The sequence below is a fragment of the Balearica regulorum genome, chromosome 17 (assembly GCF_011004875.1).
Source record: "Balearica regulorum gibbericeps isolate bBalReg1 chromosome 17, bBalReg1.pri, whole genome shotgun sequence".
NCBI lineage: Eukaryota > Metazoa > Chordata > Aves > Gruiformes > Gruidae > Balearica > Balearica regulorum.
Genome location: NC_046200.1, coordinates 11,076,800 through 11,216,804, shown reverse-complemented (window position 1 = coordinate 11,216,804; position 140,005 = coordinate 11,076,800). Strand labels below are relative to the sequence as shown.

The 140,005-nt window shown below is 41.9% G+C and overlaps 5 protein-coding genes and 1 long non-coding RNA gene across 8 annotated transcripts in view; 3 read left to right on the top strand and 3 right to left on the bottom strand.

Annotated features, from left to right (window-relative positions):
- SMPD4 (sphingomyelin phosphodiesterase 4) overlaps window positions 1-14,748 on the top strand; it is a 17,581-nt gene extending 2,833 nt beyond the window's left edge. Inside the window, exons 6-19 of one of the 2 annotated variants that reach the window (XM_075770047.1) lie at window positions 156-208; window positions 788-939; window positions 1,718-1,850; window positions 2,514-2,585; window positions 5,975-6,064; window positions 8,599-8,744; window positions 9,217-9,307; window positions 10,330-10,430; window positions 10,728-10,891; window positions 11,602-11,807; window positions 12,398-12,631; window positions 13,345-13,476; window positions 13,638-13,766; window positions 14,218-14,748. In XM_075770047.1, the coding sequence (XP_075626162.1) occupies window positions 156-208; window positions 788-939; window positions 1,718-1,850; window positions 2,514-2,585; window positions 5,975-6,064; window positions 8,599-8,744; window positions 9,217-9,307; window positions 10,330-10,430; window positions 10,728-10,891; window positions 11,602-11,807; window positions 12,398-12,631; window positions 13,345-13,476; window positions 13,638-13,766; window positions 14,218-14,544 (2,030 nt within the window). In that variant the 3' untranslated portion in view covers window positions 14,545-14,748. The remainder of the gene's footprint in view (window positions 1-155; window positions 209-787; window positions 940-1,717; window positions 1,851-2,513; window positions 2,586-5,974; window positions 6,065-8,598; window positions 8,745-9,216; window positions 9,308-10,329; window positions 10,431-10,727; window positions 10,892-11,601; window positions 11,808-12,397; window positions 12,632-13,344; window positions 13,477-13,637; window positions 13,767-14,217) is intronic. The other variant, XM_075770048.1, reaches the window with a different exon arrangement.
- A 5,217-nt stretch (window positions 14,749-19,965) lies between these two features.
- Window positions 19,966-53,004, bottom strand: MED15 (mediator complex subunit 15). Its single transcript, XM_075769450.1, is given in 21 exon segments — window positions 19,966-21,522; window positions 21,671-21,734; window positions 21,736-21,785; window positions 22,665-22,831; window positions 23,037-23,197; window positions 23,656-23,694; window positions 23,696-23,723; window positions 23,893-23,956; window positions 24,357-24,432; window positions 24,434-24,492; window positions 25,384-25,426; window positions 25,429-25,513; window positions 25,835-25,977; window positions 36,955-37,044; window positions 38,239-38,607; window positions 42,202-42,464; window positions 43,034-43,249; window positions 44,507-44,536; window positions 45,007-45,058; window positions 46,242-46,329; window positions 52,817-53,004. Coding segments are annotated over 21 exon segments (2,289 nt in total). The 5' UTR covers window positions 52,885-53,004; the 3' UTR covers window positions 19,966-21,388.
- A 117-nt stretch (window positions 53,005-53,121) lies between these two features.
- On the top strand, window positions 53,122-71,703 carry KLHL22 (kelch like family member 22). Of its 2 annotated transcripts, none has more exons than XM_075769447.1 (7): window positions 53,122-53,360; window positions 63,323-63,592; window positions 64,496-64,661; window positions 65,852-66,570; window positions 67,689-67,881; window positions 69,302-69,535; window positions 70,553-71,703. In XM_075769447.1, the coding sequence occupies exons 2-7, from the start codon at window positions 63,366-63,368 to the stop codon at window positions 70,928-70,930; spliced, it is 1,917 nt and encodes a 638-aa protein (XP_075625562.1). In that variant the 5' UTR covers window positions 53,122-53,360; window positions 63,323-63,365; the 3' UTR covers window positions 70,931-71,703. The 2 variants fall into 2 exon arrangements, with proteins under 2 accessions (XP_075625562.1, XP_075625563.1); XM_075769448.1 differs by having other exon boundaries at window positions 53,226-53,360; window positions 63,340-63,592.
- LOC142604226 (uncharacterized) lies at window positions 64,868-77,417 on the bottom strand. The gene is made up of 3 exons (XR_012838116.1): window positions 76,788-77,417; window positions 69,968-70,027; window positions 64,868-66,662 (listed from the first exon to the last, which is right to left on the bottom strand). It is a non-coding gene; the product is annotated as an uncharacterized LOC142604226 (long non-coding RNA).
- An 81-nt stretch (window positions 77,418-77,498) lies between these two features.
- CRKL (CRK like proto-oncogene, adaptor protein) lies at window positions 77,499-94,950 on the top strand. Its single transcript, XM_010307567.2, has 3 exons — window positions 77,499-78,377; window positions 81,911-82,370; window positions 90,962-94,950. The coding sequence occupies exons 1-3, from the start codon at window positions 78,064-78,066 to the stop codon at window positions 91,094-91,096; spliced, it is 909 nt and encodes a 302-aa protein (XP_010305869.1). The 5' UTR covers window positions 77,499-78,063; the 3' UTR covers window positions 91,097-94,950.
- Window positions 94,951-109,360: 14,410 nt separating this feature from the next.
- LOC104639475 (T-box-containing protein TBX6L) lies at window positions 109,361-117,677 on the bottom strand. Its single transcript, XM_075769928.1, has 9 exons — window positions 117,529-117,677; window positions 116,241-116,411; window positions 115,161-115,263; window positions 114,546-114,710; window positions 114,058-114,204; window positions 113,488-113,558; window positions 112,278-112,369; window positions 111,361-111,553; window positions 109,361-110,719 (listed from the first exon to the last, which is right to left on the bottom strand). Exons 1-9 carry the CDS (start codon window positions 117,675-117,677, stop codon window positions 110,293-110,295), a joined length of 1,518 nt encoding a protein of 505 aa, XP_075626043.1. The 3' UTR covers window positions 109,361-110,292.
- Between the last annotated feature and the right edge of the window lie 22,328 nt (window positions 117,678-140,005).

Here is a 140,005-nt window from a genome sequence, read left to right as displayed (position 1 = left end):
TGGGAAGCAAGAAAGCAAAGCTGAATTTGCTGCTAACCTCTAGCAAGTTAATTTAGCACTGACAGAATAAAAATGTCATGTCTAGTCAGCGTAACGTCCAGATATTCAACAGATCTACCTGGTTTTTATTATCTGATCCTTGACTCTTCTTCCAGATCCATTTGAATATTACATGTTTTACTTTGCAATTAGTTTGATTACACAGAAGGTAAGTACCTTTTGCAATTTTCCCCTTAAAAAAGTATTAGCCTTTCTTCACAATGCTTTAAGAGCCTCCTGAGATGCTGTCCAGCTAAATTAACAGCAGTGTTATCTGTACTTTTACAATTTCTTAATGCTTTGGTTCAGTTGACGATGTAAGAGTGGATAATAAACAAAATACTCTCCTTAGCTATATCAGTAATCACTCTGTCCAACAAGATGCCACCATGGAGCAGGCAGTGGATTCCAAATGGGTTTCCTACCCCTCTCTCCAATACCACCGCTTATACAGTCATAACCATGCCTTTGTACTAGGGTTATTTGGCTCCTTTTCCTGTTGTTACCTGCACTGTATAACACTGCATTATTCTCCTACTTGGTTACATTCAGTACTACAGCAACAGTCCTCTTACTAGTAGTTACTTTACCTTTGCTCCAAAGCATCTTTGTTGTCAATTCACCCTTTGTAACCACTGGGCTTCTCCTTATTTATTCTAAATGGGTCTGGCTGTGTAGCAGACACTCCCTAGCAGTGGCTTAAAGTAACAGTCTGTAACTCCAGGTATATCCTGTGTGTCTGTTTCAGAACTCGCCTGCCACCCATCATGTCAGCCCTTCCAACAGTGCTTATTTCATCTTGGTGGACACGTACCTGAAATGTTTCCTACCTACAGAAGGAAGTGTCCTTCCTCCACCTTCTTCAAACCCTGGGGGAGCCATCCCTTCCCCAACTCCCAGGTAATGACCACAGTGCCGGAGGCACGTTGTTACTGTTACTAGAGCAGAAAAGGCATGTACAAGCAACAAAAATGCATCAGTTCAGTGACTCCAGTTGTGTTTTGTGCCCTGCAGCTGGAGTAGGCCAGATCTGACTGTACTTGACAGTCGCTTTTACTATCTTCAGATACATATGGTATGTGGTAAAGCTGGCACTGGTGATAACTGCCGTTACAAGTAAACTTGCGTCTTTCATTAATGTTGCTATAAAACCAGACAACCTGGCAGTTGTAGGTGTGTGAAAGTCCATATTTTCAAAATTGGTTTGGCTACTCAAATTTATAAAATGCTATCAATATTAGCAATTTTGTACAAATATAAAAATAAATAGCCATTATATTTTATATAACTGCATTTTAAATACATTTCAAATATCAATTTCCATGGTCTGTTGAGCCTTAGCATATACCTAGGAAAATACTGATCAGGTGAATTATGAATACAGGAGGCAGTGTGAAAGAAAGCAAACTGAATAGGAGAAAGTAAAAAACGCGGATGTTGTTGAACATAACATCAGGTCCATGTAAAGCTGGTTCAGTGCAATGTGAATAGTGATGTCGTGTTTGTTTATAATTAAGTGACTAGTAAGTATAACACATAGCAGGGGATTGAAATGTGTAATCAACTATGCAGTTTTACTTCTGTTTTCCAGTTTATAAACAGGTGATTAAAAGCAATGATACATTTCCCTGTACTGAGGCTTACTGACTTCAGTATTTTCTTCCATTCGTCTTTAAAGGTCTCCAGCGGTGCCTTTCACTTCCTATGGCATGCATCACACCAGCCTGCTGAAACGGCACATTGCCCATCAGCCTTCTGTGAATGCCGACCCAGCTTCCCAGGAGATCTGGAGATCAGAAACACTGCTTCAGGTAACTTGGATTTCAGGAAGGGAAAAAACCCTACAAACCTACAACATTTCTTGCTGCTAACTGAGGAATCTCTCCTTTTTAAACCAAAGGCAGTTGTGCCATTTTGCTTTAGTTTGGTTTTGGAGTTGAGCAGGGCAGCTGTTGTTTTCTGTTAGTGAAACAAAGCAGCACTGTGAAACAACTCAGTTGTAATTTAGAAAGGCACTTAGTATCTTTTTTTTTTTTGACTGAATATCTAGAACTGATCTCAAGTGTTTGAGTATTTTTTCCAGAAAACTTTCTAAACCCGATTTTCCTTTTTAATTTTTTATAATCTTACATCAGTTCTATGCCCTAAGCAAAGGTTGAGCATAGAGAAGTTGCTTCTGTTCACCATCAAGGGAAGGAAAAGGATAATCTGGACTTAACAGTTGTTCTGAAACAAGTTCCTACTGTGTTGCTGAACTGAATTATTGATGCTTAGCAGGTGCTAACAGTATGGCAACTCAGTCATTTGTATTGACACAACAAAAACCTGAATCATCGCTGAATAGGTGCCTGTCTATTTAAAAGTACAACTTAGCTTTTAAATTGTATACTGTGGCCTTCCCTTATATCTAACTTGTGACTGACAAGTCCTGGATTATTTCTTTTTCCCTAGCTGAGAAAATATTTGTTTTGCAGATCTTTGTTGAAATGTGGCTTCATCATTATTCACTGGAAATGTATCAGAAAATGCAATCCCCTCATGTCAAGGTAATAGTTTGTACTTCATTCATAAGCATCATCTGATGGTTGACCTCTTGTCTTGGGGTAAATCTCCTATTCTGTGGAGAATTTTTTTGGTATATTGGTGCAAAGGAAAGAAATAACACATCAGAGTATCTACGTAAGTGTGTCAAAATTGCTAATCCAGTTATGAAGAATGTTGTGGATAAGTGTGTCATCCAGATTTGCCTTCATTGCACAAGTTGTGTTGTTCTTGTTTTGGTCTTTTTGTAAAAGATGAGTTTGTGGGATGGTCACAACAATCTGAACACCAGTAATCAAAGTACTAATGATGGGGAAGATGCCATTGTAAAACCATAGTGTTAAATCCCACTGGGGCAATATGGCTGCTAAAAATTATCTGAATTGATTTCCAGCAGTGATAGCAACTGTTACTGAAATACCAATTAATAATTTCTAAGATTGGTAACCATTTTTTAGCATAAATCCAAATTTAAAAAGGAAATCTTACTAAACTATCCTTCAGTTTTAAGTGAATAAACCATTTTTGTTGTTTCACATTCCAAAATACGCTTTTCACCATAATGGTGTCAGAAGCAGTTCTGTAGCAACAGAGCTCAGAATATCTTACAAGATAATACACTGTTTTAAGCAGCTTGTGGTGGCCTGTTAAGTAACAAACTACTGCATGTAAAAACTAAGTAAGTGTTGGGGAAGCTAAGATCAAAGGCACTATGAATGTAAAGGGAATTTGAAGGAGAAAAATGTTGAGCCTCTGAATTCCCTCTGGGTCACAGTGGGACTTTCATAGGAGGGGAGAGCAATACAAAAGCTACTCAGGATTTATTCCTGTGTGAAAGAGCAGTATGAGAGTTGATTGAGAAATTCTGATCCTTCACAGGCTATACAATGACATATTTATATTTTGTTAGGGAAGAACATTGGAGGGCTGAAGTGCGATGGGTTTTGTCTTTTATTCTGAAAGTCAAAATGCAAACTCACTAATGTTGCAAAGTCTCCACTTGGGACTCCCAGCAGCATGGCTGTGCACCTGTGATGGAAAGGCTTTGCTTGAAGTACCTTTGGTCTGTCTGTCTGTCCAGTCTCTGTGCATCAAGCGCTGTGCTTAGGCCAGAAATAATGAGTGCTTTAAACTTCTCTCCTCTGTTCACCCTCTGTATTTCAGATGCTCTCTTCTAACACTAGGGAGCAGCAGTTATAGACAGTGACTATCAATGTTATAGTGGAATAGAACCTAGGTAGAGCTTAAAGTTCTCTGAAATAATCACTTCACGATCTGCCACAAGCTGTGTTGAGCCACAACTTGAGGCCATAACTCCCTGATGGTATTTTAGTTTCATCTTTGATGGGAAGTAATCGTGGGCGTGTAAAAAAAGGAAGTCTTCAGTTGGGGGTTAGAACACCTGAATAGGGGACTGGAAATACCCGTGACATCCTTAAACGGACAAAGGCTCCTTCCTGCAGGACTGAGGAAAGGTGCCAGATTAGACAGGACTTTTCATAAGCCTGTGATGCTTAAACCCAGCTTTGTAGACTGGTCTCAGGGTGGACTGAAGGAGAATAGTCTGCTTCATAGTTCCTCAAATGAGGAAGTAGAATAGCAGAAATACAAGTTTTGTTTTAACATAAAGGTTAAAGGGCTTGACTGGAAACCCAAGATCACCCTAAACCTTATTCTTAAAATTATTAATAATTATGCAGGTTCACTTGATTCCTTTTAGCTTTCTGTGTGTTTGGAAGGAAGGATAATTAGCGACCATTCATCCCTGGATTTAGCTCTGTTAGACCATTAGTGACTTGAAATGGTTACATACCTGTAGAGGAGGTTCCACAGTGCTCTTTCTTTGTCCAGCAGCCAGACTTGTTTGCTTTAATGGGCAATATGTAACTTTCCTGTGAAGTCCCTCAAGGAACGACAGATTTTCCCCTTTAATCTTGCTAATGTCACCACAGACTTTTCTTTACAAGTAGAAGGCAGTGCGATGGGAATGAATAGTAAATAATTTCTTTTGAGAAGATGTACTACTTTTCTACTTTACTGCTTTAAGTTCTTTCTGGGTCTGGTATGAGCCTGAGGTTGACACTATTTGCTATGCTGAGTTTCACTGTTCTCCCCATCAATTCAACTATTTTCCCATTCTTTTACGTTGTCTATTCGCTTTTTCTTTCTCAGATGATCCAGAGCCCAAGTGTGCAACATCGCTTTTACTATTCCCTTCTGCTGTAATCACAATGAACCCTTAAAAAGAAGTTGTTTGATAAAGCTTTATGTAATGCTTCCTGACCTTCCCCTGCCAGGTGCCACAGACCCCAGCACTGCATGCGGAACACGCATTAGACTACAGGTTCTTATGATTCCTGTGGCAGGGGAGTTGATTGTGAAGCAGATGATATGTTTGAGCTTCTGGGAAGCTTGCAGTAACAATCCTACCCCTCTAAGAGTGTAAAACCAAACGATACCAAAATGGCACTAGAGGAGATGGGGTAGGGGCTGTTCAAAGACAGCAGAGGTGTGATCTGGAGAGTTAGTTTAGATGCCTGACAGTAGTCATTGGGATCTGTGTGGTGTACATTTTTTGGTTTATGTTTTTTCATTAATTTCATACATGTGTGTCACTGTCACTACAGTATCCTCTTCACCATCACGTTGTCAAAAAATACTCTCCCTTACTCATCCAAGAAGGGAGCTGGCTGAGGCTTGCAGAGATTTCAGTGTTAAGACAAGATGCCTTTTGCATCAGCATATAACACTGTATGTTAAGTATGTCTTTTGCTTTTTTATACACATGATGTTTCCCTAAAAGTAATTTCCTTTTTGAGGAAATTCACAAGACCCGCAGCCTTCCCAAATGGGCTTTAAGTAGAAAGAGAAGACAAGATTTCTCTGAACTGGAAACTTACTGGACAGATTCATGGTGATGGTAAAAAGCCAAATGTTTTTTTTCTTCCTGTTCCTTGGGAAGAAGAAAGCTTTTACTCCATTATTTAATCAAACACCATAACAGGGTGTAAATCCTTGCCGCTGCAGTTCAGTTAACTTCTGAAATGGGGAGTTTACCTGGCAAAAGCTCCATATCCCCTATCAGTACTTGCTGTGAGGGTAGCAAAGAGAACAGCCACAGCCACTTACGGCTATACTTTTTTGACACCTGCTCCCAGGTGTATTTCGAAGTTGATAAAGGGTATGAAATACTGTGGAATCAATCTACTGAACATCAGAAAGAAGAGGATACTGTGGCTGCAGTTGTTATTGTGATATGTTGTCCCTGACTGTATTTGTGATGTTCATTTTTCCCCCCACCCTTCTTCCTTAGGCTCATTCTCACTTTTTTTTTCTCTTGCTCTCTTCTCTCCTTTTTTCCCTTCCCCCTTCCTTTTTGTTTCTGTTGTCTCAGCTGGAGGTTCTCCACTACCGACTCAGTATCTCCAGTAAACACCACGGTAGTCCTGCCCAATCCAGCTACCAGGCCCTCCACGCATACCAAGTATTATCATCTTTTCATTTTGTTTCCTTTTTAAAAATCTTGTTCCATCATATAATCTGCAAAGTGTATCGATGCTAGCTGTACAGCAACTTTTTCTGCTAAGGTCTGGTTTTACAACTTGATTGAGATTTCCTAAATTTTCAGTGAAAACAGATACTGAGGACTATTAGCAAAAGTCATGGAAAAAATAGTTTAAAAACTAGCATATTATGAGGACTAATTGGGAACTCCAGTTTTAGAGATGCGTTCGTGTAATGCATTGTAGAAAGAGGCTTATCAGCTATGCTGACGTGTTTGACACCAAAACTGGCCTCACTGATGGCAGGATTCTGCCCCTCACACACTAGTCATTTAAGCAAACCTTGCATGGCAGAGAAGATCAGAATTTGCATGACTGTCACCTAAAATTAAGGTAGGTAACATCTAGGAGGTTTTAGCCAGTGAAATGTCGTTGGATAGTACTAAATTTGTAGTGGCAATGTGAACTTGACTGTCCAGTTTTATAAAAGCACATGAGCAGTACATTTGCAGATTGTTCAGGAAAGGTGCATGCAAAACCATTCCTGTTGGAACAGATTGCTGATTCCTCTTTTCCTACTTCAGCCCTTTATTCATTGGGTCTTCATTTTGGGAAAGGGGAGGGCTGAGCATATGTACTATAAAGCTCTTAGTATCCTATAAAGCTCTTTAGCACTACGTGGAATTGTCCTGCTGTTTAATACTTTATTAAAAAATAAAGTGCTATGATATCTTAAGGTACCGCTTAGAAGGGAAAACAGGAACTACTACTTGTCTTTAAATCTTTACTATTATGTTTATCTCATTACTGTGTTAAGAAAAGAATGGCATATATCCATCCTGTAGCTGAGCTTTGACAACAAAAACACTTGTGAGGAAAAGTACTTTTTAAACCAGTAATGTTCGTAATGGTGCTGATCCAGGCTAAGAGGAAATTATAAGACCTGTTAAGTGGAAAAACTGCTAGCATCACCTGAAATGATGTATTGAAATAGTGGTACTGGTGGGTTTCTAAGTTCAAAAGGTACCTTCAAGGGAAGCCTTGTATTTTTTTTAAAATTACACCCTTTCAAGGCCTTTAGCAGAGTACTCAACCTCTCTAATTGTTTTTGGAGATCCTGATCTAAACTCCTGGGACCAAGTAACCTCTCAGAGTTCTATTCTCTTAAAACTTTAAACTCTCCTCAGGACTGTAGAAAACATGCTGACTTACTAGGAGCTGTCAAGAACACAAGACCAACCTTCATTAGAACTGGTAACAGGTTATCCTCTCTCTTCTAAGAGTCTCAGATCTATCTGTACTACTTGACTATATCTATCATCAAGCCTTGAATCTTTTCCTGGAGGCAACTTTACAGTGTATTAAAAATCTTAAGAGACTGTAAAAACACATCTGCTTTGGCTCAGGCATTGCAGAGACAGGACACGCAAAGTCACACACAGACCACCCCCCTTCCCACCCCCAGCACTGGACATACTGTTGAATGGATTTAAGAAGTGGAAATTTTGGAATAAAAATGCCTGCCCGTCCCTTAGAGTCATATTCAGCATCTTACCTCCGCATGGCTGCATTTGGCATCCTGGAAACATCTTGCAGCTATAATCTAATACATTCTTCCAGTGTCTTCGATCATACTTGCAACTGTAACTTTTGTTTCATGTACATTCTTAACTTTTGAGGAACATAAGAGCTGTGAAATTTAGAGTACAAATGATATCTTAAAATCTGCTTTCAGTAGTGGCTTGAGATTAGTTTACTACTCTTAAAGTAGATTACAGTAGCAAAGGAGTTATTATGTTGTCCCCAGATTCTGCAGCAGACCTGCTCTGGTGCTGGGTGCCCAGGAGAACAACCTCTTTTTTACCTCATTCATCTCCCTGCTATATCTTTCACTCACTTGTTTGTTAGTAACATCACTGTGGCTCACCATTGGTTGTTGTGCTACACCCACCCAGGCTACTTCTACCCATAATGATGTGAGAAGCAACAGGATCACGCAGGACTTGAAGCGGTTCTTATTCTTACCATAACTCTTTCTAGAATTATTCTTTCTTATAAGGCAGATGAGTACCAGCATAGGAAGGAGAACTCAGTAAAGCCAGCCAAGAGCATAAATAAAGGATTTGTTATGCTGTCTACAGCAGTGAACTTACTTATAACCATAATGAAAGGCTGAATATTCTTTTTTCAGAAAGGAGTAAGCTGAAATCTGCAAGTTATTCTGTTCTTTAATGCTAGCCTGAAATTCAGTGCATTAAAGTACTGTAGATACTTTCTTACAATCACATTATCAAAAATATGCTACTGCTTCTTAATGAACTGGTAACAGAAGATTGATGCGGCTTGTCCTGGGGAGCAAGTCTGTGTAAAATCAGGTGGCAGTAAACTAGAGTGAAGAACCTAAAAGGAAGAGAGTATTTCAATTTCTGATCTGAGAATATAGTTTTCCTGAATTACCTCCTGGACATTTAGCATATGATACTCATTATCTGTCTGTCTTTTGCTTTGAATCTAGGAGTCATTTAAGCCCACTGAAGAGCATGTGCTAGTGGTCAGACTGCTTGTGAAACATCTGCATGCTTTCAGCAACAGCCTGAAACCAGAGCCTCTCTCCCCTTCAGCCCACTCCCACACAGCCAGCCCACTAGAGGAGTTTAAAAGGTAGGTAGGTAGGTACCTGAGCAGCCTGTCTCTGAAACACACAGAGCTTCTCCCTGAAAAGTTCTGCTTTCACTGAGAGGTTGAATTAGGTTGTTTTGATGGCTAAATACAGAAGTATGTTATTAAAAATGTGTGAGAGCTAATGGATTATGTTTCTCACATCCACTGGGGGGGGGCAGCTTCAGGAGAGGGGATGCCTGGCTATTACACTGGTCTATAGCTTGGCACAAGTCAGGAAAAAGAAAATGCTACCAGAGAAGTCTGGCTAAAGTTAGTGAAAGAAATTATATTTATGCATTTGAGTTGAAGTTCAATAGCCAGAAGTAGATTCAGTTAAGAAGGAACAAGTTTGGGTCAGTCCTTCCTGTATTTGCATTTGTGGAAGTATGTTGGGTGCTTGGTTGGTTGGGTGTTTTGGTTTTAAAATTTGCTGCTGGTTTATACACGTGACTGTCTTTGAATCTGTTCGCAGGGTTGTAATTCCTCGGTTTGTCCAGGAGAAACTTTATATCTTTCTGCAACACTGTTTTGGCCACTGGCCTCTGGATGCCTCTTTCAGAGCAGTACGTAACTGCTTTTTTTTTCTATGTTCTACTCAACACAACTAGTAATTAGTTATTGCTGTTTAGCAGCTATTTCCTGGTCTTTCAAATTTTTTTTCCTAGAGCAATGAAAGGTCTTTAAATCTTCTTTTTTTCTAGAGCAGTGAAATTCTTTATATAACATGTACATTTAATGTTAGAGAAATAATGCCAATTAGACATAAGAAAGAAGTTGAATAGATCTTGATGAGAATTACTACAGGTTGTTGGCTGATTCTCTTGATGGTGAAAATGGCTGTTGATTGAAACAAAGTAGGTGTTACTCTTAAAGCAGATACATTCTTATAGGTCTTAATTTCTTAATATCTAATGCAGTAGGTCATAAAAGTAATACAATAATAATTTGCAATAGATACTGCAAATATTACTTCCTGCAAGCAGGGAAAGAAGTATATCAGACCACGACTCAGGGTAATTAATGTTGGAGTTTAAAAGTGCAGAATGTAACAGGGCTAGGTCTTGCTCACTAGACCTATAGTTAGCTATATTGCAGTAGTTGAGGTACACATGTAAGGCAAGATGTCAGAAGAAGTGTTTACAGAGGCCATGGGAAACCTATTCTTGGCTTCAGTGCAATCAGGACTCCACTGGGTTTCTTCAGGGTGATGGGTACGTCTATGCAGAAGACAAGAGCTGAAACTATATTAATGTAGCATCTTGTTTACTTCAATAGAGATTCAGTGAACACTATCAGAGCTGTTAAATGCACCTTAAATGTAGCCACCAATTAAGTTTTCTTTTTTTGCAGTAGCTCTTTGAGTGCCATCTCATTTGGGTATTAGAGAAAATCCAGATTGGTTTTAATGAACATGCACTTAGTTTTTTCAGTTCTTTTTCAAAGATACTCAGATTAATAGAGCTGTATTCCTAAAAAACTTCTAGGTGTCATTAAGATAATATTAACTATGCTTAAAAGAAAACCAAAAAACTTCCTTTCCAAAAAGTATTGATACTCACGTGGTTTTATGTGTGATTTTGCTTAGGTTCTTGAGATGTGGTTAAGTTACTTGCAGCCTTGGAGGTACGCTCCAGAAAAGCCACCACAAAGTGCAGAGCCCTTGCCTCGAAGCGTGTCGGAGAAATGGTAAGGAGGAAAGCAGCTGTGAGTAATCTGAACCAAACCCCAAGTGTATGCACATCCCAAGTAAAGCAGTAGGATTTCAAGAACCATCCACTAACCTGAATTAGCTTCGTGTACAATATTAGAGATGATTTCTTAGAACACAAGCTTTTGTTTTGAGAGGAATATTCTTTTGTCTCAGCACAAACAGACCATCTTTCCAGAGACAGTATAAAACTCCCTTAATGACTCATTTGGCAGATGACAAAATAACAATTCTTTAAATAGCTGTACTCATATATCCTGCACTCACTTTGACAGGGCTGCCTTCATTCAAGAAAACCTACTCATGTATACTAAGCTGTTTGTAGGATTTCTGAACAGAGCTCTTCGAACAGACTTGGTCAGTCCAAAAAATGCTCTCATGGTGTTCCGAGTAGCCAAGGTATTTGCTCAGCCCAATCTAGCTGAAATGATCCTGAAAGGTAAATGGATATTTTGTTATCTTATGCTGTCCTGTCTCAATCTTTCTTCACAATGGCTTCATCTTACCTCAGAAGCACTGAGGTGAATAGACTTACTCTCCCATTTTGCATGCTGTTTTGCCATTTGAAAGTCTGTGTGTCTTCTCTAATGTTTGTCATATTGGTTTAATATGTCTATAATTCTTTTCTAACCACCATTATTTAGATTTCATTCCACAATTTTTCTTTAAAGAACACAGTATTAAGCATTTACAATAAAGTCACTTTTTCTTATACTTGTCTTACTTGATTATTTACCTCAGGATTAAAACTTCTTATATCTCTAAATGTATCTCTACTTAGCAAAATAGCTATTCAGCTAGTCATCTAAGCACTTCAGGATAATTAGGATACAGTAAATTTGAGAGAGGCAGGATGTGACAAGTATCAGTGTCTGAAGTGTCATGATCCTCCACTGCCTTTGTTCAAAAAAAGTTACAGGCTTAAAATGCTGTCTGTATGGTCTGCATTTAAATGCACTCTGACATTTTCTGTTGTGGGCGGAGAGAATTAAGTGAAAAAGGTAATTAAGGCCTCTCTCCCCCTAGAGAACTACCTGTGTATCTAAAAGCAAGTTACCCAGCAGCCTTAAGATGCTTTATAACTAGACCTTCCCCAGGTACAACCAGGAGTGTTATGCACCCATCTTCTCTACTTTTCTCAAATTCTAGGAGAACAGTTATTCCTGGAGCCAGAACTTGTTATTCCCCATCGTCAACACCGACTTTTTATGACCCCCACACTTGGTGGAAGCTTCTTCTCATCGTGGCCTTCAGCTATGACAGATGCCTCATTTAAGGTGAAGAGTCATGTTTACAGCCTGGAAGGACAGGACTTCCAGTATAAACAGATGTTTGGCACCGAAGTCAGGAATTTGGTAAGCAACAACTTTCTTCTCACCTGTCTTTCTACTTTGACAGGTGTTTTCTCAGTGCTGAACATCGATATTATGAGAGTGGAAAACTTCACACCCTGCAATACTGTATAATTGAGTTTGCTGATGGTGACTTTTGGAACCTGAGGGGTCTCAGTCCAACACAGTTGTAAAAATATGCTGGCTTTTTGATAAATAAGAAGTTAATGTAACGGCTTGCTGCCTTAGAGTAGTATATACTGTAATACAGAGTGGCATATATTGCGAGTATTTCCTCTTAAACATGGTTACTGTGAACTTCTGATTCACTGTATTGATTAGTACCTATCAGCAAGTCAGACAAAAATAGCAGGAGAGGAAAACCAGCTGAAAAACCTAAGCAGCACTCCAGTTTCTTAAATGCTTCAACAGCAAAGAACTACCTTTGCCCTATTGGAAATGCAATTAACAGCCTTAGCACGAGTCCGTATGAGCCGAGTGTGAGTTTGCTGGGTTTATTCTCACTGCCAGTTATCAAGACAGTTTTATCCATGTATTGATGTTTAGTGGTCCTTTATGTTTGTCCCACACAATGTCTTTTTTTTTTGTTTTAGGTGTTAAAACTGGCTCAGTTAATTTGTCAGGCCCAGCAGACAGCAAAATCCATATCAGACCATTCTGTAGAGACACTGGCTAGCCAGTCCTTCTTTTCATGGTTTAGATTTACACCATCTGAGATGAATGGTTCCTACACAGGCAATGACCTTGATGAAATTGGGCAAGACAGCATCAAAAAAACAGATGAATATTTAGAGAAGGCACTGGAATACTTGTGCCAAATCTTTAAGGTACGTAACATCTTTCTAAGAACTTTCCCTGTGTGGCAGTGTGAAGAAGAGTCAGGATTCCTCAAATGTACTTCTGTCACTCTTGTACTTTGTGGGGTCACAAAGCCATCCAGAGACCCTGCTAGCAAATTTTGTTGTAAACGTCTTTTAGGCTTGACTTCACCTGACCACTTCAAAACCACTTTCAATATAGATAGAACTAGATGCTTTTAATTTCTAAATATTACGCTGACTTTGTTTCAAGTGACCACTCTTTTGGACTGCAATTTATACCAAACCTCTCTCTTGTGCCTGTTCTCATGTTTACAACCAGGCAAGACATGGCTTAAAATTTTAAAATAGCCCAGTATCTTCTAAATGTAAAGAACTATAAGAATACAAGATATAACTGCAGCTATAGATGAATGGATGAACTAGAATTAGAATTTTCTGTCAGCCACCCTCTCTTATACAGAATTGAGCTAGGAGAAGACAGCTCTTTGACAGCTCTCAAGGAGTAAGGGACATAGAAAACAGAACACCTCTCTCAGATTTGAAGAGCGCAGTCAAGAAATCTGGAGACTTTTATCTCCTTTTAATGTCTAACCAAGTTCTTGGTATCTGTGCTGGCTGGTAAAGGCTTCCACTACTAAGGAATTTGTGAAGGGAGAAAGAAATGAAATAGAAGGGGGTAGATCAAACACATGCCTCAGAACTCTGTTATTCCTGAATAGCTGAATGAAGCCCAGCTGACCCAGGTGATGATGAAGTGTGGGACAGCTCCAGATGAGAATGGAAAAAAACAGCTTCCAGACTGCATTGAAAGTGAGGATGGCCTCATTCTTACACCCCTTGGCCGGTACCAGGTGAGACACAAAAGATTCCATGTAGCTACCCTAGATTGTTCTTGGAAAAACAGGTTGTTCTAGATCCATAGAAATGCAATTTATCTGGGGCTAAGAGGTGCCTGTGTAAAGGCATTTCAGATGGGAGCTACAACATAAGGGGTTTATTTTCCTGTTCCTAGATCATAAATGGCTTACGTAGATTTGAGGTGCAGTATCAAGGAGATACTGAGCTGCAGCCCATCCGAAGCTATGAAAACGCCACGCTTGTCCGCCTTCTATTTCGTTTATCCTCAGCACTTAACGAAAGGGTAAGCACAGCATTGCCTCCTTCTGTATTTTCCATTGCAAATTCCTGTTTTTCACTGCACCTGCACATATGACACTTGCTTTGTTCTTGCTCTGTCTCCTTTAGTATTTCCTAATAGTTATCAGGCCTGCTTCTCTACCTGTAGTTGTGCTTTTCCTACACAAACCATTAATAAATAGTATTTTAAATGTATTCTTTGTTCATCAAGTATAAAGGGAATATCATTCAGAATGAATGTTTCTAAAACATGGAAATCAAATCCTTTTCTTCCTTATAGGTGTGACAGATAGAAGGCAAGCCTGCACTAAAGCAATTATAGTATTTAAAGTGCTTTTTTTTTTTCCTCCGTTTCCTATAATCCTCATCCTGTAAGTGAAGAAAATTGTAAAATAAGTTAACTTTATGACAGAGGTTGCAGTAGAATACTAATGTTTACATTTTTCTTACCTCAGTTTGCTGATCAGATGGATGTGCTTTGCTCCAGGGAAGATTTTGTTGGCAGACTTTGTCGCTATCATCTTACCAACCCCCACCTCGTACAGAAAATCAGGTATAGTCCCATGGCGAAGGATAGAACAAACCAGAACTGGGGACCAAGAATCAGTCTGAGGTTTCTGGCTAGCTACAGGACTCTCATTTCTTTGCTGATGATCTACTTCATTGCATCCTGGTTTCACGTTGGGCCAGTGGGCTGCACTTTTATTATCCTGATTGGGTATTTTCTTTATGCTGTAATAATGACTTTTTTCTCTGAAGGATGGAAACCACATGAACACTAATTTCCTTCTCTCAGCTTACACTTGTAAAAATAAATGTTTTAAGGAAGAGCTTGGGATTTGATTACTAAAATGTTTGAATTATCGTATCAGATCTTCCTAAAGTATATTTTTAATATTAAAGTTAACTGAGTTTTATACACAATGGTGTGGTCTTCTGGAGTAGAGATAATCAATGTAAATTTTATTTTCATAAAAGCATTCCTATAGAATCTCATGAATGACATTTTTTTTTGAGGGCAGGGGGAAACAAGCCATCAGTATTTATAATACCGAAATGAACCATGCCATATGTAGAAATATTTTTGATTCAGCAATAACTGCATTGAAGCCTCCTACACTGTTCTAAAGCAAGAATAAGCTGTAGGACTTACAGGCAGAGCAGTTACAAAGGCAACAGAAATAGCAGTGCTCCAAATTTATAGGAGGTTGCACTGATAGGAAAAAAACCCAGAAGATGGGACAAGGCAGCAAGAGTGGCATCTCACAGCCCAGCACTGGGCTTAAACCTCCACTTCCCTGCCTGAGGCCTCCCTGACGCAGGCAGGTTTATGCCTTCTACCTCCATAAACCACTTCTCCATGTGTCTGCACCTCTTCTGGAGTCACTGTGCTCAGTGGGTATTAGGACTTCCTTGTAAAAACAGAAGTTAACTAACTGCTTTGTTTCCCGTAGCAACTTCCATGATACTACTATCTAAAAGGTCAGGTTTTTTTTTTTTTTTAAATGAAGTCATGTGCATCTCCATATTAGCTACCTTCATGGTATATCCCCAGCTTATCATCACACTGTTTAACCCCCATGATGACACAGGAGTCAAACATGTGACTAAAAAGAGAGTTCCTCAGTAAAAGGTATGTCAGCTTTCTGGAGGGAACACATTCAGCAGTTGAAAAAAAATCCATCCCTGGATTAGAAAACCTTTCTAATCAAGGGTGGGAATCTCAGTCAAGTGTCTTATTAACAAAATGGCACAACTTAGGGTACTAAACAATAAAAAGCAGGGTTTCACAGTCTATTTTGGGATTCCAAAACATCCTTTTTTCCCTGGGACTAAGGGACTCCGTTTCCCCACCAGCCTGTTTCTGTCCTCAGTATGGCAAACAGGAGGCACAGCTGCATGTACGGTTCTGGCCCTGCGTTCACTCTCACCCCTTCCTGCAATTCCCATTCTCTGAGCTACTTTTTTTTAAGTAACACTAAATGTTCTTTGGGGCAATATACCAAGAGAGGCCACAAAGAGGAATCCTGATCAGATCAGCTTCCAAAGGCAACTCACTCAAGAAAGTTATTACCATTTCTATTAGTTTATCATGCACATTTTACTAGTCATACCGACAAATTGAACCATTTTGTGCTCACCAGAAGTATGCCGTGGGAGAGAGAACTAACCAAAGTGAAACAAGGCTCAGTAAGAAAACTCCTATAAGCTAAATGTAAACAAACAGCCAAAACTATGCTGTAGGAACCAAAGCATTCATTATCATGAAAGTAAGGCTGCAAGAACCAGTTTTTGCTAACAAATCCACCACTTTGCTTGAGCCTTAGAGCTGCAAAGGGTTGCAATCTATGTTCCACACAAGCGTAAGAGAAGATACTTCCTACTTACTAGTCATTGTCCTGGTGTGATGCTGTAGATAATTTTCCTGCTGCAAGATTGATTTCAGCAATTTGATACTTGCGGGCCTTGGCTTTGCCACTCCAGACTACTTCTGTAGTCAGCTTTGCAGTCGTAAGACTCAGGTCATTGTTTCCTCTCTCTTTTTTCTGCAGGTAACAAAATTTCTACCTCATCTTCTGCAATGATCAGTTCAAATCACTGTTCAGCATGTAAGACTGCTAAAAAAAGGCACAACTTATCTTTGGGGTAGCAGAAATGGGTCATCAGACACCAATTTTACCATTTTGTTCTGGGGCCTTATTACTATTTCTATTAGTTTTATCACGTACATTTTGCTAATCATACTGACATCAAAGAAGTGAACCATTTAGAAACACATACAAAACTAAATTTGGACTCCTACTAATTCATGGAGCCTACAAAACCCATATTGTTTATGGTGAAGAGTAAGTCTTCCAGGAAAACAGCAGAAAGGTAAGTTCTCCCTCTCCCTCAGTGCATCTGAAATAATGTTTGAAAGATATCCACAAGAACAAAAACACTCCAGGAGACTACTAACCAGTCACATCAGGTAAGGAAATACCTCTAGAAATCTTACATTCTTAAACCAACTTAGTATAGCTTATATAGTACTCTACTCTGAAAATCTTCCTTTTTAAAATATTTTTTTAATTAGTTTTCCTCCCAATAAGTTTGCAGGACGTTAAGCGGAAGCCAGAGATACAAGTTCTGTAGGTAAAAGCCATCTGGAATTTCTGAATCTGGAAAACGCCTCTGTAAAGGATGGTGTTTGGGGGCGGGGGGGCAGGACCACGACAACGCAAAAACTATGGCCTGGGTATCCTGTCAGTCTCAGTTACCAGCAAGCAACAGTATTACTGCCACCTCAGGTTTCAAGGATTTTTATATCTTAATTTTATGTATATTATATACCTATGCACACATAGAGCAACTTGTAAACACAAACCATTCTTTCGTGTTTTAAGACTGCTCCTCATATTTTTTAATAGCCCTAAACCAATGAAGGATAGACGTTTGTCTTCAGATAAAGATTAACATACATAGGTATACTTGTCCTGTTACATAATTTTTTCTAACATAGTTAGAAAACTATGCATTGAGGAGTAAAAGTCTAAAAGATTCATCAGGTTCAAGTTGGACATCAGTCCCCTCAACTGGAAAGCAGAAAGTTGCTTATTTTAGTATATTCTTTAGTATGACACAGACCCTATCCAAGCACTAATTGATACAACAATCTGCAAGATACGTAATCGCTGCCTAAACAGACATGAAGTAAATAACAGAGAACAAAAGAAAATGGCCAAGAACAATTAGATAGGGCCCTTCACTCTTACTAGCACTGTCCTCCAGCCAGAAAGAACTTGCTCGTCTTTACACAACCAGTTTTAGCAATAGATCTGCAGTTCTCTTAAAGACGCAGTTAGAGTAAGGAACATGTTCTACCATTTCTTTAAGGGGGTTGATCCAAAGATTAAATCACTCTGTGAAGACACTGGCCGTTTAAAGTTTGACTGACTTTCAGAAATCTGTCTTCAGAATACTCAAATGATAGGAACAGCACTGTTCCTTGTAGCCCCTCTCAAATATTTGGTGCTTTAAGGTGCTGTCCATGTGAGATGCTATTCCCAAAAAGCTCAGGTGAGAAACAGAGAAAGGAGATAGGGTAATACAAACCTCTCTAGAAAGTAGCACTTATCAGAATGGAATCAAATAATTCTTTTAATTTAGTCCACTGATACACAAATCAGTTACATTAGCTCATATTCTAATAGCTGTATTGGCTCTCTAGTTCGTTTCATGCATTTGGCCTGTAAAAAGTGATCTACAAGTGAATATCCCCTTTCCTTTGCGCAGAATGAACCAGATCAGAGCAATTTTAACACTACAGTCTAGTGGGAGTCAGTAGTTTTGGAAGATGGAGAAAAATATACTTTCCTAAATTTAAGCAGCATCATATGCTGTAAGATAACTGTAGTACATTAATAGTAAAGCATAAATATTTTCAGCAGCATACTGAGAAATGGATCAGTCCAGAAACCAAAGGCATGGTGCTTGAAAACAGGAAGATGTATTCATTAGTACAGTAATTCCCAAAAAGGGTGCCTGCAAGAGCATATTCCCCATGTTCTGCCCTGAGGCATCCAGTGTCGAGAGCCTGGCAAGAACGGGCAGCCCTGGGGAGCTCAAAGGCAGGACACCTTGTGCCAGGTTTGGCAGCCACCGATGTGCCTGCTGCCTGGCCACGCTAGGCAATGTCAGGGTAGCTCATGTAGCAAAAATAAAAAGCTAGACTTTAACACAGAAAAGCTATGCCTCAGATAAGGTTTGAAAAACAGAGGAACAGCCAATCTCACACTATTATCATTCCATGAAGAAAAACAGTAAGTCATTCAAAATACCAAAACTTTGGGGGAAAAAAATTCTCACTGAAGTTTAGTCTCATCAGCCAGACAGGACAGCCCATCACACAATCACCAAGCTCACCAGCAGGGCAGTAATCCTAACCCAATACCTTTCCTAATGGAAAAAGAAAGTTTCAGGGAATCACAGTAGCACTGATTTGCTGCATTCTCTCTGCAGTCTGATTGCCACAGCGGTGCCCCTTATAAAAAAGGCAGTTTTGCCACCACTCAAACACACACTAGTGAACAGCTTTGTTGAGAGAGAGGAGAACTCAGGCTGTTCAAAGAAGCCATCTTCATTGAACTGCGCTTAATGCAACACTCTTCATTCTCATTTCCTTATTACTGCTTTGAACATTTACACTGAAGTTTCATGATAGATTCCTTCAGCTGCTATTGTCACCTCATTTCAAATACAAGCTGATTATGAATTAACTTTGTATGCCATATGTTCAAGAAAGGAAAGGATCAGACATGCGTATTTCTGATTTCATGACAGGATTTGTGCATTTCTGAAAGACACGAAGCCCTGAATTTTTCAGAAGAGGCATTTTCTGAATTCAATTTCAATGCCTCAACAGCTGATAAAGTAACGAAACATTAATACTCATTTACTCCTACTTTGGTGCATCTTTCCAAGGACTTGGGAATAAACTTGTATTATTTTAGCAATACCTATAAGGAGCTTATGAGTTTGCCCATCAACAGAAAAGGCAGGCAGCTATATTGATACGCAGCTATTAATCTGACACATTGTGGTTCATGGCCCACTTCCAGTTTACACAATTTATTTCCCAACTGAGAAGTTGCTGTATGTCAGGATGCCCACCCCACCCTCTTAGTGTAACATCTCGTTGCATCTTGTTCGAAGGAAAACGGAAAGGTACTGCAGTGACAGCTCTGAAAACTGCACTAGGAAAAGTATTGTAAACTTGAGGGACATGCATGTTTTGCACCTATTTCCAGATACGCGTTAACCAAATTGTTAAGAAATAACTGCTAGAAATGTCTCAGTGTTAGATCCTGGCAGTATCTTTAAGCACCCCTGTTTCTATCCTAATTCTTGGGTTATGACTTAATTATCTCAAACTGTACTGATGCCACGGGTTCTTTTGCCCTAAGGAAAGAGCATGCCATGTAACAGTATCAGTGAAAAAAACTAGATCTTTTGATTGTAGATACCATTACTAATCTCTTGACCAGGTCTTCCAATTCACTCTGAGGACAGTAAAGATAATGTTGCATGGGATGAAGAACCATTTATGATCTCCTCCCCTAACCTTCAAAGCGTACGAGTTTTCACTTACCACAGAACAAAGTAACCATCATCCAATGGACACAAAAGAACTGGTTTTAGGGATCAACATGGGAAGAGCAGTATAATGTTAGCATCCAACACAGGAATAATAATAAATTTATTACAATAGAAACAAACAGATAATGCATTAGTTCATGTACAAAATACTGATAGCATTCTGCTGCCTCAGTCAGTGCTTACTAAGTACCCACATTTAAAAACATCCTAAAACTGATGACACCACACAGATTTACGAAGGTCATAGCAATTTCTTGACACTACTGTAAGAGAGCCCAGCTACTCTTTAAGGTTTGCTGCACAATACAGGGAGATGGAGCAGAATATAATGGGAAAATTTGAAATACTTATGCACCAGGAAATTAAGAGTGAGCAATTTATAAGCATGGGGAAAATAAAACAATCACCCTATGCATGAAATTAGAGTTACTCGCGGCAAATGTTTTCATTAGAAGTGCCCAACAATAAAGCAGCTGATGACTGACTTCAGTGCCCATCATTGCTCAAGGCACAAAATATTAGTTGTCAGTTCTACTCCTGAGCTATGTTATTTTTTTCCTTTCTTTTTTAAACAAAACTGATGTAGCATAGAAGCATTTTCACTGACCTGCATCAAGTCCCAAAGGAAGCCAGATGCCTCAGAGAGTCTCTTAGTAAAAAAAGAAACGTAGCTACAAGCCTGCTGGATTTGATTTGTGTTACTAGGGCTTTATACTGTGGGGTTTCCCACACACACACACCTTTACTGAGTTTATATAGGAAGTCAGTGTGCACATTAATATCTCATCTTTCTCATCACCTCACACTTTGGAATGAGAAACGTGGTCATGCTAACCAGAAACCACTTATACAAAGTAGTGTTTAAAATAAGCTAGAAAATAACTTTTTTCACTCTATTTGGTTCCCCACCCCCAAGTATAATTATCCAGATTTATCTCAGATATTTGAGGGATGCCTTAAAAAGCTGTAATTTATCTCATCTCTGGGCAAGCTACTAGGCAAAAAGATTTCTGCAACCACTGAGAAGTTGCAAGTGCATTCTAGTTGCATTCTAATTTATTTGTGGGGCAGTGTCAGGTCACAAACATACAGTGTGAAAGGAATACTGGCACTGAGCAAACTTTGAAGCAAATTAGGACATTCTCTCCCTACTCCCTCTTATACAGACTCCCTGATGGAAGTCCACAAATAATTTCTTCTCTAAGAAGACAATAAAAACTCATCCTAATACAGTCTCAAGAACCATATATACACATTTTGTATATTTGAAAATGCTGGCAAAAGTCCACAGAGGGAGAAGATAAAAAGGATGAAAGCTAAGTCTAACATCAGGTTCTCTACAGAACCTGACACCTAGAAAACAAAACAACATAAGGCTTCTTTCTTCTAAAGTACCCTCCCCAAAATGCCTGTGATTTTCCAGCAGCATGTGGAAGAGGCCAGTTGTTGAGACCTTCTTTCTTGCTTCACAATTTAGAAAGTGAGATGTTATGCAGCAGAGAGGCAGGCCTGACGAATACTTTGTGCCCAAGTGTTTAAAAGTGCCGTGACTGAATGCTTGTCTGGAAGTTGCAATAGTTTTGAAGTCATGTACCGATACACTGACTGCAAAAAGGGATTGGCTGCTGGAAAAAAAAAAAAAAAAGATAACAGATAAACAGTCATAATAAAAATAAATAACATTTAAATAATAATAATTTAAAAAGAGTAATATTAGGTGTTCACGTTTCCCCACTATTACCACATACACATGCCCAACAAATGTCATGCTAGCATCCTCATACCATACTGTCTAGGGTTTTTTTATCCACAGAGGGCTCTGATCTGGATAGTCCTGCTGGAACGCTGAGCTGTAGTGGTGGAACATTCGGCAGATTCTTGTCATCTAGAATGCAAAACACACTTCCATCAGAACAAAGCATTCCTTCCTAGACAAAGGGGTGTTTTGTGCACAATCCAGCTTGGTTTCTAGCTTCTGAACCCTAAGAAGGAATGAGGCTGTATAACTCCGTTTTATTGGAAGGCAATCTCATTGCTCACTTTAACGACACTCTTAAATTCTTGGAAGAAAGCCTGGCAAACATAGCTCCATCTCTCACACATTTCTGCACCTTGCCAATCTCACCATTTCATCACTGAGACACCTCATTTTTGAAAATTAAGTGCTTTATGTACTAATATTCAGGACAAAAAAACAATTCAGATTTCTCAAATGAAGGGGAGGAGGAAAGAATCTATTTTTCCCCATTGGAATCCAAGAACAAAACAAGATAATAGACTATAACACTTTATGAATTATTAAGCTGAGACAAAAAAATATGCAATATGAATTTCTTTTGTGAACATACACCCATTGTCAGTGATCACTACTACAAATTGAAATAGACCCTCCCAAAAATTAACTCAACATCTTTCTAGCTCTGTCCTAGTTGTTGGAGACAGAACAACTCATATCAGAAGAGGTCAGATCAGGAATCAAGATTGTTGCTAGCAACAAGTAATTTTCTAGACACTAAATGAAATTACCAGTTGCAACTTCAGTGCAAAGAACAGATCAGCTGGTGTGAATGAAACCTCCAGGTGTACCCTGAAGCAGACTATGTAGAATGTCATGATTAAGCAGTGCTATGAATCTGGTAAGCACAGACTTCACGCAGAAGTGACTGGTTGGCAAGATTCAAGACTGTTAGCAAAAAACTTCAAATTTCTACAGTCAAGCTCAGCAATTCTTTCTGAATTCAGCCTTTTGTTTCTTCTTACTTACCTAGCTTGCATATGAGATGAACTGTGCCATTATTACTGCAGTGAGAAGGGTCCAGGTTCACCAGGAATTTAGGATTTAATCTTGCGACTTCCCCTTGTAACACATTTGGTATGGTCTGTCTTTCATCCTCTTCATATTTCCGTTTTCGAGGGGAAGCAACTGGAGCCCTATATAAAATAGGGTCCACAAAAGGACTAGGTGAAAACGTTATGCCAACATCGCGTTTGTCAAATATTTTACAGGTGTAAAAAGGAAACATAGAACTCACACCCATCCATAAACCCATCTGTTGTTTTAATAATTCCTACTTATAAAATAGTTTTTCCTTCAATAATGAGCATTTAAGACAGACAGCAGGTCAATGATACATACGTGATCGGTGGTCCGTGAATTGCAGTCATAGCTGGCATAAATGTACGGTAAAGGGAATGGTTGAAGACCGGTGAACGTATGTTGGCCAGAACAGCGTCCAGAAGAGGCTGACACAAGTACTGCTGTTTGGTGGGGGGCACTGGGGGAGGCGGTGGAGTAGGCTAAAACACAATCATCATCTTTTAATCATCACCAAAAAAGAAATCCTCTACTATTGATTCTGCAAAATTTTATAGCAGTAAAATTCCAATGCATGAAATGCAAAAGGATTCTCAAAACTGCATACAGTAAGTAACATTAAGAGGAAAAGAGCCATCTGCAGCTTTCATTTAGGAAGTCTGTCCTGAAATCAGCTGCAAAAGTTCACAGAAAGAATTACTCCAGTCTCTGCACTAAGCACAAGAATTGAAAATTCATGTAAAAGATACATATATTATCTTTCACATGAAGTAAATGCTTGCCCATTTTTTTTCCTGCTTTCTTATTTTGTCCAACCTTACTTGAAGTCTTAACAGCATGAGCAACAAGGAATGCAAAAAAACTACCTTGCCAAACTGTACGACCTTTTGGAACTAATTATGGAATTGCTTATCTCTTGCGAGCACAAAGCGTTACATACCACAGCCATATCATTTTTCAGCTTCTCCAGAGCAATTTCCACATTTCTGCAGTGTCTTCAGAGGGCACCTGCAGAAAGGGAGGCATTTTATCACCACAAAATGGTCACCTCAGCTGAAAGTGTTTCTACTATCTGAGCCCCCAGGCAGCTTCAATGCCAACATGGCTGGACGCGTAAACAATAAATTTGTAGAAGAGCTAGGAAACCTGATGTCCAGCCAAAAGAAAAAAGAATTACCGTTTTGAAGGGTCAGTCAGGATATCTAAGAGACTCTTCATTTTACTCAGGTCCTTCTTCCTATCTGAAATAATACCAGAGACACATATACTGACTACAAGAATAGTTTCCATATATGCAGACAAAAATACAGTATACAGTTAAAAAGTGAAAACATGATCCAACACTGCGGAAAGTAGAGAGGATCAAAGATCTCTAATCATAATATATATCCATTGTGTAAGCTCTATGTGTCTCAAAAACTCTCAAGTAAAGGAAAACTGATGGGAATTTAAGGATGAGTATTTTACCCACTCTTCACAGTAAAATCTTTACAGTCTCATAGGCACAAAAAGAGCAACTAACTTTCACTGTCATTTTTTAATCCCTGGCATAGAAACCATCACAAAAGGCAAGGTACTGCTTCTTCATCAGAAGAGATAGTTGACAGAGAGAAATGCATGACTAAATATAGGGAACCTCACCTTCATTTTTATCTATTTTATTGATCATCCTCCGGAGTGGCTCAATGTATTTTGACAGCTGTTTGAGTTTCTCCAAGATACTGCTGCTCCTCTGACTGGCTAGAACTGCTGGACTCATGACAGAATTTGGGATTTCCTGGCAAGAAGTAAAGACTGCATGTCACAGAGATGATAAATGATACTGCAGAACAGCATTCCTCGCATTCCAAAAATCTAGATCTGAAATGTGGCACTCTTGAAGTATAGCTCACGTCAAGCACCCAAATCCACAACTGGATGCCATTTTAAGTGCTTGTCCAACCCTCTAATCTTTGTGTAGAAATAACAGGTTCTGTGGACAGAACAGCAATTCCCATTTATACAATTTTTTCTGAAAAGGTCCAAAGCTTCATATAACCATTTTCTAGGTCCTCATTTGGCCTTCACTCTGGTGCATTAAACACCAAATCAACACACTGAATTTGCTGCAGGTTTCCTTAAGTTGGTGCTTTCCAAACTGCAGAGCACACAACACTGGTATGAGAAGGAAGCCAGTATGTTACTTCCATTCACTGTATCAGAAACTGCTTATTACATCTGGGAGAGAGAAGAGCTGAAGTGTCAGAGTACACCCTGGGAAGGCACTTTGGAGCAAAGCAGCTTGCTGCCTCTGAATAAGTAGTTACATCCTTTACAATTGCATGCTGTTTGCTCAGGGGTCCCTCCTGCATGGAACCACGGAATCATTATGCCTCTATAAACTTGCTCCATTAAGTATAGTTCTTTTTTCAAAAGACTGGGAAAGTTAGAAAAACCCATTGCATAGTTCAGTGATGAGAGGTTTCAATTGATTTTGATTTGAGTAATCCATGTTGTAGTGTTATGTGGTGCAGGTGACATGTTCACTACTTGCAATGCTGGCCTGCTTTGTAGAGCTCTTGGAAGTTTACATCATGCCAGAACAGTTCACAGGTTTCCTGGGAACTATTACAGTTACCAAAACATACCCCAACTCACGGTCTGCAGTACAGTTTCTCAGATCATTTACCTGGAGTGTTTAAAGGACCTGGGATGGGAACCGTAAAGGTTCTGAGGTGTTCCGTGCAGCTGCTGGGCTCTGGGATGGTTGTGGAGATGGACTGGGGAGAAAGCTGCTGGGTGATGGAGCTGGGCCAGAGCTGAAAAATAAGGATAAAATCAACCTGCCAGAATCTGACAAGAAAGCACGATCAGCCTGTGAGCAGATATGCTTTCAGTAAGCATCGCTATGGCACTCTGTGGGCTCTGCCAGTAGACTCAGTGAGGATTTCTACACAGCTTCTTCATTTAAAATGGGGTTTTCAGAGTGTATTTGGCACAATCCCACCTGTACTCTCACTGAAGTTCATGTTAAAATTCCATCCCCTTCAATGGAAGCAGAGTAAGATATATTGAATCCTTCTGAAAACCTCACCCTCATGGCACTGACAAAGGTCCTCGAAAGTTGCAGTCTAGCTCACCTGACATTTGAATTTGGCTGAGAAGTTGGCTGGCCTGGCTGAGGAGATGGCTGCGGCTGTGGTGGTGGAGGCATTTATTGGGGTGTTTGAGCTTGTTGGACAGGAGATGGGGATGACATCATGGTAATATTGTTCTGGCTGACCTGAGAGGTGGAAAAAGATAAGATCAATAACAACAAAAGGGAGTATGGGATGGGAACCTAACTAAAAGGCTTTACCTATGGAGAGAAGCGTATCCTCAGGCCTACAAGACATGAAAGTGTTAGTTTCCTGTCTCCCCCATAGTGACAGTCCACCCTGTATCCACTCTTGAGGCTCCCAGGGCAGTACTTCATATCAACTTTACTAAAAATAACCATTAAAAACTGCATGTAATTTGAGTAACAGTATAATAAACTGTTTCATTTCTCAAACAATCATGTTGCATAAAAATATCACATAGTGCCACCTGAGAAACCTCGTTACTTCACTAGAACTAGAGTAAAGCAGGGCAGGAAGAAAAGACAGCTCTAATTTGAGAATTAACAGCCATTTTGTTATTTTGACATTTTAATTACAGCCTTCGAAGCTCTGTCAGATTTGATTGTAGCTTTCCACTGGTTTTCTTTAGGAGGACAGGAAGAGAAAAAAAAAAAGAAAAAAAAAAAGAGTAAGCCAAACCATCCACCATCTTGTTTAATATTCAGCCTTTGTCAATCTGGGGGGAGATAGAAACACTCCACACCTGAATGGCTGGGTGGGAAGAAAAAAAAAAAAAAAAAGTAGCTTTCTGACCTTTGGAGAATGATGAGGTGTGCCTGAAGGACAAAAAAGGACGAGTAAGAGCATTTCTAGAACAGCACCAAACTCTGGGTCACAACTAAGGTTACTCTGTAGACTATAAAAGTGCCAGAGTATGCTCAAATTAGAGCAACTTCTCACATTTGTTCTAACGGACATTTTGAACCCTTGATCACTTAAAACCAACAGAAAGCCTGTATCATGGCCAGAAGCATGGTATAGTAATGTAGGCATTAAGTGATCATGTTTAAGGCACATGCAGAATTCTTATGAACCTTATGGCATATAAGTACATACAAAGATAAATTGACTTAGCCTGCAGAGGCCACATATTGTGACTCAGTAACCCAGGTGTCCATTCTGTCAGTCATTGATTAACACCTTTATGAATTAACAACTCTTCCCTCACTCTAAACCATTTTAAGCAGAGGTCCCAGTCAATCCACAAGTCCCATACACTTCATGGACACTGCAATTTGGTGTTGTCCTTCACTCACTTGTTAAATATCATCTAAATCATCCAACTGTTTCCAGAGGACACAATGTTTACCACATTAAAAAGTAAGTATTGCAAGATCTACTTTTGCATGTATGCACTGCATATGACAGGAAATGCTTTGATTGGAATACTGCATTACAGCTATACAAGAGGTCACACTCCACAAAAAAAAAAAATTAAAAAACCCCCCGTGACTAAACAATCCCCAGCTAGGTGCAAACTTGAAGATACTAGTTTATTGTCCATTAAGGCATAGTTTTAAAAACAAATGCAGCCTGATATACTATGATTTTTTTTTTTTCAGATTTTCAATAACTGCATTACCTTCGCAACCTCTCCTACAAAGATAATATCTAGAACAAGTGAGGCTGAAATTATGTTTTAATCAGCTATTATATCTTCCTTTCCTTGACAATCAACACATACTGAGACTGTGCTTGCTGTTTTCCATAGGAGGTGGATTCTTTAACAGCATGTGTCTCCTCAACAGCTGGAAAAGCATTTCTGAGACTGAAAAGCATAGTCTGCTTCCCACAGAAAACAAAGCATCTCACCACTGTTTGGAAGGACACTAGGATGAACACTGCAAAAAGCAACACACTGATACTGTTTTTTTTTTTACAATTCCATTTAACATTCTATTAAACAGCAAGTCATTTAGAACTTAACCCATACAGATGCTGCACCCATCTTTCATCAAGTCAAACTAAGACCACTTTTAAATGGGTCCATCGCTTCCTGAAAATCAGGCCCCTTTTAAGTGTCTCTCTGGTTATATAAAATTACTTCTGAAAACTAAAATCCTTGTATTTTTGGGAAGGAAGGAGAAAGATTTCATTAAAAGTTTTTGCCAGATTTAAGCTTCTGTATCTACTTCAACACGAGATCCCTTCACATTAATTTACAAATGTTGCAAAAAAGCAAAAAGAACATGCAGCATCTACTGTGCACATAAGCATAGAATGAATTAGTTCTGCTAACTTTTGTTGTATTACTCCTTCTCATTTAAGTACGTGCATAGGCAAACAGCTTTCCTCCTTACTACAGGTTTGCTCTCTGCCAGCTTCATTGCAGAGTACCAAAGGCTAATGCCTAATACTAAAGAAAATGGGACCTTTTTAAAAAACGTGCACTCAGAGGTATGCAATTCAGAACTTACTGCCTCACTTTTCTTTGAAAGCAGTTAATTTGCTACATAATAATTTCAGATGTCTTTCTACAGAACAGATTTAAAGATGCTTTCAGCTTTTAGATTTCTATATTGTTTGCAGGATATGGATTAAGATTATAACAATTTAATGAAACTTCAACTTCTGGGGAATGCTCTAACTGACCCCCACTAAAAAGAAGGCTTTGAAAAACCAAAAACCAAAAATATCCAATAAACCAAAAGACAAAAAAACCCCAACCCTTCCTCTGGAGCTTTAACTCCATTAAACTAATTTAGCTCCTCATTTAACTCCAGCATTAAGCCATGGTTACTGATCATTTGTATACCCTTCATCTTCAAACATATATAAGGAAATACAACAACATATTTTTCACTGCAGGATGAGATTTTCTGCATCTACAGCATATTCATGGACAGTTATTACAGCCCACTGAACATGAATTTCCTCTGCAACTCTACAGTGACCCGATGATGACAACAAAGCCCTAATTTTCTGAAGTCTTGCCCAAAAGATATTTAGGCTTGCATGACAAAAGTTCACACTTAATATCCACTAAATCAAAGCTATTCTTAGTAGAGAACACCATGCTGGAAGAATAAACTTAGCTATAAGGCCTACCTCCAGTTTGCTGAGTTTCAGGCAAGGAACAGCACTCAGTAGATAAGGCTAGCGAGAGTTTTTCAGAACCTCTCAGTAGCAAGAGTGTACAATATGTAGAAGCTAAAAGCAAGGAAAAGGAGACTGCAACAAGGCACTGATGTGAGGAACAGTAGAAACACCTTTAGTTTAAAGGAAAAACTCCAGAAAGCATTTACATTACTGTACTTACAGTTTCAATGTTAAGCCAGTAAGCACAACTTGCCCGTTCTGTTACAAACTGGGTTTAAAGTTCACCATTATGCAGCTTTACCTGACAAAATGGGAACTGCAGAGTTTCAAATAAGTTCAGATACAGGTTTCCATATTCCCAGTCAGGCCAGTATCCTTTGCTTTATTTTAGTATTAACTCAGTTTTACCTCCCGCTCCCCCCCCCATATTTTCAGTTTGCTGAAGATTTCTGTGCCAACAACAAATTGAAGTTCATACTATTGCAGACTACAGTAACTTTGTAGACAGAACTTGAAGGTTTTGACACTAGAAATACAGAGGAATGACTGGTATTAGCACATTAGTTATGTAATTGCTAAAGCAAAAGCTTTAGATTAATCTTTTAAAATTTCAAAATCAGCAGGTTTCGTAAGCCAATCCAAACATGGTATATGAAATTTCTCTTAGCTGTTCAAAAAGTACCACTAACATTGATTGTAGTTCCATGTTTGGTAACTATTCGGGCACAACTAACTTCAGCTAAGGAAAAAAAAAAAGTCAGTTCTAATTCTCTGGCAATTCGAAGACCAAGAGATTGTTGAAATAATGCCTTATCAGTAAATATATTCTTTTGATTGAAAAGACCATAATAGCAAAAAATTTCAACCACAACAAAAAAACTCACTGCAGAATGAAGTGAGCCTTGTGATAAAAAAGGACAGATGGACATTTGTGTCATATCAGGGTAAAATAAATAGCCACACAGCATTGATACCACATCTGGTCCTTTTGTTGAAAGGGATTCTCAGTGCAATACCAAGATTCTTTCTGAAAGAGAAAAGATACTCTGAACTACCTATCACCAAGTCTAAAATACTTTGATACTGTAGTCAAGGAGATGACAGACTCTTAATGAGTAATTAATAACCATGATATATACTACAGCCCTTTACTCCTATTGTGAACAGCTGCAAGGGCTCTGATGACAACATTCCTAATTTCTAATCCACCTAGAACCTGAACAAAATGTTTTGGCTGACAGCACAAGAGATTCATGCTGATCTGGAGCTGTCAAGGATATGGTATGTCAGACTGGCTTTAAAAACATGCTTCCCGCCACCATTAATCTATGACTCACTCATCTACCACCTGCTTAGAGCCATTTTCACTCCAATTATTGTTCATAAAGAAGTTTCTTCTTCTGCCTTCTCTAGTTGTTCAGTCTTCTATATAATTTTCACAATCCTTGGCATGCTACTGAGAGCACCCCTTGATGACAATTCACTTGGTGTCAGAAATCAAAGCCCCTCAAAAACCACAGACATGACAGCAGTACAAGATCAGCCTATGGCATTGAATGCTTAAACTAGAGGTCTTTTATTATGACTCAAATATTAAATATAAGCCAACCTAATACTTAAATATCTATCGGAAGGCCTCACCATCAAACCAAACATTGTGAATACTTCATACAGGAGATGATTGTCTCAGTATATATAAACTGTTACAGCAAAAAAAGCTCAAAGTAAATTCTCCTTTGATTCAACAGTTATGCCTGGGTTTTACTTCAGTTAACATCAGACCATCCATCTTAAACCAGAAACAACAACAGACATGTTTGCCTAGGTCTGCAGAATCTTTCTGGTCACTGTATCTACCTTAGCAAATTCCTGAGAAGAAAAGGCTGCGCCTACTAAACTTGACGCAGCAGCACTAGGAAGCAGAGTTTCAGACATTCCACAGCCCCAGGACAAGCTTGCAAAGGAAACAAAAATGCAAAGATTGAAGAAACTTTCATTAAAACTATGAACAAAATGCAGTGACATTAAGAACTAAAACTGCACCTGGTATTAAATTTGAAAATTAGCATCTAGAAGAACAAGACACGAGGTTCACGAGTAACAGATAGAAAGATGCAGGTGAATGCTATTCCACCATCACAATATACGTATTTAAACCAACATCAATCACATAAGGCTCAGCAAACTTCGACAAATCAGAGCAGTGCCTTGCTTTGTGACTTACTGGTAAGAACTCAGTTCTATTTTCTTCTAGTTCTCCCCATTCCTGCTCCCCCAAAATGACACATTTTGCTTGCAAAAGATGACTACAAGGTTTTTAGCAGATCCCGACCCGCACCAGGAAGATGCAGTACTCTGATCTCACGCATCTTCCAGCAACAGCTGGATAGGTGCTGCCAGCCTGCCTACACAGGTTCTTCTCTGATGTAGGTACAAGTGGAATCCTTCTTGGCAGTTCCTCCTACACAACCGTGAAAGAAGAGAACAGCTCCATTTTTCTTCATCCCTGATACCATGCCAAGAAGCTACTCAAATTGAACGAGCCAAGTTTAATAGTAAAGAAAGAAGGACCTGTACAGAGCATGAAACATGATAAATAAGGTCCTAGACACAACTCAGCCAGCACACTGCAGCACTGGCTTGCAGCACTCATAAATACACACTCGTGGAGCGTGGACAAAAGACTAAAGAGAAACCACAAAGTTCTAATTTCAGACTTGAATCAATTATGAACATGGAAACATTTTAAAATTAAATATCTATGCTGCTTTAAAAACGCTTTATTTGATATCCCAAGCTCTCAGAAAATCTATTATTTAAAATGAAAAAGGAACCATAAAAAACCTAAACAGCCCAATACCCTGAGTAACACCAGCAAGTTAGTTGTTTGATGAAAAAGTGAACTTCCCCTTGCTTGAAAGAAAGTGCTATACAATCACTTATCGAATGCTTTGCACAATTCCTGACACAATGTGCTTTGACTCAGTAAATACCTGTGGCATTTGCTGTCCGCCCAAAGGAATGGAGCTTGGCGGTGTAGCAGACACAGCGGTGGTAGGCGGGAACCGTGGTCTTATTTGCATCCCACCTCGGGCCATAGGTGCGGTGATCATCTTTGAGGACAGAGGGACAACAGACAAAAGTAATCGCAAACAAGAAATGCAGTGCACTGGCAGGATGAGAAGCACATGCAACCTCCAGGAATTAGGGGGAGGGGTAGCATGAAGGGAAGGTTAGTGAGCTTTTCTCTAAAGGCTAACCTAACATGCTACCTTATAAATCAAACTCTTTTTTTTATCCTCTTTCTATCCATTTTTAGAAAGCATCTAATGAATTCTAGGTATCTTGAGGGAGCTGATATGTAGATTCAGGTCAAGGGGTGACTATGCTATCATTTGCATGAAGAGCTTTTCTTAAATTTTGGCTGACATCTGGAATTTCTGGAATTCTTGGAAATAAGTACTATAAGATTGTTGTGAAGAATGCTCCATATAAGAAGCTAAAAAATGCCATAGGTTTCTGATGTGCTATCCCCCATTGTGGACTCAAAAGGATTTAGCAGTATTTGCATACGCCAACCTTCATTATAAAAGAATTTGGCAGACAGTTCAACAGCAACTGTCAGTAGGAATGCTCCACTGTAAGCAAAATTTCAGACCAACCTAAACTGTGACAGTATAACAATGCCAAAGACAAGAAAAAGGACTTCTGTGTTTGAAAAAGCTAATTCCTTCCTTTTATAACCCACAGTATAGTTAAATATATCCTTGTAATTTCCATCATTTTGACAAATACCCATTCGTCTATTACTAAGCTGTGCTAAAATATTCTGAGTCCACAATCTGCCTCAAGCTTATTCATGTGCTATTTAATGCTCCAGATGTACAGATTAAGCACACCCTAAAGTACAATCATTTAGGACAAACGATGAAGGTTAGCATTACAATTTTTATTTTAAAATAGTCTTAGTACTATGCTACTCTGCAGTGTCTAGAAGTGCCTTTCAGAACTATCAGCTTGCATGAGCCATACAGATTTAATCAGATATATCTGTATAGCCCTCTTACTCAAAATTTGATATTACACCATGTATGCTGAGAGTTTACAGCAAGCACAGCATATTTTTGAGGTAGTATTTGGGTAACTTTGGCAGATTCACTTATCAGTAAAGAGCTTCTGTTTGGTACTTCAAAGGCCTACAGTAAAGTTCTCTGGACTACTTTTTTACCAGCATACATATTACCAAGGAACTTCTACAGGCCCTAACGAACCTACAAGTTAATGAAGTCTCCTTTCAGTAAATGGTTTGGGGCATTCTTACTTAGTGTTCTATGTAAATGGACTGAAGCAGCCAGCAACATGTCTCTAGAAAGTCAGAGAATGCATGTGCTTACAATTGTTAAAAATAAATAAAATTAAATACAACATAGCAAGACTGAAAAAGGAAAGCAATAACTCATAAAGAAAATAGTGTCAAATTCAGCACAAACTGTTAGTTCACAACATCAGAGCAATGCAGTCCCTTTCCATCCAGGCAGAGAGGGATGGTCAGAGACAGGATTTCAAAAGAGAACAAATGAGAGCGCTTCAGACATCATGCACATGTACACACAGCATGCAACAGCCACCACAAGCAAACACAACAACCCAGCACTGGCACAAAGCACAGGTGGATGCTACAAAGTGCAGTGAAGAGCTACAGTGTCAACATGAGAGCTGGTGAAGCAACACAACCCTAACAAAACAAAAACAAAACCAAAACAAAAAAACAAACAAAAAAGGGAAATTGCTAGAAAAAAAACCCAGAACAAAACATATCCTTTCAGGCACAATCACCCCATCTTAGACCCTCGTGAATGCACATGGATCTTTGGAGCGTGTGAAATCCCAGGGATGTTCTGGTGACCCACATGTCCCATCTTGGTCCTGTTTCTCATGCCACACCACCAAAGTGTGAAGATTTAGATTATGCTTCTAATTTCCTTGACCTTGAAGAAGTATTCACAGTTTAAGTGTCTGGCAAACCACTGAACACCAGCATGACAAACTCCAATTCAAAGGCTTTCAGCTGTTTGTTGTATTGTGGCTGGTCAAACATTTATGCACATGTACTCAATTTTGGTTTTGATTTTTTTGGATTTTTTGATTTTTTTTTAAATGTATGCTTTGGAAGGGAGAAGTGTTTATATATAAACCAACACCAATTCCACTCTCTTAACAAAAGTAACATATTTTTCCCATTCTCTATCTGATTTACATTTATGAAACTTGTGACCCTTTGACAAAGGAGTCAGGAAAGGGGGTTCCAAAGACTGCATCTGTTTTATGCAAAGCAAGATATCCATGAAGGAGTTGTTCTTGTCAGTCTAAAACCAGAAGATACCAGAAGTGTTCAAGTACTTTTGAAAAAGATTTAAGCTGAAGGCAAATCCTCCTCCGCAAGTGAAATTGGTTTATCTCAATTTACAGAATTGAGAATTTTACCCCATAAAAATAGACAACAAGCAGAGGAAGACAGTCTCCCTCCACTGTAAGATATAAACCCCATTATTTGATAAAAATTAGGTGGAATATAACAATTAGAATCCCAAACCTGTAATTTCCTTTCATCTAAAAATCCAAAGATTCAGAATTCCGTAAATATGCAGCTTCTGTGTGAACATATGTAAGTACTGCGCCACTGTCACTCCACTAAAGGCAGCTCTGATTTTCAAAGAGCAACAGCCAATCTGCATTCTAAGCACCCAAAGGACTTGCACCACAGCAGTGATTAAGCTTATTAATACTTAACTCCAGTTGATTACAGATTTTTCTCTTGGTGCTGCAAGCACCTGTGCAGCACTCTGTGGTCACTAGGACACTACTTCGTTTATTTATCAGCTTCACCTCTGAGTTACATGTTCACAAGGACTAGACACCCTAGCTGGGTAACACTGACCTGCACAGTATCTTTACAACTTCAGAGAAGAACTTTAACACTCACGTGGACCCATGTTTAAACCTGGGATTACTTTTACTTTTATGTAGGAAGGATGAACAGAAACTTTACAGAAAAGGAAAAATGTAGCCATATCAACCAAAAATCCCAGTTTGAAAGCACCTAGAAACTAAGTTTAAATGTAACAAGCAAAGATTAGGATAGGGTTTGTTTATAACAAAAGCTTCCCTGAACCAAATGAAGAAATCAAGGCAGATTTATTTAAAATGCTGGTGCTAGTGAAAAATGTACTAAATACAAAGCAAAAAACACTCAAAAAACTTCCTATAATTTAAAGAAAATCCATATACCCTCTCAAGACCAAAGCTGCATTGTAATATTGTACACAGACACAATCTTAAAACTGAATTATTATATACAGAAAATATTTACACAAGCACAATAAATCTGTTTAATTATTGGACTTCACAGCATTAAGTGAGTTTTAGTAGACTCATATTGCAATGACATGCACATAAATGGAGTAAATCTTGTATGTGGGGTTTTCTAAACTCCATCTGTGATAGATAATGAGCAATCCCTGAGTTTACTACACGTCTGAATAAAGCTGCAATACAAAACCCATTGTCAACCATCTTATCACCCGAAACTTTTCAAATGCACCGTGCTGTTAAGCCACTGGCATATGAATTCACTAAACAGGGCAAGAATTAATTTGACTCTACATAAGCACAATCCCTCTGCTTAGGAGTTGAAAAGAGCACCATTAAGTTAGTAAAATGAAAAAAAGTCAGAGTCTCCTTCCAGTCAGCCTAAGCCCCTGCAGCTCCCACCTGGAAATTATTTAAGAAGCAAACAGAAGTTTTATTTCACATTTCAACTGTAGAAAGAGAATTCTGCATTGCTGCCAGTACTGTACCAACTGTACTTACCACTGCTCAGCTTTTACATCCTGTGTTACGTTGACACAAGCAAAAAGATCAATACAGAAACAGAACTTAGCGACCAACAAGGATGCGGGCCACGAGAGTTATGGTACAAGACAGTATTCCTGATACAAGCCTAGGAGATGTATGTTGAAGAACCAATTGTTATCACAGTCATGTAAAAGCTTCCAAATGTCTTACCAAATCTGTAATATTACTTGTGTGCTGAAGGGAAAATGGTGCCTGCAGACATGGAATATCTGAGCATGAGAACTCTGCCATTAATCCTAGTCAACCTCATTTCATCAGTCTGCCTCAGTCCCTTCATCTACAAAGTGGTGATAGTTGTACTTACCCACGTCTGTAAAATGCCTCAATATGAAACACTACAGAGGTAAGCCATGAAAGACTATTTCATATTCTTGTGGAAAATGGGATGAGAGGTTCAGCTCAAGCCATTCCCAATTGTTTTTTCCCCATGTCTCCTTCATACCAGACACACATCAAGGAACAATCACTGGGGCTACAAGTGTATTGCAGGATAAGAAAACTGTGTTAGACAATAAGCTTTCACCCAGCACTTTTTTTTTTTAATGTAACTCTGCACTTGTGACACATGCCATTTTTTCTTCACAATTCACATCCAAAACAAGAGCAATCTATATCTACTGCCCATTTCACTCAGAAAAAGAATGAAAGATGAAAGGAATGAAAGGGGAGTGCAGAGAGATTTCATCATCTATACTATTTTTATGATCGATAGATAGAAATGGAAGGTAAATCACAAGTGAGTAAAGATAGCAGGCAAAGATTCACAGAACAGAAATCAGTTTACACAACAAAGCAGTCACCTAAGAAGTTTAACAAAAGAAGAGGTGATACACTTCAGGTACAACAGTCAGACTTGCAGCGTGGACCACAGTAGGCCGTCTTATTGATGTGCATTCCTGTGTCAGTACAGGCAACAATCTTACCTACTCGAGACAGAAAGCATGCATAGAGAGGTTGTCAACGAAATCCTGCCTCTGACTCCAGGCAAAGGAGAAACAGCATAAAAGCCCATATCCTCTTCATAAAGGGGATGACTGATGTCAGACCCCTCATCAGAAAGCCACCAGAAACCCATCTCCATGCTCAACTCTAGCATGCATTTGCTACAGGCCTACAACTAGTGATACTGGCTCCTGGGCCCTTACCTGCCCTGAAGCTCCCATCTGAGCAGCTTGGGCCTGAGCTGCTTGCACTGCTGCTGCTGCCTGCTGCTGCTGGACCAGCTGAGCTCTTACCTTGAGTATGAGAAGAAAGAACACAAAAAGTAAAGTAAACATATGTACCTGATGAGGGCATGACACTTCTGTTTCAACTGAATTGACTACACTCAAAAAGGGTGTGGAGACAAGATCAGCCTCACACACATACTCTTTCTAAAGACTTTGAGCTTTCTTTATGAAAAGAAGTTCCCATGTTCCTAACATTTGGAACAGTCTTGCTACAGACCGTGCACCTAAGATTTGATTTCTTCTTGCAATTTCTTCCCTGTACTATCAGATCTTGCTATGACAATATCAGACATTTGAACTTTCTGGCAGACATAGTTAACCACATACGTGTTGATTTCCCTCAAGCACGCTGTATTAAGCACTTACCAATGACCAACAGCTCAAATGTTTATACGTTCATTATGACCGTCAGTGTGATGACAACTAACTACTCCTAGCTTAGCTGGTAGGAGCACAAAGTGGATGTATCAACTTGTCCATGTGGGGTGAATTTCTTGAGTGTGGCTGACACTCCACTGCTCCCCAGCGAGGCCGAAAGAAAAGCAGGTCTTGGGATTATGTCTGAGCTTCTGCTCAACAGCACATATGGAGCCCAGAAAAAACTGAATGTAATGCAACAGTTCAAAAAGCTGCACCATTAACAGGATGACCCAGTAAGAGGTTCAACAGAGTAAAACTACTGTCTTGTCCCCATTGTCTTTAAGGCAGGAACTACCGGTATCTTAAACTTTGACCAAAACCTGTAAACATGGCAGCAGAAGCAAAGCCAGCATGCTAGAAAGCCAACACTGGCTCCAGTCACACGAAATAGGCATTTCAAAGCACTTGCTCATGTTCTAGAGCAGCAAACATCATGGAGGTGATTTTTCTTTAACAAGAGTTTGTCTCTGGGTTGTTTTGTTTTTTTTTTTTTTAACTTATCCATTCAAGAGTAAGACAAGAAAATTATTTTTTAAATATTAGGTTCATAAATGGTTTTCATAAATTTCCAGAAGTCCTACTCTTAGACACAAAACCATTCTCTACTGGCAAGCCCAGACATAAACCTTTAAAAACTCTGTACTCATAACATGCTAACTACAGATCTCTTAATAAGCTATGTTTTTTCCCTACTTCATTATTAGCAAAAGTCAAAGAATTTTTTTTTATTTCTCTAGAGGATCATAATGAACCAACAATCAGCTGGTCACTAGCCCTTACCTGCATTGCTTTTAATTGCTGGGGCGTAAGAGTAACAGGCATAACCTGACTAGGAATTTGTCCTGAGATGGCCTGTGGCTGAGATACCATGGGCTGGGGTTGAGGCTGGGATTGTGGTGGAAGCTGAGACTGTTGTGCCTGAGCAACCTGTTGTTGTTGTTGCTGCTGCTGCTGTTGCTGCTGCATCTGTTGCATCTGCTGTTGCATTACTTGTTGAGGTGGCTGCTGCTGTATCTGTTGTTGTGGTATTTGTTGCTGCTGTTGCTGCTGCTGCTGTTGCTGCTGCTGCGCCTGCATAGCCTGTGCTGCCTGCAGCTGCTGCATTTGGGCAATTCGCTGTAGTTGCTGCTGCTGCTGTTGCTGTTGCATCTGAAAAGCAGGAAAAGCCAGGATGCTGAAGCTTCCAGCAATGCGATAGCAGCCTTATTTTTATAGCGTAAACCAAGAGCAAACAGAATCTTAACACATCAGGCTAAGCTTTTAAGCCCAAAAGGAAAGCCCAACTTTTTTATTCACTCACCCTTCATATATCTCAACTCTACGTAGTTGTCATGATTTAACCCCAGCTGGTAACTATACTTCCCAATACATTCCAATTAATCACCATCACTTTCCTGTCTTCTGATATGTATACAAAAATATCATTCCTTTAGTCTATGAGCCACCCCTCTAAAATGTCTGTTGAGTTCATTTAGTCCATGACTTTTGTGCCCCCTCTATCGTAACAGTCTCTCAGGGCAGGGCAGATGGTGCGTGATGTTGGATTGTTGCATGCTGCCCCCAGAGCTTGTAGCTGATGTATCTGGCACAGTCCATGCTCATGGTCTGCAAGTTGAAGATGTCAATCTCGAGGAAGTTGCTGGGTGCCCGTTGCTGGAGCCAGTTCTGGTTTCATCACCTCTGCACCTTGCCCAGTTTCATCAAAGTTCATTCTTCATTAACATGGGTGATTCTTACTGTACCTCATTAATCTGGGTGATGCTTACTGTAATACCACTGTTATGGCATACAGCAATCATAGCAGTGATGACATCTAATATTATGTAGCAATTAGCATACAATTTAAATCATTGGCTATTCTCACCCAAAATCAAATTCCTTTGAGGTACACATTGGAATTCCCCATCCTTCCGCATCGCCCAGCTCCTTGAGCAAAAGCAATCCCACAGATGGGTTTGCCTTTGCCCAAGGCAGGAGTAACCCAGACTTGTTTTCCCTAACACATTCTTCATGTACACTAAAGGAATTTTATCCCCTTCTACAGTATGTAAAAGTTTTGATTGGGCAGGGCCAGCTCAATTGGTAGAGCGGCTAGTGTTGACTAACCAGGTGGCCTTTGCTAAATGTGTATCCCAATGCTGGAGGGTCCCACCACCCATTGCTCTCCATGTAGTCTTTAACAGTCCATTGTATTGTTCGATTTTCCCAGAGTCTGGTGCGTGACAGGAGATGTGATACACTCACTCAACGCCATGCTCTTTGGCCCAGGTGTCTACGAGGTTGTTTCGGAAATGAGTCCCATTGTCTGACTCAATTCTTTCAGGGGTGCCGTATCACCACAGGACTTGCTTTTCAAAGCCCAGAATAGTGTTCTGAGCGGTTGCATGGGGCATGGGATATGTTTCCAGCCATCTGGTGGTTGCTTCCACCATTTTAAGTACATCACGCTGCCTTGACAGGTTTGTGGGAGTGCGATATAAACAATCTGCCAGGCCTCCCCATATTTATGTTTTAGCCATCGTCCTCCATACCATAGAGGCTCCACTCCAATTCATATTGAAGTTCAAGCATGTCCAGCATGGCAGCAGTGGTGTGACTTCATTCGGGCCACGACTGTCTACTATCAGCCTCCACTCAGCCACTGGATACCTCTCTCCATGGTGGTCCACTTGCATGGATGACATATAACATCTTCTTTGAAGGGATACCTTTCCCTCATGCCTGACCAGTCACCTCCAGAGGCTGAGGGCTTGTGTCCCTTTTCCAATCACCTTGTCAATGACCCCTTCCCTGGACAGGAATCCCAGCTACTTGGCTTCCCTGTCCTCTAATTCCAAGCTACTAGCCCCGCTATCCCAGCATCAAAACAGCCAGGTGACAAGTTGCTTGCCTAATCAACAACTGAAATCTTTTCACATATTTCACAGCTCGCTCAGGGACACGGATTGGGTAGTTATGTCTGGTTCTGTCCCTTCCTCCTGTTCTTGTGATGGCCCTGTTTCATGATCCTTTACTAAACAAGTTGACCTTCATGTCCATTTCTTCTTGTATATAGGGCGACTGATACCAGTATGGATTGGTTCTCTGGTTCAGCTGCGATGCTTATCGCAGAGGTTGGGAGTAGCCACAGTGCTTGTCACAGGGGTTGATCTCTGGGTGATATTCTTAAATAATTGCTTAACCTTAACCAAGACCTGGTTACCTATTGTAATTAGCCTGGAGGAGAAGGAGAGGATAAAGAAAGGTGTCTCCCTGCATACTGGCTCTCTGAGGAGAAAAGTAAAACGTGTAATTACTAATAGTTTCCAACAGATGGCTCCCCAAGTGCAGAGATGAAACCGCCACTGCCACTCCACTCTCTGTGCCGCCTGCCACTGCTGAGTACAGATACCAAATTGGTTTGATGATCAATGATTTTATCATACCATAAGCCAGTGGTACACAGTGCAGCAGAGTGATAACCTTAATCCAATGCCCAGAGGTGGTAACGCACACATAAACACTGATAAGCAGTATATACGGCAAGTAAGGTGTTACATAACACAACTCTGAGAGCAAATAAAACAACATTGTGATCAGCAATGATTAAATTAATATAATGAATGCTTATAACAAATTTGTTTTAACATGCTCTGGGCAGATCTATTGTTATCTCAACCCTCTGTGCCACACACTAGGCACCAAAAAGGACTGTCGTGGTTTAACCCTAGCCGATAACCGAGCACCACACAGCCACTTGCTCATCCCTCCCTCCCCAGTCGGATGGGGAGGAGAATGGAAAAAATCCTCATGGGTTGAGATAAAGACAGTTTAATAGGATAACAAAGGAAGAAAATAATAGTAACTATAAAACAAGTGATGCACAAATGCAACTGCTCACCACCTGCAGGAAAAAAAAATAAATCTGATGCCCAGTCTGTTTCCGAGCAATCCCAGCTCCCAGCTTGCTTTCCCAGTTTATATACTGAGCATGACATTCTACAGTCAAGAATATCCCTTTGGCCAGTCTGGGTCAGCTGTCCTGGCTGTGCTCTCCCAGTCCTTGACTTAGTGTAGACACTACAACTACCTAGCAACAACTAAAAACATCGTTCTCATACTAAATCCAAAAGACAGAGCTATACCAGCTACTAGAAAGAAAATTAACTCTATCCCAGTCGAAACCAAAACAATGGTATACATCCCGTGGTTTCAATATTGCAAGCTTGTCTCACTGCTAAAACAGTTTTCAAAAACCATCAACTTCTCCTGTACAAATGGGCTCAGAAGCAATTCTTCAAATGTGCCAGCCTGCATCAGCACCACTGTTTACCAGAAACTGCACAAGAGCATGACAGCTGAAGTTTCTGCTTTTGTGCCCAAGGATGATACACATATATATGATGTGCTCAGCACGTTTTTTTAAAGTGGGAACATGTAATTCACACAATGACAAAACAGCCACTATTTCTAGAGTAATAGAAGTGCTTTTAGTTCTTTCCCATATCCCTGACTATCCTGATGTTTATAAAGAGAAGAGACAAAATAATTCTCTATTGCTATGACAGAGGAAAGCCTTTCCTCTGGGATGTAATATATTGTTGCCAATTAACTTGCAAGTCTAAAGTGAAGTCCCACCCCAAAGTGGAAACATGTTAATAACAGGCAGAACTGATATTATTCAGAACTTCCATGCAAGCTAAGCCTCACTTGACAAGTAACTGAACACAGATCACCTCAATTGCCATTGTAGTTTGTCATCACCTGCTGTTGGTTTTGCTGCTGCTGCATCTGCAGTTTCAGCATGTGTTGTTGCTGCTGCTGGACGGCTTGCAACTGCTGTTGCTGCTGCTGCTGCTGCTGGGCTGCTGCAGCTGCTGCTGCCTGCTGCTGCTGCACCTGAAACTGTTGTTGCATGGCTGACTGTTGGGCCTGGAATTGCTGCTGCTGCAAAGCCACCTGCTGCTGCTGGAATTGTTGCTGCTGCTGCTGTTGCTGCTGAGCTATCTGCTGAAGCTGAAGTTGGGCTAAAAAGAAGGTAGACTGTACTTAAAACATGAGACCCAAACAGTGTGAGAGACAAGTTACCCAGTACAACTCATAATAATTGAGGAGAATCCCTAAAGCACATTAATGTTCTTCATTAGCAGCATATACTTTTGCTTCCTTAAATAGATGAGGCACATTAACAGAATTAATGACACTTCCCACTACCAACCCCTCATTCTCACTGCCTATATAGAGTCTACAACCTAGGTAAAGAATGTAAAAACGTGCAGGAGGAAATATGCACAGAGGTCACCAGCAGGAAGCACTGTACCCATAGAAAACTTAGGTAAGCTCTACAAAAAGAAAGTTCTGAAGTTGACATCTTGTAGGACAAAAGAAGCATTTGCTCATACCACAGCTAGACTGTTCCTCACTATATTCAGACATCCCATTAGGTAGCACTATCTGAAATCTATTCTTCCTGCAGTTTACTTGGCTGATTTAGCCAGAAGTATGAAATCTCTTCAGCACCCTTTCCTTGTGGAGAAGTTATATACTGAAAGGCTGATCTAACAATTTTAGCGGCTGAAGCAAACAGAACACTTACTTTGCTGAGTAGCTGTAGAGACACCTGGCATACCATGAGGTGCCATTCCCGAGGTTCCAGGAGGCTGCTGCTGCCCTGGGAGACTCATCTGTTGTCCCATTGGGCCAAGGCCACTCATCCCACTCATTGGTGCTCCTTGAGCTCGAGAAGCCATGCCCATTCCCGGTGCTCCTGCTGGGGGACCCCCAGTTAGATTCTGCAGGGCATTCATTGGATCTACAAAGAAAACAGTTACCAATACACAGCCAGTCATGCACTCGCCCTCCCCCACCCCCTCTTCCCAATTCCTCTGTTCTCCAGCATTCACTTTCTGATCTGTCCGCTTCAGACCATGACTAGATCCAATACCCTGAGAATCTAACATTCGCTGCTCTGCCTGTGACACCACAAGAGGCTTCTGGCACGTTCTTACCTCTCTGTAAATAGAATGGAGATTATTTAAAGTGCTTCAGATTTGCAAAGTTCCAAATAGATTCTAAATACATTAGAGAAAAAGGAACTTCTTAGCCACCTCTGAATTTATATGCAAGTCAAAATAAGCTGCCAACAAAACTCCATGAGGATATCCAGCTTGTAACCTCAAAAACCAAGAAGAGAGTCTCACTGTGGATACAATTAGCCTCTTCCTCCTGAGGTCAACACAGAGAAGCAGTGCTCAGACCAGAGGAAGTACTTTGCTATACAGTTCCCCCCTGTAAAATCACATTTATCATGCAGTGGATAAATTCCGTGCCTTTCAAAGTAATTGTCATAATCTGAATCCTGGGCACACTGAAAAGTGAAGTCAAAGAGGGAATGGCAATTCAAAAGGGCAAAACACAACATGGGGTGCAGAAGCAATATGCAACAGGTACAGAAGGCAACACCCCCCTCTTTCTGAAGAATATTTATAAAATAATTTCCAATGTCTAGGCTGGACATTAATCACCTGCAGATGCTGCATATTTAGCCTACGGGGGGATAAAAATAGAGGATCATACTATGTCCCTAACATACACTGCTGTAAGAACATGCAGAGGCAGAATACATGATCAGATCTAATCTCAGTCAAATGGCAGAGTGTGTACACCCCACAAACACCAAACACACTTGCCTCTGAGGCAATGCACTGAGGTAACAGGGAGAAGCCTGGACTGCTCAGCAGGAGATTATTTTCAATCAGTCTTGATCTTTCAAGAATTTAGGTTGTGAGGTAAAAAAAGTCCAAACAGGGAAACTAACAAGTCTCCCATGTGACATCCAAATCACTGTCCAAGCCTGTGACCCTCATCACTGAGCAACTCAAAGACTATCATGCCACCTTTCCTCTCCTCCAGCAGCATTTAATATTCCAGTGAGGGAATCCACAGCCTTCTTATTCTTAGTACACCACAGTCTTGATTTCTAAGCTGTTCTATTTAGAAATGGGGGGTAGGGAAAAGGGAAGGAAAAAAGGGGGGGGGGGGGGGGGGGAGAAAAAAAAGCAGCTCTTACCACTAACTGAGGCTTGAGATTTCTTATTGTCTGCAAAGAAAGAACAATTAATCACCTTGTTAATCTTGTCACAGATAAATTTGACCCCTTCAGATATATTCTCTACAAGAAATATCTTCATATAATTGTAAAGAATGAAAAAATCATTGTCTGCTGTAGTTCTAACAAAATACATTAACCTAAGCCAATTTAGTAACCAGAATGCTACATAAACAATGGAAAGAAAGCAAAAATACAGGAAAAAGTTAGGAAGGCAGAAAAAGTAGTAAATTTAAATCATTTCTCAAAGACTTTTCAATTATAGATGGATGTGTAAAAGAAACAGTATTTAGAAATTAATCACGTATATTACGGGAAAACTTTAAAGCAACTTGTGAAGAGTCACATGCAGACTCACACACACAAACCCTAAGATTTACTTTTTTTGGAATGATGTGATGAGCAATCCTATTACTGAGAAAGAAAAAAACCACAACAAACAAAACCAAACAATTACTTACGAATATCTCGAAAATGGATAATAAGTCTGGCCACAAGAGAAAGATATTCCTCCTAAAGGTGAAAAATGAGTATTTTAGCATAGGAAATAAAGACAGAGCAACCATGACTTTGTTTTTTCAGTATTCTTCCACAACATAACAGATTTTACTTTTCAATGTCTGTGAGCTTTTCAGAGCAGTTCACTTGTAAGGAACAGTCTGTTCGATAACTAAGTGTGAATATTTTTACTAATAGCTCATTGTCGTTGATGGTACAAGAAGGCCAAGAAATCACAAAATTCACTGGCAATAACCTCTATGACAGTTAAACTAATAGCATCACAATACATAAACATAATTATAAACCAATACATCCATTTTCCTCTTCTTATCCACTCTAATTCCTTTTCCTTAAGGACTGAACCTGCTTACTTGGTACACTGACTTCGGTCTTTGAACTATGTCACAAGAACTTTTTTTAAGCTAAGTTAGTATTGTTTAACAACTTTAAAGTTGTTAACTTTTAATATGATAGAAGTGTCAGCAGTAAAAAGACAAATATTCTTTGCAGTATTTTACTAGCGTGCTTCATGACGTGCAAGAGAAACCGCACAGGGCTGAGACAGCCTTCCTGCCCGTGAAACTACCAACTCACCACCAGCAGGCATAAAATTGTGACATCAGAATTAGAAAATTTTCACCGAGACAAGTTCTCTCTCAAACATGGCTTGTTTAGAGGCAGCAACAGTATCCAATTTCTCCCAACACAGCTCCAGGAAAGAAGTTTGCATTTTGGTAGAGTCTAGAATTGTAGACGATAACCAGACTTTCACAGTGACCACAGCACTTCCCTTGGTCTTACTCTTGACACAGCCTTTTCATTGGTATCTTAATCTGTCCCAACCACCAAACTGGTCGTATGGAACGGTGCTACACTGTAGATAAAGGAAATTCTATGCAATTCACTACACACAAGTCTTTGGATAAGAATTAAGTGTGGTCCCATGTATGCATTAAATGCTGCAGCATCAGCAAAGCTGTCTTGGACAAAAATCCAGTTCGATGCGCATATTGGATGCAAAACACCCCACTTCCCCTCAGTGTAAAAATAGCACATATAAATCAAAAATTTTGCATAACTACATACTCTAAGCAGAGACAGTTAACTAAGCACATTGGGTTTGCTATTTCTGCAGGTTATTCCAAACTTCTTTTGACACATCAGTAACTTCTGAAAAAAAAGAGAGATGCTTTACCCTTGTTTTGGCCTTCATAAACACATGACTTTCCATATCTTTGCTGGATTTATTATGGGCAACACCAGCCTTCCTCATAGCATCATCACTGAAAGAAAGAGGAAAAAAAGAAAGGCTGAGTATTAATTGAGGACATCAGAAAATATTTTCTATAGTCAGGAAGGTCTGTAAAACAGCTTTTTATCCCTCTCTCATTTCTACGTTAAAAAAAACCCACACCACCACATACATTACTTAAAATTGCCACCCTTTAGTATTTCTTCAAATAACGAAGAAAAAAGCTAACTAATTTCTAAAAGGCAACACAAATATTATTCACAGAAATTCAAGAACAACTGCTAAGCAAGTCATTATTTTACCACCTGATGTATTATTTCAACAAAATACCATGACCTGTTCATTTGAGGAAAGCCAAATGACAGGATTAATGTAATCCATGGTTGGGAAACAATGGGCTTGAGCCTGCCTAGCGTCAAGCATTTCCAAAAGAATCCACTACACATAAGGTGGAGGAATAAAAAAAAAAAAAAAAAAAAAAAAAAGATTGCCTAAAGGCATAGGGGTTTGACCAATGAGTGATAATAACGAGTGGAAGCATTGATCAGAGGCGGAGAAGAGCAGAGGTGCAATGATGTGCAGGGCAGGGAGGGGACGATCAACATGAAAGCAGCAGGTGAAGCAGTAAGATGAAAAGAAGGCCCCACTGGTGGAAAGTTGAGGGGAAGAAAAAGAACAGGTTTGGTAATAAAAAGCTTTCAATTCCCTTACTGTTCTTTCCTATTTATCAGCCAGAATCACAGGGACTTACTGTCCTTTCTCCATCACTCCTCTAGTAAACTGGATCTAGAGCTGCCCTCTGGATGGGATATTGAACAGGCAAGATGAAAAACAAAACCAAAACCCACCACCAAACCCACGTCACAAAACACACACGTTGTTAAGGCCATAGGTGGGAAAAAAAGGGGCATTCTCAGTACATCAAAAAGTAGCAAGCAATTCAACTGTGAAACATGCAATGAGATAAAGACATCCTAAAATGAGGAGTTCATTCAGATGAACAGCCCTATTCAAACCCTCCAGGCATTCTCATTCTCGGAAACATTTCACTTCACTGCAAAACCTGTTCTGTTTTAAAGCAGCCTAGCAGCTACAGTCTAAATTCCACAAACAAGTTAGCAGGAAATACTTTCACCTTGTAATTAACAACTTAGCAACTTATTTCTCAGCAACTGCTGTTGCATGAGCAACTACCCTACACTAAATGCGTGTTAGGGTAGTGATCCCTGAAAGTTTCAGCCAGTCTGAATAGGAACTACTGTTTTCTTCCCCTTGAATTTTTACCACCTCGCATGCAGCAGGAATGGTGCCTGCATGAGCACTAAGGTGGTTCAGCTTCCTGAATTAACTCAATAATACAGTCATGCAAGTGAGAAGAGCAGATGCTATAGCCTTAAAATGCAGGAGCTTAGGCTGCCACAACTCACACCCTTACCTTGCACACTAGTAGCATACATCTAACCTGGTGTAACCTGCAAACTAGAAGATGGCAGAACATAGCTACCTGCTGTACGGGTCTCTCATGGTAACTTGTTCACGTGGTCTGGCAGACACTAAAAAATTCTGTTTATACATGAAGGTTACTTAAACTGAAGTGGAATCCTACCATAAAGCAGAATAACTATTCCTCCATGTACAAACAAGGATTAAAGTGAGCTACTCATAAAGAAGCTCTGCTGCAGAGGAAGAGGCAATATCTTTATTGACACCTTTTTTAATGCTTCCCTTTCAGAAAAGCTGCCTTGAAATCCACACTACTCTCTGAATCCTCCTTAACTTCTCAGTCCCATAGTACAACGACAACACCTCTCATTTTGAGAGCACCAAGAACTGAGCAGGCAGAAAGACAAGAAACAGATTATGCAGACGCAAGCAAAGGAAGTAATATGTAGGGAGTACTAAGTGGCTGTGATACAGACAGTGATCAATGTGGTATCAGGAATTGGAAAAAAATCCACAGCAAAGACGTTATCTACTTTTACATGTATCTACAATTTCCCTTTGATGTTATACAACATGAAAGACATTTTATAATGACTACATCTGCATTGCCAATAATGCCACTCCAACCGCTCCATGTCCTATCTGTTAGCATTCCAATAAAGGTTTGGACTAGGAGGAAGAGAAAAAACACACAACTCGTTCTTTGTTCACATACTCAACCGCAATCAACATAAAAATATGTATGCTGAAGACTGGGAACGTCATAAAAGTCATAGCTGGCACAGAGTTAAGGATACCAAATAATGTATCATATCCTTGCAGAACACCAAACTCTGAAAACTAAATGGTACCAGACAATTCAACCTTCATCTTCCTCATAAGCACTTACTAAATGCATCATAAGGTGCACACTAAAACTCTGCCTTTTTTCATTTCATGCAGAACACTCGAAGTTGCAGTTTCACAAGATGAGGCATTCAACGCCGACACCAGCTTCAGGAATTCCCCCTCCATTTCCAAGAAGCTTGTTTCCAGCCCAACAATGTGCAACCTCTTACTCAGGCTAGCTGCTCTCATTGAAGAATCTTGCAAAACACGTTCTCCTTCAAAATTATACCAGCTCCCCTATCCAGCTCACACCATGACTGCATGAATCAGTTGTTCCAATGAAACAAGAGGGCAGTGAGTTCCAGGGCCGACACCACATTAAGCCATGTAACATCACCAGATGCTGCTTCATGAAATAGACTATTTGATCACTCTAGCACTCAGTTCAACAAACCTTTCTTGCTTCAAACAACAGAAGAAAAAAAAAAAAAAGCATGCTGGTAAGCCATTAGCCACATCTATCCACATTACAAGGTTTAAAAACTTCCAAGTAAACATCTACAAATACATTAAACTTTCATCATGTGATCTTGTGCATATAATGCTGCCTGCACAACATTTCGGTTAGTTACAGATCCAACATAACACATTTCATCAATAGCAGCCCTCCCTGCAGGAATACCCACATAACAAGACAGACCGGCAGAAGACCCAAACCAAGAACCACTCATGTTACTCACGTTTGCTGGACAGAACACATAAAGGCCTGAAGGGCCTCAGTCCCCAGAACACTGCCTTCAGCAACACAGGGGAAAGCAAAGGACAATCCAGTTTCCCTAACACCTTGCTCTAGCATTACCTTTCTTTCCAATTCTGCAGTGATGAAAAAAATCCTTCCCACGACACACAGAATCACCTCTTCATAGCTTCACAAGCATATCTTCCAAAAGTGACTCAGTAAGAAGCTGCCCCTTCCAAGTTATGCCCGTACAACTGTCTGCACAGCTGTGCCATCAGCAGTACTGAAGAACAATCAGGGTTAAAAAGAATTACTTTTCCTGAGTTATTGTTAACTTTAAGAAATTTCTCTATCAGGTTTGCCGCATGGCAACCCAAACACTTGCAATGAAGATGTACTGCAGAGGCAGTAGCTTCTTCGGTTCACAGTTGTGTCAAATAATCATTTATAAAATGCATCCCTCACTTTCTACAGTCCCAGAAAGGGAGAAACATCTGCCGTCTTGGCCTTTTTTGCCTGAATTCTCATCCAACAACTTAGGCTGAAATAAAAAATTCAGGCTGCTTTATGAACTGTTTTTGTGAAGTGTTTCACAGAGAGCAGCAATGCAGATGATCTTTTTTTTTCCCCCCTCCCTCACTCAAAAAAACTTTAGCTGATCACTAATCTCCTGCCTGCTTGTTCCTTAGTCTCCACCTCTAGCTCCTTTCATGTGCTCTCCACATTCTCATCCTTATTTCTGTTCACATATGTTCCTTCTTCTCATCTAGCTGCATCTTAAGTGAGAGCATACGCATCAAAACTTCAAGCAAAATACTGAACACAAAACTAATGAACCATCACACAACTTACAAGTTACATCCCTTTTCTACGCTCAATGCTATTCCCTTCCAACATAGCTTAGAAGTAGCTCAGGGCAGGAATTGTACATAACTGCGCACTGAGTTTACCACCACAGAACCCAGTTCAGATTTGTCCTTCAGGCAATATCAACATTTAAAAACATATTAAGGAAAGGCCTTTAGAAAGGAGCCTCCCAAGGCACCAGTATGTGCCTGCTCCCTGTAAGGGCCAGAATTAAGGGGTGCCCTGCAAGCACAAGTATATAGTCACATGCCTACACCATCACTGCCTCCTCGAACAACCTGGGAAAAGCCAAAGCTGATCCCTAGTCTCAGTCCTCTGAGCTGAGGCTTTCCTAGATCTAGCAACAGTATGAAAGTCCTGCTTGGGCCTGCAGTCATACAAGAACCTAATACTGAAGGGGCTTCTTAGGTTATCAAATGCAGCATTCTCTCAAATGATAACCAAATCATATACATTAACCACAGACACATTGACTAAGATACCTATTTCATACAGTATCTCTGAAATATTCATCCACATGTCACTTTAAAAAAAAAAAACACCACACAACCAAAAAAACCCCAAAACATAACCCAACAAACCCACCCGAACCAAATTCAGTGTTGTAAAGGAAACCCAAGTGAGAAATAGCAACAAATTAAGACTTTCTGTATCCAGAAGCCATAAGAAGTCAAAATGAGTTATGTGACTGGTTCCATACATTTAAGTTAACTTTTAAGACCAAGTATTACTATTCGTCTTGACAAATAAATATCACTTGTTATTTGCAGGATGAACTGGAAGATATACATACGTACAAGACAGCGTATTTTCCTAACTGTTAGGAACAACCTTCCCACAAATTAAGAAAACTTTCAGATGATTCACCAGATATTTATTTTAATTATTTCTCTCTTCCAACTCCTACATAAGCCTCACTAACAGCAAAATTGAAAGCTTATGGAAAGAAATTGCAACTGCATACAGAGCTCGAGTCTTTTTAGCCAGTATTATTGCTTCTATTTCCCATTCAACAAACCCATCTATTATAAACTCTACTTCTGGCTAGCTTCACTTTATTTCAAGTACCAACATGAATTCAAGCCGAGTTGTTTTAATCACTTAAACCACCAAACCCAAACCAAACCAACACTGCAGTCATTGTATGCCTACCCCAGTAATAAGTTTGGTTTTGCTTTTTAAACAAGACAGTGAATGCAAACTTATGATGTATACTATAAAACTGGATTGGATGGAGCGCAAGGAAGAAACACCACTAGAGACAAATTTTTTTTTTAAAAAAAAAAGACCGTGTCAATACATCTATAACAAAAAGCACACAGATCATGTACAGACATCTGCACACTTAGATAAAAGATAATAAACAGAGGGCATTTTTTTCTACTTTTCACAACAAGAATTAGAAGTTTAATATTACTGTCATCTCTTCATATAGCATTAACCTTAAAGATTTTACTGATCAGTGACAGTAATTTTTTTTAATCTCTTGCTGTATGCTTCCATTGTAACATTTATCAGCATTGTCTACTGCTCAGAGAAAAAAACGTTAGTTTGCAGGGCAAACACAAAAACAAAGCTTTATTGCGTTAAGGTTTGTATCTGCTTACTCATATTTATTTCCTCAAAGTTACACAGCATTGGAGGGCACTTTTGTTTGCTTGTTTTGATGAAGGAGTAGAAGAGGTGGAGAAGAAAAAGCAAGGGATTAATCTAAAAAGTTTAATGACTTCACAGAAAGTTTAAGAAGTAAAACATCAGTTCTGAGCACCAAGAAAGTTTGCATGGCTTTGACAGACACACATTATCGTATTTCTTTAATGAATACCATAACATTTAATTCTGAAACAGCCCACAGCTAGGCAGTCAAACCACACGCAGACAAACAGCACACTGTTTACACATCATTAAAAAAAGACAGTCTGTTTCTAAATATTGATTCTCATAAGCAACAAGTCAAGATCAATCTTTTCAAGTATACATAAAAAAGGATTTAAACATTACTTAAGAAGCACTGAACAGTGCTTTCACTTCTGTAATAACCACCTTTCATAGGGTAGAAGAGCTTGCCATTAAATAGAAAAAGCATGCAGAGCAGCATTCAACTAAAGCGACTGCTTCACAATGGACAACTGAAAATGCAACAAGGTGAACTTTTTTTTTAATAGCCTTTTAAGCATCAAATAGATACCAAGTAACAGAAGTTTTCATAGAACAGAATACGTCAAACTTGGCAACGCTATGGATACTGCCACAGTCGAAGCCCTAAAGCAGATGCTGCCAAGCGAGACAGGAAGCTGGTATTCCTGGGGAAGAGGAAAGCAAAAGAGGACGGGAGAAATGAAGTCAAAGCACAGGCCCGGCTGCCCCCTCGCACAGGCTCTGAGCAAATCCTGATAACGAGGCCCCCTCACAGGGGGGCGGCAAAATGGCCCGCGGGAGAGGAAACACCGGGGACCACGGACGAACCCAGGCAGCAAGGGGAAGATCGAGAAGGGCTCGCAGAGAGGTGGAGACGGGTGGGACACAGCCACCCGGGACGCGGGCGACCCCGGGGGCAGCGGGAGCCGCTGAAGCACCTCTGGGGCAGAGGCCGAGGCCCGCCTGCGGCCTACTCAGCGCCGAGGCCGCGGCCCGCACTCACATCTGGCTGACGAGCTTCTGCCGGAAGTTGGTGCTGCGCCAGTCGGTCTCAGGCCCGGTCACATCCATCCCTGCCGCCGCCGCCCGTCGCTACGGCCCCTCCGCCGCGTTCCCCGCCGTCGCTCCGCCACACGCCACCACGGAAGTGCCGCGCACCCACTTCCGGCGCGCTGAAGGGTTGAAGGAAATGAAGTCCCGGCACGAGCCGGGCCAACTCTCGCGAGAGCTGCCGGCTCGACGCGGGGCGCGCTGGGAAATGTAGTCCCGCCGCAGGCACGACCTGCGGGCGGAGTCGGGCACCGAGGGCGTGCGGCCGCCCGCAGCCCCCGCTGCGGGTGACAGGCCCGGCGCACGACCGGGCCCACCCGCGTCTAGGGGCACCGCAGCGCAGACGGGGCCCGGGGGCCCAGGTGACGCTGGGGTCTCTCGCCCCCGCCGCCCGCCCCGGTTCCGGCCGCGGCCGCCCCTCCCTCGCCGGGCGGGCGCGTCACGCGCTGTCGCCGTGGTTTCCGGGTCGCACATGAAGGCGGAAGCCGCCGCTCTCGGTAGGTGGCTGGGGCGGCGGCGGAGGGGGGAGAGGGAGCGCAGGCCCCCGACTGGGCCATCCGGTGCTCCCGGGGAGGCGGCGCCCCCCAGCCGGCCCCGGCCTTACCGGTTCCCCAGGGGGGCCGAGCGAGTCCCGGGGCCGCATGCGGGAGCCTGTCCCGGCTCGGCTCCCCGGGAGGAGGCCCGAGCGGGCGAGGTGGTGTCCCGCTCCCCCTGCTCGCCGCAGGGATGCCCGGGGCGGGGGCACGGGCGAGGGGCTGCCAGGTGCGACGGCCAGAGCAGACCTGGTGGGCAGGGCGGCAGGTACCGGAGCGGGGTCTGCCGGCCCCACTGCGCGGCCGCCCTAGTGCCAGCGAGGCCGAGGCACCCCCTTACCGAGGCCTTGCCGCCCACATGAAGCTACCGAGGCCGCTCCAGCCAGGCCACGGCCGAAGCCAAGGCCCTGCCGCCTGCATGAAGGCCCTGAGGATGCCGAGGCCAAGACCCGCGTCCCTGCGTAAAGCTGCCTGGGCTCCAAGCTGCCCGCATGGGAGGTGGGATGGGCAAGGGGGGGATGTTGGGTCTCCGGACCCGCAAAGGTGTTTTCAACTGGGGAAGAGAAAGTAACACCATAAATGTGCTTGAACTGGCTCTCACCTCTTCATAACAGGGTTAGCCTGGAGTCAGGCTGTCTCTTTTAATGATGTGCAACTCCAGGAAGCCTTCCCCTGCAGAGAAAACTGCTCGTTCTGTGTTCCTGATGGGGAAATGTATAAGTTATGGGCCAGGGGGGATGGACCCCGCAGATCCCTGCAGGAATTAATGTGGTGAATAATATGAATGCATTCATGTTCAATACAGAAATCAGAGCTGAAACATGCTGGAAGAGCCCTTCGCTCTCTTCCAGGTCACTTAATTGTTGTATTTGTCACAAAATTAATTACTTTCTAATTTTTTTTTCTCCTTGTATTTTAGACTATTAAAAATTCATGATGTGGTTTAAGCAGTTCAACAAAGCAGGTTCATGTCTTGCCAACCAGCTGAGTCTCTCAAGTTTCATAGAACATGTACCGTTGTCTAATTTATAAATTGTCAATTTTGGTGTAGTTATTACTTAGCTTGATACTGTAGAAACTGCATTAAAAAAAAAAAGTGTTGTTCTTATTATGGAGAAGACTTTAGGATTTCTTGGGATAATTAAAACAATTCTGTCAAAGGAACATAATCCTCACAGATTTACCATATCTATCTGGACATAGAACTGAACACTATCTCCTGATTCTGGAAAAAGCTGGAGCCTTAATGGTAGACCACATATTTTTAAGGTAAGCAGGTACCCCCTGCCTGAGTATAATTGGTTAACACTCTTTCCTTCAAAAACACAAGCAGCAGCTCCATCCAAACCAGAATGAAACTATTGAAAGACTCATGAAAAGCAAATTTTGTTTCAAGATTAGGAACAAGAGGAAAAAAAAAGTAGTAAGAGATAATCAAACTCTTAAGATGATGAAGTCATAAGAGAAAGCATTTCAGCACTGTATTGAATTTTTGTTTTCCTTATTACAGTTTCTTGATAGGATTTGGGGCATAGGCCACCTCCCAAAAATGCACCACACAAAACTTTACAATTCTATGAATTTGGGTAAGGCAAAATATTCACGTTCAAAAGCTCATACATTTTAGGTTATGCTACTGTTCATGGGGGAAAAAAAATCTTTTTGAAGATTTATATATTTAAATATAGATACATTTCATGGGAGTTTTGCCATACACATATTAAATGAGAGGTTTTATTTTCAATATGTCTTAGAAATAACTTGTAATAGGATTGAGAAAAAACACAGGTGTTTGCTTCTGAAAGGAACGAATGCTAACATTTGTGAGATGGCATAGTTTGCAAAAGCCATTTCCCAAACCATGCCTTTTGGTTTCCTCCCACGCTTCAAGTATACTACTAATGCTAGAAACTGAAAATGGCTCAGAAATACAGCCCAGAGTGATGTGCTTGCATATTTCCATTAGTAACGTAAAGAAAGGTGGCATGTGTAGACCTAGCAAAAGCATCTCAGCATTTGATGAGTGTTCAAAACTAATGTTGAGATATTATATACTACCAGATGTCTTCCTTTCTTGCTTTTTGTGGGGACCTCAGTCAAAGGGAGTTGTTTGGGTTGTTTCCTGTACTTGTAGAATGTTCCTCAAATGAAGTGGTATGTCAAGAAGTTTGGGGTAGTTTTTCTTTTGTTTTTTGCACAGTTGTGAAGGCATAGAGGGATAATTCTGAAAGAAGCACTGCTGAGCAAAGCTTCTGGTTTTCCTTCACCCCTCTTCTCTTCCCTTTTTCTTCAAAAAAGCATGAAACAAGCTTAAGTTTCGTCTACACGTGATGGTGTACGCAATTGTCTTCTATGTAGAAAACAGTCTTACAAGTGCCCATTACAAATTATGATATAGTTGGTGCATTATTCCAGTATTTTCACCAGTTAGAATGAACAATAGTTTTGCTTTTCAATTTACATTGTTGCATCACATCTTTTTTCTGAACTATTTTGGCAGGCACCCAGCTGAGTCCCCATTCTGCATGCTCCCTGACTAGTTGATCTATTTGTTTGTGTGCCCTCTGCCCTGTTAAAATTCTGATACGTAGCCAGATTCTGCCTATTTGCATTTGCAACCCCTGAGAGTCAGCATAACTAGCATTTTGCTCTAGCGTTGTATCTTGTCTTGTCAGGCTTTCAGCTGAAGCCTGGCTTAGATCCTAATTTGTTTTACTCCCTAGGGAGAGATGAAGGTGTGGGAAGCCTCAGGGCACAGATTTTAAACTTCCTTCAATGCACTAAGGTTTTTATGTGTCTAATCTATATGGATCACAATCAGCACGCCATACTGGTTGCTCTATATTAGAAAAAAAGCTATGAAGAAGATGGCCTGCTCAAAAGAAGACACAGAGCTACAAATGAGAAGCATCAGCAAGCTTTAAGAATGGACCAAGAGGAACCACAGAAATTTCAACAGAAAAAGTCATGCACCTGGCTCAGAGTAACTCCATATATCAGAGCAGGTTGGAGACAAGCCTGGCTAGAAGTCAGCTTTGCTAGAAGAGAGCCTGATGAGCAGCAAGTTGAACACGATTCCTCCGATAGGGCCCAGCTTCATACTGGGTTGTGTTAGCAAAAGCATGGCCAGTAGGTAAGGGGAAATTATTATTTCCCACTATATTCAACACTTAAAAGCCCACAAAGCCCAGATACCATGCCCAGCTTTGGGCTCCATGCTGAAAGAAAAACCTGTGAGTTCAGTGGAGGACCACCATACAGGGCAGGAACACGTACAAGGAGATACAAGCGCATGCAAGGCAAGAAGGCCGGGTTTGTTCAATACAGAAAAGAAAAGGCTACGGGGAGAGCCAGTTGCCCTTTTTTAAGCTATCTAATGTGTACAGAAAAACGTGGAGCCAAACTCTTCTTTGTGGTGCACAGTGCCAAGGATGAAAGGCAAGTGTCACAAATTGCAGGAAAAGAAATTCAGACAGGATAAAGAAGAAAATAAATTTGATAGTTAAGCACTCAGTTTTCTGATTATTGACAAAGATGGAGATTCTGCACTTTACTAGACAAAGCTCTTAGCATCCTGACCTGATTTTGAAGTTTTCCCTGATTCAAGCAGGAGATTGGACTAGAGACCTCCCAAGCTTATTTCCAGCCTAAATTATTCCACAATTCTAAGAAAGCATGGGACCCCCACCAAGCTGGAACCACCTGTCCATATGGCAGTAAGCTAAACAGATTTGGATACCTGACACTGGCAAGCTCTAGTTTATTTTGGGCACAGCTGATGCACAAGAAAATATCTGCATAAAACACCTCTTTACAAAGAAGTAACTGACAGCTGCGAGCTCTTCAATACAAAAATGTCTGAGTTTCCATAGAAACTAACTTGGATAATCCTTCCTGTATCCAGCCATTTCTCTGCAGTAAAGAATCAAGGCTGTCAGCACAATCATACAGAAAAACCCCAAACCCACCCCCACACACTAGTAAGCATCACTGTATGACACGGACGCTAGTTGTAGAAGGGGTGAATACTTGTCTAGGTGTGTATCATACCGTGCAATACCAGTAACAGACTTCAGCACTGTAAATTATCACTATGTTTACAGCACAGGATGAGCACACAGCATATCTCACCAGAGAATAAAGGCTGAGTGTAGCTATAATGGCAGCAGGATGCATCCAGGACACATGCCCTGAGCCAGCTCCCAGGTACAACACAGATATATTCTTAGGGAAGCAGGACTCTGTTCTCAGTATCAGGAAGTATATGCTGTAAGCCGTATGAATTCCCACTCCCCACAATGTTCTTTACTGGAGCAGCACAAAAACACCTTGGTGTAAGAATTGTCAGTCCTTAAAAATTCAGGTAGGACAGACATTGCGTTCTTTTCTACCACATCTATTTTACCATGCCTTTAACTTTTCCTTTCCCCATTCTAGTTCAGCTACTCCATTCCTATACCCTGTGTTCTTCAAAGGATAAGGATTTTCAGTGAGCACAAGAGCAAGCCAGCACACCAATCTCTCACCAGTTTGCCATTTGAATGATCAAGCCACAATCCAATTCCACAATTTCTCCTGCCTCAGTGCCAACCTCCTCAGTCTTAAACCACATACCTTTGCTGTGAAAGCAAGTATGCTGTCACTGATCAGAGAAGGGATTTGGCTAAAGATCCAAACCACAGTTCTTTTCATGTACAGATAAGCAGTTATTTCGGTTCAATAATCAGAAGCCTCACTAAGACTTGTACTTTTTCATACAAGTAATCTGCAGAAGTATGTGGTCGTGGATTTCGAATACAAGACAATCACACAGAGCTATCAGCAAGCCACTGAGACGCTGTAGCTTCCACTGTGTCCATAGCTTATTACATAAGACCACTAGTGATACAGTGAACTTTGAATATAGTACAGTAAATAGAAGGAGATACTAGATTTTCTTCATGTTCCCTCCATGTCTACCATTGCAAGGCATGGCTGCTTTCTCCTGATTCCTAAATGGAATCCAGGCACAGAATATAGAAAATTTCTGTCTATTGAAAAAGAGCAGTCATGTCTTTCTGGGTACCTCTGAGGGTTTTGCCATTTATGGGGGATTTTTTGTTTGGTTTGGTTTTTTAACTCTTTGATTTGAAGTGATCAAACAGTGCATGTCTTCCTACGTTAGCATTGCCTATAGAAGTGCACGTACAATACTGACCTCATCTGCCTCCTTCCTCTTTATGTACTGGGCACTCAATTGTAATAACCTGAAATTAATCACTATATTAACCGATGTCCTCTAAAAGACAAATGCAAACCATCATAACTGCAGTTTCAAATACCTTGTGCAGCCAGCTAAGAAAATCTCTAGTTGATTTTCTCTGCAGTTCCAAAGCAGTTGGAACAAGTGCTTGCCTACCCTTGTTTCTGGAGACAGAATCCCACACCACGAGACAATACTTTTTATCTTTGCTACTGTTAAAGCAGCACAGTGAAAGGAAAGAGCTCATCTCTTCTACCTTAGGGTCAGTCCTGCAATACTCAGCCACTGAATTCCACTGTTAACAGCTGACCAGCACTGAGAAAATTGCACAAGAGGAGGAAAGGGGAGGAAAAAAAAAAAAAAAAGTGTATTACTCAGATTTCTAGGAACTTGGCTCAGTCACAGAGGTAGTTTCTCAATAACAAAAGAGGCCTCCAGAACAACCTACAAGCAAGAAAGCAAGAAGCTGACAGTAGAGAGGCTCAGGATAGAGGGGACTTGGCCATATGGTCCAATGGACTCTGCATTTACATTACTAGCAAGGGCCTGCCTACAGCTCCTTCACTTACAAAGACAGATAGGCCAGCCTATGAAAATGGTGTCCCAAGCCCTAAAAGCCAGCAAAGTTCCTGAGTGGTCAGGAAGGAAAAACAGTAAATAGAAGGTTTTCTGCAGCATGCAAAAGCCTGAACAAACCTGTTCTGTCTCTCCATTCAGAACCATACTGCTTGTACTACATTTAGCTTTTTTTTATATAAGCAAAATACAAGTTTGAGGAGATGGGGTTAAATTATTTTCTGCTCAAAACACACAGAAGTTACTCAATAAATTTCCTTGCCATTTTTAACACTAAAAATCATAACAATTCCTAGATACCTCAGCAGTCACCCCCTACACCAAGTGGTACACCACACAAAATAGCACACTTCCACTGTTTGGGCTACCAGATTTTTAGGCAGTAACCAAGGCACAAAGCACATACATAGATCACAGTTAGACCACACAGTCTGAGAAGCAAGGTGCTAACACCAATATCACTCCCCAACAAAGTTGTAGTCAGCATTTAGAACAATACTCAGAGAAATACACAAAACTATCAGCTCACCAAGCACACCACATTTAATTCAGAAAACTCAAGTGCCAAAACTAGCCCACTTTTCTTTCAAAGAAGGCCACAACACAATCCTACAAACCTTGCTTCAACAACCACTCTTTATAACTTCTTACCCACCCAACCCCAGCTGCTCCTTGTACAGCTATTGCAAAGCTGAGCACACTCAGTAAGCAGCTAAATGAATCTTGCTGGCCATCCCCCACAAGCACTTTAATGGTCCTCTACCCTTTTTTGTCTTAAAGATCTTTTCTGCCAGCTTCTAAGACTACCTAGGTAGGAGTTAAGAGGCTTTCGGCTCAAAGAAGGGGACTTAACCACCTATGTCAGTCAGACATCATAGACTAATACCATAAATGCTCACCTTTAATGTTGTAAGTTGGCAACAATTTGTGAAAATCATTGCAGCAAGAATTTTTCTAGAGTAGTCTGTTACCACTGGTTAAAACTATGACAGTAGGCACGCATACTTATAAATAAGTCTTGAAGCCCAGTTTAGGAGAGTAGGGAGGTACACGTGGCAGGGTATAGGTTCTCTGAGTAGCCACAGTGTAATTAAGAAACTTCATGTATCCATGTACAAAAAGAGCTTATGAGTGCTGGCAAGTTTTAGACCAAATACATAGCACCTGCTCAGTAGTATTCTACACTTTTTCCATAGCAGCATTGGTATTCAACCTGCACACCCAAAATCGGCTAGCAGCAAATAACTGCAGATGGCAAAATACTCACAGGTAGCTATAGAGTGCTGAATTTCCATATCATAGTAGCTCTGTGCTCCAGACGCACATGGCAGCTCCTGTGTTGATGTACATGCATGAGTGATCACCCTGGGGACAGTCCAGCCCACGAGTGACAGCCAAGATACAATCCAGGGGCAGAACTTGAGAACAAGAAGTAGGGACTGCCAAAATTCAGAAAATAGAGCATAGCAAAATACCCATAGGCTCAGCTGTTGACTAGTCAAAAATCAGCTGTGGAGGACAGTTCCACTGCACTCCCAGCATCTATGACCGCACTGGGCTCAGGCTTACCACAGGTCTGCTAGAAGGGCTGGTTTGTTTAGCTATTGCTAACAGTTGTGGGGTAATTCAAGTCTGTATCTAGTAGAATCAGCAGTGAGATAAACTCCCTGCAGATCTCCAAGACAGCCCGATTTATCGCTGAAAGCTCTGCAAATCCTAATGTTCATACAGGCTTCAGAATCCCTGAATTATTTCTAATTTTTTTTTTAAATTTGCTCTTTCATAATACTGTTTGATCTTCCCAGTTCCAGTTGTCATATTTGTAAGATAGGATCCCTTCTGGGGCTTTACTTGCTGAAAGTTTCACCCCCTTTCTGTTCCTTTTTAAGATTATTTGGATACAGAATGTATTCTGAATAGTTACTGTCTGTAGTTATATTAATTAAATGTAGATTTAAATAAAGGCTTGCCATGATTTTCCCACTCTACCCTGCACATATCTCTCTCTCTCGGGAAGCCACTTCTCCTACAATACATTTCTTTGCTAACACTTATTACGTGGGTTCAGTGGCCTGTGTAGTTTATCTTACTTCTTTCTCCCTAGCCTCTCTTCCACCAATGGCTACACTACATGACACGCTGTGAGACTGTACCAAAGGTCATGCTGTTTCCTCTGCCCTACAAAAGTATTTGAATTCAGTAAAAGAGTTCATTTGTTATATTTACTTCTGCTTTTTGATGCAATTATTTTACTCTCATAGAGACTTCTTTTGATACAGCTCTGTAAATAGCTGAAAAGATGCAGCCTTTTCTTGAGCATTAACCACATTAACTCTGGAGTGTTAACCACATTAAACCACATTAGCAATTAATGTGGTTTATCTGAATCTGTTCCTCATTTGGACCATATCTCACCCTACTTTGTTTTTACTGCATTTACTCCCTTCTAGTGAAATGGGAAATTTCTGATCAACATCTAGTAACACTCCTTTACTTGCCTTTCTTACTATATTATCTCTCTTGCGTCAATCCATCACTTTTAGTATTCCCCAGGAGCAAATCAAATGATACAGTAATGTTTTGTCTGCTTCAAAAGCAGTCATCTTATTTCTAGGAAAAGCATCTACTTATCATGAAAAATAATCCATTACTCATCTCTTCAGCTGATGATGGATAGTTTCCCCCATATAATCGACCCAAATATGCTTTCTAGAAGGCTGTCTCATCGGAGCTTCTCTTCTGAGCTGGTTGTCTTGGTTTTGATGGCAAAGAGCAGACAACTATTAATATGCTTTTTTCAGTTTTGTTTTTTTCCATCCCATTTACCATGCAGTACCACCTAGCTTCCTTTTGTTTTGGACAGTGTAGGGTAACTTCCCTCAGACAGAACAATAAACATTTTCAGATTTCTTGGTGTCATCCAGATGGCTCCTTCCTCACTGACCATACACAGAATACCTTGCAGTACTTTGAGAGATTTCCAATGCTGCATTCACTGTCTATAGCTGGCACAATTAAACAATGGGTCCATTTCTTCATTGTTTGTTTGGATTTGCTGGGTTTGTTCTGCTTTTGCTTCTCTGACTGCTGATAACCCCTTGTGACTATCCCTTGTGCCACTAAGCTATCTCCCAGGCCGCTGGAGAAGTTATTAGAACTGTGCCTTAAGCAGCCATATCAGCTAAGTTACTTCCTTTTGCTAATGTGGGTTTTTTTAATGCGCTCTGACAACTGGATAGCGTCTGTGAGCTCTAACTTCTGACATTCTTCAAAGACAATGGAAAGGGTAAATTACAGGATCGTAGAAGACTCATGAGATTTTGAGAGATTAACCATAGATGTGAAACACAATCACTTCCAGCTAGCTTTTTACAGGTGTTTCCCCATGTTCCATAGGGGACCTTCCAAGAAAAAGGTACAGGATAGCCCTCTCCAGTGCCTACACTGGAGGAGGAAATACCCTCTCTCTGCAGGGAATCATGGTGAAGTGGAAAGCAGTTGTGCTTGCTAGCTTGAAGTTGTCACAATAAAGAAACTCACTTTGAAGCCTACAGTTTCATATAGTATTTTACAGAATCACAGTTGGAAATGTGCTCAGTTAAGGAAAATGAAAAAGCAAAGACAGGGAGAGGGGAGAGCTTTCAGATTCTGGGGTAAAATATCAAGGGAAAGAGCAAAGGCACAGTTTATATTGCAACAAAGTTATCTGAGGATATTAGGCAACTTGGAATTTGGCAAATATTATGTCAGTTTTGTTCTTTGTTATAAATTATGCAGAAATGCAAAGGAAACAAGGGGTTCTAGTAATGGGTTGGGAAGTGAAACTTGCTAAGAAAAACAAATATCCCCACATGCTACCTACTCTGACTCTTGGACTGAAAACCCAAGAGTCAGAATACTTGTTTGAAAAACCATGTTCTGCCAGTTTGGTGTGCTGATATACACCTACCTATTTCCAGCATCATCATTCAGAATAATTTCTTCAGGGTAGAACTGTCTCTCCATTGACTGAAGAGTTGGTTTGAGTTATTTACTGTGACAGGTGGAGGTCAGAGGACCATTCATAAAGCAAAAGGCACAAACCTTTGCTGATTCTGTTGTCTCACAGATTTCATTCTGCTACAGCTGGTGGCTGAGCATTTCTGCCTGGGATGGCGGAGGATCAGGAGCTGACTCAGCCACACAAAGCTCAACTTGAGCCCTCCCTTCAGCAGCGTACCAGCAACACATACCGCAGTGCAGAGCACTCTCAGGCCTTGCTCAGTGGCTTGGTATCTCTCCGAGACAGCAGCATCCTCTTCGATGTAGTTCTGGTAGTGGAAGAGAAACCTATCGAGGCTCATCGCATACTTCTAGCTGCATCCTGTGACTATTTCAGGTACGCTTCAGTATGGCAGTAACATGCACGTGTCTGAATGTTACTCAAGCCTGCAATGTCCAAATCTTCTGTCTTGGCACACTGCTTCTGGATGTAATATTAGACCCATAAGATGGAGCTGAATGTGTTTCAAAATACAAAGTATGGCTTCATTCATCTCTCTGTTATTTCTCTACAGTGTGCAGTGTTCCTGCACACTGAGCTTACCTCCACTAAATTCTCTGCCTGTGGTACTTGGAGGTATATAAAGGGGAGAGACTATCTTAACAGGTGTCTTCTGCATAAATGCACTCTGGGTGTTTTTTAACATATCTGTAGCATTGTAAGACTTTGCCCATTGTGGTGATCATTTCATAATACACAAAAAGTCACCGGGAATGGGTCATTCCTCTGTTAAATGCATGTAGTGTGACTCGCTGTCCATTAAATCAGGCACTCCCCTGGTCAATTTGACTAGCAGTTTCTTGAACTGACTTTGTTTTCATCGAGCAAACAAACAATTCCCAAGGCAATCCAGACAAACTTCTAATTGGAGGAAGAACTGCTGTAGCTTAGAAAAAATTCCTACAGTCTCAAGTTCCTCTGTTTTTCCTCTTCTCCCACACCCAGAGTATCTGCCTCTGCCCATTGACTATCTATATATACTGGGTCTATATTTAAGTCCTTCAGCTGTGAATTGTACCTTTCAGATGGCCCCTACAGTTTTCCTGCAGAATGAAGAGGTCCTAAAGGCCTGTACTCTTTGTGTCATTGGCTTAGAGACGAGGCAATCCCATAAAAGTGTCTGGCTAGGTTTTTATCTTTCTGAATATCTTTTATGTTCCTAGGATAACATAAGATAAGCAGACTAAAAATAGCTTCAATGCAAATCTGCCGTAGCATGTGACATTCTCTTTTTTACAGAGGAATGTTTGCAGGAGGACTGAGAGAAATGGAACAAGAAGAAGTTCATATTCATGGCATCTCCTACAATGCAATGTGTAAAATCTTGAACTTCATTTACACTTCTGAGCTGGAACTCAGTGTGAACAGTGTACAGGAAACGTTAGCTGCAGCCTGTCAGCTTCAGGTGAGGTACTGGGAGATGTGACAAAAAAAGAAGCAAGAAACAAAAGCAACAATGAAAAAAAGAGAAAACATGGATACCTGGCTAGATGGAGGGTTAGGGGGTGAATAAGAGCATGGGTCTGATGAGAAGAATTTCTTTGGCATGCTCTATCCACTGGAACTAACTATGGAAGGATAGGAACAATGAATGAGTATTTGCACATGTCATTTGTGCCAATGGTTTTATTACTTATAAACATCTACCATTTCATCTGGGGGACTATTTTATATAGCACTCACTTCCACTGATCTGTTTATGAAAGCTTCCCTAGAATAGAATACCTCTGGCCTATGGTAAAGGACAGGGATTGCTGCTCAGAAATTGCTGTGCTGCTCAAGATCTTCCCCAGACTGAGTCCACAGGCGCATAACCTCCCCTGACCCCGTCACTACAGGAAATCCTACCACTATGGTTTCTGCACTAAGTGCAGAGTTCATGTGCCTTTAAGACAAGTTTTTTTTCTCTAATTTCCCCTGCAGCTAACTGCTGCACAAGGCTTTGGTACTAAATCTTAAACTTTCTGAGTGCTTGCTTTGTTGGTTTCTACACACTTAACACCACTTGGTTAGCAGAGGGGCTTTTGCACAGCAGTTAGTTTTTTATTTGCCAGTAATCCCTCCTGCCAGATACAACTTCAAATTGTATTCAAAAGACAACACTAAATAGTAATTTCCTTTCAAATTACTTCCTGTGCATTTGAGTGATGCAGACATATTTGTCACAGATACAGTCTTTGATACAGTATGTCTGTTCTCTGAAAGAACAATTACAGAGTGGCATGTCCTCCATGCCTTCCATTTTCATGCCTGCCTCCCAGGCAGGCTGCAGCTTGGTGCCATGCTAACAAACCAGGCGGCCTGACTGTCCAGTGTCCCCATGGTGTCTTAGAAGACACACTGCTGCTGCACCCTGAAGCCAAACTCATGGGCTTGCAGTATAGTGTGGCTAGAAGATCTGTATTATATTCATCTACATACCCATGTTGAGTTCTTTTTCTCTGGAGAAAGGGGAGTTGGGCGCAAGTGAACGTGGTGATCGGACTGAGGAGAGCAGTTGTGGACAACTTACAGTCATCCCAGGATTCTGTCACTGGCTCTTGAGTGTGAGGCAAGTGGTGTCTGAAATGAAAAATCTTCCATCTCTCCTTGCAGATTCCAGAAGTCATTAAGTTCTGTTGTGATTTTCTCATGTCCTGGGTAGATGAAGAGAACATCCTTGATGTATACAGACTAGCTGACCATTATGACTTGAGACATTTGAGTGATCAGCTGGACTCCTACATCTTGAAGAACTTTGCAGCTTTCTCAAGGACACAAGTGTACCGACAGCTACCCTTGCAGAAGGTTTACTCCCTTCTCAGCAGCAACCGTTTAGAAGTTAACTATGAGTTTGAAGTTTATGATGGGGCACTTTTTTATCATTATTCTCCAGAGCAACTGGAGACAGAGCAGGTCTCCCTGATGGAGCCCCTTAAGCTACTTGAGACAGTTCGTTTTCCTCTGATGGAACCCCAAATCCTGCAAAGGCTTCATGACAAATTAAGTCCATGTCCTTTAAAAGATACAGTCGCAGATGCATTAATGTACCACAAGAATGAATGTCTTCAGCCAATGCTTCAGAGCTCCCAGACACAGCTGAGATCAGAGTTCCAGTGTGTAGTGGGATTTGGAGGGATGCATTCTACTCCATCCATTGTCCTCAGTGATCAAGCCAAGTATCTGAACCCGTTGTTGGGAGAGTGGAGGCACTTTACAGCTGCACTAGCCCCCAGAATGTCCAACCAAGGGATTGCTGTTCTTAATAATTTTGTATATTTAATTGGCGGAGACAACAATGTAAGTGGTTTTCGAGCAGAGTCAAGGTGTTGGAGGTAAGATAAAAATAATCCTGCTATTATTTTTATTACCACCTTGTTGCCCATCTCTGAGTCAGTAAGCAGTCTGTACACTTGCAGGGGCCTCACTGAAAGAAAACACAAGAAATAAAGAAAGAAATGAGCCTCATAGTAACAGGAAGCCTCCAGCAGTGCTTATGGGACAAAGCTAAACCTGCTAGGGTAGAAACAGCTACTCATTCAAAAGTATTACATGTGCTACTTTCTGCCTTGTTGGAGGGGGGGAAGTATTAAAGTTGTGGGAAGCAATAATGAACTAGGATTCCCTAAATCCTAGACTGTCTAGATACCTTGAACTAGGATTTTGTAGAAGTCCTTTGTGTGTAGTTTTGGTCCCAATACAAAGGGATTTAACTACCAAAAAGGACTTTAAATAAAATGCTGTTACTGGTTGATTATTGAGAATTTGTAAGCACAATAGCAGCATTCTCGAGTCCTCTTAAGTGCTTCTGTGCCAGAGAAAAGAGCAGGAGGAAGATCAGCTTTAGATCTTAATGCCCACTACATTGCAAAGCCAGATATAAACCCTTTTGTCTTTATAATGGGGTCATTTTTACTAGTTTTAGCTGACTTGCCCTTATTTTATGCATGCATAGTTTCAGTTCACAACCAGTTTTCTCCGTAACTAAAATTTCCAGATCAGATAGATAGTTTGATCTGAAAATCAATCATGAAGTTCACTTTGAGCAGCAGGTATTTGGGGAAAAAAGTCAAAGAACCCACCACATATTTATGCCCTTCTTGGCCTCTTGAAGATCCAGATTCAGTCTTTGTGCTATTTTTAGACTGTTCTACCTTCTAGAATGGCTTTGTGCAAACAGAGATTTTGATATATAACCTGACAGCAGTGTATAAGATAATGGAAAACCTAGGCTTTTATAGCATGATTATATCAGCTAAAATACATCTTCTAAAAATAGCATAAAACAACTTTGCTAATAATAAAATGCTGACAAGGGCAAATTTCACTCCACTTACAGCTGAGCTCAATTTCAGCCAAAGACAGTACAGTAACCCACATCTGTGGCACTGTCTGGTATTCCAGCAATGATTCTGTGGCTGTATGAATAACTTTGATCCTATTCTTTTACAAGGTATGACCCACGACACAACAAATGGTTCCAGATCCAGTCCCTACAGCAGGAGCATGCTGACCTCAGTGTTTGTGTTGTGGACAACTATATATATGCTGTCGCAGGCCGAGATTACCATGAAGACCTGAGGGAAGTGGAGAGGTATGACCCTAAAAGCAACACTTGGGAATACGTGACACCTCTGAAGAAGGAGGTAAGGAGTGCGTTAACCATACACTCTACTACAGTTCCCCAATTCCTGATTTAATCTTTTTAGATGCTTTTCTCATGTGCAGCTTTAAATTTGCTGATATTCAGATGGGAAACAGTAGCCGCTGTATATGGGATAAATGAATATCAAGAAAGGAGAATAATAATGTATGTATATTACATTTTGAGGTTAAATGCTTATTTTTCCTGTTTTCTTCTTGTTTCCCCCTCCACCTTTATTGTTTTAATCCTTAAAACCGTTTAAAATTGAACACATAACCTCTGGGAACAGGAAGTTCCCATTCCTCCTAGGCACACAAACTATGAGACACAGTAGTACGAGCTTCTCACTTACAGTCCTGACAACATGCTTTACTTCTGATCAGAAGAGATAATGCCCTAGTAAGAAGGTACATCAGTTTCTATAGATTACTTTTTTCCTGACACAGAACTGAGATTGGGTAACAAGTTCTGGTGACAATAGCTTACGTGATGCAGAATCACATCTCAGTCAGCTAACGTAAGACCATTACTCATTTGAAATACGTGAATAGCTATCTTTTGTCATCAGTACCATTTATCCTTCTAGAACAGCAGTTGCCAAACTAGCAGTTGTGACCTCGTGACCCCAGGAACCAGGAAATGGTGTGATGACATGGGAACTGGAGTTATGAGTGGAAAAGTTTGTTCTAAGTTCTAATACTGCTAAAAAAGGCAAGAATTTCCATTTTCAGGTTAAGTGTTGCAAAGGAGGAAGATAAATGCAAACATCTGCTTGATGAATCTTGGTTAGGGAAGAAAACTAAAATCCTGAGTAATCTTTCAAGAAACTATGCTGATTTCTGCTACACCTTTTAAAAGCTTTGGGTCAAGTGACATTTGTGATTTCATAATGCCTCGCAATTGAGAATCTCAGGACACCTTAAAAAATACAAATATTACTGCCATTTGAAAAAGGGGATGCAGAGGCAGAAGAGGATAAAACAGCTTGCATGAGGTCACAATAATAAATGGTGTGTCAATGCTGAGAATATGAAAAGCCTTAAGATCCAATTGCATGCTACCAAGTAGGATATCTTGCATTACTGATAACACCGCTTGTATAAGAAAAATCTCCAACAGAAAGGCTTCCAGGTAGACTAGGGAGAAATGTAATAGTATGAATGATCTTCTAATCAAGGAACAATAAAGAATGAGAACCCACTGCAGTTCTGGAAGTTTTAGAAATTCTAGTGTATTTCATTCAGAAATTCACACATACATAATCACCTAGAAAGGAATTGTCTATAAAAAAATCCTTCCAGATGTTTGTATCTGCCTAACTCATGAAGAATGTCACTCCCTTAATGTCTTCCATACTTTGAAACTGGGAGAAATACATAAATCCAGACCGCAACCTCTTGCTTTCCCATGTGGTGATACAGGTATATGCACATGCTGGAGCAGCACTCGATGGGAAGATGTATATTACTTGTGGGAGGAGAGGAGAAGACTATTTGAAGGAGCTACAATGTTATGACCCAAAGACTGACCGCTGGGACGTTTTAGCAGATGGTCCGGTGAGACGTGCTTGGCACGGGATGGCTGCACTGCTAGGAAAGCTCTATGTAATTGGAGGAAGCAACAATGATTCTGGCTACAGAAGGGATGTTCACCAGGTGACAGCATGTCATACCTGTGTCTTTCTTGGAAGAGTCTATTTCTTGGATGCTTGCAGTCTGATGTAATGTCTTTCTTCTAAGTATGCAAATAAAACTCTGCCCAGCAACAACTACTGCACCGGCTCTCCACCACTCAATTGCCAAACTTACAATGATTTATTTACTGCTGTCTGTCTTGAACGGATTGTCTAACCCACAAAGCATTAAAGCACTAGCACTTGGAATTCTTATCAATTTTAAAAACATCTTTGATGGATAACATTCATTGGCATGCACATACCCAATAAGCAGCACATCAACTAACTTTACTTCACATTGTCTTCTCACATGCATTTTTTTCTAAGTCAAGGACTTTTGAATTGATTGCAGGACAGAGTTGTTAAGGATATGTTGGATGGCAATTGTGTAATGCAATTAAATGTACAGTACCTGATGATAAGTGATGGCTGGAGAGAATTCTCTTGAGTCTTATTCCAGCTTCTAGAACTGCTAGAGACATGAAAAGAAGACACAAAAAGTAACTGCTCTTATAAAGCCAATGAAGATGGCAAAATTAATCTAGCTGAAAAGTGTATCTGAATAATAAAAAGGTGCTTACAAATAAAAGCAGTTAGCCAAGCAGTTACCCAATGAAATCTAAAACTTTCCAACATATGGTGCAGAGTCAGCTTAGCAGATTTGTCATATTTGTATGTTCCAGCACATTTTTTCCTAATGCAAACAGATGCATTATGTCTGAGCTTGTATTTGCATGTGTCCCCATCTCTTTCACTTTTGAATGACATGCAGCTGTTACTCCAGCAGCAGGGTCAGAAGTTGTGATTCAAAGCTATATGGCAACTATGCACAGTTTTCTGCTAAGTACTGTACTTCTACTACGTAGTGATATGCTCTCTCCATTATCAACACCCTGTCAAAAGACTGATGATGTTGCATGGCTTCCTAGTTTGCCATATGGCCAGGCTCTGTCACTAAGATACGAGTTTGATTTTGGCTAATCTCTTTTTTTTACAGGTTGCCTGCTATAAGCCAAGCGCGGATCAGTGGACAAATGTATGTCCACTTCCTGCAGGACACGGAGAGCCAGGTATTGCGGTCTTAGACAACAGGATCTATGTCTTGGGAGGTAGATCCCACAACAGAGGAATCCGCATGGACTATGTCCACATTTATGATGCAGAAAGAGACTGTTGGGAGGAAGGACCCCAGCTGGAAGATGATATTTCTGGGATGGCTGCCTGCGTCCTCACTTTGCCCAGGGCTATTTTAATGGAAACAGAGACATGGTTCTCAGAATGGCATGCAGACCGCGTGAAGTATCACCTTGACTTTCCATCAGAAGTTATGAGCGTATCAGACTGGGAGGAATTTGACAATTCAAGTGAAGATTAGAAAACTTAAATATTTATTTTTTTGCCAGTGGATGAGGATATTAAGGCTTGAAGAAAATAATTAGAGATTTTATATGTCTTTCTTATATACATAAATCAGTATTTAAAGGTTTGAAAAGTAAGCGTTCTGCACAAAATGCCATTCACAGTCAATATCTGCCCATCTGCAAGTGTTCTGCACAAAATGCCACTTACAGTCAGTACCTGCCCACCTGCCAGAAAGCAGCATTTTTAAAGTAACTACAGAACTGCCATTTTCCCCAGTTTAAGTATAGAGGTTCTTGTGCTTTGAAGACTTTTCTCAACCTTCAGCAAGGACAGAAAAAAAGGCACAGAAGGCTCAGCTTGTCTAGCTTCTTTCCTTCCAGCTTTTAGCTTGAAACCGCTTTTTTAGATTTTTTTTTCCTTTTCTTTTTGGTAATAAAACTTCCTAGCCAGCTTAACACAGGAAGGTAACACCTAGAGTCTCCCTCCTGTGCCAGGTGTCAAACAGCTTGATTGGTTTTTCAGCAAGATTGAACATACAGGAACAGTAGCAAGAAAGTCTGAACCTTCATCTCATCTGGGCATGCAGCCATCTTTGTAACTGGGTTAGAGTCTGTGAACTGACACCCACTCCTGAACTTCTATACTGCAAGTTCTGTCAACACAGTGGAAAGAAGATTTCTAGAAAAAACTCTGTACAGAGTATGGCAATCTCATCGTTCAACTGTCAGACACATTTGTTCACGAGCATAAATTAATAAATACTTGTCAGAACTTTTTTCTTTTTAACTACTGCCTCAGTTTTATTAACTGTGATGTAGAGTCTGAAAGTTAGTGAGCTTAATTAGATTCTATAGTACTACATTAGTATCAGTGAAGTTACAGCAGCTTGGGAGATGGGCAATTTTTTCATTCTTTTATTATATGCTTTAGAAGAGGATAAAGAGAACAGAGATTGGTTTGCCATGGCATAAGAAAAAAAAGTAATAAGGAGATAACTAAAGGTATTGAAGATTACACTGGTCCAAGACCCTGCAGTAGCTGAATTAATGCCAGGAACATAATACAGCATTACTACAGCTCAGAAAGATAAGGCATAGTAAATCCTTGCTTCATGAGGCCTTAAAATAATTGGCTTCTGACTACCGTCTTGCTTATCATTAGTTTAGAAGCTAATTTAAAGTCTGAACCAGCGTGATACCTGCATAGCATGGGAACCTTCCTCTTGGAGGGGCGGGAAGTAATCAGTGCCACCAGAAAATCATGACCAACTACCAAAAGCTTTTCATTCTTGTAGCAATAATGGGGTTGCAGGAGAAGGGCAAAACCAGAGTGACAATCAAAATGATACACTACTAGTCAAGTATTGTCACATCATGACAAATACTCCACATTGACATCCTACGTTAGAGACATGGAAGAAGTTCCTGGATGTTACCATTACTTAGAGATATTTTGTTTATGGAAACAAAGGTAATTTCAAAATGGACCTAGATAACTCTACATTAGTAGACTGGGCTTCTGGAAAAGATTCAAGAGTATTTGCACACTTCTTTTAATAAGGTTAACAGGCTTTTATTGGTAAGAGGGGCATTTGTTGGATTTTTTTTTCTCCAGCTCTGTCAGTTTTCACCTCAATCTCTGACTCTTTGCAAATTGGCAAATAAAATAAAAGACCTGGTAGCTGGAGGAAACCCTGATTATGAGCTTTTTCAGAAAATCTTTTTTTGATAATGAACTCTGAACTGCATGTGGAGTCTGGAAATACAGACTTTGTTACACTGCGATATTGGAGAATGACGAATATTCCTATTTTGTCTACAGAGTTACATTTAACGTGTAGAAATTAAATGTAGCCCTCAGATGTAAGGACAGATGTCTCTGACCTGGACATCACTAGAACCATTCCTTCCTGAGTGGTGCAGTGGCAATTTGTTTTGTCTGCAAACAATGAGCGATTCAAGACTTGTGGTGGTCCAGGTCATATTCTGGACCCAGCTGTTCTAACAAAACTCAGACATCTAACTCAACTCTAATGCTTGCAGTGCATTTTCCATTTTAACTAGCACTTCTCGACAGACCGGTGGTACCCTGTGTTATACATGTGAAAATGTTATTTAGCCTCTTTCACGAAAAAAAAAGTAATCATTCTTTGTCTGGCTTCTTTTCCTGTGTATACCACTAGAGGGTATTACTTACTATTACAAATAACCAAGCTGATAGCTGAATTCTTAGATTACATAGGAGAAAATAAGACATTCATGAGTAAACTCATGTTTGGGGTTTTTTTCCAGCTTCTACGCTATCACTCCTTCTGTGTTTGAATACTGATTTTTAGATAGTCAGGTGATCCATTTTTCCATTTATCAATATATGCAGTTTTGTGAGTGCATTATTTATTAAGTGTTGCAGTTGGATGCTCTGCAAAGCAAAACAATATAAGGCTTCGAGTGCAGTTACAAGGAAATTACTTTTCCTTAAAGCAGATCATCTACCTTAGAGAGAAGTGCTGCATTATTTTTTCTATTTTATTTAGTTACTGGTATAATATCCCCAAGTTACATGAACTAAATCTGAGGGCAGATATTATGTATTTTGATTTGATAAAAACAAAACTTCTGTTGCTTTCACTCCCAAAATTTCTTTTGATCTGAGTGTAATGTTTAAAGTTATCCACTATCTTACTGGCATGTATTTTGTTTAGGCGAAACCCCAGAGTTTAGCTTAGCTCAAATTATCCTAATCATTGAGCAATAGCTTATTTTAGTCCAACATGTACCTTTTCAAACTAACACGCAGGCTAAACAATAATAAAATTGCTTTGCTTTAAAATCAGCAATTTTATCTAACTTGGCAGATACAAAGAGCTTTGTTGTTCTTGTTACAGTTTATATAGGTACAGTTACCTATATCAAGAAACTGCAGGAGAGATTACAGATTGATATGCAGAGCTATAGTTATTATTGATCAGTTTTCCTGCCAAGAATGATGCTTCAGAAACTTAGCCTTCAAGACCCTGCTTAAACTTTGTGGTATCTCAAGCAAAACATGTACTCATAGGGATTTTAGGCTGATTCCATTTTTTTTTTATTTATAAATTCTCTGATCTCCTAAATATGCCAGTCTCGTATTTTACAGTAAAAATCATTCATTTTTTACAGCGAGTCCTCAGGGACAGTATAGCACGAGACATTGTGGACAGAAGGACAATGAAGTAAGAAAGCTTTACGTTATTTCTGGCCCGGAAGAGAACAGCCCAACAACTTCCAGAACTGAGTGATCAAAATACCAACTCTTAAACTGCTGATACATTAGGAAGTCGAGAAGAATAGTAACTAGGTTTCTTGATGATCTCTTTTCCTATTTCCTGCCAGCACAGAGGTAAAGCTCTATAGGCATATTTGCTAGATTTGTAATTAGCAGACTTGTATCCTGAAGTATTTCAGGCTTCCACATTTGGAGAAGTGATTGTGATTGCTTCAGTTTTCGTTTCATAACTGCTTTCACTACTCTATTTCTTCTCCAGCTGTCTACCTCCAAACCCAACATATCCTTTCCCATTTCCTCAGGGTTTAAATTAGGGTCGTTAATTTTGCATTGGAAGCAGACCCGGCATTTGATTTGAAACAAGTAAGGATTCTCATTGTATACCCTTGACAGAAATTTACTTCTCCTTACTTAGAGACCAGCCACATGTACAATTTATTTGGCATTTGGCCCAACTGATGGGGTCAGAAGCTTCTGGCAAAAGGAAGAAGGAGCAGCTGGGCACAGGGAAAGAGGGACAGGACCTTCTCAGGGGAATATTCTGCCAAGTGAGTTTTTATTTCGTCAGCAGCTGATGCACTGTAAGAGCTCCCCACCTCCTCGGTTGCGCTACAAGTATTTGGCCATGCTATGAGGGTGGAAGCTGCCAACAGGTAAGACAAAGAGCATAAATTCATTTATATGTAATAAAAAGGTAAAGTGGTTCAATACATTTATCCATTCTTCCTAGACCAAATGCAGTTGTAGGGATGTAATACACCTGAGATGATTGTCTGTAGTCTAGGATGGTGAAGCCCAGTCTTCTAACATTCATGATCTTGAACAACTCACCTTTTTCTCATATGTAGGTAGAAAGTGGGATCTTTTACCTAGAAGATGTGGCCTAGTTCAACCACCATTATTGAAGCTGAGGGGGGAATTACTTGAAGGATGCACACAGCCTACATGAATAGTTCAGAACAGCTAATTGTGGCAGTTCCTTCCAATCTGAAAACCTCTCTGTGCCTACAAATCCTCTCTGGATGGGAAGATGGGTGTGCTGGTTCTCCAGCATCAGTCCAGCTCCATGCAGTACTGCACAAAAACGGCTTTATAATTAAATACTATTTATTCCTGACATGTTTGAACTCTTTTGAGATTTTAATATTATCCATATGAAATGGAGGCAAAAATCACTATGTATTTGACCTACTACATTTGATTTTTGTTATAACAAAAATTATAACTCAACAAAATGCAGCAATAGGAATTTTTATTTTCTTTTTATATACTATGTGTTACTAATTCTGCTGCTAACTTGTGGCTTTTGTAATTATTTTTTAAACATTATTTAGCATGTTATTGCAAGTACAAGTATTATCTTTTAATCGATATTTTGGCCATGGCCAAACAGAAAACAATCCAAACCTGTTCAAAAATAGGAGAAAACAGAATAACCTTCATAATCTAATGGAGCTTATCTACTTGTGTTTAAAACTGACTCTCATTGGCAGATACAAGCACTTAAACCAGTAAGAATGGATCAAAATTACAGCTACTAAGTAAGGTTCCTTAGCCATGGATGAAATATTTTTGCATAGATGTGAATTTTCAGATGGTATTACTCATCTCTGGGTTTTTTCATCTCACTGTTTTGCTAGTATTGCTGTACATAACTAAAGAGCTGTTGTTTTCCACCCAGGAGATGGCTGTATTTCAGTGGCTGCGAAAGTGATATCTGCACTATGTATTCAGGGCCTACTTTAAGATCCTTTTGTGTTAGTGAGGTTCCTGGATGATTTTATCTAAAACCTAAGAATGACACTGGATGAGTCTTCCATTTTAGATTATTCGAATAACACTGGATGAGTCTTCCATTTTAGATTATTTGAACTCTGCTAAATGTCTACAGAGACACAGCCCATATATTACAATCCTAACACCTTAATTCGCACTAGTTGCCAATATAGGAAGAACAAAGAGAAAAAAATATGACCATGTTGTGACTGAGCTTTTGGAAAACGCAGAGCATGAAAGAAAGATGGCAAAGCTGGAATAAGACTGCACAACAGTCCAGTTAGGCACTTCAAAACAGTAATCTTAAATCTATTTCTCCATTTTAAATGGGTTTTTTTGCTTTCAAGTGCCGCTTCATTTCACATTGCCACCCCCAAAGCAAGTAAAAGCAAAATCAAAAGCACAAATTAAACAAAATCACGAGGCTGAGCTAATATCACACTATTTGCAAAGGTTTCTAGCACGTCTGGGGAATTAGAGCAGTTATTTTGTCGCGCCTTTGCCTATTGTGGCTGGACATGCCGCTTGCCCCTGCCAGCCCTCCCAAACGTGAGTCAGACCGTGCAAAGCCCCACATTGCTTGTCTGAGGTCACCGCCTGCCAGCCTCCCTCTAAAATTCAAACGGCTCATGCTGCACCACATGCCGAGAGCTTGCCCAGCCCCTGCCGTGAGGCCTGCTGAGTCCTTTCCGGGGTTTCCTTCCTCTTCAGCAGCTGCAACACCATCTTCCCTCCCGCCTGCGCCCCCAGACAGGGCTTTGACCCCGTTATCTGGGAACAAGGCTATAAAGAGACAGGAAACTGTCTCTTAAAAGCACATAGGAAGTTACCTTGAGATCAGAGGAGATTATCACAGTGGTCCATTTGTTCATTAAAAAATAAAATAATCAACTAATAAAACCAACAAAACCTCAGGGAAGGTGCTCTCTGTCTCCAAATTGCCTGCGGTCAGTTCTGGCTACAGGGCATCCCACTGAGCTAGGAGGCGTGAAGAGGGGAGAGAGGCCCAAGGCGCCATGGCAAAGTGGGGGAAAGCCAGGGGCTGCGCCACACCAAGGAGGGAGGATGATCTGCGAGGGATGGGGAGAAGATGGAGGAGGTGCATTGGCAGTCATCTTCAGCCCAAGGACTGGGCAGAGTTTTTTGGGGGCAACCTGTGGTAAAGCATGCCTGCAGCACGTCAGGCAAGCTGTGCGCGGGGAAGATGGCCCTGCTCTCGGAGGGGCTGCAGAAGCCTCCACGCAGCCTAACTCAACACACTACCAGGGCCGTCCACGTTTGTTCACCCCCCAACTGGGGATGCCCCAGTGCGCCGGCTGCGCTGGGGATGGTTTGAACGACCCTAGCTCGGAGGGCCCTGCTTGCTTGCCTCCCTCCCTCCCCCCCGGACGCGAGGATGTGGCACCGAGACACGGAACCCCTCCACCCGCCGCCTCCCTCAGCGCGGCCGCCCAGTCCCCGAGACGAGCTCAGCCCCAGAGTCCCCGCAGCCGCCCCTCCCCCCACACCGTTCCCCCCCTCCCGCCAGCGGCGCGAGCTGCAGTGCGCCTGCGCGGGGCGGAGTCTCCGGAGAAGTACTGCCGGGCGCCGCCGCCATTTTCCTGAGAGGGGAGGGAACGGATAGGAGAAAGCGGGAGCCTGTCGCTTCTGCCTTCCTCGCCCCTCCCCCCCACCTCGGTCTGGCTCCGACGCTGAGGCACCGTAGCGGGCTACCGCCTTCCCTTGTCAGCCGTCGCTGCTCTTCGCTACCCGCCCAGCCGGGCCCGCCGCAGGCCTGAGAGAGAGGGGCGGGAAGGATGCCCTGCACACCCCGCCGCTGAGGGAGACTCGGGGGCCCTGACCGCCGCGTCTGGCCAGCCCCACCCCGGCCGCTCCTCGGTCCTTCGCCTCTAGAGCCACGGAGCTTCCTTCTCCCTTATCCCCCTTTCCCTGGGCTTCCTATCTTCTGGGGTGGGCACTACCCGCTTCCTCCTAGCCCCCAGCCCGCGCCGCCTCCCAGGCCTCCTTGCCCGGGCCTTCCCTTCTCCGGGTCTCTTCCTCCGCCTGGGCCTTGCGGGCTCTTCACATTCCTTCCCCACCTCCCTTCCCCTTCCCCCGCCCGGAGCCATGTCCTCCGCCGCTCGTTTCGATTCGTCGGACCGCTCCAGCTGGTACGTGGGCCCGGTGTCTCGGGCGGAGGCGCAGACGCGGTTGCAAGGGCAGCGGCATGGCATGTTCCTTGTGCGGGACTCGTCCACCTGCCCGGGGGACTACGTGCTCTCGGTGTCCGAGAACTCCCGGGTTTCTCACTACATCATTAACTCCTTGCCCAACCGCCGCTTTAAGATCGGTGACCAGGAGTTTGAGCACCTGCCCGCCCTGCTGGAGTTCTACAAGATCCACTACCTGGACACCACCACCCTCATCGAGCCTGCGCCCAGGTGAGTGCCACCCTCCTTTCGCCCCACCCACTGCCATCTTTGCTCGAGGTGGCGCAAGGAGGGAGGGGTGTCCTAGACCAGCCTAGTAGCTCCGGGATCTTACATTAGATGTAGGGCCGTGCTGCATATACTAAGGGACCATTTGTTTATGGCCCTCGTTTAAAGCTATTTCTAACAGTGGTGGTTCTTAGCACTCTGGATCTCGGTGACCATTATGGGTTGCTCTTTCAGTCAAGTCATCCATATAATGCACAGGGCCTGTCCTTACAGTGCATGTAGGCATACTTAAAGGTACTGTGTACCTCTCTACCACTGGCTATAATTGCCTTGCGAGAGGGTGTGGTCATGCTTTGTATCAACCTTTGCTTCTGGTATTGCACTTCTGTTCCTAGGGTTTGCAAATCGTCTCCTCAGTAACTGAAATACAGCCTCTCAGCTTGAGTTGCTGTCTGCCCCTGCGTCCACGCTGATTACAATACAACAGGCCTTTATGTGATTAGACTGCTTCACCCTGTTAAGTCAGCTCTAATACATTCTAGGACAGCATTTCCCAAACTTCTAGAGTGGCATTTCCACCCCCAAAAAATGTAAAACATTTATTTCTCACAGCTGGTTATGGCACTGTTCATCTATATCTGCATACTGCATGCAGTACACAGAGAAATGCTATTCTAGGAGGATGGGAAAATGTGACTTGGCTATGAGCTCATTCTTTGTCCTGTTCCCAATGTGGGATGTACCTGCAACTTGCATCAGTAAACTGCTTATCAAGAACTCTAGAACACATTCCTTATTTTTAATTAATAAAGTCTTTCCCAGTATCTTATTTCAAAGCTTTTGGGCTTCCTGGATAGAATGAACTGAAATAAAAGCTAGAGAAGTAGTGACACATTAAAAAAAGAAATTCAGAATGGTTCGCGTCTAAATTCTGCAGCTTAAAATCTTACTGTGTTTTGTAGCAAGTTCTTAGGGGGGAAGAATAACTTTGAGGTTTATAGTCAGAATTTAACCTTGGCATAGGCCAGTTCTTAAAGACCATCAGTAGCTTGTCAAACGTTGACAATAGCTTGTCAAGTCAAAAAACTCCAATGGTCAAAAAAAGTCTTTCTGTAAAGCTGTCAGATGATGGGAGGGATGTGACAGCACTGAGTTCAAGAACTCTAAAAGTTGCTGAGAAGTGTTCTGGGTGGTGATTGTGCTGTGGCTAGAGTGTGGTAGGTGAAAAAAATTATAAATAACTTTCACCATTGCAGGAAGGAGCTGCCCAGTGTAATGTGCATGCTTAAACTTGTGGACAGTTCGGAGAAAAAAGTCTACACACTTAAGCATTCTTTATGCTTGTCGTGGTTCTCCTTAACCTGGATATTGTTGTGCCTTTCTGGATGTAAAAACTTGTCCTTAATAATTTATGGCAATGACTGACTTTGCTTTCTCAAAACACTTGAAAATTTCACTGATTCCACTTGCTCAGTTGGTATTTTTAAGGAGTCTTGTGTGAAACCTTTTATGAACATTTTAGTCCCACCTTATTTTCAAGGTTTTGATTACATATTGTTCTCTCAGCATACAGAGGCCTATGGGACCTAGCCTACTGTGAAGCCTGCTGCTTTTTTATGAAGCAACAAATGCGATCGACTGGGTGGTTTTCCTTAGCATGATTTTTGTTCTAAACTCTTTTAGAAAAATCAGTGACATGGTTGATGGCTTGAAATTTTGTTTGAAGGAGACTTCCTGCTGCAGGAGGGAGGATGAGAGGTAGCATTTCCGGATTTATTCTTTTAAATTTATTTTTAGTTAATGGACTAGATTTAGAATAGGAGTGGACAGGTATGTGCTTCAGAACTGTTATTCCTAATTCTTATTTCTCTGGCATGTTCAGGGAAACATTGCATTCAGGTGCTTGTGCTTTTGAAGGTTGTTGATTCTTTTAATTAAATGAAGTACAGTGTGAAGAGGTGGTTTTTGTGGTAGGATTAAGTAGTTTGTTGTATATAGCCATGCAACAATTTTAGCTCTCTGAGATGACATTTTAAACTTGTAAACCAGTTGAAAACTGGCTGGTTTAAGCTTTCTATTTCTTTTGTGTCAATAGTGAGACCTGACCATCATTGCAGATGTTCCTGAGCTCTTGTTTATGCAGAGTGACTGCTCTCTAAAGGGTTCCCTCTCTCCCCTGGCTTTGACTGCAGACTGCAGGGTGTCTTGAAGAAGCATGTATCTTTCTGTTTAGGGTTCCTGGCATATCTTGCAAAAATTATAGAGATTTGACTTCCATCTTATTTTGCAAGTAGCAAAAGAGAATTGAAGTAGACTAATGACATGCATTCTTGCTAGTGTAGCTTAGATAATAAGTATCTGCTATGGCCTACATATGTTAAGATTTCTGACAGCTGCTTTGAATAAAATGTATAAAATTTATGATGAAAATAGATTGCAGTGAAAATAGTCTCATTTGATGAACAATCTTACAATTATCATAGACAATGAAATGACTGTATTGGACAGATGATGGGTATAGTAATAAACAATGATGTGAATAAATTAAAGCTAACATTATGGCTAATAAGGCAATGGAATATTTCTAGATGGTTAGCTTTTTCATTTCTTTCTCCATTCTTACCAGTGGATGCAAGTATTTCATATTGTCTTTTATGATGATGTCACTTTTAGGTTATTAGGTATTTAAATATGCAGTAAAGATAAGTACTTTGAAAACAAGAATTATTCTGTTATGTTATTTGCAAGTTGAAGTTGTAAAAATAAGATTAGGGAGCTTAATTCCATATTACTTTCCAGAAAAGAGGGGAAAAGTGTTATCTCCTAAAACCACGGGATCAGCCTATCTCTTTTCTTAAAGAAAGGAGTTTTCAATATAAATGTGACGAGCTGTCCCCAAAATTCTGCACGTAAGCAGTAGGATTTGGTTAGAAAGATGCTGTACTACCAATCAGAAAGACAACATTGGACTTCAACTAGCTTTGAGTTAGAAAACTGTGTTTATCGTACCCTCTGCTTACTTTTGTTCCCTTTTTCCACTGTCATCCCTCAAGTCTAGCATTTAGAGTTACTAAATTCTTTAGAAGTGGATGCTGAAGTTAAAAATATAGATGTGATGAACTGAAGAGGACTTAGTTTTCCAAGACCCCTTCCACCCCAAGTCACTCAATTTTACTTTGGTTTTATATATCATGCCTCTCACAACTTAAGCTATAGAATTAGTTTTATTCTACCCTAAGATCCTCACAACAATCCAAAACAGGTGGATGAAAATTTCACATTATTTCTCCCAATTTTCTGCATCCATGATAGATTATTACTGGGTTTCTGGGGAAGCTAATTTAAGTAATTACTCAAGAGTATGAGTTATTCATGAAATGCCTCACAGTGCTACCAAGCTAATACTTTTGTTACAAAGCTGAATAAGTAATTCTCCTCTAATTGGTGTTCCTACTGTAAGACTGGTACTTAGCTTTGTTACTGGAAATAAAAAACAAAACCTATCACTTATACGAATTTTTTTTTTTTAAATTCAGGTATCCAAGTCCACCAATGGGATCTGGATCTGCCCCTGCTATGTCCACCGCAGAAGAAAACGTGGAGTATGTTCGGACTCTCTATGACTTTCCTGGCAATGATGCTGAGGATCTTCCATTTAAAAAGGGCGAGATACTAGTAATTGTAGAGAAGCCAGAAGAACAGTGGTGGAGTGCCAGAAACAAGGATGGTCGGATTGGGATGATTCCTGTTCCTTATGTAGAAAAGCTAGTCAGATCTCACGGGAAGCATGGAAATAGAAATTCCAACAGTTATGGTATTCCAGAACCTGCGCATGCTTACGCTCAGCCTCAAACCGCAAGTCCCCTTCCCTCAGTATCCAGTACACCCGGAGCAGTGATCAATCCTCTGCCATCAACACAGAATGGACCAGTCTATGCCAAAGCTATCCAAAAGAGAGTACCCTGTGCTTATGACAAGACTGCGCTGGCATTAGAGGTAAGTTTTTCATCCTAGCTCTTATGTTTTGTAAAATAAGAAACTAAAAATTGTTCACGGCAAAGTTGGTGTGGATGACTTCATATGGAATCTGCTTATCTATGTCAAAGGACTGGGAAGAAGTTAGGTTACGTTCTGAAGAAAGATCTGCAAAAATTGCTTCATATATACCACTTCCTTTGAAAAAAAAGTGACCCAAGTTACTTCAGGACCTGTATTTACCCTCTCTTCTTGCCTGTTCAACAGTGCAAATACATTACAAGGGTAGTGGAGTGTATACATCCTGCTGTGGAAGTGCGTGCTAGGGAGAGAAAGGCTTTGCTTCTCTGCCTAATCTTGGGGAAGAAAAGAGATGTTTCATTAATCATTGCAGTATTCCAGGTTGAGAACTGGCAGTAGCATCCTTCAGAGAGAGATAAGGATTGCTGATAAACATAATCTTTCTGATCCTCAGCTGTAGTATGAGATGCGCTTGAGTATCTGGTGCTGAGAGCTCAAATCTGGGTAGAAATGTATCAGAACTTGTCTAGTCCCTTGCACTTTGGTTTTCAAAAGTGGAATTTGAGAAACCTTAACACCTAAATTGGGGGTGAGGGGGTTAGATGAAAGGCTGTAGCGTGGTCTCTAAATTTGCGTTGAACCTTTAATAAGTTCCTGTGCTTACCAAAGCATTTTTATTTTATTTTTATTAGCGATGTCTTTAAGACTTTAGAGCTTTATTCTTTAAATGGTAAAGAATTCATGTTACAATTCTAGTTTAACTGGCATAAATGAATTGGAAGAAGTTTTTAAAGCTATATCCGGAACACTGAGACTGTTACTTTTATATTTAGATTATACTGAAGGCTAGTTAACCTGTAGTTCAAAAATGTCTCACCTGAAAAAGTGCTAGCCTCAAAGATGACATTGGAGCATGCTACAATACTTCAAGGAGCAAATGCAAGGAAACAAGCTAAGGAAGCAACAGCATTTTAGCAAGTAAAATAGTAGTGGGTTTAAAAATACTTTTGAACTTCTCTGGTTGCTTTTGTTGAATTACTTGGCAAGTTTTAGCTGTTACCTATAGCTGATACTTTTGACTGAAATTTGAAAGGTTGTATTTGTGACTTCCAGTTAATAATAATAATTGCCCTAAGTGTATTTCATTCTGTACGTGTAAAACCTCTACAGGTGATTACATTTATGGGGTTAAAAGTTAAATATGTATCACTGGATTTTCCTTGAGTCTTATGAAATCTAGCAGCTTGTTATTTATGAACAGTGTGTGAAAGTTATCTTAGAGCAAAGTGTAAATTCACTGCCAACTACCCTGTACAGAAAATTCCTGCCAAAACTACTCATGCTTCTGAAAACAAAGCAAGGCAAGCGATTGATTTTGTTATGTTATTGATGTGTCATGGAATAACTTCAGGGAACTTGCTTTGCTGCAGGGTAGCAGAACCACTTTGAAGGATGGTCCTCACAGACAGATTTTTCTGACTTGCTCTTTAGTGACCTAGTTAATCCTATCATTTTAGCTACTCTAGTATACCAGTAGGATTAATTCTCTGGCCAACATGTAGGTTTGAATTGATTTGAACATTTAAATTGCTGAAGTTTTGTTTGAGAGATTCTTCTCTTCCACTGAATTCTAATCACTTAATTCCTCATGTCTTTCTGTCTTCTACCACTGGCATATTTTTGTCTTCCTATGTAGTCTGTTTTATTTGCAAGTGCACCTTAGCCACACTGTGGCTTCTCGAGGCTTCAGAAGCAGAATTCTGGGAACTGATCTACATTTTCCTTAAAATCTGATTACAGCTTCTCCATATCTATCCATGCATAGGAAACTTTAGCAACCTCATTATAGCATTAGTTTTTTGTCACATGTACTACTCTTAGAGGAGAAAAAAAAATCCAACTTCTTTTCATGATCTTCATTCACATTGCCTAACACCTGCTGGGCCCTTATGATATATTTATTCCCAACCTTGTCAGAGCTCTACATGTCACTAAATAATCTGGACCATTTGAAGCTTCTGTTTTGTAAGAGCACTGAAAGTAGTTAGTGGTAGAGAAAGAACAGGTTATGGGAACGTTTTGGGAAAGAAAGTTAATGGTGTTCTTTCAGAATAATAGTATTTGACAATACTCTACCTTAGTAGAGGTGTACTCTAAATTGCAATTCAGCTTGTACAAGTAGAATACCTTGTTAGTATAATTATACAGTGCCTGATTGTGTAATCTCATTTAAACTGATAAAACAATATGAGAGCAACGTATCTGTTTGCTGGCTCGAGTTTTGTGTGGTCAGCACACAGTACTTAAAAGGAAGAGAATACCATCTGGAGTAAATAAAGCTATTGCGTAGTAATCTGCTTGACTTCCTTTTAAGTGGAGGGATGTCATTCTCCTGGGTTCAGCTTGAACATGGGACAAGCTCTCTGCTTGCAAGTCCAGATTCTTATTGCACACTATTGCTTATATAAGCTGTCAGAAGTTTTCTTCAAGAAAAGATAAAGATTCGTAGCCTGTTACAGAGAAGTTTATTTTGTAAGGAAGGTTGGTTTTTTTTTTTTTAATTTCTCACATGAAAAATGTAACTTGTAAAACAAGTGAATATTCTGAAAATCTGCAGCAAGATCTGTTTGGTTGGATAATGATGGAGTGTTTAACTTTTCAGTAGTATTTAAAGTGTGACAGTTTAAGGGCAATTACAATGTTGTTCCTGTAAGGATACTAGTTAATATGGCATTTATTACAATTTGGACCTTGATGGGTTAAAATTATTTAGCATTCATACTGGAATCATTGAAGTGATGTATCATTTAGACATCTAAATGTTGACTTGGTCCTACTGCATTATATGCTCTGCTTTTATTCTCTAAAATAAAAAATTAAATAGTAATGTGTTTATAGGCTGAAATAAAAGTTTTAAGTATAGCTGCTATCTCAAAGCGTACAGTTGGTATACATATAACTTGAGGCATGTCCTGCACCAGTGAGCAATTAGTAAAGCCTACAACAAATTATATGTATTTCTAAGATTTACATATACTGTTGTCAGTTGAGTTAGTTACCTTGGAAGTTCAAATTTAATGTTTTTAATGAAATGATAGAATTCTACAGTTTCTCACTATAACTAGCTATACTACTAATACATGTAGTATTTTCAAGGATTCTGCATAAAAAAGCCCCCGAACAACCAAACCACCCAAGAAAAACCCAAACAAAAAAAAAAAAACCCAAACCCCACAAAAAACAACCAACCAACAAACAACCACCCAGATCTGTTTCTTTACTTGTGTGCTTTTAGCCAAGAAACAATTTCCTTCCTTTCTGTTGCTCTAGAGGAAGGAATATGAAGGACAGGGATACAGTGTCCTGTATTTATTGGGACTAGAACTCTACATTGCAGGGTTATGTACTGCTGTTCTTCAATCCTGCTTTTCTTTGGGAAAACTAGGGGGGCAATCCTGTGTTCAGAGGTTATACAGGATAGCACTTTAAGAAGGCAATAAATTTTATAAGAGCAGAGATTCTTTGGCACTGTTACTATGATACAGAGCAGTGAAATCTACCGTAAAGTTTCTCAGCATTTAATAACCTGTAGTTCTATAGCCAGCCTGTTAACAATAATATGCTAAGGAACCCTTGTTTTAAACTGGCATGTTCTAACCATGATGCGTACGCAGTGACCAGTAGACTAAGGCCTGGTATGTTTTACCTTAAAGGAGCTTATCTCTTGGTAGCTGGATCCAAAATAGTTGATTGATTGCTAACTTCTACGCAACAAAGTTCTTTATGTCCAGCATAGTCAGTAGATAAACTAATGATGGATAATTTCCTTAAAATTTAGTGAACTGTTTTCAAGGTTGATTCAGGACGTGAACAACAAATTCCAAATTCACTTATAAAATGGAATTAAATGGCATAAGGAGCCACAAAATGGGAGACCAGCAGCAGCCACTAGACGTATGTCTGCTGTGTGTTTAAAAATTGGTTCTTAAATATATTGCAAACACTGTAATAAGTGTCAGAGACCATTGTGAAAGCAGTAGTGGTCCTAGCATTCATCTCCCGACTTAATGTGACAGTGTTATAGAATCTGAAGATATTTTTTTTTAAACACAAGCTTCACTATATTTTTATAGCAAAGTTTTTATACTAACGATGGCTTTTTCTAGACCTGTCCAAGATTATAGTATTAAGTAGTTTATCTGTTCATGATATATCAAACATATACATGTATGTATGCTAGTACAGAGTTAACCTGTCACTGAAATGGTTTGGTGAAATAAATATCCATTCACCATAATTATATAACTGACTTAAAATATTTCTTTTGAGTTTGTTACAATTAGGTTACAGTTAACTTTCTTCCTCTTCAAAGGAAAGTTGAGACAAGTAGGCCAAAATGTGCTAGTAGTAGAACTTTCTTAATTAGGAAATTAGGCTACTTTTTTCACTAGACAACAGGCATTGAGCTTTTCTTAAGCCAAGGAAATTTCGTATTGCCATGTTAAACATTAAAATGCATCTAACCCACAAGGTGTAGATTTTAAGCAAAATATTGAGCCTATACTTCTGAAGTGTAAAGTGTTAATCGGGAGCTTTAGTTCTGGTAACTAAAGTGACAGTGGCAGCAGGATTCCTGTGTCTGTGCTAACACGCACCAACTTTTCAGTATGCTACCTTTGAAAATACAACTGACAGTTACTTCAGAGATTTTATGTGCAATCTTAATCTTTGTAACTTCATTTTCCAGTCAAAGTTATTGACAGTTCCCATCATGATAGTGCTGAGTGCCTCACAGTTTAATATACATTCACGCTCGGAACTGTTTGCAGAGTTTGTTTTCAGATGAAACTGAAAGCAACATGGATAGCCTCGACAAGATCCTGTGCTACAGTGAGATTCAGCGTGGCTCAAGAATGATGGTCTATGGGAGTTTTGAGCTCTCCAAATGCTGTACAATCCTGACAGCTGGCTTAATCAGATTGAGACAGGCTACCATTATTTAAGGAAATGCAGCACTTTACCTGTGGTGCTGCAACCCCAACTCTGGCAATTGTCCTAGTGATACTTGAAATGCAAAATTTTATTGTTTTACTCTGTTCCTAGATGAGGCTAGATTAACTGCATCTAGGACTTCAACATGTCTATGCTGCCCTTTGACCTGCTTTCATGTCTCAAAAATGGTTGGTCTTTCCTCTGAACTACTTGATTCTCTGGTTTGGGCATCCACTATTGGTTCTTCTGGCACACAACATCAGAAGTGAAAGATAATTATGCTGTGCTTTCAGCCTGTTGGTTTCTTGAATCTTCCAATATGTAAAGCACCTGCTACTTCAGTCTCACGTTGTCCTGTTTGCAGTGCGACTGCACTCTGCCTCTTTTGTGTAGCTCAGCTTTATACCTTTTTGGGACAATAGGATATCAAGTAATTTTTTAGTGTTGAGCCTTGTTTATTCTCCTACAGAACAAGCAGCTGATCTGAACAATTGTCTTGATTTTGGTAGTAATGCTAGTGTCACCAAAGAAGGTGAGTTGTGACACTAATTAGGATAATGACTGAGGTTCAATGCCCTGTAAATTCCAGAGAGCAGTATGTTTTCTATAGCTATTGACCCAGTGGGCTAAAGTGATGATTTAGAGTTTTAATGCATTTTTATCTCTTTAAACTTATATTACAGAACTCTATCAGCCATAGAACTATTAACATACAGTTGTTGGAATATTTGTAAAACACGTTGAATTGGTTGACTGTGTGACTAAAATGGCATGCAGGAAACCTTTTGCAGTGTATGAATCAGCTTCAAATGGAAGACAGGTATGGAAGAGTCTAGAGCGAATGAAGTAACCTTTCTGACTGGCATGTTCCACAGCTTGTATTTCCCCAGGGCTTTGAATTCATGCTGTAACAGGGACATAATAAAAGGATGCTATCTAAAATACGTTTTGATTTTTATCATTTGGGTGGAACCAAAAGGCTGCATTTCAGAAGTATTACTCATTTCAGCAGTTGATACTTCCATCCAGCGATGCTGGCATGCTTTACAAGTGAATTAACTTATCTGAGAAATGCTGAGACTAAGGAAGTATTATCCTAACTTATAGATAAGGGCCATGAGCTGTCCAGAGTCATACAGGAAGTTTGTGGTAGAGATGAGAATAGAACCAGGTCTCCTGACTCTGTCCTGTGCCTAATCATAAGACAGTCCTTCTGACTGGCTTAAAACCTTCTCTGAAAAAAATAGTGTGTTAAATAATTTTAGTGGGAGATCACACCTCAGCTGACCATATTACAGATGCTTTAAAAAGCATTTATCAAATACTGCTTTTAGTTAGTGTTTTGGTAAAAAATACCTAGAGGGACTACTTGATCAGATTCTTCTAGACATTGCCAAAATGAAGGTCTTTAACATAAGATCCGTGAATTACTCTGTTATGACATCAAGGTTCCTCTCCAAAAATTTTGTTTCAACATGCTGTTTCATTTAATCTTCTCGGGGGAACTGCATTTTTTAAAAATAATATAGAATAAGAGCATACTTAGAAGCTTTCATTAAAAAACACTCAAAAAGTAAAGTTACTGCAAATCAATTTACTATTCTGGTGGTTCCTGGTGTATGGGAGTATTTTTGAGTAGCTTTTGTCAGCTAGCACTCTAATGGCAGATACTGATTTGTAGCCACTGTGCCCACCCAGCAGTCTACAAAACATTTTACATTGAAAAATTAATGCTATATGTACGTGCTAACTACCATGGGCAGTGTACCACTACTTAATAGTATATGCTGGCTTCATGTTTAAGAACAGTAAAGATGTCCATTTAAGAAAGTAACATGGTCTCAATTCTATCCCAAGAACTTACAGGGGTTCAGAGGTTTTCTCCTCTTAAAAGCACAAGATTACAATTGTCCCAACTGTGACAGTCTTGAATTTGGGAGGTGGGGGAGCAGATGGGACACAAACAACCCTACAAATAGTGGAGGAAAAGTAGGGGGGAGCAACATATTTTGCTTAAATGCCTAATTTCATTCTAGTATGCGACATAAAGCTTAAATCTCTAAAAATTTCAAAATTTGAGAAAGTTTATTTTAAGAGATACAACAGGGAGTGATTGCCAATGAATTTATTATAGTATCTTAAACTTCACTTCAGAGTTCTTGCTTCTGAGTGATCTTCAAAAAATATCTATTTGAGTAATGGTAACTGGTTTAAACAGGCTTCAGATCATCTGGTGACATGCCCACTAAACTCAAGGTGTCTTTCTTTAACAGAAAACATACAGGTCTTACCTGAAGAACTTTAATCTAAGGTCCTTGGCCAAGGTCCTTAAACTATCTGCATCAGTTCTAAATTTTAATACTATTTAGATAATGTAGATAAATTGTTATACATACTGTATCAGGACTAAAATCTACTTTTTCCTTAAATAAGGAGATCAAAGCAAGTTACCTTTGGATTTCACAGAAGTAGCTTGGTAAGCTGAGACTCAACTACAAAGAACTTGGACCTAGTTTAGGGAAGAAGCTTACAAACTGTTTGCCATTGGTCATAGGCTCGTTCTACTTTTTATGAAATTGGTTATTAGCTGCTAATGTCGCTTTTCTAATATTTACTATAGTTCCCACATAGAGTAAATGAAGTAAAGAGGAAGGGAGGTGTAAAGGCAGAAAGGTGCTGCAAGAGACCACATGTTCAGCTATTCTGAAGCATTTAAAGGGAGAACTAGTTAGTTAGTTTTAAATGCTGCTTGTCACATTGGATATTTTGCTTTGTGAATTGTCCTAATCCAAATTAAATACAAGCATTGAACAATGCTAAGAGTGTAACTTATCATTTGGGCTGATGTTTCTTGATCATAGTTTAGCTGTTCTCATCTTTCACTGCCAAATAGGAAGAGACAGAGTTATGGTAGGAAAGGCCTGACATGTCATCATTCCTGTTTCAAATTCTTGGCAGGAAGCAGAGGTGAAATCAACAAATAAAGCTAGAATCTGTACATCTAATACTTTAAAAAAAAAAAAAAAAAGGTAAGTTTAAGATTGGTTTTGCTTTTTTTCAGAAGCTTACCATTATTTTAGAAACTGCAGAGCTTCTTAGACTGTGATAATCAGAACTAGACCTTCAAGTAATGGTTTCTTTGCCCTAGGAATCTCTCTTTGAAAAAACTAAATTTCCTTTGAAATAAACCAGCTGAGGCTAAAACCACTATGAGTACCGTGCTTTTTTGAATGGATGTTGCATGTCATTACTGATGGTGGCTTTAGTGATGTTGATTTATATCTAAGCTAAATACATTGTTACATGAAGGTGTAAGCTTTCCTATAGGAATAGGTGTGGTTGAGCAATTTGTCTGAATATGTAAATATACATTTAGTTAATGTCTGCACTTTTTCAGACTCTTGTCATGTTTAGCAGCAAAATGTTGGTATTTTAGTCAAGTAAAAGTAACTTTTCTTTTCAATTGAACCTTATGCCAAGAAGAGGGTGGGGTGGCTTTTCCCTGTGATGGGGTTGTATGTGTTGTGCATCTTAATTTGATTTTTATTTGTGTCAGAGGTGAGACTCCTATGTGTGATAACTTTTTTTTTATTATGCAGGTTGGAGATATTGTGAAGGTTACAAGGATGAATATAAACGGTCAGTGGGAAGGAGAAGTCAACGGTCGAAAAGGGCTGTTCCCTTTCACGCATGTCAAAATATTTGACCCTCAAAATCCAGATGAGAATGAATGATTCCCTCTGCCCAATTTACACTGCTGCTTCATTTTCCTGGCTATCATTAGCATTGTTTGAGGTGGGATGATGACTTAATGGCACATTGCTAGCATTGCCCATTTTCCAGCTTGCTGCAGTTTGATGGTTCTTTTAATACACATTTGGAATACATACAATTGAAGTCACTGCCTGACCTTCATACCATAGTTGTGTCATCCAGAATTTAGTTTCACATTTAAACCTCTATTGGGCCTTAAGCTGGAGAAGACTGAACCCGTATATAGCAGAGAAGTATGAGAAGAAAAACCTTTCCTGTTGAGACTTCCATGGACTTTTTCTGGCTTGCTCAGTAGGAAGAGCCCTAATCTTAGATCAAACATGCAACTTGTGCATTACTGTCCAACAAAAAGCAACAACAAAAATGCAATTTTAGGACTGAAGAAGACTTACTTAGTTTTAAGAGAACCTGTCCTAAGGTAGTACATTTTAAATGATGGTCTCTTCAAAGGACAATAATTGAAGCTTATGTATTCTAAGCAGTTGTATCAGAAGCTGCTCTTTTCTGTTAACTCTTAAGCTTGTTGTTGACCTTCCTGAAACTGTGTGTGTTAAATGCAAATAACCATTGATTGAACTGCATTGAAGCTGAGGCATTTATTTATAAGGAAACTTAGGAGGGGTTGATACTTGTAACCTGGTTTTGACATATGTAATGCATTTCTGTTGATTTTTTGCAAGCACTAACTGTAGAAAGTGAGCTTTAAAGGGAAACACTTAGGCCTGGTCTATATACAGCTCTTCTGCAATGCTGAAAGTGTAGTTTTACTAGTATGGAAGTGCTTGTCACCAAGCTGTTACTGGTAGACTGACTGATCAGAGTGCATAGTGTGGAGAGGAAGGAAAGGAATGGGACAGAAGACCTTGGTAAATACTGATAAAATCCTCTTATTTAAACGTACACCTCTTATACCCATTTCTCTGCAGGCTCCCTTATCGCTCCAAAGTTTCCTAGCTATGCCAGCCCCAGCTTATTAAAAGCTCCTTTTCAAACCCAGTACCTTTTTTCTAGGGTGTCTCCATGTTGCTGTGCTTCTTTTCCAGAGCTGCTTTCATCATCTTTTTTTTTCTCCCTCTTTTTCCTTGCTTGCATCCCAAGTCCTCTGCATGCTACCATCTCTTTTTTTTTTTTTTTTTGAAACCCTTCCAACTGAGTTGACTCTGGTTTATATATGCCCCAATCCCTCCCCCTCCCAGCATCCTCTAGAAAATGGTTAATTGGGGTCAGCTGCCTGGGTTCCCCCATGTGAGAAATTAATGCTCAGGCTGGAGGAGGCCACAAAGGTGTTTGTTATCAGTATAGCTTCTTCCCTTTTTCTGTACATAAGCTATACTGCTGTAATTGTACTTACAGTAGGGAACTGTATGGCTGCAGCTAAGTACAGATCATGCCATGCAGGTTAAGTCCTTAGCCTGTGTACAGGATATGAAAGCTTAGGTACGGTGGTATCTTGTGCCGCCACCTTTAAAATGTGTTTTGTAGGTGACCTGGAATGTTCTTTTAAAAATAATGGAACACTGAATACTACTACAAAGCCTCCCTTTTCAGACAGCCAGGTTAAAGAAAAATGTCTGTTGCAGAAGCTGACAGGAAAACAGCAGCCCCCATCTTTCAACTTTTGAAGGCTGTCAACTGTAGCAAAATGAGAAACTTCAGACACCCGCAGAATCTCACCTATTCTTATAAATGTCAAATTATATAAAAGTTGTCTTAAGAAGTTCCAGCATGTTTTCTTGTTGATTTGTATTGCTTGATCCTAATAAAAGCACGTTGTTCTTAGCTCATGTGAAAGTGCCATGCGCTCCTTCGTTGGAAGGCACTGAAGAAATACAAAAATAGCATTTGCAACAAGATAGTCAAAGTGCCGGGGTTTTTAAAGAAGTCTCTCTGTTCATCTATTAGCTATTTTCTGTTGTAGTGATCAAGTGGCTGACAGTCGTCTAGAAGTTCTTGTAGAGCATTTTACTGCCAAATTAACTGTGAAGTAGAGTAGCATTGACTGAAGTGTTTGGTGCTGTAAGAGTAATTCTTGCCAACAGGCATTGACATTTTTGTCTTGCAAAGAAAAGCTATGCAGCTCTCTCAACTGAAGAAGGTCATGCTTCTTCTGTGCCCCAACTATGCCCATAAGTTTACTACATAGATTGTACTACTGAAAGTCACCTTTTGAATACAGAAACTCCACTAAACTCAGTCTGCTGCAGAGAAATCTTATTTCAGACCTGACCTAGTTACAGGCAGCTCTTCAGAAGACTGATTGTAGAATTCTTCCTTTGCACAGTAAATAAATACTGTGAGATTCAAGATCTTGAATACAGCCTTTAACCTCGATTTTTTTTTTTCACTGAAATAAATGTCCTGACTCATTCCCCTCATTGAATAAGGTATACACTTTAAACACAAGCATTGTTTTAGGTTTAATTATGTTCTGATACTGCAGAAAAGCAAAATATATTGCCTTCAAAACTATGCAAAATTTGTGGATAGTGGCATCTGATGCAAAGACAAGAATTCTTAAATTTCTGTGAACCTGGTTTATAGGCCATGGATGAACAGTGTTTCTCTGAGTAGCAGCATTGTGGTTCAGGTGTGTTAACTGTGGCTTAAATGTAGCATACTGACCAGTGTAAGTCGATTGTAACATTGCTTCAAAACGTGTCTTTGCTATTTTACTATAAGACAAGTATTTTCATATAAAGATTGCATTTGATCAGTTTGTGTTTCTCTTTGAAGGACTCTGGATTCTCAATCGCTTGTTGCTTGCTTACACAGGTGTTGTCTGTTGCTTTATGAAGCCTCTTAAATTTGAGTGATAACCTATCAGTGTAAATGTTCCTTGAGCGTGTAAGGTATACTTACTATGAAGCATGAGAGGCTACAAGTGATGGCTTCAATCTATGCACCATTAAAGTCATTCTTGCTTTTGAACTGGTTTAATTACGTGGTGCCACTATAGTTAACTATCATGAAAGGCTCACTGTTCGACTTCCTCCTGTTGTGTACATGTGTATATAGACACTGAAGCTTCTGACCAGTCTGAAGGTTTAAATGAAAACTGTTTTAATCAGTGTCCATCACTGGATAAGCGCTAATTTAATTCATGATTGTTTACAAATTGGGAAAGAATAAACAAAAGGGAATATCCTGTTTGGGTTGGGGCTCTGAAGAGCCTGAGCATTATTTTTGTAAAGGGAAAAACAGTGTTCTTTCTTTGTGCCATTTCATGTGCCTGTAAAGTAGTTTTTTATATTGTATTAACATCCTGGGAACGAGTGGGCTGCCTTTGTTTTCTAGTCAAGTTTTCAAGCATTTTCCTCAATACCTGCATTTGGAAATGAGACCTGCCTAAAAGACTGCCTGCCTTCTGGGACCAGTGAAAGCATTCTCTCGTATAGCTGTCATTTTCTGTTTACCTGTGTTAAATGGAAGTGTGTTTTGGGACAAGGATACAATTATTGCAGTGGGAAAGGTGGCCTTGTATTTGAGACAGTCTTCACTGTGTAAACTTTAAAACACAATATGTAATTTAAAGACCATGATCTTCAGGCAATAATATTAAAGTGTAAGCTTTTAAAGTTTATTTTGGGGATCATAGCTTGTTTTATTTTTTGTGCTATGAGATTAACAGTATTAAATGAATTATATTCTTAGAATATATGGAGTCTCTTTTCTTAAGATTAGTGCCTTTTTAATTTCTTACTCCACTTAATTCATAGAACTGGTCCCAAGATCAAGCCACTGGTTTGTGTGGTTCCCCCCCCCCCCCGCCCAGGGCCCTGTTTGTACAGTCTAAATAAAACTTGCCTCAACTTACAGTATTATTTGTTGTCTCTAGTCTTAAAAAAACCTTGACAATATTAGCAGAGTATTTAAGTCCTTACTCTGTCATTATGATGCCCTGTTTTGTGGTGAATGGAGTGCCAACCCAAGTTTTCCAGAATCAAGCAGGAGAAAATGCCGTTGCCAGGCTGAATGATACTCTCCTATTCCATCCTCCTGCCTCTTCTCAGACTATGCTGCTGTGCTTTGGAGGGTCACCTGAAAAAGATGCAGCTCTGGTTACACAGATTATCACTGTCTCCTCCACCCTCACACCTGCCACTTCAGTGCTGCTCCTCTCACCGTATTTAACGCTGTGCTCTTGCCTTTTAAGGGTCACTGTAGAAACCATGGGCTTCTTTTACTGTGGTACCCTGGACTCTGCTTGTAAGAGTGACTGGTTCATATGTATGGTTTGGATTTAGCTTGGTTTTGTTTGAGTAAATAAGGTGTAATCTTTGCAGGTACTGGAAAGGAATGGCTGGCATTCTAGCCACTGGTGAAAGGCGCCAGCATAATACATCATCAATATCTGCCTCTGCGAGTCACAAACAAGAGGTTGCCTTTTTACAGTCGATCCAGATCAAGAATACCACTAACCAGAACTTAAGGGTGTTTTTAATATTTGGGATCATTCAGTTAAATCGTTAACAATGTGTTGAAAATTGAGATGATCTTATGTAGGAGAAAAACTTGAGAGGAACATCAGACACTCAACTGCTGCAACGAAGAAGTCTGAAACGCTCGCGTTTTTCTCTGGACTCACTGTAGGTCTGTTCAGTCTAGTGTTTGTCTTCTCTGGAGTACAGATTGCCGTGCCGTGTTAATAAACATTCATAGCCAACTGTGCATAGTGTCTTATCATCAAATACTCACCTCTGGCAAGTTACATTTCAGAGAAAACCAGTAGTATTTCAAATACTCAAGCAAGAACAGGTAAGGTGCATGCAGCAGGCTTGATAACCCTTGTTTCAAAAGCTGGAAGTGCTTGCCCACCCCTTGCTGCAGCTGCTTCTCATGACATCTTCAGTAGCTCTTGCTTTACTGTTTACGTAGCAAAACCAAGCGTCCCTTGCTCTGCCAGCTGTCTGCTTCCTACAAACTGCATTACTACCACAGGTGTCTGTGGTGAGATGCGTGCAATGCAAGTGGATGTAGGTGCTGCACCCCCTTTCCAGCACAAGAGCAGGCCACCAGCAGCGACTGCACAGGACAGCAGCCTGGGCTGGGTTTTGTTCTGGTAACAGCCAGGCTTCTCTGCCACTGCACTGCAGCAGCCACAGGCACTTCATTAGGCAGTGAGAGACAAAGTGCTTTCAGAGCCAGGGGCTGCAGAAGTTCAAATAATTTGTGTTCTGTACCAGAAAATCTATTTGTGCCTCAAAATGCATTTGGTGTCACCAAGAATAAACCTGCACCACCTGGTATTGCTGTGAGGCCACAAGAAGCCACATTCCCTTACTTCATTCTGTGTTTCAGAATAACTCCTTCCTGCCACTTGAGCTAGGAGTGGGTTGCTTTACTGCAGCACATTTCTGATACCAGAAGGGACAACTTTCATAGTCCCGGGGGGGCTGCAAGGGACTGTGGTTTGTCTCTGCACTTTAAAATGCAGGCTCTGCCTGCCTGCCCTGGTGCAAATACCCAGCAGTGCATGCCCTCCTCCACCTGTAACGGGTTCCGTCCTCCCCCTGTGTCTGGCTTCCTACCCCTGACATCGACCTCCCAAGTCTCCCCTCACTGCAGTCAGGACTTTGGTTTTGCACCAGGAGTAAGTACCCAGCACAGCAGCTACCTTAAGTTTACTCAGCAAAAATCAAAGGTAACAAGAAACAAGCAGTAACTCAGGCTGGGTTTACTTCTGACTTACCTGTGTACAGGCTTTCACTGATTTAAATTTGAACTAGTTTAGGTAGGTCAGTCCAACAACAGGCACCATCGGCCTTATTTTTTAGGTGCAGATGAGCTGGGTTTACCAGTTTGTCACCCTCATTTAATGAAAGGTTTTATTTCTAAACCAGTGCAATAACAAACACCCCTTTAGATTCAATCAGATGTGTGCCTGCTGGAGCTTACGCCAGTAGGAAATGTGCTCAAATAAAACGCTGCCACAGCAATTAAACATGTTTCTTTGTAATTTTTTACATGATTTAACAATAGTGGGGATTGTGCACATAGGAAAGCTCTTCAGGTTTGTATTCACCAGTAGGGACAGCTCACCTTGGAGCAGCTGTAGTGGTTGCTGTCCCTTGCTGTCCCCTCTGCCTTTTTTTAGAGGGCAGATCAGCTGCTGCCGGAGCAGCTGTTGAGGCGCAAGTCACAGCTCTGTGATAGGTAAAGCAGTTCCAATTTCAGGTTACCCTAATACCCCAAGCTGCACACTGCAGCAGTCACTGTGCAAACAGCTGAGCCCTCCTGCAGCAGGACTGTGAGTCCATGAGGGACAGGCAGGCAGGAGGGGCAAGAAACTACCACAGCTGTCCCACAGTGAGCCTCCTGCTCCGAAATTTGAGCCCTAGGAGCTTGCCTGCAGCCAAAGTTGCACCAATTACTGTAACTCATTAACACAGACTGCTGTGTGCCCACCTCTGAGTCAGATTCACTGCTCCAGCTGGACTCTCCTCCACAGGAGCAGCCTGGGAACCCAGCGCCCACCCTGTGACTCAGACCCATCTCCGCTTTGTGGGGACTCCCCCTCCACACCAGCACAACCTCTGGGAGCTAAAAGCTGAGCTCCTGCCCGTGCTCAGGGCTGGGATGCTGCTCACCGGGGAACCCAGCAGCCCCTCCTGTGCTAGACACAGCCTCACCTGCAGAAGATGCCGTCCTCGCTGCTGCTGAGGCAGGTGGGGGAGCGAGAGACAATGGGGAATTAACGCAGCACTCTCCTCAGATAACCTTCCCAGCACCTGCTCGCTTCATTCCAGGCATTTTTGTAACCAGAACCCTCCCAGCATGAGTTGTTAGTCTAACCCGCCGCTGGCACACCAGACAATTGGGATCAGAGCTAAATCTGGGGTATCCGCAGGGAACCAGTTCCTGCTTTGTACGTCCTGGCTGGTCCAACAAGGGCAGCTGAAAGTCAGCGCTGAAAAATCCTTTACTTATAATCTTGCATTTAGTCTACAAATTAAGCACTAAAGCACAAGAGAAAGCGTGAATCCTAGGGACTGTTAACGCCCCTCCACTGCACTGTGTTTCCCAATCTGTGCTATCTAATGAATCCTCTCCAGGCCCTGGGGCAAGAAGAGCTCTCCCTTGCATGTCAGAGGGCAGGGTGGGCAGAAGGGCAGCGCTGGACTGCTGCTTTGCCTTCCCTCAGCTGCCCCTACACCCGAGATTCGACTGATTTGGGGGAGCGGTGAGTCAGAGGAGAGGATGCTATTTGGAAAAGACATAAGGAACAGACATAAGTGAACAACAGGAGCTGGTTTGAAACTCTTGGCACTTGACTCCTGTTCAGCCCACCACCGCTTGGCAGCCAAGCCGGGCAGCGAGACCCCAGGGATGCTCCTGACAGAAGAAGTGACAAACCCAGCCAGGTCTTTGAGCGCACTGTCACTATCCCTGTCATTAAAACCATGACAATCAAATGCCCATTTTTCATTACTGTGAAGTACTCTGGGTAATTCACAGACTTATTGGCCCCTGTGTGTTTCTGGACTCTAATCTCAGGCTTTTTAAATGAATTTTATGTTACTTTACTAATTTGATCTGGATTATGAGGTAGTTCAGGGGACTCTCACTGGGACTTCTACATGCGGAATCCATTTCTGTAATCTTGGACTGCCTCCTTTTTGCCCTCATCTTGTGACCAGAGATATCATCAATCCACTGACCTTGAAGAGAAACAGCTTTTCTCTTTCCAGGTATCGCAGCTGGTGATCTGGCTCCGAGTCTGCAGCGACAACGATCCACACACAGTGCCAGGCTGTCTTCCTGCTGAGCATCGAGCCTAATGCTCTGCATGGCATAAAGGAAGTGTAACTCATCAGACTAGGTCATCTTCGTGCTGGAAGGAGTCATATCCCTCAGAGATCGAATGCCTCCCACTGCCCCCAACTACCCGGAATATCTATGGCTACTCAGTTCTTTGGAGAACTAGATCTAAAATTAACAAAGGTAATTTCTCTGCAAGAAATAGCACCTTGGCCTGGACGTGGGACACATTGCGGGGAGTCTGAAACAGAAAGGCTAAAATTGGCTCCGTTCTGGGATTCTGATGAACAGGCAAACACAGTCTGGACCAACACACACAGGACATCAGCACTATAGGAAACCTCTGGCCAAAATCATCCCAAACTGCAGGACATACCCCAGTAGCAACAAAAAGGTTACTACTATCGGTGCTCAATAGCAGCTCTTGCCTGTAGTGGGGCCGAGTGACCCACCTACGCTGTCACTAGTGACCAGGGGTAGGCGATGGGATGGAAACAGCTCTCACCAGCAGAACAAGGTGCTGGGTTTCTAGTAAGTGTTTGTGCTGTACGGAAATGATAGCCCACAGACCTCCACTCAGTGTCCGTGGTATCAACGCTGGCCTAAATTTAAATAGACAAAAATAAAGATATGTTGGAGAGCAGCCTAGGAACAGAAAGCACGCACAGTCCTTGACAGGGCAGTAAGGATGTAGGACTTTCATCCGTCAAGCGTGCAGGGCTCTTGCCTCCCTCCCTGCAGTGCCCTGATTTCAGCCGCACACTGTGGTCCCGCAGCCCAGCAGCAGCGCGGCATTGAAACAGCTATGAAAAATGGAGGAGTGGAGGGAGGAGACGATGTACCTGGAGAAGGACAGGCTGCTTTAACACCCCTTCCTGCTGCCAAATGCTCCGTGAGCTCTGTAGTCATCACCCAAAATAGAGCCCTAGCCTGTGCCTCCTCCAAGAGACGGTCCCTGCTGGAAACATGTCAGGGCATTGCTGGGGCAGTAATTTACAGCACAGGGAGCCACCAACACCGCACCCCACTGTACCTGGCTCCTTTCCCCCACCATTCAAGCTGCCTGTTGATGCTTGCTATAGCCTGGGAACCTGACACAGGGCTCAACCGAGCGAGCAGCGTAGGCAGGTTTTGGGCAGAGAGGTCCTGCATTAACCTCGGGTTGCAAGTCAGAAAGCCGCCACACACAGCTGTCACCTAATGCCAGAGACACCTCAGCACAAGGGGTCCCTGCCAGTCCAGCCCCAGCCTGGCAAAGGCTGAGCAGCTCTGAGGCAGCCTGGTCTCTCCAGGACCAGCCACGCTGCCCCAGGAGCCCACTTCCCAATGGAAAGACACATCCTCCCCACAGAGAGCAGCTTGCCCTGAGTAACCACCTCCTTCGCTTGTTTTGCTGCCAGGGTCCCTCCCAAAACGTGAACTGCTTCAGCCCCAGCTTGCCCTAGGCTCAGTCTCCGTCAGCACCTGAACAAGACCAGTCATGCAGAATCCCTGCTTGACACACCACGACAGCGCGGGAGCTTCGCCCCTTGTGCACTGCAATCACAAAGCAGCAACGTGACTGGTTTCTTGGGTTTTCCCACATTCTCCATTGCCTTGGGACACCCTCACTGGGGCTTCCAGGCCTCAAAACCTTCGCAGCAGATCCCGTTTGGACTGCCCCAGCTGTCCCCTGGCAGGTCACACGCAGTCACTGGGTGGCACTGTGCCCCTGCCTGTGCAGCTGCCCAGCTCCATCCTTCTCCTCTGCTCGGGGTGTCCGGGAAGAACACACACACACACCTTCCCCCGCTAAGGCTGAAGGCTCTCCTCACCAAAGCACACCCACGCATGGCAGCCAGCCCCGCTCAGCCTCGGCGGAAGCGGACAGATGCCCAGGGACCCTGGGAGCCCACAGGGAGGTGACCCCCCATACCCAAACACGGCTCCGCTGCCTCTGTGCCAGGATCTTTCCCCACTACAGTTACATTTTCATTACCATGGTAAAAGCAGATCAACTGCATCTTTACAATATCCCCCTCCATAAAACTAATAGGCCAGGCAATTGGGACAGCCCTGTGAAGTACTTTATAGTCTGGACTCGAGGAGTTTGTGCTGCAGTTCCAACCCCAAATCCCAGGAATCACACACAGCGTTATTTCTCCCCACCATCCCCCCTTTCAGGCTGGGAGCAGCACATGGATGAGCGTGGTGCCCTGCTGCCTGTCTGCCTTCACTTGCTGCCTGCCTGCCTTCACTTGTCTCCCACCACCTGGAGCTCCACTTGGCTCCAGCAGCACAAGACCCCTGGGAGAATCCATAGGGATCAGCGTTTCTTCTTTCCAGGGCATCCTGACACAGCTCCGCCCCGATTCCAAGAGCTTTTACACCATCAAGGTGAGCCATGGGCCAAGATGCTGGACTCAGCTCTGGGCCAGGGCAGAGGCCACACAGGCTTTTTGTAAACACTTTGCTTCATTTGCAATTGAAAGCCGGAGGCCAGGCTCACCCTTGGGAGGAGCAGACAGCCCTTCTTGACATGATGATGGCAAAACCCGCTCAGCTCTGTAAAAGTCCCTTCCCTCCACATTGACAGCCCCGTGTTTGTTTGGGAAGCTGGAGGTGACACATTTGGTGTAACCCAGAGCCCCATTTTGCAGGGCACCTGGTGGGGTTTGAGGGATTGGGTTTGCTTTGCACATTGCTGGGACCCAACAGATCTCTGTGGCGCACTCCAAATGTACGTCAGCCTGAAACCTACACCAGGGAGCCCAGTCCTGGCTCCAGCGGTGGCTGGGTGGATGACCTTGGGGAAAGCAACAAACGAATGGAGCAGTGGCTGCCTACCTTCCCTCTTCCTGATGCGTAAAAGCAGTCCAAGAAAAGTTTCCTTTAATTGCTCCCTCTACATTAGACCTTCTAGGGAAAATTAGCACAAATGCAACACCAGTGGCACCAAGGGAACGGACCCTGAACGGCTCGGAAGGGGATTAAGTAGTTTGTTGAAATTCTTCTCTCTTTAGTTGCCACCTATAACTCCAGGTCCTGACAAACAGTTGGGAAAAAGGATCTCTTTGCTGAAAAATCAAAGCTCTTTAGAGGTAAGAGGTAAAGATGCTCCAAGAGTATACTGTTGTGAAATAAAGTGGAGGAGACTACCATTGTCTCTACCATTAGGGTAGAAGACAAATGGGAGATGAGAAAGCAAAAGGTTTCCAAGTCCCCATAAAAGTCAGAAGGGAGACAAAGAGGCCATTTCTCCTTTCTGTGGTTTACTGTCTTTAATCTCTCTTTGCCTTAGTGTCCCCACCTACCCCGCGGGACAGAATCGCGTTTAGACGTGCTGAAAAGCTTAACTAGCATTTGCAAAAATGATTCAAGATCCCCAGATACTGACTGCCAGAGACGTGCAAAGCATTGCTGCTCATCCCTTCGGAGGATGATCTGCTCCTCAGCGCCAGAACTGCTGACAGACAGGCTCTCTGCTCCCCAAACGAGCCGGGCAGGTAACACATGCATACTAGGCAGAGGGACCAACATCAAAATCCCCACAGCCCCTTACAGACAGTTTCCTCCTTAGATTAATTTAATATTAGACATGTTCACTCCAGAGAGGTTTGTAAAACAACTGCCAGTCTCACCATAGCTGTCCTGGGTGCTCCAACGCTGGCAACCTGCAGCAAAGCTTGGTCTATGTCCACAGCAAGACGTGGCCCTGCCAGCACTTCTGCTACCTCCACCACCATTCAAGCGTTGTAACAGGATGGGAAGGTTAAAACAATGCTGCAGCTGAGTGACTGCCATGGGCAGCACCTTGGGACTAAAATTTTCTCAAGTACCTGGTTTTAAAGTTGGGACTAACTTCATTTGGACTCCAGATCAGAGCTCTGCGCTGCCTTGTGGGGGACAAGAGGAAGGACAGCTCCAGCTCCATAACCAAAAGTCTCCTCCTTTAATCCAAGGACAAGATTTCTTTGCTAGGCACACGATGAGCTGCCCTCCCTACCTTCTCTACTGTCCACTGACATTTGTATTTCAAACTAATTGCCACTACGTCATCTGATCCTGCCCAGTTGTCTAAAAAACCCAACATCCTGCGTGCCACTGGGACCTCTTTGTCAGAGGCTGTGAACTCATCTCTATCCAGCACCAGGATGGATTGAACAAACTGAAGCAGAATTTTATTGCTGAAGCATAAAACATGGGAATAAACAAGCACCAAAGTGCTACTGATCATTAAAACCAGATGGGAGCCCATTTACTGCCTCCAACAGTGAGGTGCCACCGCTGCTCCACTGAGGCCCCATTGAAATAGGAAACCCAGCGGCACCATCTGGGAGGTGCTGGGTGGCAGCTACAGGCAGCTCCTGCAGTTCAGGCCTGGATTTATCTGTACTGTCCTCTCACCGCCGCCCCGGGGGATAACCAAGGAGTGACAGAGCTTTCAGTCCTGGCTCCAGAAGTACAGTCACCCCTGTAAGGTTGTGCCTACGTGAAAATGCTCCAGTGGGGGAAAGCAGCCAGTCCAGGGCCAGTCCCACTGTCCAGGGGAGGTGGGATGGGGAGAATCACAGGCCAAATTGTCCACACACAGAGCAGGGGCTTGGCTGTATTTCAACAGTATTTGTTCAGATGCAAGTTAGAAAATCATCAACAGGTTCTGGTCACCTCTGTGCACTTCGGCTTCTGGATTGTGGATTGTCCAGGTCTTACCTTATTTCCTTACTGACTAGTGCTTTCTGGCACAAGAAGCTAAGTACCACGGTGGGAAGAAGCCAGGGGCCGCTTCCCCTCCTTCCTAATCAACGCACCCACCACAGATAAATGCACAGCGAGAGCATTCCCAAAGTCTGGAGCACTGGAAACTGGCCTTCAGAAATAGCTCAATCCTGAGCACCCCAAGCTGCAAGCTGAGCTTAACCCCCCGCCTAGACTGAAGCTTTGCACCTTTGTCTTCAAGTCCCACCATCCCCTGTCAGGAAGCCCGAAACCAGAGCGCTGCATGGGGCCAGGGCAGGGGGCGGATTCCCCAGGCTGCGCCCTGCGAGCCAGGAGGAGATGCAAATAGAGCAGGAGACTGCTGGAGAAGCAGAGACAGACAGATGCTTTTACACTTCAAAGGAAAGAGGGCCCTGTGAGGCTTTCAGGAATACGAAGAGATCGATAGACTCCTTTTAAACACCAAGCACATTTGCTCAAGCGTGAGGCAATTAGTCCCTGAAGATGGAGGCAGGACAGGGCCATTAACAGACATACGGGCAGGATGAAGCAAGGGATGAGAAACACGCGGCATGGCTCCGCGCGAGATTGCCAGCCCAGCCTGATGATTTGAAAACCGTGCGGTCCTGGCCTAGCTTTCTTGTCCATGATTTTCAAAATGCCCTTATGTCCCCAGGGGCTCTACAGGGAGCCCAGTAGTGTCATTCAGCCTATGTCAGTGCAATGGTCAGTGTATCCCTTTGGTAACCAGGGCAGTTTTGATCACATCCCCTCCACTGCTCAATCGTTCACTGCTTTTATCCCTGGAGAATGATAACTGGGGATGCCCTGAAGGACGGAGAGCGCTGACTTACACTTAGTGGCTCTGCAGCAGTTCTCATTTCCTCCTCACCTGAATGCTGCTGGGTGGTGCCTGAGCTGCTCTGGACAGCTCTGTCTCCACAGAGCCCCCTCTAGGTGGTAAAACAGAGCCAAAACCAGATTGTGGGTGAGCAGAGGGCTGGCTGCTCAGCATGAACGGAGCCAGCACAGGGACAGACCCTGCAGTGTGACAGAAATCAGGCCTGACTCATCCCTTCTACTCTGCACCAAGCATTTCCTCGCAGATCTACCCTTAACGCACCATCTCCCAGCGAGGATGCTACGCAGAGATCCCTGGTGCTTTGCAACCCCACAGATGGGAGCTGGAGGAGTGACAGTGCCAGCACGCAGGACAGCTCTCCTGGGAACAGCTGCGGTGTTTTATGTGTACAGTCTTTTTTTTACAATGAGAGGCAGAGATACCAAAACTGAGCAATGTTTTATGCCTGGCTGCGTAAGTGATGGTGTGCCTGTCCTGTATCACCAGCTACCCGCTCCAACTCTCCTTTATGGAGGCACCAAATTTTCTTTCTTCAGTAAAAACAGGAGAGGAAGAAATAAAAATCTCAGCATGTCCCCAAAGAACTGTAGGAGATGGAAATTAAATCCATCCATTACACTCACCAAGCAGGGCGCTGTCTGGGCAGGAACACTGTAGTCATACACCTGCACATTCAAAGAAAAAAAAAAAAAGGAGTATTACAGAAGTGTCAGAGGCAATCCAGCACCCTACAGCAACTACTTCATGCCATAAAACAAACTCACATGACTTGGAAAAACAAAAAAGGAACAACACTAAATCAAGCTGAGCAGCAACACTGTTCATCATGGGTGCAGCACCTCTCCTCATCCCTGCACTGAAGGACTGCTTCACCCTCAGTTAACATTTTGTCTACTGTTGCTGCTCAGGCCCAGGTCTCGAGAATGCTTCAGCATTTGTTCTGGGCAGCACGCACCGTATGCTGCGGGGAGCAAGGGCTGTGGAGGAGAAACACTTTCCCGACTTTCTTCGCTTTGTACTGAGAGCCCACAAGCAGCTGCATTACCTCTCCCTGGATTTCTCCCGCTCAGATTTGTTGTAACATCTAGAAGTCACATTTAAACCTCACTACCTCTCTGCAAAGCACAACAGTGAAACCAGCTTACCTGGAGCCGCTGGGAGCCAGGCCAGCAGCGTGCCTGCTTCTCACAGCCAGGGGAACGGAGAGCCAAGCCCTAGAGAAACAGGCAGAAACAGGCACCCCACAGAGCTGCAACAAACCCGCAGCAGAATCATGCCTCTGAGCATGGCAGAAGCCTCAGCCTCTGGGTGAGCTTTGGGCAGGCATCACTCAGGGCAGATGGGGAAAGTGCAACAGATCACCTCATCCCCACGCTTTGGGGAAAACTCTTTGCCCTCCCTTCTCCAGCTGGCCCTGGACAGGTTTACCTCCCCCCCATCTCTTTGCTCTTGGCCATTTACAGAGTTAATTGAGGCTGAAGGCGGGGAAGCAGGTAAGTGAAGACACCTGCATCCCGTACATTTGGCCACTGATGAGCAGGGAGAGGGGGGCTGGCAGCTGCCTGCAGCTCCTGGGCAGGAGGTATTTGGCTTTGTGCCGGTCCAGCCCCACACGGCGGGTGACAGCTGCTGTTTGTTGTTGTCAGCCAAATGCTGCATCCCCCCTGCTAAGAGACTTCATATGGGATCCCAACCTGGGGCTTAGGAATTAAGTGGCTTTTAAGCTCCGCAATAAAAACCCATTTGACTTGGAGAATGTTATTATTCCTGGAAGGGGGTTTGCACTGCTTGCTTGGATTTGCTTAAGGTGACTCAGTACGTACACTGACCAAGGAAATGCACTGCAGGAGGCTCATCATCAACGACCAAATGACAGACAGCCCCATGCTGGGCAGTCAGGTCAACCCAAAAGGAAGCAACGAGTCTGGCTCAGCCCGGTTGTCCAGCTAAAAGACGGTTCAAGTGCCCCGGTCCACCTGGGCACAGAAACGCTGCTCCCCAGTATGTCCCTGCATGCCTCTGCAGGCAAGGAGCCTCCCTGGGCCCCCATTGAGCCTCCACGGGGAGATGCAGACCCTGCCCCGCACCACACACAAGGACACCAGGCACCGCACTCCCTCCAGGCTTGGCTGGGCCAAGGAAGCCAATCTGATGGCACCAGACAGCAAGTTTGGTTTTCATCAGTTGAACACACCTCTCTCACTCCAGCACCTGGAAATCACATAAGCTCTTACTGAAACCAGCTGGTAGCTTCTTCTGCAGAGCCAGAGTGTGACCCAGCGCAGAGGGCACATCCTGGGCCAGGCAAGAGGGGACCCTGCACCCCTAGGAGGACTCGCCGTAGCTTTTGAGAGGTGCAGGGAGAGGTGGGCACTTTGCTGTGCTGCAGGAAAGCAGTGTCACAGGTGCCTCTCCTGAGCCTGCGGCTGCTCACCAGGATGCAGCTGTCTGTGGAAGAACTGCAGCATTGGCAAGAAAGCATTTTTCTGCCATTCCTATCTGCACAGAAGCAGTGTCAGACATGGCTTAAGGCTGCAAAAACCAGTAGGAGAAACCAAAATAAATCAGGATCTTTATTTCCCATAGGAAATTTACCTACATCCCATTTATAGTCCATTTGCCCTCATCCTTATGTAACTCCTCTGCAGAGAGGAGCAGAAAACGCAGAGAAAATAAACAATTTGCTGCAAAGAATTAGTGCAAGAGACTGAGTCACATCTAGCAATGCAAGCAGATAACCTGGGGCTCACTGAATATGCTGCGCAGAACAATGAATGCTGAGATCAACAGCATGTGTCATGCATGTACAAACTGGCCCCAGGTAACATGACTAAAGCAGAGCCACTGGTGTGCTTGAAAGAGATGCACAAAAAACACACTTTAGAGTTTATTTTATTGCTCTTAATGGCCTGCCTTCCACATGTCTCATTTCCTTTTATTGAAGCTGTCAGAGAGGCATTACATTATCTCACATGCGTGCAAAAACAGTGTTTCAGTAGAGCTCATATAGACTTTTAAACGCCACAGCTGAAGAAAACGAGGCACTGGAAACTGCAAAGGGAGGAGGCAGCAGCAGAGTCTAGAGCACACACCTACGGGCAAAATTTCCAAAGGCTTCACAGTCAAGCCACAGTCTCTAACCAGAGACAGGCGAGCGAGGAAAGTAAAGGTACTTTTCTAGTAAGCCGGATGATTCACTGAAGAAGGGCAAGGAGTCCTCTTGCAACAGAAGGCTGATGAGCAATTAACGGCTTGTCCAAGGCACAAGGCTGAGTCTTTTACCCGGGTGGAGAGACGCCTGCCAAACGAGCTCTACCAACACGCCCATGGGGCAGCAGCACTCACAAAGCTATTCTGTTTTTCAAACCTTCAGAATCTTACACCCATATTGGCACAGGGATTTCCCTGTGCTGCCCAGTTCTCCTCAGTTCCTCATACTCGCCACAGCACGGTTTTCATCCTCATTAGCACCCAGTGACAAAGTGAAATACAACCCAGCTTCAAAGATAAAGAAACAGATCTAACCAAGTAGCCTGTGAGGGGGTGCATTACTTTCTCTTTTCTTGTTAGCATGGCACTGGCAGCGATCACAGCAGGGTACCAGGAGGACGCCTAGCAGAAAGTACCGCCCTCAGGGTCCCAGCACATGGGACTGAAGGCACCAAACTCCCTAGCCAGCCTTCTCATCTGATTTCCAAGATGGGGAAAACAGTGGTGGCAAAATCAGCTACTAATGGTCAGAGACAGAATGTTCTTCTCATGCACAGAGGACAGTCTTTTACAGCTGACCTGCCTTCACGCAGCCGGCATTTAGACAGCAGGAAATCACAATATGCTGGGGTTAAAAACAATCTCCTCCACATTTTTTTCCCTGACCAGCTTTCTTTTTAGTAAGTCACTCACATGCTTATGTGTCATGCACAGCAGGTATAAATGATTACTGACCAGAGTGCTATCAGAGGAGAGGCTAGTAGGGTATTAAGTACATATACTGTGGTAGAGTCTGACCTTTATTTAAATGCTCACGTCTCACACCCATCCTGTGAAGCCGAGGGGAAGTATTTGGCTGCTCTGTACATATCATACTTGTGGTACAAAAGCAGTTAGCAATATACTATTTAAATAAGGAAATAATCATAGTAGTTGAGTTTCACAAATTTGTAGGGCTACTTTTCAAAGTCATGTTAACAATAAACATGGCTCAACACCTCTAACGCTACACACACGCACAGTGCTGACCTGGTACCGGAACAGACCAGCGCACAGCCTTTCCCGGTGTTCCTGTACACTGGTCTTGATGCACCAGTGGTCACAAACCCATCCAGGTCTGCTCATAGACAACATCTTGCACACACAGAGAAAACCATCTGGCATACATGCTAAATGATACACCTCACTGCCTACTGATGGCTACAGGCTACACAGCAGTTTATTTAAAGTGTTGCAAGAAAACATTGCCTAAATAACACCTAGGAATATGTCTAGTGTCCCCAAGAAGCAAAAAGCCTATCTCAAACAGGACCCCATTATCAGGGCCATTCCACCACTCAGGAAAACACGGATGCTTCCCCCTTCTAACACAAAGATAAAAAGAAATCATCTTTGCAAGGCAGTGTGCAGGCTGTTGACTGGCAGAACAGCTCCTCCTCACGATGGGACCACAGAGGTAAGGGAGGTGAAACTGCTCTGATAACTACACATGGAAGCAGATCCCTATAGAGTCCCAAACAGTGGCAAAATGACTTCACCGACCAGCCTGGGAGGTGCTGAGCTCACCAGCAATGCAGCACGCAGCTTGGTGCCTACAGGGTATTAATATTAAAGTATATGCCCAATGAACAGTGCCAGGCTGGTGAGAACTGTCTGTTGACAAAGCTTGCTCAGTGCAGCACAGTAACCACAACTATAAATTATATTCCTCAGGGGTGGCAGGGGGTGGAAGTAGGAAGAAGCTTGCAGTGAAAGATTTCCTTTCCCTCAAAAAGAAGAGTGACACAGCCAGTACTGCTGTTCACAGTCCTGTTTCCGACGGCCACAGGCTTTTGGAAACCCACAGAGCAGCCCCCACGTTCTGTGAACAACCTCCCTCCATCACCAGCAGAAAGAAGAGTGTTTCACTAACCTTGAATCTAGGGGTGACAGAAGAGGGATGGGCACGGGGGACAGGCAGACACAACACACAGTCTTGCTGCCGCTTCTCCTGCACGGGACAAACTCTTCCCTGCCTGCATTACCCACTGCTGTGCTCCAGATACATACGCGTTGCTGTGTGTTTTACTCTTGTATGCTGCTGGAAGAAAGGCAAGACTCTAGCTTTAGTTTGACTATACTAAGTGAGGAACCTGCTCAAGGGGGCACCCGGATTGCTTGTTTTGTGCATCTTTGCAATAATTCTGTACAGCTTCTTGGTCTCCTGGACAGCTTACTGAAACTCCTCAGCCCCTATCTCCTTGCACGCCAGTCCTGGAAGGGATTTCAGAAACTGCCAAATGCGAGATGCAAACAGCCTGGGACTGAGAGCTTGGCAGCTCTTTAAATATTGCTCTGGCAGCTCCTGTGGTTTCCTACTCCTGTTGGGATAAAAACCACTGCAGAACACATTGATTCAGCCAGACTCACACTGACACAGCTAGGACACCCACCAGTTTAGCCATTGCTTGTGAAATACGGTGAGGGTTGTTGTGCAAGGAGACAAGGAAGTGAAGTCCCATGCTACCGCCTGCAGCAATGCCTCTTTGCCTAACGTAGACAAGGCTTCAAAAGGTCAACACCCCAGAACAAATTTGATCTCATTTACAATTTTCTTTCAGTTTTTTCATTGGGAATGGTCTTCCCCATTCACCAGCAGGCATAGGGGAACAGAGGGTACTGGCTCCACTCTGCCACGGTCCCATGGGCATGTCCCGGAGCCCCCTGTGTATTGTACTCTGTGGAGAAGGCTGAGTAGCTCATTGCCCTGTACTGGCTGTGGGAAGGCACCATCCACTGGCCAAGGCCTTGCTCGGTGCCATACGGACTGTACATGGGTGCTCGGGCCCCAGGTTTCCCAACAGAGTCTAAAGCCATGTTCACCACTCCTGTGTAGTCCTGGGGAGGAGGCAGAGGCGGGGGGAGCGGAGGCAGGTTGGCGAAGCCCTCTGGGAGCTGTTTGGAGTCGTGCTCGGGCACTGTAGCAAGATCCAGGGGGTGGCACCTTGCCCGGAAATCGTTCAAGGCCGTGGCGTCGCGGGCAGGAAGCTGCTGGCTGTCCCCAGTTTCGTGGAACCTGAGCCCCGAGGGCAGAGAGAAGAGTGAGTCAAACCTACCGCAGCGGAAAACCACTGAAAACCCACACAGCTCCCCTGGGGAAAGGCAGGGCAAGCTTTTAGCATGCCCTCTTCCCCTTGCCTACTGCTTCATTTTACTGTTAGTGTGGATTTTAGTCCAAGCCTTGCTGTCACTCACACAGAAAAACTAAATGCCAGAGAAGGTAAGCCCAGACTACTCTAGTTCTGCCTCAGTTCTAGTGTGGGCTCACTAAGTCGCTCCTGAATTTGCAATGATAAGAAGAAGGGAAAAAGATCACTGGAGTCCTGCCACTCCTCCAACACACTGCCTTCCAAAGGACAGGCAAGCTCTGCGATACACAGAGCTGGCTAGGAGAGCATTTCAGGACAGGGAAATAAAGAGCATTACTAAGACATGAGCATGCCCAGAATCAGTGGGTTTGAAGTAACACAGAAAGGTTTTGTTGTGGAGCTATCTCCATGCTAATCTAGCACCTATCACCCAGGTATGCTGTCCGAGAGAAAGGCATCCTTCCTTACTCCCACTGGCTGTTTTTCTTAGGAAACGTCCAGTAGAAGAGGAGGAATCCCATCAATTAAAGAGCGGCTTTGGATATGAGCACCAGGAGGCACGACTCACCTATATGTCTGGTAGGACGGCGTAGGCACTTGCTGCTCTCTTGCCAGACCCTCCCTCTGGTCAGCTGGCACCGGCGATGCTGCAGGGAAGGCATGGCTGCCATTCTGCTCCGAGACCCAGAAGGGGTATCCGCTGCTGACCACAACGGGGTTACTCTCTTCCTTCACATCTACATTCTCCTCTTTCTCAAAATCTGACTCACAGCAGGGAAAAGAAAGAATGGAAAAAAATGAGAAGAGGGAAGAGAGAGACAGAGCTCACAATGTTCTATTGGCAGCTGCATTAATTGCAGGATGGTGGAAGGAAACACACTAATACCTCTTCTGCAGTCATACTGTCTTAAGGGACTAGCCCTTTCCAGCTTTTTTCTGACCTTACACTGTGGTGTTCAGTCCTGCCCTGTCCTCTCTCCTTAGCTGTGCTACTGCCTTCTGCTACTGCAAGTAGTACTGTGAACTGGAGCAAGGATTGATCAAGCTTAAAAAACAACCTAACACATAAAGATTTTGGTTTTTTAATGGTATCAGTTCCTACATCTGCATCACAACCCAGCTGCACAAAAAGCACCAAGGAGAACCAAGAAGAAAGCAATGGTTGATACTGCAAGCTCGTATCACTGTTGAAGAGAGATGTTACGAAAGCACAACCTAGGATCATCTGTGGTCACAAAGCACAGCCAGGCTGGGAGGTGGGTAAAGGAGCTGATGAGTAGTCAGTAACGACAAGTGACTTGTCAGCAGTCTCCTGTGGATCATTCCCAGAGAGTCAGAGACTCAAAGCCAGAGACACTGCACTCTTCAGGGACTCCACGCAGGCCACTCTCCCCAGAGAGGGGGCTATGTTGCTATTTCTTTTCCTTCCTGTGGCCTGGGCACTGTTTGGAAATCATTCTCTGGGTTTGCTGTGATCAGTATTACCACGTTCCTCAGCACCGGACTCCTTTTCCTCAGGCAGCTTCCTCTTCTGGCCCTTGGCTGGACTAGGCTTCTGGCATTTGGCTCGTCCTTCCCTGGGAAAGAAGCAAGATACGGGAGTAGCTCGTATGTAAGCTTTTTGCCTAGATAAATACACAAGGGATGCTGGACAAGTCCCAGAAGACAAAAAGATGGGATGAACCTCTCTGACATTCTGTGATTTACACCTCTCCTAGCAAAGCACCCTGATGTGCCCTCGGGGAATACGCTTGCCATAGCTGAATTACAGGGTTAGCCATGCCGCCTGCCATTAGTGTGCGCTTCCAGCGAGAGTTTGTACAAAAGGCACAATCAATGCAGAAAATCAGCACTGGAGGTTTTGGCACCGAGTTTGTAAGTGTAGTCCGATGCTGGATACACATACTATACACACAGGTATGCATATAGTAGGTGGGTCTTTTGCTTGAAAGCAGCTTTTTCCTAAATGGAAAATGAGTCTAAGCTTAGTCAGAGATGATCCCATTGGGAGGAGAAAGAAAATCCATGACATTTTCAAAGTTTAAGTAAAAAAAGAGTCAGTCTTGGCCATTTTCATCAGGAAATAAGATTTTTTTCAGGCATAAAATAACACGAAATAAAATCTCAGATATTTTCATAACATTTTCTGCTTGGAAAAAAACATTTTTTCCTTCTCTATTGCCAATCTGTGGATGCCTTTAAGCTTTTTTTTTTTTTTCCCTGGTCTCATCCACTGGCTGCCCTCAGACCAGACAGAAGATCTTGCTGGTATTGGGGTATCGGTATGCATCTTCCCTCTTACAGTCAAAATCTCCTGTTTGGAAGAGACACTTTTCCACACACAGGGAAAGGAGATGAGGGAGCCTCCCAATGTCAGAATCAAGCTGATCTCAAAGAGACACAATGATCTGCTGTGGACTCCTGTTATCACTGCTATTCATGGGTCAGACTCCAGTTTAGCTCCGACTTGCAAGAGAATGCAGGTCTCAAATTTGTCACATCTTCCACATTTTTGTAGGAGATCCTGTATCTCCTCCCACTCCCCAAGTCTCTTGGGAGGGGGCTGCACAGAGCAAATGCAGTGTGCACAATGCAGCAGGCTCTGCAGAGCAAGCTGGAATAGTTTTGCTCAATGGCCTTGGGTAAAATTCACGAGTGAACTCCAGTTATAAATAAAGATGAAAAAACAGTTTACCTTCGAGTGTTCTTCCCATGCTCACGGAAACCTTTAGCAAATGGATTGTTGTCAATCTTGAGCTTTGTAATCTTAAAATAAAAGAAACAATATTCAGTACCATGGTGACTGGTTGGGTTCTTTACTGTTTCAAGACCTTCACCTCAGTATTTATTACGACTGCTTGTCTGCCATAGCACCTGAGCTTTCCCAGCGGCTCCCGTTATTGATTAGGAACTGACAGACGGAGACAAGTGACTGTGCCATGCTCAGCAGGAATTTGGGTGGGATTCATCTGACTATAGAAACATATAGGGTCAGTATTTATAGCTGGACTTTTGCCCATACTTTTTACTGCATTTAGGGTTCTGTTAATCACTGGCAGTGCACTTAATACAATTAAGGTGCATTATTCATCTCATCCCAGGGTAGATGTTTTCCATAGCAACCGTAATATGCCTATTTCTTTCCACCGTCCATCAGAGGTGCCCAGCGCAACTAGCTCGGAAGATGACACCTTTCTCTAGAAGAGAAAGATTTCTGAAGACAGTATTTAGCAATATGTCTGACAGCAGCACTTGCACACTGTACCTGCTCATTCTGGTAGGCAGTAACAGACGTGAAGACAGTCTCAGGGAAGCTGAAGACTTGAAAGATGCTCCAGCGGACACTGAAGAGGTCATCTGCCTGCACAATGTGGAAGCGAGGCTTGTAACGGTGCATGGAGTGGAGGATTATCTGGCGCAGAGACAGACAAAGGAGAAGGTTTCTACGTGCAAGCACTGCCAACACACTGTGCAAAGTCTCCTGTGGAGACCCCCAGGACATCCATTTCAAACCAGGAATGCCTGCCTGGGGCTGGTGTCTCCACCATGCCTGTCCAGGACAGCGCAGACTGAAGCCTCCCCTCGCAGGTAGTTAATACAGCGCAAGGGCTGGGCTGAGGAAGGAAGAGAGTGCACTTGGATATGTTTTAATTTCCACATGATCTAATTTTTCACAAATCTCACTTATTTCCCTTAACATCCATCTGCAATGAATTCCAAGAGAGCACAGCACAAAGGCCAGCTACAACCTACGTGCCCGTGTTGATCCAGGGTGTTGTTGGTGAGCTTCAGTTTTTGGAAGGAGACAGGTTCTTTCATCCAGTGGCTGCCAGGAGCTGGGGAATCTGGGTGGACATAGGTGCGACAAGGGAGCTGGGGCTCTGCTTTTCCAGCAACTTCCCACTGATCTTTATTCCACTGTGAAGGGAAAGATGGAAATATAGAGCTTAAAAAAATTACTTACATTACAGGAAAACACCAGCAACTTTGCTTCACTGTTGATTTAGTGGACTCCTGTGAAGCACATCTCTGACAAGAAGCAGATTCTCTCTTATAAGCCATGATCATGTTACCAAAACAGCTCCAAGTTTAGGCATCATTTTTCCTGCCTTTCTCCCAAAGGCTGTCAAGAGAAGTCTGACCGTTAATCATGATTAAAATTGTACCACTTACAATGAAAATTAGTTACCTTTCCAGCTGCTCCCCAAGAAAAACCAACAAACAGCTCCAGAAAGGCATAAAATCCACCAATTATTTCTGAACTTTGTCCAAAGACAATTTATCAGCCTGGCCAGTGAAGCATAAAGATTAATCTATTCCAAATAGAGATGGAAGGACAGCATAACTTGTATTATTTAAAGTACTTACCTTGTATCTGAAGTTGTCCATTGGCACAAAATCTACCAGCATGAGGTACTTGGCATATGGGATTAAGCCGGAGACTTTGATTTTACATTGTGGAAACATTCGTCTGAAGGAGAAATGAAATATACAGTATAAAGATTTCTCTATAAAGTGGCTATTGTCTAACGATCAAGCAGCAGGTCATGTTTACTCACTATCTGCAAAGTTCTGGTAGTAGTATTTCTACAGGCCAGCTATTGCACATTTTTACCATTTTACTGATGTATTGTCTAACCCTATGGGCTTAGGTGGAATAGGCACTAACAGGGCAGCAGTCGCTGATGGCCTGACATTGCTACTGCTTTTGTTCTTGCGATTCCTGTAACACAACAGTGGGAAACTTAAAACATTTGGAATTTGCACGTAGTTCCTAGCCTTCTGCAGCTATCACAGACCTGGAGGATAGATTAGAGCATTTTCTAGCGTGGGTAGAAAACATGCTCTCATCTAGCTTTCCGTTCCAGTACTCCCTGCCACCACTTTCATCTTCTGACTCTGCAAAAAGCCTTTGACACCTACCTCCCTACCCAAAGGGATTATTTCAGCTCACAGCAGCTTTGACATAATACATTACAATTTCACAATTTCATATTCTTTCACTGCAAGCTGCACAATGCATGACTCATTTAAACTTTAGAGTAGTCTGCACGTGCAGATTGTTACTATTCTACACCATGTTCTTGTCTGCAAATGCAGACTCGAGCCTAGGTATTTACTGCTGAACTGCTTCTGCCTGTGACCTAAGCAAAGGAAGCTCACGGCACTGTCCAGAGTAATCCCAAAGCGACAGGAAGAACAGCAATGTTAAGAGTTGAGATAAGAGTACAGTTTTCTCAACATATCAGCTCAACAGTGACCTTTTGCACTTCACAGTTGAGGTTTCTACTACAGCCTGAAAGTGCAATTCTTCTGCCAGAGGCAGGGTGACATGCATAATTGGCTAAAAAACTAGTTTAATGGCCACCATTTAAAAAATGAGCACTCAGAGCATGTTGATAACAGCTTGGAGGGGTGCGGTGTGGGCAGCTGTCCTGCTCCCCTCACCTGCCGGATTTGGTGATGATCATCTCTGTTCCAATCTGATGAAACTTCATCCAGAGACCCATGTCCTCAAGGGTGACCACGATGGAGCTCTGGGGGTAGGGCTCCAGGCTGGGGGAAGGAAGTGCCTCACATGGCGCTTTCACCTCTACCGGGAGAGAGAGAAAACGGTAACTTCAGACAGGCAGGAGGGGAGCTGGCATGAAGCAGCCTCTCCTGCTCAGAGGCAGGGCCCGGAGATGCAGCCCCACATCAGCCCTCCCACAGCCCTCTCCCTGCAGTACACGGAGCTACCAAATTTCACATGCTGTTGTAACAGACAGGGCCCATACATCTGGCCATTCGTTCCTCCCATTTCAGCCCCAAACCACCACACAGTGCCCAGCACTGGTTCAGCCCAGGGAGCTGAACGCCATGATTTCACCCATGAAGGTCCCGGGTGCTGCTAAGAACTAGGGAGTCTGTGCCACAATAAACCTCTTAAAGAAAATCCAATCTTTTCCTTCAAAGGCTTTTTGTTACTTAGTCAGCTCAGAAGGTATAAAGGCTTTTACAACACATTTCTTTTTAGCTGTTAAGTTCTTTTGTAGTGTGTTGTACAAACTCAACCTGACTGACTTTGTTCCAAAACTCATACTGGCAGGTAGCCACAATCCACTTTCATTCCTATTCTGGTATGATCAGCTATAACACAAAACACTTAAGTAAGAGAATAAAATGAAAGCTGAAAGGATTAGAAAGATTTTGAGTGTACCAGTGGGTAACAGGAGAAAACAACAGGTAGGTGGTAGCAGAGGTGAAAAAAATCTCTCCAGAGGACAAAGAAGGGATAGACAGGAGACCCAAGTGAAGTGGAAGCAAGAAAGGGAACTGACAGTGTTGGACCACAGAATATTCTGAAAACAGGACAGCTGGTGTGACCTGGACTTGGAGATGGAGACCACCGAGGAGCCTGTGATGGCAGCAGAAGGTGCCTCTTCAGTAACACACCATGGCACATCAGAGGAGCTGCCTGCAATCTGCCTGCGCTTTCTGTTACAGGCAGAGGACTAACTATGGTCCTGGGGAAGAGGAAAGGGAAACTACTCTGGAGAAACTACCTTTCGTGTTCATAGTACCCACCTCCTCTGTGAAGCTGGAGTAAAAAATCTCCTATGTGAGCTCTTTAATACATCGTAACACACACAAGATTGCTGCTGCCATACTGAAAAGCCCAGGTAAAACCCCCCAGTTCCATTTTAGGTCAAAAATGTGCCCTGGTGGACTGATTTCATACCCAGTAAGGCTTTACTAACACTGCCCTGCAGTCTGAATGAGGTATTGGTAAGTCTGCTCGACTTGGGGCACTCGCAGCAGCATCAGTTCAGCGCTGGCAGGCGCTCTGGGTGATGCATTATCAGCCACGCACAACTTTTGTTTAAAAGGGAGATTTTTCTGCATCTTGGTCTGCATCAGATCTTATTCACAGTGTATCAGAAATAAGGGAATTTTCACCTTGTTACAGCTTTCCTGAGTAATGTCTTCAAAAGAATAAGCATGAATAGTAGACAACTATTTCCAGAGAAATTAGGTTTTTTTCAGAAAGCAACATTTTTCCACAAAAACTACCCAACGTGAGTCTAAGGGGTTCTTCCCAATAGTATTAGGAAGTAAAAAAAAAAACCACCAACAAAATATTTAAATGTAATTTTGTCAGTTTGCAAAGGTCTTTAGGCATTTAAAAAAATATCCTCTACCCTTTTTTCTGCTTTGATCCAACATTAATGAACTGGCCAAGAAGTGACACCTAGTTTGCTCACTAAGATTAGCCTGTTAACATCTTCTTACTAAAGCTTCCCCCATATCCTCTTGCAAAGACATGAAAGCTGCCATGAGACGATGCATTCGGTAGCACAGTGCAGCACATGTATCAAAAGGAGTTACAATAAAATTGGGCTGATTTCCCACAGGAGTCATCCAGTCACAAATACATGCAAACAGATTTTGATTAGCTAGACAGATGCTCACTCCTTTCCCAAATGAATTTTACAATTAACATTTTTGTAAGCAAATTCCAATGCCATTAAATGAGACTACAAGGAAGAGCTCAGGAGTCTTTATTGAGGGGAGACTTCCAATGAAATCAAGAGGAATTTAGGTGAAAGGAGTTCAATACTGAATTAAAAATCAAAGGCCAATATTATAATCTGTTTTTCACTAAAATGAGTCCACAATGCACCTGTATGAGTGAGATGCTACAGGAGACAGGGAAAAAGAATAGCACATACCATAAACACTGCAGCAAAGACTTTAAATTGTAGTTAATGTCTTTCATGCGGCAGGTTTTATATGCACAGTCTGAGTCTGAGAAACAAGACATTAACAGTTTGCACGGGGATCTGGGCCCCAGCAGTGGTGTGGGCTTGCTAATGCTGCACGCAGTCACGTGCAATTGGCTTCAGTGGGATTCTGCAGCGGTGGATCCATTTGTAGGATCCTCTTGGGATTTGCTTTGCAGAACCAAAGGCTGGCTTGCAAGGCACTTCAAATTCACTCCTAGTTTGTGCCTATGTAACAACTGCCAAGACTCGTGCACGCGTCTCCCCCACAAAGATGCCTGCATACTGGAACTACAGCACAAAGAGGTTTGTGGCAGGGTGTCCAAGCACCGAACCAAACTTGTTAAAGCTGTACTTCCATTGTTTCCTCTTCTTCATAACTTAGTTTTTATTTTAAGTATTATTTGAAAGAGATTTACACATTTTCTAAGAATTTTAGTTCTAAGCTATTTTAAAAGTATTATCATCATCATTGCGGTGGTAACATTGCCTGTGGCACATTGTAAAATATATTCTTTATGCCAAGATGAGGTTGAAAAGGAAGATAGCTGCTCTGATAAAGGCACTGAAAATGAAGATATCTTCAATCTCTTCCATGTTTGATTTTAAAGTAATTATACAAATAAGACCAGTTTGTCCTTCGGTTTCTGTATCTAGAATGGGCTGTACATATCTTTTTCCTATCTTGGAGATGTAAAGGAAAGAGAAATGAGGGTCAATTCAGTAATGCTTGGGGGGGGTTTGGGGTGTGTAAGATCTTTGTATAGAAGATGCTGGAGTATAATTTACTCACCTAAAGCAGTCCCTCAATTAATTGTCAATTACTGAGACAAAGTTATGATGTCAAAAAACTTGTTGCAACCTTCCCAAAATGTATGGGATAGGGATTGCAATAGTGGGAACACTCCAACAAGGCAAAAGGTATACTCTTCTTACCTTCGTTAAAATCAGTTATCTTCTGAGTGAAGAAGTCCAACACTAACAGCTATCCACTGTTCACAGGGAAGGAATGCACATCAAAATATAAAGCTATCCAAGAAATTAATCTTGCCAATAACCAAAAACCCCCATGTTCTCTGACCTTATACATGTCAGTAGAAACACCCCAACCCTCTGGAGGGAACCTCATTTCTCAGAACCAGAAAGCTTTTGGCAATAAGGAAAGCACTGTGTTTCTGTAAGTGCAATAGCTTCACCTCTCAAACACACCCAGTTATCACCTGGAATATCTCTGCTGTGTGGGGTCATTCACCAGAAACAACTCAATAAGAAAATGAGGTGACTTCTAAAGTTGGAATCTTTAACATGATAAAATACTGTAATACAGTCTGATTTTTCTGGTTTTGGTCTTTTGTTTTTCAAGTCAAAATTATCTTGTAGTGGTAGAAATCAGTATGAATCAGATCAATACAGTATGGACTGCTTTATAAAAACCAAAAATAACAGTGAAGGTGGAAATTATCCGAGTCATTGCACACGCATTTTGCTTATGAATGAAATAACATATTGCGGAGGTAGAGAAAGGAAGAACACTGAGAATACCCCGTCACCTCTAATGTGTACGTGAACTGCATATCTAAACTAGGGAAATAGTTGTTTCCTTCTGATGCAGAGTAAAACCCAGGACTAAATTTGGGTTTCAGTTACTGGCATCGCAGTACCTCTGGACTGGCCCTTCCATTTCCCAATGCATATCTGTCCTTGTGCCCAATCTGATCCTGCCTCAGGCAGAAGAGGTTAAAGTTATGAGACAGATTGATGAAGAAAAACATAAATAAAACCGTAAGGAAATCACAAAAATCCTGTGTTTGAGCATGAACCTGGTAGAGGTGGGGTATGCCTTCTTGGGGTTTATACTTTCAAAGGGCAGAGAAAAAAAAAGAAAGAAAAAATGGATAGTTTGTATCAGAACTATTATTAGCAATGTAACTAATATTTCCAAACCTTCTGTGGCCTTCAACCTGAAGGAACTCAAGGTACTTTGCAGACAATATACAAATAACACCTCTAGTCTTCAGTGAGCAATCACACTGCACATACAGATAAGGAATAAGGGAGTTTTTGGGCACAATTGTGAGCAAATCTTTGCTACCTTACAAAAGATCTTCCCAAGGCTCACAAAGAACGCTCAAACCCACAATTTCTCATCTACTACTACTACAAAAAAAAAAAAAAATTAGAAATCCTCTCCAGCCACACACACACTACTATAAATGCTGATAACCCTTCAGGAGCACTTCATCTTTTTCTAAAATGATTGTACGCTCTTGGCAATAAGTCTAGGATCTTTCTGTGCAATAAGGAATAGGAGGGATTCCTTTACCTACCTGCTAAAGCTTGCATTTTTCCATGTACTGTGGAGTCTAGGAGGTTGCACAGCCAAGAGAGCCACCAGAGTTCTTACAAGGGGAACCAAAATACTCCAGTTCAAAAGCAGGTCTGATTTCCTGAAGCAAGCAAAAGCCCTTCCTTCTGAGATCCAGTGTCAAGAGTGACTGGGATGAGGATGGGACTCCAAGCGCAGATAGCCAAGGTGAGTTCCTGTTTTATGGAGGCTAATGAGCAGGGAGGAGCTTCTCGCCAGGGCTGTCCCCTTGCAATCCTTTGATGTCCAAAGGGACAAAGAGAGGAAGGATCTGCAGCAATGGCTCAGGCTAAGGGAAGAAAATCAAAGAGAATTAACATGGCTTTGACATACAGGAAACCCTACAGGGGAAATGCACCTTGATTTACTGCTAACGGACTTTTAAACAAATAGAGACAAGACCAAAAACATCAGTTGAAGACTTACCTACAAAATAAAAAAATCCCTTAGACAGCAAGCAGGAAAAATTTCTTTCTGGCTATTCCAAGGATTTGATGTAATTTGCATCTCCAGAGCACAAGATCATTTTACTCTTGATTTCTGGTATCAGAATCAGGACTGTATTGAGCTTGTTCCTTCCCAAGTGGGTGATTAACAGTCTGTGGTAAAGTTTGCTCTCACAACTGGGATGCTGCAGCAACACATTCATTCACCAACAGATGTCTTCACTACCAGAAACACATTTGATGAGGTAACATTACTTACCTACCCAATCTCTGAATTCACAGCCTTTAACTGCAGTTAATTTTCCTACTGTGCTGTTTTTTCTACAGCAGGGTCCTCAGATATGCTGCACCATATCTGTTCTGAAGCTCAGAACTGAAGCTGCTCTACGTGCAGCACCTTTTCAGCTGAGCTCTATGAGTGAAAGTGGCAGTTGTCTAATGACACAGCCGTGCTAGCGCACCATTTCACTGGCACCTTCCAGGGCTAGTGCAAGTGATCCAAGAGTCTCATGGTGGATAAGGCGCTGGTTTTAGGCCTTGTTCAAGGCACTGCTCTTACTGAATGGAAGGCTGAGCAGAAACTGAAGGACTTGAGCATTTTCCCTTAATTAGTTTATTCTGCAGGTGTGACCATTAGCTTTTGTACTTACAAGTGCTAAGAGACAGCAATCAAGTCTCATGCTTCAGGGCACAAAACAGCCACTGCACCTTGGTGAAGAAGGGAGTTCTATGCATTCGTGTACAGAAATGGCTATACTAACATTTAAAGGTCAAAGATGTTCAAAAAGAGGAGGTCAAAAGCAGGATATCAGTCTCAATGAGGCAGTGTTGGATCCTGCACAGCAAATTTAGGAGCTCTGCTCATTTCAAAGAGCATTGCTATACAGTTGCAGCTTCGTTCCCAATAAAATAAACATTTTTTTATTTTGTCAGGGATGTTATTTGGACATCTGATTTTTAGTCTGACATGCAAAACATATTCTGAATTTTTTTAGTTTCTATAACTGAACAACATCCCTTTAGTTCTGCTTTTACTGCCTTTTGGAACAGGCAATGCAAGGATATGCAGAGGACAAAGGAGTTTAACCAGAGGAGGGACTGGCTCTTTCAATAGCATCTTGAATTTTAGGCATCCTGATGCTTAGTGCGGCAAGGAAGAATGTTTAAAAGAAAGGGGCTGGAGAGTTCGAGAAGTCCTGAGGAGGATTTTATAGCAGATGGTCTTTTGGCTCCTGGCACCCTTGGAGGACCACATCCAGCCTTCCTCACAACCCTTTAAAACTACTGGACAATACAGAAGACGACAGGCTCTTCTCTTTCAGCTAACCTGGGGACATTCAGAACTGGAGAGTCTCAGTACCACTGATGAGGAGACTATCATGTGGTGGAGCTACATCAACTTGTAGCTCAACTGGAGAATATTTATTACATATGTGGAAAAATAAATTGGAAGGGAAAATGGTATCAAGGTGAAATCTCCTTTGCTTGTACTTGCACAGCCACTACCAGACACAAACAAAACAGGATGCAGAAATGCTTTTCTGTTCTGCTACAGAAGAAAAGCCACCATCAAATCTGCCCCCCCCCCCCCCCCCCCCGGTTTTCCAATGCCAGTATTTTAATTGTAGAAAGCGAAAAAGAATCAGAATCTGAAAAGGAAAACTAGAACAAAAATTGGGTCAGATTCAAGCTAGCAGCGAGATGGATCAACATCCTACACAGTATGAAACTGCACAACAGCAGCAGCACTGGGAATTTCAGACTCTTCACCTGACAGGAGCGTGGGATGTGTATCATGACTTACTGCTTCTTCCACGAAAAGGTATGAGATGGTCTCCTGCTGCCACTTCATTTGCACACTGTGTATCAGCATGTCTAGAGAACACACATTTGCTACAAGTATTCAAATCCTTTTGGCTTTTCCCAGCTGATTGATGGGGAAGGTGGAGTCATTAATTACCCATGACTAGTTAACAACTAGCTTTCTCCCAGTCATTCTAGTTGCACTGAAAAGGTTTTAAAAGGTGTGTGTGGGGGGGGGAAGCAAATTTGTTACTATTGCTGGAAAGCGTGGCTAACAGGAGCAATCCCCATGAAATTCATCACTAGCAAAGGGGGAATTTAGCACATTATCCTCTTGTCTGTCTGTCCATGGAGCACCCTCAGGCAGTTTGCTGGGAAGTCAGAGGTGAATGTGCTGGTGTCTAACAATTCACTGGCAAATTGGAGGCTGAGGGGGTTGGAAAGGGATGGGAGAGATAGTGGATCTGACATGTGTCAGTGACATACACAGCTCTGCTCCGAGCTCATTTACAGCAGCAGGTAAAAATCCTGCTGGCTGTGCCCAGCTCTAACAGTAGGCTCTCCTGCTATGCTGAAGGGGATGAGGTAGGGCAGTGCAGAAGGAGGGGATGTGCAATGACAAAAGCAGAGGCCAGAGCTTTTGCTTTGCATCTCTTTGAGGAGGTGATTAGAAAGAAACATTCCCCTCTGGGTTTTGCAGTAAGGCAAATGTTTTCTGGCACTTCTCCTGCAAGTGAAGCTTTAACCCTTAACACTCAACAGGACCCTGTAGGGAACTGCTCTGCACACATACCATCCCCCCATTCCTACCTTCTGAACCAAGAGCTCTTGGAGATGGGGTGGTCATCTGCCCATCTCTGGTGGCGACTGGGGCTCTCAGACTGCGGGAGAACAGATAACGCGTGTCAGCTAGCGGGAGGCTTTGGGTATCAGGATCTGAGTCTGCAAGTGGCTGCACAGGATGCACCACCTCTGTCCAGGCAGAACTTCCAGGACAACATTCTGCCCTGAGAGCAAGCTCAAGTGCAAGGCATTAAGTTACTGTTTGGGACGCTGCTGAAATGCAACAGAAATCCAGATTAGTAATAATGATCTTTTGAAAGAGCTGGTCTTGGAGCATCACTCCAGTGCAGTAGCCAGCAATTCAACCCCTGCAGGGTTCCCTGCACAGGGCTGTGAGAAAGCATTATCATATCAGCTTTAATAAAACTGAGCTTAAGCAAAGCAGTCTTGTCTGCCTGAGTTTGCACAAGCAAGAAAAAATAATATGGAGAAGTACAATCTGCATTTAAGAGATACTCCCCTCTGAAACATGAAGACAGCCTTACTGTCATTTAAATGTAACTTGTTTAGCAGATTCCCAACTGGTACATGTAAGCCACAGTCCCATAGCATCCTGGCAACTCTTTATGAAGGATACTCTGCCATCTGCACAGGATGAATACTGAAAATGTGGAAGGATTGCATGTCATTAATAGGACCCAAAATAAAATAAATAGATAGTCCTACACTGATAGCTACTTATTTTCATACCTAATTAAAAACATGAAGTAGCCTCAGACTCTCCAGACACTTCAGAATCCACAAACCTGCCCCTTAAATACAGGCTCAGCTCGCTGTGGAACAAACAAGGCCTGATTACGCACACAGGGCAATGTGGAAAAGCAGAGAAAAAGCCTGATCAAACTATTGCTCCTATGGCTGTGCCAGCCTCAAAGCATGTGACTTGTTATCCTTGTTAGTGACCGATGTCTCATACAGAAAAAAAGGAAATACAAGTGCAACTCCTCAGACAGCACTGAGGTGACGGAGTGAATGGAGCAGGGTGGGTCAGGACAGAGCGGCTCAGCTCTGACAGCATGAGCACAGTCTGAATTTGGGCAGCTTTATCAGCAACTCTCTGGGCAGCTTTATCAGCAACTCTCTGTGGGCAGCTACAGAAATGGCAAAAGCCTGCAAAGTGTTCTGAGATGCTCTGAGGAGGTATTACGTATAATTTCCTATTGTGGTAGTACAAAGAAGGGTTCCTTCCCAGCTCCTTAGAGCAGCTAACATCACAGAGCATTTTTCCTCTGATGGTGGGAAATGGCTTCCCCCCACTATTTACAGTTGCATTTGATTGCTTTTTCCTAGGAAAAGTTGTCTGGTATTTTCATGTTACATGTCCATTGCCATGCAGATGTTCCTACCCTGGGACTGGTTCAAGGGGCCCCACAGAAGGCAGACCTCTGTACGGCTGAAAACCCCATGCTGAGCCCCAAATTGTATCACCCCCAAATCTTGCCTGTGCTCTCGGAAAGCAAAAATCACATTTGGCAAAAGAAAACAGTTGGTCAGAGAGGGCCTGTTGGTAACAGCTCAATGCTAATTCACAAGAGGATCCCTGGACTGAGGCGCAGTGTGCCGGGGGACCAGCCACATGCCTGTGCCCACCCCGAAGGAGGCTGTTATTTCAACAGTGATGGGATCTGTTTTGGAAGGGAAGGTGTGAAAGTGGCTCATGTAAATGAAAAGTTGTACATTATAAGTTTAACACAAGGCTTTTCCTCTTGCAGGTTTGTGGATTGAGGTATCTGGCCACAAAGCTGTGCTCCTGAACTAAAGAAAAGAGGATGCTTTTCTGCCTCTCCTTTATCATATCCGCCCTCCCCAGCCCTCCTGGAATATGCACCCGCTTCTCCCAGCAGTTAGTTAGCATTGAGACAAGAAGGGAAATACTTAGCAGCCACTTAACACTGAAGGCTGAGTTTGGCCTCAAAGGTTACAGTCCAGAGTCAAATGCAAAATATTTCTGTCTAGAGCTCTTTCAAGTTTTCACAGACTCCTGATGTTAGGTGCAGTGTTTTCCTGTCAACCCATTGTGTTTCCCAGACACAGCTCAGCACTCTGTCCCACTCAAATCCACAAAAAAATACATACTGAAAGGACTTTACAGCAGGAAGAACAGCTTTGCAACACAGCAGAGGAAAGGGCCACCAAGCACCACGCTCCTGCACTGGGGAAGGCTCTCCTCCTCCCCGCACCTGGGGACACAGCAACCCTGCCAGAACCCACTGGTCTCCATCAGGGGCCATAAAGGATCAGCCTTACAAAACAGGCAGCAAACAGCTCTGGCTTAACATCCAAACATAAATACTTTTGTATTTATACACATGCGCGAACACTCATATGCAAGAGAAGCATCATGCAGAGCTTAAAAATTACTGGCAGTTTACTTAACTGTGAATTGAGCCCAAGAAAAAACCCTGAGCAGAATGAATTTTGCTGAACAGAAGCCCAGCTGACAATGCTTCAGCAGTCTCAGTTAAAAAGCGGATCTTTTCAGGAAAAAGCAGCAGCCAAAAGCCAGAAGCTCATATCTAAACTTTTTGGACTTTCAAGACTGCATATACACTGTTATGCTACTTTGGTTTCTGCAAAGGATTATTTTTGTTGGTGTGCAAGCATTTGTAAAGCCACAAAACCAACAGATAAAAAGCCAGACTTCAATCATGCAAGTCAGTTTGCAAGTTACTTTGTTTTGCCAACACAGATTTAGTCTATCAGTTTCATAAGGAAGTTTCCATACACTGTTCATCGTAGTAAGGTTCTAATCAAAACAAGAAGACAATAAACGGTGTAATTCCCAATCAGAGGAACTATCTTCAAAGAGCAAATGAGAATTATTAAGATATGAAGAGTTTTGGAATTTAAAAATAAAAACTGCTGTCAGCTCTACAAAGCTGAGTAGAGCTCAGTTCCTTCAACAACACTATTGACTCTAAAGAACTTTTTGAGGAAGATAATGAACATTACCCGAAAGCATGAGAGAACAGATCAATTAAACCATACGTACCAGATTTTGATTCAGAGCCTTTTACAATAAATCACATTTCACTTTACTAAGATTTTGTTACTGCTTTTTTTCCCCCTTTTACATTACCATTTATCATTTCTCTAAAAAAGAAATATAAAAGGTTATATAGCCATAGGATTCATACAACTGTGCATATATCTCGCAGGAAGAAGGGATCTGAACCCACAGGATGTCTAACTAACCTGCAGAGTCTGAGCTGAGCTATTTATAGGATCCCCCATAAAACCAAAATGAATGCCAAGACAGATTCACACAGTACATCCTGCAGACAGTTTTTGAAAGCTGAAATAGAGCATTATGATGGGACATATATAATCTGTGGGAAACAAAGAGCTGGAAATACATATTAATTTTAAGCAGGAAGTCCTTGGACAAACTCTGAGCTGTACTTTTCCTCACCCAACATGTTCATCACCTGATAGCAAAATGATGCTGGTGTCCACAGTAACAATAGTCAGGTAGGAATCCTTCAACATCACTGATTAAAAAAAAAAACAAACACAAACAACATCTGTCAGATTTCATGGATTCCTCAAGTCTGCAGTGGGATGAGGCTGTCATAAATGTACATGAATGGCATAATCAATCACACCTACGACTTTTTCCTGCAATCCCTAATTTGTCTCGATTTTTTCCTTCATTCTTCTCATATTGGTAAATTCCTCATACTCATTCTTTGTTGCAGCCATGGGCCAGGGTACAAACTCCAGGCAGGATCACAGACCCACGGCTCCCTCCCCCTACCCAGCAGATTGTGAAATGTTTATGACCTGACTCTTATGGCTCTTGAGGTGCTGAATGGCCTTTTCCCCCCTCAAGTCGCAGCTCCTGATGGGCAGCTACAGACCAACTTTTAGCTGGTTTGGTCCCTAGTTGTGGATTTTATTGCCCAGTTTGTCTCTTCAGCTCACATTTGGAAGCTCCAGAGTAGATTTTTCCCTGGGTAACACTCTGCAGCTCAAAGAACTCTTCTTGTTTTTATTACATCCTTAGTGATTAAAGGGATATTGAAACCTCACAATACTCCCTGCTGTGAATATAAAAGCCTAGCATCATTTTGGATAGATGTGTTTAGAAAAATAAATTAAAAATTAGACCTACTATAGCAGACAAATGCTTTTAAGTTATTAAGAACGTCAGGCACTTGAATGATTTGAATACACTGGTTGCAATTCCTTGAGAAACCAAGGGATGACCCACAGCTTTGAGCTATCTGGACAGTTATACAGACAAGTTCTACTTGGACTGAGGATAATACAGGTGTGCAATGACTACATTATACTGAAAATACTGGATTTCATCTACATAGGCATAAATGACTTAGATTGCTTCTCCTCTCTAACCTAGCAATCACTAACACACGTATAATAGGTACCATTCTTAGAAATACAATCTTTACTTTTGTGATGGCAAAACTATTTTTAAATGACTGGCACTTTACAACCTAAGCTATGCCTGCTAACCAAATGTAGATACGTACAACAATATAATGTAAATTCAACAGAAATATTTGAATTCTGCTAAGAAGAGTGCTGGGGAGTGTGCAGGAAGAAAATCGAAGTCATACTTGAGAGCAAGCATTCCTTGTGAGCACAGATTAGATGGTTATCAATAATGAGGTTGCTGGTTTTGCCACCCCCTAATACTGCAGTTACTGGTTTAAGCTTCTGCAGAGAGCTACTGTTGCGTCAGATTCAGTGAGAGTTAAGTCTGCCTGCAACGCAGGTTTGGACTCACTGCCGAGGAGCTCATAGCACTCCTCCTCCTCGCTGCTAGCTTGCTTGACTGCTTGGTGCTGCTCAGTTTCTTCCTCCTAATACAAAGTGAAAAAAACCAACCCAAACCAACAGCCAGATTACCACAGGGTGCAAGGAATGCTTACATTTGTGCATTACTACGTGTACCTTGTGGCCCATCCTGAGCTCTGACTGATGCTTTTCTCATGACTGAGGCATTTAAAAAGGGGCTTTCCCGTTTTGATTCTCTGTTGTCTGCTATTATGTTAACTCACATTGCAGCCATTCCCTCAGAGTATTTTCAAAAAACCCACAGGACCTCACTCATCGGTGAGACTTCTACAGTTCTGCCAAATTGGGCTGAAACCTGGAGACTGGGTTAAGAAAATTATTAGGAGGGAAACACTGGCAGCAAGATCACACAAGTCTTTAGATGCATTTCACGTATACTTGTTAAGGACTGGTTATGACATTTAATTTTTCTGCCTCTCCACAATGTTCCTGCCACACGAGTTCTGGGTGACCAAGAGCTGAAGCAAATCTCAGAAGAAGAAATGTTGAGAATACTCCTGCACTCTGGAGAATATCCCACTGCATGGTCTGACATTTCAAAGGCTTCTACAGGACAAACCTGTGGCAAAATTCCATTGCAGGATTGTTTTGTCTAAAGTAGGAAAAATGATCAGTTACACTATATATACTCTAACTTTAATTAATTAAATTGCATATACTCTAACTTAAAGGCATTAGAGTCCAAACTTCTGCCCATCTCTCTTTCCCTGCTTATGCACATTTTGCACTGATCTTCCTTTGTCACATGCAAAGTCAAAGATGGATAGAGTGAAAAAAAGGAGATTAAAAAGGTCACCTTGGAATTGTGATAGGCTGTCATGGCCATAAAAATAATTTCTAGGAATGTAAAGGCAGCTATTGCATTCCAGGGTAAGGTGCAGGCATCCATGCTGGTCAGCACCACATGGAACCTGGGCTGGTATTTGTGCATCAAGTGCAAAACGATCTGGACTCAAAGACAACATAAACTATCAGGAGGACTGGACAATGGTATCAAACCTGCTTGCATCCCTGCAGTCAGCTACAGTTTTGGAGAAGTTGCTAGTATTCTACTTCATTTTTAAATAACCATTCATGGACCAGAGGGAGTCGAGTCTACCAGATTTAAAGAGCACTTGTGCTGCACAGGACAGAGTGGAGAAGTTATTACAGCAGCTTGGGAGGACTGGTTTAAATTATCAGAAACCTGAGGCAAAAGTTTGCAATCTAAGCCCATTCATGGTCCTCTGTTAAGTCTTTCTGACCTCTTTGTCTTGTATTTCCTCTCCAGGATGGAGCTACTCCTTCTCCTCCCATTGCATCATATCGTCAAGGAATGGTTCAAGGAAGGAACAGCTGACTTCTGCAGTTCCTCACCCCTGCCTCCAGATTTTCCCTGAAGAGTTGCTTAGTATCTGCTCAAACTTTTCTTTTGAGGACAGTGATGTTCAGCCATATCCACCTATAAAAACTATGGTAATATTAAGGAGGCTACAAAATAGAGATAGTTCATAGTGTTTTCTGCCGTGTGTTGGAAACAAAACCAGCCAAATATAACCACAGGATGCATACATGAAAATAGCATGTAGTTGAGCAGGGAAGTGGCAGGGCTTCTTTCTGCTAGTCTGCTGTAAAACAAACTGGTAAAACTACACCTAATTCACCTTAAAGCTACTGGGGAACAAGAAAGGAGACTGGATGAATTGAACATCAGAAAAAATTAGAAGAGTTGGTAAGTAAAGCTTCATTGACTGATGGTTCCATGCACAAAGAAGAAACGAACATGTCTGCAGGGTGTAAACATACAGATGACAGAGGAATTAATATGCTACAAAGGGATATAATTATCTTCATTAGTAGGGGTGAAAATGAGAGAGAAGCAATTTGATTATCTCGGAAAAAACATACCGGCTGCACAAGGGCAGCCTGTTCACAGAATAACAGGCAAAGCCCTTCCTGTATTAGACTTTTAAATGATTTTTGCACAAAGCAGTGGAATTGCAGAGAACAGTCCTGCCTTCGCATTAGCAGCAAAGGCAGCTCTGAGATACCTGCTCATCTCTTATTCCTATGGTTCTTTGAATGCATACTAAATGAACCCTGGGATGCCAAAGAACCCAAGTTCTACTGGCATATGAACAGACTGCTCCCCAGTGCAACATAACCAGGGTTTACTTACGGACTGCAGATTGCAGCACTACGCATTTGACACAAATTCAGAGAGAAACGTCCAGGCTGCTCTTAAATGATCACACTGCTTCAGAGCTTTATTGGTGATCTTAATTTTATGGAAGGAGACTGTTTCTTTCTTCCAGTGACTCCTAAGATGTGGAGAACCTGGATGAAGCATCTGGGAAAAGGGGGATCAGCCTTCTCAACAGCTTCTCACTTGTAGTGGGCATTGTCCAAAAGTATGTTCATCAGAATCAGGAAGACAGAGTCAGGGTCCAGGCCTGAAGCTAGTAGTTGCAAGGAGGGAGCAAGTGTCTGCACAGCAGGAGAGAGCAGAACTGAGTGTTGTCACTTCAGGGTTGATACTAGAACTTACCTACCGTGCCACTAGAAGCAAAGAAGTGCAGCTGCCAACAGAACACGCCAAACAGCTCACACAACACACAAAGTCTTCCTCTCTGCCCACTCCCTTCCTCCTCATTTGTCTCTTGGGACAGTAGCTCTGCCTCTCCTCTGAGATAATTTCCTCACACCTTACACTAATACATTTCAAAGCTGCCCAAGTTTTTTAAAAGGGCTCCAGTGCTGAAACGCAGATCATCTAGAAGGGAATCAAAGTGCAAATCAAGTGAAATGCAAAAAGAAAGAATATTTCATGCTCAAGTTTGAACCTCAACAACACTGAACAGTGGTTAGGCCTGCTAACCCCTGTTCTTCAGTAGAGTTGTCTCTTACTTGTTCAGGAGATCCTGTGTACTTGCCAAAAAAAAGAAAAAAGAAGAAAAAGAAAAATAAATAAAAAATAAAAAGTGTGTGGGTGTGGGAAATGTATGGAAAAGTGAGGGTAGAAAAAAAGAAGGGAAAAAATGAAAGGTAAGACACAGTGGGGAAAAAAGAAAAGTAACTGGTTGTGCACGCTTCTGCCATCGGTATCCTCTTGCTGCGCTCAGGGGTCCTGCCATCAGCTTTTGTACCCAGTTGAGGATTTACAAAAATAAAATCCTATATTTGCACACATCATAATTCACAAAAGACCAGCTATTGACTCCCAAGGGACATGTGACTGCAACCAAAATGTTGCTGAGCCTGGTGGAGCCCTCCTCTTCCCCACTCCTAGGCCTAGGCCAGAGTGATGGGAAGGTGTCAAGTTATTGAGCCACTGGATTTCATTCCCCAAGAAGTGCCTTTGAGTGACAGTGGAGATACACTAAAGCCGTCAGCCATTGTGTTAGGGCTGACAAAAGATTGATCCATGGATGAAAGCAGCACTTTCTCTGCAATTCTGAAGCACAAGGTTTACTATCTGTTCTCTTCTCTGCTTTCAGAGAGCTTCAAACAGCCCTCAAGGGAGAAAAAAGGACTTCAGTTTACACAAACCAGGTCCGCTTAGTTTATTTAACTCATGCACAGTGTTTGTGATTCACAGAGTCATTTTCTGTGACCTGACAAACTCCTGCCACAGGCAGCTCCTCCCTCCTTCCATCACAACTTTCTTTTCTATCCCTTGTTACCCCAGAGCAGTCCAGAAACAGGACATTTCCCATGCTGAAAAGTCTTCTCCTTTGAGAAATCCAACCCAGGGCTGCTGTTGCAACAAACAACCGGGATGGACAATACCTCTCCCTCTTCCATTTCAGCCCTAATGTTCATGAAAGTGCCAGATTCAGCTTTGCAAACTGAAGCCCTTTTTTCCAGAACTGATTTAGCTCTGGTAGAGGCCATGGGTATGTCTCATGGATTCTGGAGAGGGATACATCTGTCTTTGCCTGGTGAGGTCAACCTTGAGATTGACTTCCCACTTTTTGATACCTGGGTTATGGTCTCTGATTAGTAGAAATGCAGCAAACCCATCAACTCATTGTTTAAAGGTGACTGCAGAGAAGTAAAACTCATGTAACAAGGGGTATTTAGGAAGGGAACTTGTCAGGTTCTGATTTAGCGCTTACTGCCTGAATTTTTTCTTGCCTGAAGACAAATGAAAATGTATTTGTGGAAATACAGATTCTTTTTCCACTTGCAACCAGGATCAGGAAACTCATAATAAAGGAAATCATCACTATTACCTGCATGTCCTAGCTGACGAGCTCCAGCTTCTGTAGTGCAGCCACTGTCAATTGTTTTGTGACACAAGTAATTACAAACAATTTCTGTGCAACATCCACATTAGTTATTTCTCTTGCATTAGGTAAGGCAGTGACAATGAGCCTACAGTGGGATTATCACAGTTAAAAAGTTTTCTGACTAGCCTGACCTCACAGTTTATTTGCCGTCCTCAGTGTTAAAACTGAATTTTGCATCTTACTAACATTTTACTCAGCAACATACCAAAGGTATTTAAGCCTCAGTCTATTTCTGTTCGCAGAGATGAAAGTTATGCTAATGGCTGAAGCTAGTGCAGGAGACAATTATTCTTGAGCAGCCTCTCCCAAGGCTGAAGAATCCTGGGTTTCCTGAAGGCAGTTCTGCCCCAGCTTTTCCGGAAAGTCATCTTCAGAAATGGAATCAGTCCCTTAAGAGAGCTGTCATTTAATTGTATTTGCCAGTAAGAGTTCATCTTAAATAAACCTCAACGAACTTGCACTCTCATTCAATGGTTAGCCAAACAATGTAATAGATTTTCTTCAGAAAATAAACCAGAATTCAGCAAAAATAAAAGCAGCAAAATCAACTTTTTTTTTTTTTTTAAACATCATCCTCCACCAGATGAAATGCTAAATCTACATCAGTATTTTGGCAGTAAGGAAATATTCTCAGAACAACAGTATCACAGCAGTAATGTCTTCTGCTTTGGAAATGTGTTACCTTGATGTTTATATAGCCACAGGAGACCATTCAACAATGGCAATGTGTTAATTCCATTGACATTATCGCTCAAATTCAGTCACAGGGGTTGGTGAATTCTTTTTTTACATGGCTCTTTCATCTAAAAGAGAACAAGGCAGGACATAATGGATGGTTACTAACATATTGTTAAATGGTTACAAGACACAGGAAATTTCAACTGGGGAATGGAAAAAACCTGAAAAATTCAAGTAAGTCTTGATTAGAAAAAAGACTTGGTTTTGCTGTACTGAATTATCCCGATTTCTCAGCGGAGCTAAGGACTCTCCAAAAAACTGAGCATGTTTTACACTTACATGAACAGACACTTGCTAGTCTTCTCCAGAATTCTGCTCATGGGAAGCTCTGTGTTATTCACCATGACAAAACCACAGGTGACTCTCTGTATTGCTCATGTAACTCAACTATGGGAGCAGTTCCTAATGACTATTAATATTCATTCACTCAAAATGAAAAAACCCATGGTTTTAACTAAGATTGGTTAGAAGATAAAATTATAAACAATTTAAAATACATAAAAATGTCCTAGCTTCAAATTCAGTGGCCATGTGGGGTGGGTTGTTTTGTGGTTTGGGTTTTTTTTGACAAGTAGTTTCCATTTTATGGAGATAGAAAATGGAAGATAAATGGTTAATGGAAAAACTCACCAGCTAGTGGGAAAGCTCTGGTGCACAATTCAGTTCTTTTAAGTCTTATGATTTAACCAGTAAATCAATGGTGGTGTTATGAAATAGGTGCAGAAAGAAAATACTGACAAAGCTCAGACAGAGAACACACCAAGAATGAGCCAGCTTCTAGTCCATCATATTCCACAAACATCACCAGCTCTGCTGCTGCTGTTCTGAAAGCCACGAGGATTTCCTTGCTGGAACAATATCAACCACTGAGCATGGGGGAGAAAAGGTGTTAAAGAAAATTATATTCCTAATAAACACCCTGTCCCAGGGATCACACAAAAACAGGTATTGCTAAACGGAACTTCAGTTTATGATCTTCCTTCCTGGAACTTGTGTAGATAATGCCAGTTGCTCTCCAAAGTTCATCTATATGCCATAGCCATCATAAATTCAGGGAGAATTAACTGGGGAATTTTGACTTCCTTTGTACTGCGCTCAAATTAATGTAGCACAATTTTAAAACTACATTTCATTCCTGCTTACTCCGCTTGATTTGTTGTCTAAAACTCGCATTACGTTGTGATTTTATTTGCACACCCTACCATATCCAAGCCTATTCTTTACAGTCAGTCAGTTTCCCACTGTTTCATTTGGGCTGAGACTTTTACCAGCAGAGAAACTTCCACCTTTCTTTGGCCTTTTGCATTTTTCAGTGGTTAACCGAACTCTTGGGTTTGCAAGTACTAAGGAAGTTAAGTCTTTTATTTTAAAGCACCTGTTTTCAATTGCAATTTTAGTTGTAGAAATACTTTAGGTCACTAAAGAAATTGTATACAATGTAAGCCTAAGGTGAAATATAAGCTGATGAAGCCCTTTGCTATCTCCATTGAAATCAAAAGTAGTAATTTGTATTTATATGTAGGTACGTTGTTGAATCAGGCACATATTTTAGAAGAAACATTGTCCTCTCCTCCTTGCTCCCTCTTCCCCAGCAGACTCTCTACACTTGGAAATAACATTTCTATATTTTCATATTCTTCACAGCTATTTTCCATTTATCTTCATAGTACTTGATAACACTACAGTTGCTGCATTCTGCCATCTTTGTATCTGAGCCGTCATTACTGAAATGGGACCATACACACAAACTGGGTGTTATAATGGCAATGTAAATATTTTTGAGTTTCACTGAAATTGCAAGTTAATCTTATTAAAAAAGCAAACGCAGCAGGAGTGCACACAAGCACATACTATTTACTCTCTCACATTTTAATTGAATTATCAGTTGTCTAGAAGCGAACTCATTAATTTAGATGGTAACATCTCCAAAGCAGTCATCTGAATTATGTGCAGTTGTTAAAGGACCTCTGACAGCTGCCAATACACACATCTGAGGGGCTCAGGCTGGGAAGTTGTTCTGCTCTTGCAGAAGGAAGGTTGCGGCACTCAGCCGAGGCTGAGCACCTGCCACCCCGCTGAACAGGGACATATTTGTAGCCGAGGGGGAGTGGAAGACACAGAGGGATTAAAATGACTCTGAGGCTGCAGGCTTTCTAGCAATCCTGCATTGATTTCTCATTTTTCTTCTTACGTTGAGAAAACCCACTCTATTAACAACTTCCAAAGAAAAGTACAGGCCTGGTAAAACTTGCCACTGTAGGAGAATCTTTGCCTAGTTCCTTTGGAAGATTGATTTTAGAGACAATGAAAAGCACTGTGGTGTATCCAAGAGCGTACCAGTAAATGCACTCAGCTTGTTTGGCTTCTAAAGAAAGACCTAAGTCTCTGTCTTCTCACAATTACAGCATGAGCTGTCTGACAGCACTGCCGAGATGCCAATGGTTGGTTCTAACTGCACTGGCGGAATTGAAAGGCTTCTTTATGCTAGCAAAGCAAGGGGATCAATGGAGTCAGGTCATCAACAAGAAACTCCTGCACTTTTTGCAGCAATACTTTACAATGTGCAAATCTCAAGCTGTTGTTATGTTCATAAAAGCCAAACTGAAAAATCATCTTGTACCACTGCTACTTGCTTTGAGACAACACGTCAGACTCTTTGTTTCGCTCCCAGGAAAGCTCATTTACTTATTAAGTATAGGAAGCATTTCCAACAGCGCTGTCTATTGGGAAAGTCATAGCAGCACTGTTATTTGTTTGAACTTGCACTGATTACTTGAGGGCATAGCATTGCAAATTGGTGTTGTAAGCTCAGTAACTTCCACTATAAATTTCTAAACCTTTTTTTTCTAGCCAACTCTGGCTTAATGGAAATCTAATATATGGTCTAGACATTCCTAAGTGACAAATTTCCATATTCAAACCACTGCTTTATGAAATTCATACAGGATGGTGGTTTTATATGTCGTCTCAACTAACAAGTTCAGCTATTCTTTGAGAATACATCTAGTGTCATCTCTTAAGCGGAAAAGAAAATTATCATTGCAGTCTTATTGAAGGAGTTATATTTTATATGTGCTCACACATTTAGTAGAGAAAATGTGACGCCATACATTTTTTGTGCATAACTTAAGGAAATTAATCTCTAGTGTGACTTACATTACAAGGAATCAAAGAATACTTCTAAAGTATGAAGCTTTTCTGCTCATACAACATCCGCTGCTAATTATTACTGAACAGTATGTGTTCAGTGCTATATTAGACAATAGTTCATGCAACGCATATTTGCAAATAAAACTCAGTTGCATATTATTTCATGTGAACAGCCCTCCATATCTGTCAAAAACCTCACAGAAGTAAAAAGAATGTGAATATGTAGACAGGTTCTTAAGGTAACTGTAGTTCTATGTTACAATTAAGCATTCACACAGGAAGCACTATGTCTAAAACACCTTTGGCCTGCTACATGGCCTTTCACTTGTAGTTAGAATAATATCACTCTAAAATTAAATGAATACCATTCCAATGTGGTTCTCATATGCTTATACCATATATGAACTTTGTTTATATTCCATTTATACTGGAATTCACTGTTGTTTGCAAGGTCTCTGAAAGACAAGAGAGAAAAAAATAGGCTGAGAAATAAAAATTGAGAGGGGGATATCAGTGTCTAATCTGAGAGCAAAACCTACTTTTTACCATATATGTTGACTTGGTTTGAGATAGGCAGTTTCCTTCAATAAGACAATGCACTTAGAGAGACATTGGGAAGTGTTCCTCCCACTGGGATTATATAATTGAATGCTTTTGTACCAAGCTACACACACAATCATTTAATTGTGCAGATAAATCTTAAATGCGGGCAGAATTGTGATTTTACTTTTCCCCTCTGTAAAGTGACTTTGTTTTTCTGATTCTGCAGTCAGTTCGTGGCCTCAGCTCCACCTCACGATCCCATTTCATGTACATTTCTGCAAGACTACGGTCTTGATCTTAGCTCCTGGCTACTTCAGGTAACAGAGACTGTCATACAAGATTTTTTTCCTAGCTTGAAAGCTACATATTTCTTCCATCATTTTCATACACATTTTTGTCCTTAATTAGAATTTTACTCTAATGAAACTATCTCAAGACACTTTACAGATCCATGAGTTGTATGCTTATCGCCTGCTCTTGGGCTCAGTTACACCAGTACAAACTCCATGCCACTGCAATGAACCAGGATTGAATTAATCAGGATTTACACTGACAAAGCTCAAAGCATTATTTGAGTCCTTTTACACAAGATTAACTGTCAAAAGACACTCTTTCTCTCCCCCATTATAATATGTTGTACATTAAGAAAATGGAAAACATCCAGTAGGCTTTTTATAGGGGAATTAAAAAAAAAACAAAAACCATAGTTATGGGGCAAACATTTCATGTGAAAAGCAAGAATATAGTGGATCTGTTTTCCTGCTAAGTTCCAATATTAATGGCAATAGGTTTTTTGTTTGGGTTTTTTTTTTTGCTATAGCATGAAACAGAATCCTGTAAACAGACTATGAGGATTTTCATTGCATCTGCTTTGAATCAAACTATATATTATGAAAAGGACATATGGTACAACAGCAGAAGGCCCTTAGAAGTAAGCGAGGTCAAAACCAGCAATGTATTTTCGTCTTTTAGAAGTTTAAAGATAGATCCTGGTCATCCATTTTAGGGGTTGGGGTTAGATGTGTCGTCGTCGTCGCCCCCCCCCCCCCCCCTTTTTTTTTTTCTTTTCCTTCTCTGTCCTAGGGCCCCCTCTAGCGCTACCAGAGCAGCCAGTGTAGCTCCCATACAACACGGGAGGAACTTTGGGCACACGGCTATACAGAGATGCACTCACAGCACACAGATTGCACTCCAGCCACACCTGCCACATGCCTTGTACTTATTCATACACGACATTTTATTAGGGATAATAAAGGATAGATATTAGGGATATTATGGGATAGAAAATATTTTTGAGATAATATACAGAAAAGCCCCACGACATTGTAGCTCCTATTTTGTTGCATCTGAGCATTGTAAGGTTGCAACCTGAGCCTGCATTGGAGCCTCTGCAAGCATTGAACTCCTAAAGACGTGGCAAACAGCTCATATGCTTGGTATAGATGCCTTGTGGGTTCTGGGGAGGAGAGGAGGGGAAACAAAAAAAATCATGCATGTTCATGTATAGTCTCTAAGGCCCCAACTCTATTTTAAAGGTCAGCTGTGGCCAAAAGAAATCCACAGGCAGCAAGATACCCACATTACATGAACAAAGCTGCACAGAGGTCGGCAAGCTCTAAGACAGCTTTGAAGACTGTGGAACAGGGATTCTGAGGTTGGCTAACAAGCACTGGCTGATGGGGTGTCATCCTCATACATGCACTAGATAAACAGCAGCAGGAACAAAAATGTCTATCCAAGGAGAGTGGTGTCTTTAAATCTCTGGTGAGATTTGCCTGGAGTCTCTAAGTATTAACATCAAGAAGTCATTCAAATGAAGATAAGTCATCCTCCAGAAGCCAACAAACCCCAGATACTGCTCTGTTGTTACCCTTCAGAATCCTACCTGTGGCACTGTGCCCTGCAACAAACAGCTGAGAGTCCCACAGGGAAGTTCTCACCAAAGCGTACATGGGATCATACAGCTCATACAGTACGCCAAGGTTACTCCTAAAACCCTGACACATGCTTCAAAGCTTAGCATTAGTGGATTCCTAGTCATCAGCTAGAAGAAAGGGAAAGATGGCAATTAACTCTCAACACCTACACTGAAGTTCTTCACCTGCAAGAACAAAGCTTCTTCATCCCAGCTTTATATGACTAAGCAAGAGATCACAAAATTTGTGTTTGCTGCTTTTTGTTCTGAGCATCTCGTTTACCCTGCTGCCTTCATCCTTAAAAAATATGAAAAACATCTGCAGGAACAGAAATTAGCTATGCTCAGTGTGTAACACTGTACACACAAGCTATGTACACCATTGATTTTTCACCTTCATTGAAATATCAACACCACGGCCAAAACCAGAGTGTTGGATTCAACAGCGGTGTGATCCCAGCCTGGATGGTAAGGCTTAGTATGTTCTCACCCGGCCCCTCTGTCCCCATTCAGTCCATTTTGTCTCCTAATCAGCTTCGCTGCCATGCCTTCCTC

Bases quoted from the DNA above. Each gene is read 5' to 3' on its own strand.
- KLHL22 (XM_075769447.1), top strand. From the start codon at position 63,366: ATGGCGGAGGATCAGGAGCTGACTCAGCCACACAAAGCTCAACTTGAG. The intron at 63,593-64,495 runs GTACGCTTCAGT...TCTTTTTTACAG, and splicing joins GCATCCTGTGACTATTTCAG to AGGAATGTTTGCAGGAGGAC. The intron at 67,882-69,301 runs GTAAGGAGTGCG...GTGGTGATACAG, and splicing joins TGACACCTCTGAAGAAGGAG to GTATATGCACATGCTGGAGC.
- CRKL (XM_010307567.2), top strand. From the start codon at position 78,064: ATGTCCTCCGCCGCTCGTTTCGATTCGTCGGACCGCTCCAGCTGGTAC. The intron at 78,378-81,910 runs GTGAGTGCCACC...TTTTAAATTCAG, and splicing joins CTCATCGAGCCTGCGCCCAG to GTATCCAAGTCCACCAATGG. The intron at 82,371-90,961 runs GTAAGTTTTTCA...TTTATTATGCAG, and splicing joins AGACTGCGCTGGCATTAGAG to GTTGGAGATATTGTGAAGGT.
- LOC104639475 (XM_075769928.1), bottom strand. From the start codon at position 117,677: ATGCAGAAAAATCTCCCTTTTAAACAAAAGTTGTGCGTGGCTGATAAT. The intron at 116,412-117,528 runs GTAAAGCCTTAC...GCCTGTCTGAAG, and splicing joins CAGACTGCAGGGCAGTGTTA to TTACCGTTTTCTCTCTCTCC. The intron at 110,720-111,360 runs GTGAGTCGTGCC...CTCGGGGCTCAG, and splicing joins CCGTCCTACCAGACATATAG to GTTCCACGAAACTGGGGACA.